This window comes from Heloderma suspectum, chromosome 12, assembly GCF_057233095.1.
Source record: "Heloderma suspectum isolate Gila_16-S chromosome 12, 16-S_ref, whole genome shotgun sequence".
Taxonomy (NCBI): Eukaryota; Metazoa; Chordata; class Lepidosauria; order Squamata; family Helodermatidae; genus Heloderma; species Heloderma suspectum.
The window spans coordinates 14,766,138-14,910,316 of record NC_139469.1 but is presented as its reverse complement, the minus strand read 5'-3'; the positions used below and the strand labels follow the sequence as shown (position 1 = coordinate 14,910,316).

The window sequence follows — 144,179 nt, the reverse complement described above, 5'->3', positions numbered from 1 at the left end:
CCAATCAGAAATGGGTATATAATGTGGTGATGCATGATGTCATGCTGACTTATGTGATTTCTAACTACAACTCCCAGGTAGCAGTTTGATATTGTGTATCAGTTATTTAGCTTGATATTATATGATATTATGAATTTCTGGGCCAAATTCAAGGTGTTGGTTTTGACCTTTAAAACTCTATATGGTTCCAGCCCAGCCTAGCCTATCTCAAGGAGCGCCTCCAGCAACACCAGACATCTGGCCGCTCAACAAGATCAGCCTTGGATGGCCTTCTCTCTGCCCCACCCGCCAGGATAGCTAAGCTGGTGAGGACGAGGGAGAGGGCCTTCTCTGTGGTGGCCCCCACTCTGTGGAACTCCCTCCCTAGGGAACTCTGCCATGCCTCCTCTTTAATGAGCTTCCGCCACTCATTGAAAACTTGGGTTGTTCAGGCAGGCATTTGGGGTGTGTTAGGGCATTTTTAAACGATGTTTTAATGTGTAATTTTACTGTTTTAAATTGTACTGTTGTACATCGCCCAGAGTGGCTGGGTGACTGACCAGATGGGCGATTAAGAAATTTAATAAATAAGGGGAGAGGTACTTGTGGGGTTTTCTGCCTCAGGTGCCAAAATAACTTGGCTGGCCTTGGGTACTATGCACCTTGACTGGGCTGTGTGTGTGTGTGTGGGGGGGGGGGGGTGCCATTTGCTGCCTGCCTCCGGCAGCGAAATATCTTGGGATGGCCCTGAAACAGCAACATAAAATGGGGAATATATGCAACAGCATCGATCAAAGCTTTTCTTCAGATTACGGAAAAGAGGCAGAAGGTAAAATCCAACATAAGTCCTTGTTAGAGTAAACCCATTGAAATAAATGTGACAATTTGGTCATGACTAACTGAGGTCCCATTCCTTTCAGTGGATCTACTTTAAGCAAGACTTATGCTATGCATATTTAGACAGAAAAAAGGCCCACAAATCCGAGCAGTCCCCAGCCAGCTTCTCCCCCCACCCACCCAGCCCACCCCCAAACCTCACTACCTATAGTGGAGGATGTGTGTGCTATTCGGGACAAGAGAAGCTGTAGGCTACTATGAGGAGGAGAAGAAGAAAATGTTCTGAAGGGTTCCGCTAAGGAGAAGAAGAGCAGAGGAAGGGAAACAGGATACGGGGACTGTCATTGCACACTCCCAACCAGACTGCTAAAGTTTCTTCTTTGAATTAGCAACCAACCTACGTGGGAGTCTCTCACTACAGCAGTCTCACAGATCCCTTGGCCGTCTCAGAGAAACAGAGGAGGAGGGAGATGGATCAGCAGAGGAGGAGTTTAGCAGAAGTAGGCTGAGGGATCCATGGGCAGGATTTATTTCTCCGAATGAGATATCATCATCATCACATTTATATCACACCTTTTTTCCTCTCGCAAGGAACCCAAGGCGGTGTACGTAGTCCTCTCTGTTTTATCCTCACAAGAACCTTGTGAAGTAGGTTAGGCTAAGAGTCAGTGACTGGCCCAAAGTGACCCAGTGAGCTTCATAGCTGAGTGAGGAATAGAGCATCTCTACACCAGCCTGAAATCCCACATTTAAAAGGGGGCTTTCTGTTTCCGTTTTCAACGCAGGATCACGATGGACTCCCTTTACACGGGCTTCCTTTCCCCCCTCTCCTTCTCCCCCTCCCCCTTATCTGAGTCTTCCATATGTTTCATTGATCTGACTCTTCTTCTTGCGGCTTTTCCTTTTTCACAGAGGGAACTCAAGCGGAACACAAGTGGGGTAATTTGATAGCTCGTTGTTGCCAATCTATTTAAAAACAGAATAAAGGTCATTTAGTACAGGAGACACCCTGGAGGTTCACAAAGTCATCTAAAGCTCCGGCAAACTTCCGAGAGTGAGCAATCCCAGTAGCGGGATAAAAGCTCCGTGTGAAGAAGCCCTTAGAACCCAGCTCCTTTCCTTCATCTTATCTGCAGCTAAGCCAGGGGTGCAGAACTTCTTTCAGCCCAAGGGCCAATTTCAATTTCTCAGGGGCTGCATTTCAGCAGTGGGTGGGGCTGAAGGTAAATGGGGTGGGGCCAAAAAACCAAAAATGCCAGCATATTATAACTTAAATAATTACTGCTATTAATGAAATCTTAGACATGTCAAACTTTTAGAATGGGAGGGAAGACTTTGAAAAAGCCAGGAAACCACCAAATGATCAGCAGTCGGGGGGAAGTGGGTAGAGTCTATGGGACTGGGACCCCAGATGTGCCAGATTTGTTTTATGGTCCTGAGGTTCCCCAGCCATGGAGTAAACCCATTGGAATGAATGGGACATAAGTTAGATTGTATCCAACGTTAGCCCTATTTAGTTTAGACCCATGACAGGCTTATTCATTTCAATGGGTTTACTCGAAGCAGGACTGACATTGGCTACAATGTCATGTGTGAAGCTGTGATGTTTTCTGAAAACTTGATACTGGAACCGAATGCATCATAAAGAATTTGGAAGACTCCACTTCCAAGGGTGACTTGAGAGAAATAGGCATCTGTGGACCTCCAGGCTGGCATCTCCTGCAGCCAGGGTCAGCACCCGGCACGAGCATTCACTCTGTCCAATGGATGGGATAACCCTCCAGATACTCTGTCATAGTATATATATTTTTAGGAGAGCCGAGTTCTCTAAGAAGAGTAGCTGCATTATATTTCCATCTGAAAGAGATGCACCGTGCTCTCGCTACATCCAATTGATTAACTGTCTTCCTTTTTATCCTGATTTGGTTCCAAGTTCTGTATTTGCTGTAATTGTTATAATCTCAGTTGCAGTTGGGTGAGGAATGTAACCTAGAAACAATGAACAGTGCTGGCCTGCTTTTTGTCTTTCTTTTGTCTTCCCTCCGCCTTGCCCTCCCCCTCCCCCCACACAACCCCAGAACTGCAGAAACAACGCATGTTGGAACGTTTATATAACTTTCGTTACTGGGCATAGCTACGCATTGCAAGCTGAACACGTAATGCCTAGGGAAGCTCAATTACAGCCAAGAATGAAGCCGACTTATTTGGCAGATGTAAGACTATGAACTCAGACAAGGAATGCTGGCGGTCCGTCGCCCCCGATATCTTGGCAGTCAAGCGTAACGCAGAAATATCACAAATACAAAAAACTCAGTCTCTCCCCAATCTCTTGGATGTGATATCTTGGCAGGAATTAGAGCCGGTGCCAAATATGTAATTTGCAAATCGTGAACCAATGACCTTGCCTGTTTTTGCTTATTCCTTTGCCCATTGCGTGAAAAAAGGCACATCTCAACTCTTGAGCAAGACATAAAGATATTACTGGTGGCTACTCTTTGCAAAAGAGATACGATGATCTCTTCCAGCAGACCGATGCCTGTCTGTTGCGATAATTGTGTGCAAGCTTTTGGGTTGCATAGAATTCTTCATCAGTCACAACGGAATGGTATCGAATTTTCAGCTATAGAGAAAGCCAGGCTACGTCACTGTGCAGTGGTGATTAGCACATCTGTGTGAGCTTCTGGAAAAAGCATTGCACAGTGTCCTTTCTGGTGAGTGTTTAGTTTAGGAATAAAGAGGACATCATCCTCCCTGGTGGCTCCTAGGTACAGTGCATTAAACGCTGATCACACACTGCTGTGGATGTTTGCCCCAGCTAAACCCTGCTGTGCCTTTTTATAGAGGCAGATGCAGTGGTCATTCTTCGTGATGAGGTCTGCCCAGTGCCATCGCTGGGGAATTTCTCATGGCATTCTCATGCACAAGCCATAAATCAATTTGTGTTTAACCCTCTTGTGCAAATCTCATGCCCGCTGCAGTGCGCATTCCATTTCTCTTGCACATTCTAGGTTGTGTTAACATTTACATATGACACACAGTGTGGAAGAGCCACATGTGCAATCGTTCTTGTCCTATGTGAAACCACATAGTTGTGCTTCTTTCTGAATGCAGTCTTTATTCTCTCCTTCCTCCAAAGAGCTGTTGGGCGGGGGGAAGCATGGCTCCCCCTTCTCTATTCCTCACAAAAAATCCCCTATCAGATAAGTTAGACTGAGACAGAGCGATTGGTCCAAGATCACTCGGTATGCTGTGACCAGGGATTCGAATCCAGCTCTCCTTCGTCTCAGACCCTTCCTGCGAGCTGATAAATCAGGGGTGGGCAACGTGTGGCCCTCCAGATGTTTTGGCCTACAACTCCCATCATCCCTCACCATTGGCTGACTAGGGCTGATGGGAGCTGTAGGCCAAACATTCTGGAGAGCGAAAGTTATCCACCCCTGTCTTAAACAAACCAGGTCGGGGAGAGCTTTGCATGACATCTGAACCTAGGGCAATGGTCAAGTGCACCCAAGCAAGCCAGGATTGTAAGCTAGCTTTAAACCAGGGTTTGATGGTGGCTTACAAATCCTGGCTTGTTTGGGCATGCTAACCCATAATCCTGGGTTCAGACTGCACATGAAGCTCTCCCCTTCCTGGCTACTTTATCTGCTCATGTGAAGGGAGCATATGGGCTGTGTGTGCCAAGATGCTGCTCATTCACATCCCAGTTCGTCAAGCCATCATTTCTGCCTCAAAGTGGTATACTCAATGTAGGTATGGTCACTGTGACTATGGGCTCCTTCACACGGAGCTTTTATTCTGCAATTGAGATTGCTCACTCCCAGAAGTTTGCAGGTCCTTTTCATGATGTCATTAACCTCCAGGGCACATCCAGAGGTATGTCTTGTTTTTTCCGTCTCAAATAGATCCAGAACAAATGAACCATTTTTTAAACTCGGAATGTAATGTGATTAAAACAGCCACTAGATGGCGCGGTTTCATTGAGGTCTATGGAACATTGGAAACTAAAAGCTTCCCCACTCAGCAGTCACATGGTCGCTGTCTGGGAGCCCATTATAAACGCAGAAAGGCTCCATAACGGGAGAACTGTGGGCGTTTCTTAAGTGTAAAGGCAGCCTTTGTTGGCTCTTGGCTGTGGCAACAGAAGACAGGGTCTAAATCAGGTGTGGAGAACCCTAGGGCTGGGGACCAAATCTAGCCCTCCAGGGTTTCCCAGATGGCCATGCCCCTTTCCCCTGGCCACACCCCTTTCCCCAACCACTGATATGTGCAGTTTATGTGCAGTTTTTTCCCCATTCTAAAAGGCTGCAATGCCTCTCCTAAGGCTGAGTTCCTAGCAGTAAGAGCTTTAAGCTACAATGCACTGGATTGGGGGGGTATTTTTGCTCCCACCCCTTTGGCGCTACTCCTTTCCCCTTTGACTCCACCCCATTTCCCTTTGGCTCCATCCCTTTCCCTTTGGTCCCACTGACCATTGGAATGTGGCCCCTGACAGCTTGAATTTGGCCCTTGGACTAAACGAGGTTCCCTACCCCTGTTCTAAGTGGCCTAAGAACTTGTTTACTCCTGGATTAATTAGTTAAAACAAGAACATTAATGGACCCAGACAATGGTTCTTTGGTGTGTAGCTGTCTGTTTTGTGCTGTGCATTTCCTACATTTCTCATAGAAAACATTCTATCATTTCTTATTAATAAAATGCAATGCCATTCATAATGACATCCTGACAACATAAGCCAGGAATTGATTTTCTGCAATGAGCTATCTTTCCATTCCTCTTAAATATCCTCTTCAAGCTGGGATTGAACCCTTTTTATTTTTAGCTCTCTTGTTAGCAACTCTATTCCTTAAGGATCACAAGAATCAAACTCCAGCAAAATGAGACAATTAGGTATAGGAGAGGTGTCATCTTTTTTCAGTGCTATCAAAAATGTGTCTTTGGCATAAAAGGAGAGAGGGAGAAACAGAGAGAAAGGTGTGAAGAGAGAAAGTGAAAGTCCCCCCTCCATGTCTATTTATGGTTCCCCCTTCTTTTACCAGCCAAAGTCTTCTCATTGCAGGTGATAAATGGGAAAATATCCGCATTTGTGCTAGCAATGTCATTAACATCAGGAAATTCTTCTGCAGGAGTCCCATTAATCCAGGATTGGGCAACTATGGCTCTCTCTCCTGAAGCCTCTCCCCTTTCCTTATCCCTTCCCCCCTGAATTCACATCCCCTGACATCAGAAGGGAGTTTCTCCATGCAGAGAAAGGCATGGGGCAATCACTCCGTGCCTCTCTCTTCATGGGGCAAAGGGCTTTCTCAGCAATAAAGAAAGGCAGCCTTTCCCTACTGCTGGGAGTGGAAAATTGGGAGTGGAAAACCTCACTCTTTTCTATGATCAGTGGGTTTCCTTTTGTTGGAAAGTCTGGTGTGACTTACAGCAGAGCTGCTTTATATAGAGAAAGCATGGCAACACAGCATCTAGTATTGGAGGCAATAAACACAGGCTAGAACCAGTTTATAAGAAGTTCAAATCAACTTTATTAGTGCTTTTATACACATCATCAGAGAATGTAGTTAACACTGTTTAACTACAAGCATCCCTAAAGCTGGGTGTGTAAGTGAGCAAAGGCATAAGATATGGTCACTTGCTTCCTTTCTGGAGAAACCACATGTTGCTTGTTGCAGAGGCGAGAATGGAAGAAGGAAGAGCAAGGGGAGGGTGTAGGAAAAAGGAACTGATCAGCCAACAATTGGGATAAACAAGACAAGCGGTTGTTGATGAGACATATTCTCTATCGCCCCCTAGTGTCTGGAAGCATGCGGAGTTGTTCCCATTATCCAACAACTCTCCCAGACTTTCTGTACTGCTGGGAAACCCAGCCTTTCTCTAGCAATGGGAGAGGGGCAGGGCTTGGGAGAGGACCGCTGCTGGCTGGATTAGGCTTGCGAACTGGAGGTTCCCCATCCCTGGTTTACAGGGAATAAGAGAAGCTTAAGAATTATGATCTGCTGATTGATCTGTCTGTTTCTTTATATAGTACAGGGGTGGGCAACATCTCTCCCTCCATGGCCTCAGGTGTGGCCCCTATGGTGTGGTGGCAAAACCCCCAGGCAGTTAATTGACAAGCTCTTTCAGTCCAAGGGTCAGTTTTCATTTCAAAGAAGCTCTCGGGAGCCACATTCCAATGGTGGGCGGGGTCAAAAATGAAAAAGAAAAGAAAAGCTTAAGAACATCAGAAGAGTCTTGTTGAATCAGGGTCCATTTAGCCCAGCATTCTGTTCACATAGTGGCCAACCAGCCCTCGACCAGGAACTCACAAGCAGGACACAAGTGCAGCAGCACCCTCCCACCCATGTGCTCCAGCAACTGGTGTACATAGGCATGCTGGAGGGAGCATATAGCCATCGGGACTAAGAGCTTTTGATAGCCTTAAGAGGGTAAAGTTCTTACTGCCAATAGCTAAACCTTAAGAGAGGCATTTCAGCCTTTTAGATGGGGAAAAGCTGCACAAAAGCAAGGAAGCCACCAAATGATTGGTGGTTGGGGGAAAGGGGGTGGGGCCAGAGGAAGGGAGCATGACAGTGGAAGGGAGCGTGGCACAGGAAGGGAGCATGACATTCTGGAGAACTCTAGATGGCCTTACTGAGACCCCTGGACTGTTGGATTTGGCCCATAGGGCTGAGGTTCTGCACCCCTGTTTTAAAGCCTTCACAGTGGTTTGTGGCCAATTTTTTGGCGACAAACTGCTGGTTATTTTTTGCCACCACTGTGCCACTGAATCTGGTGGTGGAGTGGTGTTGTGGCAGTGGTGGTATTTTTGATTGGGGCGAGTCAAAGGTGGCCCCCAGACTTGCCTGAACTTGCCCAACCCTGATACAGTGCTTACAGAGTACAAGAGAACAGCTTCCTCTCTCCTGTAAAACAAACTAATATCCTCCTTGCAAGTCAAAGATTAGCACAGCAGGGAGAAAAAATGCAGCCCAGCCTTTTCCGTCTTTGTGCTTAGTTTTCTGCTTCAGAGAGCAGGTGAAACGTGACCCACTCCCCGCAGTCTGAAATAGCGCCGTCCATTCCACCGCCTCAGAACTCTTGGGACCCCGTCCCCACCTCATTCTGCTGCTTGTGTAGATGCGGCCATTGCCTTTTGGCTTCAGGTAGCCTGGCCGAGGCTACGGAGGGCTCCATTGAAGCAGCTGCAGAGCGATGTGACCAGCTGTTGCCGTCAGCAAGGCGGAGAACTTGCTTAGGACCCACTGAGGGCACTGCCAGGAGTGTGGTGTACTAAGTGCGTGTGATCTCAGGCTGTGAGGGGTGTAGTGTCATTTTGAGAAAGGCACCAGCCTAGATAATGCTGGCTCCAGGTTTTTGCAGGACCCTTGGGTAAGACACCCTCTGTGGGCCCCCTCTCACCACCATGGCACCAGCCGCATTATTGCTTCCACTGGCTTGCTTAACAGGCAGAGAACCAGGGAGCAAGGAGGCTGTGGATCTCCTGCTCCTCCTTTGCCCCACCACCATTGTCTGGGCCAGAGTGAGAGGCAGGTGAACAAGCAGGTTGATTTGGTGAATGCCTCTCCCAGCATGAACCTACCCATACGCTATGGCCCTAAACAACTTGGGACCAAGATACCTGAGAGAGCGCCTTCTTCTTTACCTACCTGCCCAGTCTCTGAGGTGATCAGAGGGAATGTTCCTGATGGTTCCACATGGACCCATGGCCCGGCTGGAGTCCACCAGGAGAAGAGCTTTCAGTGTGGTGGCCCCCTTCCTATGAAACTCTCTGCCTCTGGAGGCCAGGCAGGCACCAATGTTGTGTCCCTTCTGGTGCTTCCTGAAGACATTGTTATTTCAGGAAGCCTTCCTTGAGTGACAAGCTGTGGTTTATTGAATTCGGTCTTATCAGAACTTGTTTCTTTTTAAAATGTTTTAATTGTTTTAACATGGTGTTTTATTCTTTTATCTTTGCTGTTCACCACTCCAAAATCTTTTGATAAGGAGCAGTATATAAATACTGTAAATAAATAAAATAAATAAACATCATCTAAGGCTCTCCTCCAGGTGCCTCCTCCGAGGGAGGCTCAAAAGGTGGCAAGAAGGGCCTTCTCGGTGGCGGCCCCCCAATTCTGGAAGATCTCCCCAGTGAGGCCCACCTGGTGCCAACATCGTTATCTTTTGGTGCCAGGTTAAGGCCTTATTCCACTCCAGACATTTGGCAGCATATGATAGGTTTTTAATCAAGTCATGGGATATTGTTTGGATATGTGTGTGTATGTGTGTCTGCTCTGTTTCTATGTTTGTAGCTATACTGTTTCTATGTTATGTATAATACTGTATTTTAAAGAGTTTTGATCTTTGTAAACCACCCAGAGAGTTTTGGCTATTGGGTGGTACAGAAACATAATTCATGAAATGAAATGAGCAGGAGGAGAAACAGCAGGGGTGTGGGTCCTCGCCAGGTGCCCGACCATACGTACCCTTGACGCCGACTCTGAGCCTAATCAGAAGCAGCGCACTTCTCTAAAAATTCTGTGGCACCTTTGGTTCATGCATCCTACAACGCCACTATCATAAGAACATAAGAAGAGCTGTGCTGGATCAGACCAAGGGTCCATCTAGTCCAGCATTCTGTTCACACAGTGGCAGACCAGCTGTCGACCAGGAACCCACAAGCAGGGCATGAGCGCAACAGCACCCTCCCACCCATGTTCCCCAGCAACTGGTGTTCATAGGCTCACTGCCTCTGGTACTAGATGGCCTTGTGATGCCTCCCTCCAGCCTGGCAGTGAAGAGCCCCCATTGTTGGAGGCAGTGGCACAAAACAAAACATCTCGCGCTGACCCTGGAAAGAGATGCCAAAACATTTAGCACCACCAAGACATCTGTTTCTGGGCCAAAGTCTCCCTTCCTCCCACAACCTCAACTTCGGCAAGGTGCAGTGTGCAGGCAGGGAGTGCGCTTTGCGAGGAAACGTTACGGGAAAAGAATCAGACAGACGGTGAAGTGCCTAACGCGATGCCCTATTTGGGGCTTTGGAGAAGAAGTTGTGATAGCTGCTGCTAAAGCACATTCCTGCAGCTGTGTCTCCCTCCTCTTCCAAGCCCTGGCTAAGATTAGCATGTGCGCCAATGAGGGATGCCACCTGTTCTACTCCGGCTGAGACAGCCCAGCATTTAGCGACATCTCCCACAGTACATGGGACAGGATGCCCTATTTTCTTCTTCCTTGTAAACTGAAAGGAGTTGTTGCCCAGGCAGCCACATAACCTACCACTTTTATCCAGGAATGAACACCCCCCCCCCTTTTAGGGTGTTTCCAGATGGAAAGATCCTAGCCCTTCAGAATAATTGCTTTTCAGCTGTAAATTGCAAGCAGAATTACAACTGATCATGCAGATTTGTGGAGGGGGGATCTAGCATTTGGGTTTTTTGGTAATGTGCTCTCCCACACTGGAGGCATTCAAGATGAGGCTGGACACCCATCTGTCAGGGATGCTCTGACTTGGATTCGTGCATTGAGCAGGGGGTTGGACTTGATGGTCTTATATGCCCCTTCCAACCCTACTATTCTATGATTCTACTATTCTATGATTCTATGGTTCTGGTGTCTGCATCTTTTTATGCAGTAAAAAGATGCAGTAAAAAGACCACAGTATGATCAGAATTTAGCAGAGTGGGCAGAATTTTCCCCTCCATTTCCCCTATTCCTCGTGGTTGCTGGACACATCTTTCTCCCATCATGTTGATGAGGGTGCTTCTCAGTGCCATTTTAACAGTGTGTGCATGCGTGCGTGTATGTGTGTGTGTGAGAGAGAGTTTTTTTGAAGCAGTGCAATTGCAACATTTTTTTAAACAGTGCTTTTAAAATTAGTGCCTCCAGTACAGTTCAACAGGACTGCAGCTAAGTTTACTTCCGAGGATTTTTTTTTTTAGCGACTGGCCTGCACAACCCACCAATTTCCCTGAGAATGCCCAATCTCTAGTCTAGTCGGTTTCAGAATCTGATCTGCTCAGATGACCAGATCTAGTCAATTTTACATTACAATCTAGTCAGTTCCACAACCCGGCTGGAAAACGTGCCTGCTTGATTTTCCCTGCTCCTTAGTTGCTCTAACAGATTGGCTATAAGTCCAATTGATTCCACCAGAGAATGCCAGAGAGTACAGTCAGTTTCACATCTTGATCTAATCAAGCGAACACATCTAGTCAGTTTCACATCACAGTCTAGTTCACAACCAGGCTAGAAGAAAATTTGCCTGCTTGAAAGACATCTTAGGGTTGTGGTGGGCAGCTCAATGAAGATGTCAACCCAGTGTGCAACCACTATAAAAAAGGCAAGCTCCATGTTAGGCATAATTAGAAAAGGGATTGAGAATAAAACTGCCAGCATCATACTGCCCTTATACAAATGTATAGTGTGACCACACTTGGAATACTGCATACAGTTCTGGTCAGCACACCTAAAAAAAGATATTGTAGAGCTGGAAAAGGTGCGGAAAAGGGCAACTAAAATGATCAAGGGGCTGGAGCATCTCCCCTATGAGAGAAGGTTACAACAGCTAGGATTGTTTAGCGTGGAAAAAAGGAGGGTAAGGGGAGACATGATAGAGGTCTACAAAATTATGCCTGGTGTGGAGAACGTGGATAGGGAGACATTTTTCTCCCTCTCAAAATACTAGAACTCGGGCTCATCCTGTGAAGCTGATGGGTGGGAGATTCAGGACTGATAAAAGGAAGGACTTCATCACACAGCGCAGAGTTAAACTATAGAATTTGCTACCACAGGTTGTAGTGATGGCCGCCAGTTTGGATGGCTTTAAAAGGGGGTTGGACAAATTCCTGGAGGAAAAGGCTATCAATGGCTACTAGTCTTGATGGCTACGTGCTACCTCCAGTACCAGAAGCAGTGAGCCTATGCACACCAGCTGCTGGGGAACATGGGCTGGAGGGTGCTGTTGCACTTATGCCCTGCTTGTGGGTTCCTGGTCAACAGCTGGTTGGCCACTGTGTGAATGGAATGCTGGACTAGATGGACCTTTGGTCTGATCCAGCATGGCTCTTCTTATGTTCTAACGATTTTCACTGCTCAAAGATGGTGCAGGACATGAAATGGCTCTGAAACCAGAAATGCACAGCAAGCAATAGAGCAAGGAGAGGCATTCCCAATATGTTTTCAGCTCCCCCAGGACTCATATATGCTGACACATGCTGATTCAGAGCATCTCTACACCAGCCTAAAATCCTGCATTTAAAATGGGGCTTTCTGCTTCTGTTTTAAATGCAAGATCACAATGGACTCCCTTTACACATGCTTCCTTTCCCCCCTCGCCTTTCTCCCTCCTTCTCCCCCTTATCTGAGTCTTCCATATGTTTCATTGATCTAGTTCCTCTTCTTGCAGCTTTTCCTCTTTTCATGAGGCAACTCAAGTGGAACTGAAGCAGGGTAATTTAGTACCTCATTATCTCCATCCTTTAAATGATGGAATAAAGGTCATTTAGTGCTGGAGATGCCCTGGAGGTTGACAACATTATCTAAAGGGCCCACAAATGTCTGTGAGTGGGCGATCTCAATCACAGGATAAAAGCTCCATGTGAAGAAGCCCTCTGACTAAATCCCACACCTTAAACAGTGGGCCATCAGGGTAGGACTTTGGGACAGCAGTCCAGAACCACACCCAAAGGTAGCCAAGTTGGTCCATGCGAAAAATGCTACAAAATCCACAGTTGGGCAGTACTGTTATTGTAGGGCTAGACTACCTGTTTGAGCCCATGGGCACATCTGAGAATATGAGACACTGTCCTGGGAACCACCACAAAATTGGCTTGGAGGAATGGCTTGTCTCATGGGAGGTACAGGCAGCTAGTCACAAAGGACAAGTCACCTGCCCAAATGACTGAGTACAAGGCAGAGGTGGGTTTTTAGCTCCAGTGCACTGAACAATGTCTTTGAACCCAGAGTTTTCAGTGACAACAGAAACTGATTTCACAGAAGGAAAACTCATTTTATCTCCCCCACCCCGGTAGCCAATTCATTTCTCCCCTATCTCTTTCTCTCTCACACACTGGCTCACCACTCAGAGGCTCATGCTCATGTTCATGCACTAATGTATCCCCAAATGGAAGAGAAGATATTCTCAGGTGCCTGAAAAAACTTTTTATTATGCCCCACACATTTCGGAAAGGAATGTCCTTCTTCAGGGGCCATTTATCTTTCTCTGAATATGCTGCCGAAAATTTTATCAATGCTTCCTGTTTCAATATGCTCCAAACTTTTTAAGCAGCCCCAGAGGAAGGTAATTCCTTTCCAAAATGCACGTTTCCGAAACCCACACACATATTTGGGCACACACATATAACACACACATAGATATGTACACATATGCACACAAACATGCATGAATTGTACATGCATATTCCAGCAACCCTGATACAGATCGCTCTTTCCTTCCTCCTAGCAGCAGCAGGGAAACAGCAACTTGTATGAGGAGATAAGTCTGTGTGTGTGTGTGTGTGTGTGTGTATTTGGCAGGGGTGTCAGGGGTGAGCAGTTAAGGACTTGGGGGCCATATGCAGCCCCTCGACTACGCATTGAGTACACTTGCGCAATGTATGATTAGCCTTGATTCATCATCATCCTTAGCATCTGAGTAGCGCTTTTGAATATTCAAAGTGCTTCACATATATCACCTTGTGACAACCCTTGCGACAACCCTGCATTATTATGTCCTCATGCTGCAGATGCGTCACTGAGGCTCAGAGGGAGTGGCTTGCCTAAGGCCATCTAGTAAGTGAGATTTGAACAATGAACTTTCCAATCCATAGTTTAATTGCTGAACCACAATGCTGCACCGGTTCTCATTGTACATTCTATGGATCAGTGTAGCATCATGGCTGGGGGTGGGGAGAAGGGGGAGACACACAAGACATTCAGAAAGTGCTTTAATCACTTCCTGTGAAAACACGCATGATTTGGCCTGGGCTATTTTTCTCCTGCAAGAAACACTGGCAAAGATAAAACAGAAAACAGTCTTATGCTCCCATTGAGAGCTATGGAAGAAGCCAATATATTCCTCTCCCTTGTGCGAGGAGGAGCATTTCCGAATTGTGATGGCGGAAGAAGGCTGTGCATGTCATCCCCATGGCTAAATAAAAAGCTGATCTGACTCATGGCATTGCCTCTTAACCCCGGCAGCTGGAGAGAGAGAGCAGCTCTAAAACCTTTTGCAGAAACAATCCCCACATTATGCCATTGCTGAGCTGCAAAATATATATTAGCAGGAGAGTTATTTAGTCATTAAAATAACTTCTCTGGCTCCCCCTCCCACCTCTCAAGGGAATGAGGCTCTGTTTGAGGTTGTTGCCGTGACAATCTCTGATATGGGATCCCTTCTTCGCCTAAATGTAAGCGGAGCACAGAGGAACAGATGTCTGCGGCAGGTGGTACCACTTGAAGATGGGGACGGAGCGACGAATTCCACAAAAGAAACATGTGCAGCTCGCGGGGCGACATGATTATTATGTCTAGGAAGCGTGCGGGGCAGGGCAGGGAAGGGAGAGAGAGGGATAGACAGCCCCTCCTGAAAAGCAGAGCCTTAGGAGGTGATTTTTCTAGTCATTAATTATTGCTCGGATAAATTAAGACCATAAGAAGAGCCCTGCTGGATCTAGTCCAGCATTCTGTTCACACAATGGCCAGCCAGCTGCCCACAAGAAACTCACAAGTGGGACCCAAGTGCAACAGCATCCTCCAGCCCATGTTCCCCAGCAACTGGTGTACATAGGCTCACTGCCTCTGGTACTGGAGGTAGCACATAGCCATCAAGACTAGTAGCCATTGATAGCCTTCTCCTCCCAGAATTTGTCTAACCCTCTTTTAAAGCCATCCAAATTGGTGGCCATCACTACATCCTGTGGTTTTCTGGGATGACCCGAGTGTCTAGTATTATCAGAGAGGGAGAAAAATGACTTCCTATCCATTTTCTCCACATCATGCATAATTTTGTACACCTCTATCATGTGTCCCCTCACTTGCCTCTTCTTTAAGCTAAACAGTCCCAGATGTTGTAACCTTCCATCGTAGGGGAGTTGCGCCAGTCCCTTGATCATTTTAATTATCCTTTTCTGCACATTGTCCCACTCTACAGTATCCTTTTTGATAGGCAGTGACCATAAATTCCATGACTTGCCTCTCATTTATTTATAGATCGACAGAACAATCCTATGTATGGTTACATTAGTTATCGGGTGGATTAGAAATGTAATAAATAAAATAAAATAAAATAAATACTTGGAATGAAGTCCCATTGAGCTCAATGGAGTTTACCCTCACTTCCCAGTTGATGTGTTTAGCTTTGCAGCCAAAGTAAAACACAGAGGGAACTTTGAAGCTAGAAGCTAATCATAGGAGGATGGGTTTCGCTACTACAAGATGTAGTGATGGCCACCAATTTGGATGGCTTTAAAAGGGGGAAAAGAATACTAGACGAGATGGACCCTTGGCCTGATCCAGCAGGGCTCTTCTTATGTTGTTATGGATTATGAATTAGAATCTTTTCACTTCAAAATTTGTGGCTGCTCCCCCCATTAGAAAATTAGCAGATACACAGTTTCAACTTGAGCGTGCATTAAGATCACTTGTTGTTGTTCAGTTGTTCAGTCGTGTCCTACTCTTCGTGACCCCATGGACCATAGCACGCCAGGCCTTCCTGTCCTACGCTCTCTCCCGGAGTGTGCTCAAGTTCATATTCATTGCATCCGTGATGCTATCTAGCCATCTCATCCTCTGTCGTCCCCTTCTCCTTTTGCCTTCAGTCTTTCCCAGCATCAGGGTCTTTTCCAGAGAGTTTTCTCTTCGCATTAGGTGGCCAAAATATTTCAGCTTCAGCTTCAGTATCTGTCCTTCCAATGAGCACTCAGGGTTGATTTCCTTTAGGCTGGACTGATTTGACCTCCTTGCAGTCCAGGGGACTCGTAAGAGTCTTCTCCAGCACCACAGTTCGAAAGCATCAATTCTTTGGCGCTCAGCCTTCCTCATAGTCCAGCTCTCACAGCCATACATTATTACTGGGAAAACCATAGCTTTGATTAGATGGACCTTTGTCGGCAAGGTGATGTCTCTGCTTCTTACTATGCTGTCTAGGTTTGCCATAGCTTTCCTCCCAAGGAGCAAGCGTCTTTTAATTTCATGGCTACAGTCACCGTCTGCGGTGATCTTGGAGCCCAAGAAAGTAAAATCTGTCACTGCTTCCATTTCTTCCCCTTCTATATGCCAGGAAGTGATGGGGCCAGATGCCATGATCTTAGTTTTTTTAATGTTGAGTTTCAAACCAGCTTTTGCACTCTCCTCTTTCACCCTCAACAAGAGGCTCTTGAGATCCTCTTCGCTTTCTGCCATTAGGGTGGTATCGTCTGCATATCGGAGGTTGTTGATAATTCTCCCGGCAATCTTAATTCTGACCTGTGATTCATCCAACCTGGCGTTTCTCATGATGTACTCTGCATATAAGTTAAATAAGCAGGGTGACAATATGCAGCCTTGTTGTACTCCTTTCCCAATTTTGAACAGGCAACTGAGAGGTCCTGAGTCCAGGTTTTCCATCTACCATACAATAACTGGGTGTGTTTGGACAGGCCACTGTGTCTCAGTGTTAGTTACCCATCTGTAAAATGGGAATAACAGTGACCTACCTCACAGGGTCATTAGGAGAGCCAAAATAATAAAGATTGTAAAGGATTTTGCTCCACCATCACCACCACCACCAGCCCGAGGAGTGGACAGTTTCATAGAATAGTCATAGAATAGCAGGCTTGGAAGGGGCCTATAAGACCACTGAGTCCAACTCCCAGACCATCGAGTCCAACCCCAGATTTCCTGTGGTTTCCATTATTGTCCCCACAGTGCCATCACCAGGAAGAGCTGGAAGCTGCAGATTATCCAGCTGCCCACAGGAGGCCGGGTAGCACATCTGGTTCTATCTTGCCCTAGTTGCTAGGCAGCACACATTGAGGGCAAGCCTGTTCTTCTCTCCTGTGGTCTCCATGGAAACTTCATAGAATCATAGAATAGTTGAGTTGGAAGGGGCCTACAAGGCCATCGAGTCCAACCCCCTGCTCAGTGCAGGAATCCAGGTCAGAACATCCCTGACCGATGGCTGTCCAGCCTCGTCTTGAATGCCTCCAGTGTGGGAGAGCCCACCACCTCCCTAGGTCATTGGTTCCATTGTCGTGTTGCTCTAACAGTCAGGAAGTTTTTCCTGATGTTCAGCCGTAATCTGGCTTCCTGTAACTTGAGCCCATTATTCCGTGTCCTGCACTCTGGGATGATCGAGAAGAGATGCTGGCCTTCTTTGAAGAGCAGCAGTTGAACAGACTAGATAGTTTGGTCTGATACAGCATAGCTCTTTTTCTGTTCTTATGAAATAACCACGCCACTACCATCATCAACAGCATCTAAAGTAGGGATGGGGAACTTCTGTGTTGTATCCAGTGTTAGTCCAATGTTAGAGTAGGCCCATTGAAAGAATGGGACTTAAGTTAGTCCTGACTCGCTTAAGCCCCATTCATTTCAATAAGGCTACTCTGCATAGGACTAACAGTGGATACCAGCACAGCAAGGGCCAAGTTCTATTTCAAAGAAGCTCTCAGGGGCTGCATTCCAGTGGTGGGCGTGGCCAAAACCAAAAAGGGTGTGGCCAAAATTACCAGCATATTTTAGTTTAAAGCTCTTCCTGCCAGTAAGTAAGCCTTAGGAGAAGCATTTTAACCTTTTAGAAGGGGGGGGGGAGGACTGTGTGAAAGCTGGAAACTACTACATTATAGGTGGTTGCAGGAAAGGGGGTGGGGGCAGGGGAAAGGGGGGGTGTTCATTTGGGGAATCCTTGGAGAGCTGGACTGGGACACCAGACAGGTTGGATATGGCCCACGGGCTTGAGGTTCAGCACCATAGAATCATAGAATCATGATTCAGCATAATCATTACATGTATAAAGGTGCTTGATATGACTGAGGACTGAAACATAACTTTAAATCTCTCTCTCTCTCTCTCTCTCTCTCATTTTTATTTCAATGTAGGTGCAGGGCCCCCAGTCCAGAACTTAAAAGGCCCCAGCCCCACCTCCCATGCTAGGGTTTTGGTCTGGATTGCGTCCCTCATACCTACTCTAGAGTAAAACAAAAAACAAAAGATGTAGCTGCTAGATATAGATTTAAAGTAATGTCTGTTTTGGTTCAGGCTCACTCACCAGGTTATCAAGATTATTAGAATACTTCCACACCACCTAGGAAACTTTCAGTTTGATAAACAGTTGTTCCAAACACCTTGCTTAATACAACACTCTGAAAATGAGACAATGTCACAATTGTATGCCTCTGCCTTGAAACAGGGAGAAAGTACCCCCAAGGGCTAAAGCAACTTCCCTCTTATCTAGAAAGCAAGAAAGTAGAAACTATAATATACACGTATGATTACGAAAAAAGAAAGAAAGTCTGCAAATGGGATATTTGTATGTCTAATGGCAATGGAGCAGCCTGGCACAGAACCAGCCAAGTCACATGAGGAGGAAATGTTGGGTTGTGGGAATATTGTTGTCCACTCACACACTCGAATCTATCTTGGACTCGGTCAAAGTGGATTTCTAATCCCAGCTAAAAGTGCATTTGTGTGTGTGCAGCATGCAAGTTGTATTTACTAGTGGTACTAAAATTAATAAGTAGGCATTATAAAAATATAACCATTTCCCCTCGCCTTAGCCAAAATATTTCCTTGGAAGTATTAGTTCCCAAGGCTGAACTCCTCTACAAACTTACAATGGAATAAGTCCCATGGGCTTGCACGGGTATGAATTTTGGATATAGTGTTTTTTGGAGGAAGCTAGATTCTATCTATCTATCTATCTATCTATCAATCATCTATCTGTCTATCATCTGTCTGTCTGTCTGTCTGTCTATCATCATCATCTGCCAAGATTATCTTTGATTCAATCTTCCTTGTCAATTTGGATTTCTTCTAAAGCGAAGCCCCCTTTTGTTCTCAAATAATCTCTTGCTCTTTTTTTAGATTTAAATAATCTCATAAAGCTCATCTACCTTTTTAACATTTTGTTTATTATAAATATGTAGCAAAATGTGATTATCCTAAATGACCGATGTGTAATATATGGTTGTATTAAATTCAGAGGGTGGGGGTGGGGTGTGGGGGTGGGAATTCTAGTGAAGCAGAGACTGAAGCTTTCTCCCATTATAATTCTGTGTCTGTTCCAAACATGTCTTTCTCCTCTGAACCCTGCAGGGGTTTATCAACTTGCTTTTGTGGTCCTCTTGGCTGGAAAAGAGAGGATTTATTCGCTATTGTGGCTAGGCTAGAGCATACATATGTATGTACATACGTACATACATACACACACACAAATATATATATATATATATATATATATATATATATATATACAGTGCACCATGTAAAGATGGTAGATTTCAGCATCACAAAGAGGGAATGGTGTTGGGTGAACTTGACAAACAAATCAATTTGTTCTGTTTTTAACTCAAGGGAATACATACGATATTTGCAAACAAAAGGAGGTGAGTGGTCAGATGAGTGAAAAGGGCCAGACATAATCGTATTCAATTACATTTGATTTAAGCAGAAAGCGTTGACTTCTCCCTGGGATCTAGGCAACAGGCAAAAGAATCTGCAAGGCTCCAGAGGTTCAAGATACAGTTGATATGCATGTTTCCATGTAATAACTTTTGTTACAGTACAAGAAATGATTGTCCAAGATAAAGACTGAGTTATGGAAAAGGAATAAGAAAAATAAGAAAAAGCTGCCTTAATGGCACTCAAGGCACCCTTTTCGTATTTTTCTTATTCTAAGTTTCCTTGATTGATTGGATTTGTAGGGTACAAATCCAATCAATCAATCAATCAATCAAATAAATATCTTTGAGCAAGCAGGCCGTGGCATCTGCTGCTCCTCATTCTCACTGCCGCCATTGTCTGGGCCAGAGTGAGAGGCAGGTGAACAAGTAGATTGTAATGATGAAGAGGAGGAAGTCCAGGGAGCCCTTGTCATTGGGCCCCTACTTGGGTATGGGCCCTGTGTGGGTGTCCAGCCATGCCTACCCTTGATGCTGCACGGCAGGCCATGTGGCGTGACCAGGTCTGTACTCCAACACCTCACCATCACTTGCTCACTGAGTGCGGATACACATGTAGCCAAAATGGCACCATCCATGCCCAAAAGGAATGCATCAGCAGAGTTGGGGGGATCTCAAGGTTTGCAGAAGTTACAAAAAAAAAACCCTTAAAAAAAACTAAGTGGAAAAAACACCAAGAACAGCCCAATGAGGACCGAAGCTGCACAGTGGCTATAGGATGCTAACTGACTGTTGGGGTGGAACTGATGGAGAGGGAAATGGAATGGAGCATTTTGGAAAAGGTCATGGCTGGCTAGCTGAAATCCTGAAGAGGAGCCTGTCAGAAATGGATCGTCCTTCCCCTTGGCAATCAAGCCACAAGGAGACAAAGCTTCAGACTAATACTACTTTATTTTGCTAGAGATTAGTCTCTTTACAAATGCAGATTCCAGGAAGCTCTCAGACTGCCTCAGGCCCCTAAATAACTAACCTGTGATTTCTAATTAGAGGAGATGAACCGGAGGGAGGTGAATTTGCTGACAGTTTGGGCATGAACCTCATGGCCAGACTTGCTTCACAGTGATGCCCCTCCCTTAGGGTGGCTCCCTCCTATGTTGGCTTCCAAGACTGGCTATCCTGGCAGAGTGTCTGAGCCCTTCCCCTATCTTTTCCTGCTTTGCGACTCACCCTAGTGTCTCTCAAGTCACTTCCCTCTTCCTCTTCCTCCTTGGAAACTTGAGTTCTCATGGTGGAGGGAGGGGGCAGGGACTCAGGCTGGGCCATCTATTTGTCAAGGCCTTTGGAGAAATCTCTCCCAGTGTCTTGGCTCACTAGGGAGGGTCCTTCCCCCGAGCTCTGATCTAGCTGTTCCAACTCTGATTCAGAATCGGAGCTGTCAGACATCTTAGGAACATAGGAAGCTGCCTTATACTGAGTCAGACCCTGGGTCCATCTAGCCCAGTATTGTCGACACTGACTGGCAGCGGCTCTCCAGGATTTCAGACAGCCCTACTTGGAGATGCCAGGGATTGAACCTGGGACCTTCTGCACACAAAGCAGGTACTCTACTCAAGGTGCTTAGTGCAGAATCACCCAACATGATTGGGTGACTCCATCCTGAGTCATGAGCACAGATAGACATGTTGAACAGTGCTGGCTCCAGGTTCTGAGGGCCCTTGGGCAAGACACCCTCAATGGGCCCCCTCCCTCGTCACCATTGTCACCAGCTGCTCTTGTTCCTCATCCTCTTTCTCATCATCATTACTACCACTTACTTGCCTGACTGGCAGAGAGCCAGTGAGCAAGGAGGCCTTGGCATCTGTTCCTCCACCTTCTCAGCACCTCCATTGTCTGGGCCAGAGTGAGAGGCAGGCGAACTAGCAGGTTGCCATGGTGAAGAGGAGGAAAAACTCCAGGAAGCTCTTGCCTGTGGGGTCCTGCTGGACTGTAGGCCCTCAACAAGTGCCCAACCATGCCTTTTTTGAGGGTGGCCATGCTACTGACCATACGTCGTTGTTGACTATACAAAACATACAAAACGAACTTTAAATTTCACTGGATTCATGATGTTTACGTGTATCTCCTGATGCTACCTGACCACATGATGATGAAAGATGGGAGGTGGTCCCCAGTAGATACTTTTCCTTCTACACTTTCAGAAATCATACTCTCCTCCTCAATTTTTCTTCATTTTTTTTGGGGGGGGAAATCCACACGAATAGCTGGTGGCTTGCATTTTACAGTCGAGATGGCACACACAACTGACTCTGAATGTGTCCTAAGAAACCAGATAGAATGAAGGCAGGAAGAAAGAAAGAAAGAAAGAAAGAAAGAAAGAAAGAAAGAAAGAAAGATAGACAAGCCATAGGAGTTGTAGAGAGACAAAATTATATTTTATGGCTTGTCATTTGATTGCTGCCACTTTATATTACATTTTGGAAATGTATATTGAAAGAAAATAAATACATAAATAAATACATAAATAAAGGGCAGTGTTTAAAAAAACTTGCAAAGGAGCAAATGAGTAAATAAATAAACAAATTCACCTTGAAATTTCAGATTAATTGTAATATTAATGGCAGCATTAGCGCTTATGTGCCTCCCGCTTCTGCAAAACCTGATCTTGAAGTATATTCCCATGCTCATTTTACCCCAGGGTAATTGCATCAGATCCTGTCCTCTTGATAACACATTTGCTCCCATGTCGTCAGCATGGTGCATTAACTCACAATGGGCAATGCACCTCTTTGGTCCAGCGGCTCAGTGGTGAAATCCTTCTGCGTGTATACTCAGACATAAGCCCCGCTGAGTTCCATGGGGCCAGCTCCCAAGTAAGTGTGGATAGGAAGACAGCCTAAGAGGAGCTATTACGGTCGGACCTGCTGCATAACACAGGCCATAGCGCATCACCCAATAATAACTTATGACCCATGGCCATGCCTTTTTAAACTCCCTTCCTTATTTTGCTGCTTATAAATAGCGCCAATTACAATCATTTGTTGTAGTGTCTGTCTCCTGTTAACATGACATGCCTGGGTTTGAGGGTGTCATTTCCCCCTCTTAAATTGCCTGCAATGTTTGTTTCTTTAAACTGCAGCCCAGCATGACGGTCCCCCTGCCGCCGCACCTTTGATCTGCTTTAAAGACAGTTGCCAAACAATGATTTGTAGCTGCAGATTGTTCTGGAATGGAGGTCAGTCTGGTGGTGTAGCGGACACAGGGTTCGCAGGGTCGAAGTGCCTGGACTTTTTAATTAGCAGGGACAGTGATGTCATGGACTCCCCCCCCGCCCCTCAGAATTCCCTGTTCCCTCTGAATTTAGTGGCAATCCTCACAGTAGCTGGTGTGTGGGGGGATTAATTTCCTCAGCAACAATATGTAGTTGTGAGTTATCTCTGTTGTAATGCAAAGTATTTTGGGGTGGCCAATGGCTTTATAAAAGATCTTAAATGGACAATTAAGAGCCAATGGCTTTATAAAAGATCTTCTCCTGGTAGAGGTAGAACTGCTAGAATTGAATGTTGATGTAGATCAACACAGCCACCTGTATTTTACATAAGGACATAAGGAGAGACACACTGGATCAGACCAAGGGTCCGTCTAGTCCAGCATTCTGTACACATTCTGTTCACAAAGTGGCCAACCAACTGTCAACCAGGAACTCACAAGCAGGACACAGGTGCAATAGCACCATTCCCCAGCAACAGGCATACTGCCTCTGATACTGGAGGTAGCACATAACCATCAGGACTAGTAGCCATTGGTTGCCTTCTCCTCCAGGAATTTATCTAACCTCCTTTTAAAGCCATCCAAATTGGTGGCTATCACTATGTCTTGTGGTAGCGAATTCCATAGTTTAACTATGCAATGTGTGAAGAAGTCCTTCCTTTTGTCTGTCCTGAATCTCCCACCCCTAATAAAGATTTGTAAGACAGAATGTACCTTTGCAGAAGCCATGTTGGCTCTTCTTCAGCAAGACTTGTCCTTCTATTTGATTGATAATGTTATGTTTAATAATACTGCCCACCAGTTTTCCCAGAACAGATGTTAAGATAACTGGCCTGTAATTTCCACATTCTATCCTCCCCCACAAAACCAAGAAGGCAAGATGGCTGTCTGCTGAGACACTGGAAGCAGCCCAAGAAAGAAGGAAAGCAAAAGGCAACAGTGATAGGGGAAGATATGCCCAATTAAATGCAAAATTCCAGAGGTTAGCCAGAAGAGATAAGGAATTATTTTTAAACAAGCAATGTGCAGAAGCGGAAGAAGATAATAGAACAGGAAGGACAAGAGACCTCTTCCAGAAAATTAGAAACATCGGAGGTAAATTCCAGGCAAAAATGGGTATGATCAAAAACAAAGATGACAAGGACCTAACAGAAGCAGAAGAGATCAAGAAAAGGTGGCAAGAATATACAGAAGATCTGTATAGGAAGGATAATAATATAGGGGATAGATTTGATGGTGTGGTCAGTGAGCTAGAGAGCCAGACATCCTGAAGAGTGAGGTTGAATGGGCCTTAAGAAGCATTGCTAATAACAAGGCAGCAGGAGATGACGGTATCCCAACTGAACTGTTTAAAATCTTGCAAGACGATGCTGTCAAGGTGATGCATGCCATATGCCAGCAAATTTGGAAAACACAAGAATGGCCAACAGATTGGAAAAAATCGACTTATATTCCCATACCAAAAAAGGGAAGCACCAAAGAATGTTCAAACTATCGAACAGTGGCACTTATTTCACATGCTGGTAAGGTAATGCTCAAGATCTTGCAAGGTAGACTCCAGCAATTCATGGAATGAGAATTGCCAGATGTACAAGCTGGGTTTAGAAAAGGCAGAGGAACTAGAGACCAAATTGCCAATATCTGCTGGATAATGGAGAAAGCCAGGGAGTTTCAGAAAAACATCTCTTTCTGTTTTATTGACTATTCTAAAGCCTTTGACTGTGTGGATCATAACAAATTGTGGCAAGTTCTTGGTGGGATGGGGATACCAAGTAATCTTGTCTGCCTCCTGAGGAATCTGTATAATGACCAAGTAGCAAAGGTAAGAACAGACCACGGATCAATGGACTGGTTTAAGTTTGGGAAAGGAGTACGGCAGGGTTGTATACTCTCACCCTACCTATTCAACCTGTAGGCAGAACACATCATGCGACGTGCTGGGCTTGATGAAGCCAAGGCTGGAATTGAAATCGCTGGAAGAAACAGTCTCAGATATGCAGATGATACCACTTTGATGGCTGAAAGCGAGGAGGAGCTGAGGAACCTTATGACGAAGGTGAAAGAAGAAAGTGCAAAAGCTGGGTTGCAGTTAAACCTCAAAAAACCCAAGATTATGGCAACCAGCTTGATTGATAACTGGCAAATAGAGGGAGAAAACGTGGAGGCAGTGACAGACTTTGTCTTTCTAGGCACAAAGATTACTGCAGACGCTGACTGCAGCCAGGAAATCAGAAGACATTTACTTCTTGGGAGGAGAGCAATGACAAATCTTGATAAAACAGTGAAGAGCAGAGACATCACACTGACAACAAAGGTCCGCATAGTTCAAGCAATGGTATTGCCCGTAGTAACCTATGGCTGCGAGAGCTGGACCATAAGGAATGCTGAGCGAAGGAAGATAGATGCTTTTGAACTGTGGTGTTGGAGGAAAATTCTGAGAGTGCCTTGGACTGCAAGAAAATCAAACCAGTCCATACTCCAGGAAATCAAGCCAGACTGCTCACTTGAGGGAAGGATATTAAAGGCAAAACTGAAGTACTTTGGCCACATCATGAGAAGACAGGACACCCTGGAGAAGATGCTGATGCTAGGGAAAGTGGAAGGCAAAAGGAAGAGGGCCCGACCAAGGGCAAGATGGATGGATGATATTCTGGAGGTGACGGACTTGAGCTTGGGGGAGCTGGGGGTGGCGACAGCCGACAGGAAGCTCTGGCGTGGGCTGGTCCATCAAGTCACAAAGAGTCGGAAGCGACTGAACGAATAAACAACAACATCCTCCCCCACATCCCTTTTTTAAAACTGGTGTTACATTGGCCACTTTTCAGTCCTGTGATATATCACAGAGGCCAATAGACTTGTTGCATATTTTTGTTAGAAGATCAGCAATTTCACATCTGAGTTCTTTAAGAACTCTCAGATGGATACCACTTTGACTTAGGTGACTTGTTTGTTTTCAATTTGTCAGTAACACCACGAACTTCATCTCTCCTCTCCTCTATTTGCCTCAGTTTCTCAGGGTAGTATCCCATGTTAGTCCCTTGTGGAGTAAACCCACTGAAATGAATGGGACTTAAGTTAGTTATAGACCTATTCATTTCAATGGGTCTACTCTATGAAGGACTAAGATTGGATATTACCTTCAGATTCCTTTCCTGAAAATGTCAGACCTGGGTATCTGCCCTATATTTTCTGCAGTGAAGGCAGACCCAAAGAATTCATTCACTTCTCTGCAATCTATTGAACCTCCATTAGTACTCTTTTAACTCCATTGTCATACAACAGTCCAACCACCTCCCTAGCTAGTTTCCTGTTTCTGATGTCTTTAAATAATGTTTATTGTTCATCTTAATGTTATTAGTAGTGTACTCCTTGAAATCCTTTTTGCATCCCTTACTGTCTGCTTGCATTTCTTTTGTGCACGTTTGTATTCTGTTTTGCTCTCCTTTTTTGAGCAAGACTTCCATTCTCTGAAGGAAGCCTTTTTCTCTCTCTAATAACTTTCATGAGACTGCTTCTTAACCATGCTGGTGACCTCTTGTGCTTGCTGGTATCTTTCCCGACCTGCAGTATATATTCTAGATAATTTTCTATCAGTGTGGTTTTGAGGAACCCTCAAGCATTCTGGAGAGACTTGACCTTGACAACTTTCCCTTGCAATGTCCTTATTACCAGCCCCATCATTTCTGAGAAGCGTCCTCTTTTGACATCAAATGTGACTGTGGTGGACTTCCTTGGCAATTTCCCATTTACATATAAATTAAATTGAATAGCACTGTGGCCACTGGTCTCGATCAGTTCAACAAGACTTACATCTCACACTAGAGTCATGACCAGTGCCATCGGGGTGGTGTTGGGTGGTGAATAGTTGAACATCATGCCCCTGTTGGAGGAATCCTCTTCTGATGAGGAGCTAGAGCTCCCAGAGACAAAACACCCACACACAAAGGAGCAGCCCATGTCAGAAGATGAGGAAAAGTCTGGGCCCTTAGGGATGATGGCTATGGGTCCATCCCAGCACTAGAAGGGGAATTCTGCCTCTGTGATGGAGTGAACCCCTAGCCCCTGAGAGCAGCAGCATCTCAAGAGGCAGACCAGAAGAACCCTATGAGAAGTACTGCCCATTTGCAAAGCAAGGCTCCTTGTGAGTAAAGGACTCATGCTGAGTAGGGCCCTCCTCACTAGGAGGACTTTTTCCAGAAGCCTCTGATGTGCTGCAGCTGAGTACTGGGTGGGGCTCTGGAAGCTCAAGCTTATAAGCTCTCAGTTGAGATTTGCTGCTTGTTGGAACACCTTTATTTTAGCTCCCAGTACATTGAAATGTTGCTTCTTCTTGCACTGGTCTCTTGTACTGTTGAATTATGGACTAAGGATAAGACCCTGCTTTTGGACTGCCATGTTTCTGGATTGGTAGTACACTGCTTTTATCTTTTGTTTGGCTACTGAGTTTGCTGAATGGATTTGCCCCAGGGATGAGCCCAGCCTAACCACAGCAGGACGTGGTAAGGCACTGGAGCAGTGTTGTTGGAGGAGGATGTTGGCAAAGGCCTAGGCAAAGATGGCAGGCCCTGTGGGCGTTTGGGCCCTGGCAGCTGCATGACTATGCTGGATACTGGCATCAGTCCTGACCACAAGTTTTCTCTTGATCACTTTGGATTGGGCAGGAGTGACAAAAGCACTAGAGCTACATCTGGAAGGCAAGAAAACAAAACACCACCCCCGGGCTGAATGAAAAAAGCAGTCAACAAAGTGTATACCTATAATGACAATGGACATAAGAGCTTTTAAACCTTTTTAGAAAGGAGAATTCATCTAGCATTTTAATGCTAAGCAGGCTGGCTTAATGCAGTCACAATGATCCCATTGTTTAAATGCTTAAAGGGTCAGGAGTGGGGGATGAAAAAAAGGCAGCTATATATTTCAGGGCTGTTATCAGGCCTATCCTGGGCTATGCTAGCGCTAGCGCCAATCTTCTCAGGGGATATTATACTTTAGAGAACAATGGAGGCATCACATCCTGTTTCCCAGTCAAGAAGAATTGAGGACTCCCTGGACAATCTATTCCCAGTTGCTAAGCAGAAATTTCTCTAGTTAAGCATATGCTCTGTCTCCCCTTATCAAGGACAGATCCAATTATCTCATCTGCGTCTCTTGTATGCAACTCTTTCCATTTTGTTTCTATTTTTACCATGACCTTTAGCATTATTGTTAGCATGGTTGCTAGATTCCTCGTCCTTTTTGGATGCCCTCCTAGTGGGCACACTTTTTTTGCAAGTGATTTTACCCTAGTACAGGAGTGTTGAACCTCAGGCCTGTGGGTTGAATCTGGCCCTCTGGGTTTCCCGAGAAGGCCATGCTGCCTTTGCCTGCTAGTTGTCTAGTGGTTTTCTGAAGTTTTGCATACCCCAAATACTAGCATATTTTAGCTAGGGGTGTACGAAATACTCATCGTTCGGGTGTCTGTGGGGCGGGGGGAGGTGATCCCTCCCTCCCCCCGGAATCCTCCCCGGCCGGCTCCGCTCCATGGTGAGTCCACAGAGCCGCTGGCCGGGCCCGTCCGCTGCCATCCATCTGCTACCATCCATCCACTGCCCCGGACTGCGGATGCAAATGGCGTCCGGCATAGCCGACGCCATTTGCATTTCTGCTCTTTGCTGTGATAGGCTATGTAAATATTTACGTAGCCTATCACCGATGCCATTTGCGTCTGCAGTCCGCGGCAGTGGATGGATGGCAGCGGACGGACCTGGACCGGCCGGCAGCAGGTAGGGTCCGTTCGGGGAGAATTTTGGGGAGTGGCGGGGGGGGGAGTAGTCCGTTCCGTCATGGATTCCGGGGGGTCAGAGTCCATGGTGGATTTCTCCGTTATCCCTAATTTTAGCTTAAAGTTCAACTAGGTCGTAGGAGAAGCATTCCAGCCATTTAGAATGGGTCGAAAACCTGCACAAAAACCAGGAAACCACCCAATGATTAGTGGCTCCGAGGGAAAGGGAGTGGGGCCAGGCAGGCTTATATGTGGGGTGGGGTGGGGTGGGGCTGGGGGGGGCTGCCTCCCAAATTTTCTCTGCCCCCCCATTTTTTTTACAAACAAATAATTATAAACAGTGGACAATTTTGCCTTTAAAAGGCCTGCAAACCAGATGAGCTGCCCCCTACTTTTTGCCCCCCCAACTTTTAGGCTGGCTATGGGCCTGGGGCCAGGGGAAGGAGACAGTGTCTTCTATGGAACCAGAATTTGGCCCCTGGGGTTGGGGTTCCCATCCCTGCTTTAATGCAATGAAAACCTTGCATAAGGAAAAGGATGACAAATGGCTAAAGTAACTTTCTAAAGCATGGCTAGCTTTGAGAGCGAAAAATGCTGGAGACAGAAGAGTCCTTGTGGGATTTTGAGTTCGCTGCCCCTTGGAAATATGTGTCTCGTCTGCCAAAGTTTTTAAAGTTTGGCAGCTTCCCTCCCATGCCAAAAAGTAGCTTTTGGGGATAGGGAGGCATTTTAATCGGAACTATGGTGCAGGGCCTATGGTAAAGTCCAAACTGGACTTGGAGGGAGTTGGATCTTACCCACGTGTCCAGAGCTTAATTGGAGGACAGCTGGGCACGGACCTCCAAGTCCAGTTTGGACTTTTACCCCAGGCCAAAGGGTTCAGCCCCCTCCTTCTATGCCACAGCCCTGATCCTGATCAGGTTCCCCCATGCCTGTTACTTCAGCGGTTTTTAAAAGAGATTTTTCAAAAGATTCATTCAAGTGCAAGGGACACCTTTAGCGAGTCTACTGCGAGGCAGCACAAGACAGGCTGCCTCAGGCGGCAGAGTCTGGGCAACATCAGCAATGTCTTGCAGGACAGGCCTCCATGCAGGACAGGGCTGCATGCAATGTCTTGCAGGATCCAGCCGAGCATGCAACACCACCCCCCTCCAAGCAGTCTCGCTGCCCCCAGGTACGGCGGACGATGCTGTCTTCCTGCCCGTGATGCTGTAAGTTTCAGTTGGCATCTGGTTGGCTTCTGTACATGGAATAGCCCTCCTTCACCTCAGGTGGCAAAACAGCCTTCCCTGAGCCAGCGCCTTCTGGGCGTGTTGGACTATGACTCCCATCTTCCCCAATCAGGCTTGCTGGGGATGATGGGGGTTATAGTCCAACATGCCTGGGAAGGCACCAGCTTGGTGAAGGCTGCAGCAAAATGGAGTGGGGCTGGCTCTGAGCTAACTCAAATTGAGACAAAGACTCTTCTACCTGCAAGACTTCTTGAGGATTCCTTTACTTATGGAGGCTTGTTTGTTGGGCACACCCAGGGCCGGCCTTACCATTAGTCAGAATTAAGCAGTTGCCTCAGGCGGCAGATGCTGGGAGAAGGCAGCAGTGTCTGGGAGAAGGCAGCAGCGTCTGGGAGAAGAAACCTGTGTGCCTCCTAAGTTAGCCTGCTGCTGTCAGGTACAGTGGAGGATGCTGTCTCCTCATCAGTGATAAAACCTCAGGTCTCGAGGTGGGAGTGGGAGGCAGATGGGGTCGCCTGCATCCCTACAACTGACCACTAATACAGACCAGGGATGGAAGGTCTTAGTAGGATTTCTAGTCCTCGTGTTTTCTGGGGATGGGATGGGATATTTATTCCCCAGCGTAAGCTGATTCAGCTATGTCAATTCGGCACCTCTAAGCAAATGTGGCAACAAGGGAGAGGGCCTTCTCCGTGCTGGCTCCCTATTTATGGAATAATCTCCCTGATGAGGCCTACGTGGCACCAACGTTGTCATCTTTCTGGCACCAGGTTAAAACTGCCCTCTTCTCTCAGGCATTTGGCAGCATGTAATGAGTCTCTTCATTATCTCTGGCTGATGGTTTTAAATTGTTTTAGAGATAGGTTGTTGTTGTTGTTGTGTGTTATTTGTTTTATGTCATTATGTGAATAGTTTTTATATTTTATATAATGTATTTCAATGGCGTTTAATTTCTGTGAACCGCCCAGAGAGCTTTGGCTATGGGGTGGTATGGAAATATAATAAATGAAAGGAACCGAATCATCTGCCGGTCCAGTTGGCTTTTGTACATGGAATGGTGCCTCCTTGTCTTGGGCCGCCCCTAGGCACACCTGAAAGAGCTTTCTCCTGTGTCTCTCCCAAACCGTGGAATGGGCTCCCTCAAGAGCTATGACAGCGCCCCCCATCTCTTAGCATTTTGAAAAAGGGTGAAGATGCATCCTCTAAATCTAGCCTTTTAAATGATGTAGCTGTTCTAAAGTTTTAATGTTTTACCGTTTGCAGTCCTTTGTTTTATTTCCTTAATGTTTTATTGTTTTACATTGTTCTATGCTGCCTTGATGGCTTTTTAGCAAATTAGGGGGTATATATCAATGTTCATTTCACATGCCAGCAAGGTGATGCTCAAAATCCTACAAGCTAGGCTTCAGCAGTATGCGAACCGAGAACTACCGGAAGTACAAGCTGGGTTTAGAAGAGGCAGAGGAACTAGAGATCAAATCGCCAACATTCGCTGCATCATGGAGGAAGCAAGAGAATTCCAGAAAAACGTCTATTTCTGCTTCATTGACTACGCTAAAGCCTTTGATTGTGTGGATCACAACAAACTGTGGCAAATTCTTAAAGTGATGGGAGTAACAGACCACCTTACCTGTCTCCTGAGAAACCTGTACCAGGGTCAAGAAGCAACAGTAAGAACCAGACATGGAACAACCGAGTGGGTCAAAATTGGGAAAGGAGTACGACAAGGCTGCATATTGTCACCCTGCTTATTTAACTTATATGCAGAGTACATCATGAGAAATGCCGGGTTGGATGAATCAGAGGTCGGAATTAAGATTGCTGGGAGAATTATCAACAACCTCCGATATGCAGATGATACCACCCTAATGGCAGAAAGCGAAGAGGATCTCAAGAGCCTCTTGTTGAGGGTGAAAGAGGAGAGTGCAAAAGCTGGTTTGAAACTCAACATTAAAAAAACTAAGATCATGTCATCTGGCCCTATCACTTCCTGGCATATAGAAGGGGAAGAAATGGAAGCAGTGACAGATTTTACTTTCCTGGGCTCCAAGATCACCGCAGACGGTGACTGTAGCCATGAAATTAAAAGACGCTTGCTCCTTGGGAGGAAAGCTATGGCAAACCTAGACAGCATAGTAAGAAGCAGAGACATCACCTTGCCGACAAAGGTCCATCTAATCAAAGCTATGGTTTTCCCAGTAGTAATGTATGGCTGTGAGAGCTGGACTATAAGGAAGGCTGAGCGCCGAAGAATTGATGCTTTCGAACTGTGGTGCTGGAGAAGACTCTTACGAGTCCCCTGGACTGCAAGGAGGTCCAATCAGTCCATCCTAAAGGAAATCAACCCTGAGTGCTCATTGGAAGGACAGATAATGAAGCTGAAGCTCCAATATTTTGGCCACCTAATGCGAAGAGAAAACTCCCTGGAAAAGACCCTGATGCTGGGAAAGACTGAAGGCAAAAGGAGAAGGGGACGGCAGAGGATGAGATGGCTAGATAGCATCACGGATGCAATGAATATGAACTTGAGCACGCTCCGGGAGAGAACGCAGGACAGGAAGGCCTGGCGTGCTATGGTCCATGGGGTCACGAAGAGTCGGACACGACTGAACAACTGAACAACAACAACAATCAATGTTCATAATAAATGAATAAATCTTAAAACCATCTCCTGCGGTTGATCCGTGGGGCAGTCCTTACCACGATGTACACATTTCTTCCTTGCAGTCCCTATTCATGTCACAGTAGGAATAATGTTGATGAGATGACACAGTCATACTTTTAGAGACCTGTCTAAAATAAAAAACAACCTGAGGCCCGAAACCTGCTCCCCTTTGGACCTGAGCATTCTGCCTCTGCTGCGAGCCATTCTCTGGTTGCCTTGCACCTTCCGACAAATGCGGAGAGGCTCTAAACCTGATCTGTGCGGCCCTGTCGGGGGGTTGTTCTGCCGGAAGGGTGTTTTTAGGTAGCTTGACCCAGCAGGGTGTCCTCGGCAGTCCCCAGCAGCTGCACCGAGCCCTAGTGTTCATTGGGCACTCACACAGCTTCACCCGGAGTAATGAGAACACGGAGGCATCGGTTTTCCTCATGCCTTCCTCATCTGCTGAAGTTCTAACATCTTTCCCACACTCATTACTTCTGCTTCCCCAAAGACTACAGCGCTTACTAGCTCACTAAGCCCCCCTGACTCCTTACCTTGCCTCATTTTCTTTTTATGACAACCCTGAATCTGAGCTGGCAAAATCTGGAATGTCTCCTTTCCCCTCAAATGAACTTACCATAGGAGCTACATGCCCAGAGTGCTCCAGGTCACACACAGACGTCTTCTTTTCTTAAGAACCAGGAACGACAGTGTAGAATAAGCAGGAATCAAATGACAAAAGATGGCATTAGGACGGTTGCAACTTTTAGGACCCCGTTACCTTTCCCTGTGGGGCTGCTCCCACTTTGGGCTTTTCTTGAGATGGCTGTATTAAGAAAAAGCCATCCTTCACCTCCTCCCATATGTGCCTGCCTGGACCTTAAGATCATCCTCAGCGCCCCTTCTCCATGAGCCCCTGCCAAAGGAAGTGAGGCAGGTGGCTACTAGGAAGAGGGCCTTTTCTGCTGTGGCCCCCCAGCTGTGGAATGAGCTCCCTAGGGAGGTTCGCTTGTCACCTACATTGTACTCTTTCCAGTGCCAGGTGAAGACCTTTTTATTCTCCCAGTATTTTCGCATTTTAGCTTCCTAATCTTTTAGCTCTGGTGTTTTAAATCTATATTTTAAATCTTTGCATTGCTGCTAGGTTTTATTCTGGTTGTACCATTATATTGTGGTTTTAAGCTTTCATATTTTATATTGTTTTGTGCTGCACTCTGTGGTTTTAATTTTTGTGAACCGCCCAGAGAGCTTTGGCTATTGGGCGGTTCAGAAATAAATAAATAAATAAATAAATCACCAGAGCTAAAAGATTAGGAAGCTAAAATAGCTAAAATACTGGGAGAATAAAAAGCTCTTCAACTGGCGCCGGAAGGAGAACAGCGGAGGTGCCAGGCAAACCTCCCTAGGGAGCTCATTCCACACCCGGGGTGCCACAGCAGAAAAGGCCCTCCTCCTGGTAGCCACCTGCCTCGCTTCCTTTGGCAGGGGCTCCTGGAGAAGGACACAGTGTTAGAGCTGATCTGCGATAAGGATTAGAAATTTTTTTTATTAAAGCCACTGTAATGTAGTGGTGGGGGCCTCTTTTCCCAACCTGGTGCCCTCCAGATGTTTTGAGCTATAACTCCCTGGCATTCTTGACCATTGGCCATGCTGGCTGGGGCTGATGGGAGATGAAGTCCAAAACACCCTAGAGGGTGCCAGGGTGGAGAAGGCTGGGTTGGGGCATTGCGCTTGGACCAAGTTTTTCTTTACAGTCATAAAGCTTACTGGGCCAGTATGGTAGCCCAATTACCATAGCCTACCTCGCAAGTGTGTGGTGAGAATAAAATTCAGGAGGATGGGAGAAAGCTGTGTATGTTGCCCTGAGTTCCTTGGAGGAAGGAGTGGGATAAAATGTAAGAAATAAAAGCCTGGTACAACGGAAGTGGTTATTTAGTTGCATTTAAAACCCACTTTTCTTCTACAGAGCTCATGGCAGGTATATCTGAGCACTAAGATGATGCAGACTTGCATGCAGTGGTGGCCGGAATCAATGTACACAGGGGAAGTGCCCCGCTCCTGAAGAACAACCCCCCATTTTGCAAGCTGACCGAGATTCTGTGTCACGCACTGCTGTTGCCCTTACTGACAATGCTGCATCTTGTTCCTGTGCCTCTGCTGACTGGCTTCAGTAAGATTGTTGTTCTTATGTCCTGGACTTAATTCCATATTTGTCATATTAAAAACTAGCAAACTCAGCCCAGAGTTTGATTCAGCGAAGCCTTCAAGGAAAGTTGTTCAGCTGTTGGACGCATTGTGCCCGCCCCATCTGAATGAAGCAAAACCTGCTGGCACTGCTAGACATGACCCCTGCCATGGTGCACCCCTATAGCCCCTTGAGGGAGGGGTCTTCCCATTCCATTCCCCTGTCGGATAGCAGGGGAGAGAGGCCGGTGTATAACTGTCCCTTGGCCAACTCTCTCTTGGCTTCAAACTGTGTCATCTGCAAGTGCAAATGCAATGTGCTGGTTAGGGAAGTCTGCCACCTAGTGACTGATGTTGGTACCGCAGGCTTCAAGCACACATTTAAATTAATTAAAATAAATTAATGCGTTTCAACAGCAAAACAACCCTGAGGTGCGGACCCCTAACACCCCCTTAGTACGCATGCCATGGTGTCTAGGTTTCATGGTCTTGGTGCTATGGTGCTATAGCACTGACAGACATCCTGTCTTCTTCTTCTTGATCATTTTCTGTTTGTCCCAAGACACCCTCCCAAAGTCCCCAATCCCTTGAATGTTGGGGTGTAAGGGCACATATATGTGTACCCCTGCTGGAGGAAGAAAATATCATAGACGTTCATTGTCAAAGTGACCAAAAGAATTTTCATGGATGCTTCTGGAAGATATGGAGAGGCTATTTGGGGGAGAACCTCTGTTTGCATAACAACTGCTGGCTGAAAATGACATGGATTTGACCTAACTGATGGCTTTCCTGATGTGATCTCCTTGTCCCTCCACCCTTAACAACTCCCCACCAAATTTCACACGGGTTTTCAGTCTGTTGCTTAATTTAAGACCATTTCAAGCTGTCTGATGAAACTGACAATTTAGCTAGAGCTCTACTGTTTCAACCAGTAAGGAAATTCCTTCTCAGATCTGATGGATCAGATATCCTGTATCTCAGCTGACCCCAATCCCTTATGCTTACTTTAGCACCATTCTTAGGGAGCTTCTCAGACCTGGAGGGAGGGAGGGTGGTTTATAGACATGTGTTCCTGCTTCACAGAGCAAGAGTTAAACAGTTGCATGTGATTTGTTCCCCCCTCACCACCTCTGTTGCATGTTTTGAATTCTCATCCTAGACCCCACTGCGACTTTCTATTGAAGGTAAATTAATGACCTTTTCTAGGTAAGGCTTTTACTGGGTAGTATCCTGGGCCGCGGTGGCTTAGAGGGGGCCGCGCGCGGTGGCTTAGTGGTTAAGATGCTGAACTGCAGACCGGAAGGTCGGCAGGACAGCAGTTCGAGACCCGAGTGCCGCATGATGGAGTGAGCTCCTGTCTTCAGTCCTAGCTCCTGCCAACTTAGCAGTTCGAAAGCAAGAAATTGCAAGTAGATAAATAGGTACCGCTTCGGCGGGAAAGGTAACAGCATTCCGTGCACCTGGGTGTTCAGTCCTGCCGGCCACATGACCATGGAAGCGTCTTTGGACAGCGCTGGCTCTTCGGCTTAGAAATGGAGATGAGCACCACACCCTAGAGTCGGACACGACTGGTTAGGGACACCTTTACCTTTACCTTTTTATCCAGTGTTAGTCCTAATTAGAGTAGATCCTTTGAAATGAATAGGACTTAGTCCCATTCATTTCAGTGGGTCTACTCTAAGTAAGACTAACATTGGATATTACCCATTGTGCGCTTGCTATTTCTTGCTCACAGTTGTTTATGGGTGCTTTAGAAAACATTGTAACCCTCCAGTTTTGTTTTTTAGGAGCGCTTTTGTGGGGGGGGGGGTGGAGTGGGGAAAACCTGATATTCTGGGGCATCATGAAACAAGTAGAACTCTCTATGTGATAAGATTGGGCTGGGCGGCTGCAATATTATAAGCAGTTTCCAGGGAGTAAAAGCTGGGTTGCAGTTAAACCTCGAAAAAAACCACCAAGATTATGGCAACCAGCTTGATTGATAACTGGCAAATAGAGGGAGAAAACGTGGAGGCAGTGACAGACTTTGTCTTTCTAGGCGCAAAAATTACTGCAGATGCTGACTGCAGCCAGGAAATCAGAAGACATTTACTTCTTGGGAGGAGAGCAATGACAAATCTTGATAAAACAGTGAAGAGCAGAGACATCACACTGACAACAAAGGTCCGCATAGTTCAAGCAATGGTATTGCCCGTAGTGACCTATGGCTGCGAGAGCTGGACCATAAGGAAGGCTGAGCGAAGGAAGATAGATGCTTTTGAACTGTGGTGCTGGAGGAAAATTCTGAGAGTGCCTTGGACTGCAAGAAGATCATACCAGTCCATACTCCAGGAAATAAAGCCAGACTGCTCACTTGAGGGAAGGATATTAAAGGCAAAACTGAAGTACTTTGGCCACATCATGAGAAGACAGGACACCCTGGAGAAGATGCTGATGCTAGGGAAAGTGGGAGGCAAAAGGAAGAGGGCCCGACCAAGGGCAAGATGGATGGATGACATTCTGGAGGTGACGGACTCAACCTTGGGGGAGCTGGGGGTGGCGATGGCTGACAGGAAGCTCTGGCGTGGGCTCATCCATGAAGTCACGAAGAGTCGGAAGCGACTGAACAAATAAACAACAACAAAAACCCCATTGAGCAGAGTGGGGTTTACTGCAATGTAAATATGCATAGGATTGGGCTCTAAATATTCTTAAAAATAATTACTGGGTATTGAATTCCCTCTGGACTGGCCTAGAAATGAAGCTGGATCAATTCGTCCAGTATAAAATTAGCCATATTAAAGCTAAATACTCCTCCTGTTCTAATTACATCGCATAGAAATGAAAAAATGGGACCGATGGTTATTCATTTTGCCAAAAGCCCAGTCCAATCCAAATAAGTCTAAATCTTATAGCGGCCTGTAGATATCTGATGGAGGTGTAGTGTTACGCGCTGGTCGATACAGTTCAAGCTGACTCATGCCTTTATGCATAGTGTTAGATTAGGGCTATATTTAACAAAAACCTCGAGATCTAAGTTTGCTGTCTACATCCAAGAGAGGAACATGTTGGGATGTGTGTGGGGAGATCCATGAGCCCCAAATCCACACTTTTTAGAACTCCGCCTAAATGGAATAGGCTGTACGACATCCTGATTGCTTTTCTGTTTTGTCCGTTGGGGACTTATAGCCCTTATAAGTAGAGATGAGCTGTGGCTCAGTGGGAGAGCACCTACCTTTCATGCTGAAGGCCCGAGGTTCAATTCCCGGCAGCATCTCCAAGTAGGGTGGCCACTGACAAATCGACAAACAAGAGGAAATGTATTGCCAAAAAAGAAGACCCAAATTGCATAAAATTTGCATATGCTAATCTATAGATGTCGATGCGAATGTAGAAATAATTACTATTATGTTTTCATTGTGTTTTCAGATCTTTACACGGCTGCTGGCTTTTACTCTGGTTGATTCTGTTTTAAACTTTTAAAGGTTTTATATTACATTTTATCATGTTGACTTCTAGAGGTTTCATTTTGTGAATTGCCCAGAGAGCTTTGGCTATTTGGAGGTATAGAAATGTAATACATTAATAATAAATGTAATAATACATAATACATAACAACAACATCAAAATTTAATAATATTTTTTTAAGCTCCATGAAATAGAAGGGTCTCACCAGAGACAGCCCAAGATATTTTGGGCGCATTTTAGATTTTCTGCCTCAGGCACCAAAATACCTTTGGCCATCCCAGTGGGAAGCCCTTGTGTTTCATGGAGTTCTGAAATTCTGAGGCAAGGTTGGGTAATAACAACAAATTTGCTTGGGAGCCTCAAAGCTGCTTGAAATGGAAGGGGCTCCCCAGAGATGGTCTAAGACATTTTGGGCGCCATTTTGGATTTTCTGCCTCAGGCACCAAAATACCTTTGCCCATCTATGTGGGAAGCCCCTTGCATTTCACGGAGCTCAGAAGTTCTGAGGCAAGGTAGGTTCCCTTCACTTGAGACGTTCCTAAAATAGACGTTGCTTTGGCAGCTCTGCCCAGAAACCCTCACTATGTCACTTTGGCCCATGCTCACACATGAGACTGCAGAGTAAGATGAGGTTTCCCCTCTGGGACAAATAGGGTACAGACTCTCCACAGTGTTCCCAACTCTGAGCCAGGGAAATTCCATCCCTGCTTGCAGGAGGCATTGGCTGCTGGAGCGAGGGAATCAAGGTTTATGGGAAGGGCATACCCCTTATAAATTATAGGCACAAGCAGATGACGTTTGCCAGCTGAAATCAAAAGCCAAGAAGACTCCAAGCATCCATTCTGGCAAGATTCTTGGCTGCTGTTTTCAGAATGAATTGCTCCTGTGAAGGTTTGGATGAAAATTAACCAAACAAACCCAGAGAGCTTGTCCCAAGAACTATCAAGTGAACTAGTGAGTGCAATAAGTAGTGCATGCACTGCAGTTTATTAAAAATAAAGACAACTAGGCTGGTGCCAGGTTTGAAGGGGCAGGCCCTAGACAAGCACCGCCCTAGTGCCCCCCCGGTAGCTCCCCCCAGTGAACTTATCAGCGGGTGGAGGGGCCGGCAGCAACGGGGACAGGCAGCAGCAGGCAGCCTGGCACTCTGAGGAGAAGCATGGGGTGAATTGGCTTCAGTAGCCACCATCTTGATTTCTCCAGAATGTCTCTGGGCACTACTTCAGGGCACAGAAGCACTCTGGGAAAATGAAGCTGCAGCCGCCTTGCCCGATGCTTCTCTTCAGAGTGCTTTACAAACAATAAAAAAGAAAGAAAAAGAAAACATTTTAAAAACCATTAAAAACAAAGGCTGGCCATGTCAATCGTGGTGGGCCCGGTCATTTTCCCTGTTATGCCGGATTGTGATGCCAGACTTGAGGACAACAGTGATTTTTAAACTCTGTCCATTGGCTGTGCATAAGACTACTCTCCTTGGGTTTATTGATCAAAACTCTATATGGCAGCAGGGCCTGAAGGCATGCCATCCAGCCATAGCTATGAATGGATCCAATCAGTTGTCGAAGTGGTGGCGGGTTAGGGGAGGGGAGTGAGATGGTTTCATCTCAAATTCAATTGTCTCCTTTTTAGCCAGTATTTCTTTTTCATGTACCTTTATATGTGCAACCAATTGTTTATGACCTGAACGTCCCCCTCTCCTGGACCAACACTCGAAGACACTTTCAGGTACACAACACACCTTTATTGAGAGAGAGAAAACAACGCCGCAACCGAAGGAGCTCGCCTTCTGCGAGGTGCAAGAACTCTTTGAAGCATGCTAGACACAGCTAGCTTTTATTAGCAAATTGATTACACAGCCACTTGATCATGCGCAGAATCCTTGTTTACTCAAAAGGAAGTCTAGTTTAACCACAGGTTTTTAGACTGTTGGGTGACATGCAGGCAGTTCCCTGTCTGACTGGCTCATATAGAAACCCTTGCTGTTAGGCAAACTGCTTTTCAGAACCTTGCAAATCTTATGTTTCTCGGAAGAACGGTGGGGATGGTCATGTACACATTCAAAAATTCCACAGTGGAGACACTTCAGGCCTGGCCTTCACTCAGCTCTAATATGGCTCCATTACAGTTGGCCATAACACCCCCAAAATTGACATTCTGCCCCCCGACTGCTGTTTCTTTTCGTTGGTGTTGTGCCTCTCCTATCTAGTGGGAAAATTCATATGATCGTATCTTGGCTTAATAAGCTGAGATATGAACGAGCATTTTGGCCATGCACACAGCCTCTTTGCCTGAGTGAGGGAACAAAACAGGAAGTCTTCAATTAACCATAGTTTCCCTCTTTGGATGAACAGCCTCAGAACAAGCCAGGATGTTAAACCAACTTCAAATAGTGGTTTAATATCCTGGCTTATTCTGAAGCTGGTAATCATAGTTTCCCAGTTCAGATGAAATGGGGAACTATGATTAATTGGGGGCTTCCTGTTTTGTTTGCTCACTCACTCATACGAAGGGAGGTTCTGATGGCTATATGCTACCTCCAGTATCAGAGGCAGTCTGCCTATGTACACCAGTTGCTGGGGAACATGGGCGGGGGGGTGCTGTTGCACTCAGGTCCTACTTGTAGGTTTCCCATGGGCAGCTGCTTGGCCACTGTATGAGCAGAATGCTGGACTGGATGGGCGCTTGCTCTGATCCAGCAGGGCTCTTCTGATGTTCTTATGTTGCAGTGTGTGGACTGCTCCTCTTTAGGGTTGCAGCCAGCCAAGCCCTTTTCTAGGATGCTCTATTGTATTCCCCATCCTCCACTTTTCCATCCCTCCCCTCCATAAATTCATCTGCCTCCTGTAGCCACTGAGTCACACACAGTCCTCTATTGGCATGTTTGGATTCCCCCCATTAGGGTTTCCCTCCCCACTGAAGATTTCTTGTACTTCTGCAAAACTTGGGATTCCCCCAAGTCTACTGCTACGTTCTCCTTGTGCATGGGTGTTGTCTCTCTGGTTATATCAGCAATGTTGCCCTCCCCCTGAAGACTGGAATTAGCATAAATGATTGGCTAATATGTCATTGTATGACTAAGGGTGCAATCCTATGGGATGCCTGTCAGCCTCCAAACTCGGAGACTGCTGAGCATGCTAGTCAGAGTGGGCGGAACGCTTAGGCAATCTTTGCCTCCACTCTCCCCACCCCCTCTGCATTTTTGCTAGTCGGGCATTTTCGCCTGTCTAGCTGGGGGTCTGTGGAGTGGGAGGGAAGGAAGCTGGGGAGGCCAGAGGATTCTTTGCCAGCTGGCCTCCCCAGTCCCCTCCCCTCCCCACCCTCAGAACTGCCCTCTTTCCCTCCAAAGCCCCCTTTTGCAACCTCGGAGAGGCAGCCGGCATGGTTCTCTCCATGCTGGCTGTGAGGGGCAGGGGGAGATGGCGGGCGGCAGACTCCTGGCTCCAAGGTTGCAGCGCTGTCTCTGACCTTGGATTCAGGAATCTGAAAAATCCTATGGCCCCCCAAAAACTGTCTAGGTGCCATAGGATTGCTCTCTAAATCAGTGTTTTAAAATTATTATTACTATTCCCTTCATAAGCGGCACTGGAAGGGAACTGGGCGTTATTTGAACTGTGATTCCTAATCTCAGGATATAGGAGGGATATAGGCCAATGGATTCCTCAGAAGGCTGAGACACACTTTTGGACTATTAAGGATGGATTTGAAGGCCCTTTAAGGACACTTTCCCACTTTGGAGGAAAGTTTTATATATAAGCAAAAGCGTCATCTTACATGTTTATCCTGACATGCAGAGAGAGAGAGAGAGAGAGAGAGAGAAAGTATTTGTGTGTGTGTGTGTATCTATCTATCTATCTATCTATCTATCTATCTATCTATCTATCTATCATCTAATATTTATATTATTCTGGACAGGTAACAAACTGTGCAAATACATTTAGGCAATTCTAATTTTATCCAACGGTATTGGGTTGCCCTTGATTAAGTTACATAATGGTAAGCAGAGTAACTGGACATGATCCAGTGCACAGTGACGCATGAACCTGGCACTTCCCCCCTGGTGAGTGTAAATTTGTATCAGCAAGAAATGGAGATTCCATCAACTCCTGGTGAGGAGTTGCTGGCGAGAGCTGTGCACTTTGATACCCGCATTCTTTTGAAATGAATCATTCTTTAAGGCAGACATAGGATCTCTGCTGTTCGGAAGCTTGTGAGACACATGCAAACATCAGTCTGGTTTGAACCAGGATCTTTGACAACTTCAGTTTCTGTACTTATATGGTCTTGGTCTCTATAGAGTCTGAATGCTCACCAGCAAACACCACACTACTCCAAGTAACACGTGTATCTTCCCAGTGTTTGTTGCTATATACACACACATCCTAGCACCATACTTCAGGAAGGAGAAATAATGTAGAGGCCACATCAATGCTCTCATGGCCTCTGCATCTCAGTGTTTGTACTGTTGTTGTTATTGAACAAAGGGCTGGATGCACCCGATCTTGTCTGATCTCGGAAGCTAAGCAGGGTCAGCCCTGGCTCGTACTTGGATGGGAGACTGCCTGGGAATTGGGCTTCCTGCACTGAGCAGGGGGTTGGACTCGATGGTCTTGAAGGCCCCTTCCAACCCTATGAGTCTATGATTTTATGTTGTTGTTTAAATATACGTGTCGTTTCTCACTGCAAATAGGTGAGGCTTGGCATCGAAAAGATGACAACGTTGGTGCCAGCTGAGCTTCCTTGGGAACAGCATTCCACAAAGGTGGGGCTATCACAGAAAAGGCCTGTTCTCAAACTGCCAATCCCTCCTGGTATTTCTTGGAGGGGGTGCACAGAGAAGGGCCTCTTAAGCTGACCTCAGGGACTGGATAAGTTCATGTGGGGATGAGTGAGAATTATTATAGGGGATTGGTGATAATTTAATTAATTTCCTTTAAAAAACAACAACAGACTCACCAAAATGTGCAAATGTCTTCATAAACAGGACAGAAAGAATTTGAGATTAAAATCTCCGAATGTGGCAGGAAGCGAAACTGACAGATTTGTCTATCCAGGCCCAGGGCTTTGAGTGCTCATTAGCTCATCAACATCTGGACATGGATCCCTGCGTAGTCAACCACGTTTGTGGTGCTGCATTAGGATTGCCACCCCTTTTTCTGTCAGGAGCCTCATCTTTAACAGCTACATGGCAGGTAGGTACAAACCAGTCCTCTCCAAGCTGGGAAGAACAGTGCCTTACTGAATGCGGCCAGCAAAGATGGGTGAGAGGTTCATTCACTTTGGGTTTTTGGATAAGAACTTAAAATACAATACAGTATTTAAAACAACAGAATTAAAAGACTAAAATACCTGGGAAAATAAGAAGGTTTTCACCTTGTTCCGGAAGAGCATAATGTAGGCGCCAGGTGAGGCTCTCTGGGAAGTTCATTCCACAACTGGGGTGCCATAGCAGAAAAGGCCCTCTTCTTGGTAGCCACCCATCTCACTTCCTTTGGCAGGGGCTCCCAGAGAAGGACCACTGAAGATGATCTTAGGGTCTGGGCAGGTACATATGGGAGGAGACGATCCTTCAGGTAACCTGGGCTTTGAATGTTCAGAACCAGCACTCTGAATTGGGCCCGGACATGGACTGGCAGCCAGTGCAGATGGAAAAGTACTGGCATAATATGATCCCATTGGCCAGTCCCTGTTAACAGTCTCACTGCCCTGTTTTGGACCAGCTGAAATTTCCAGACCATTTTCAAAGGCAGCCATACATATAACGCATTGCAGTAAGGTTATCAGAGCATGGATAATGCATTGCAGACTAGAGGTTATCAGATAAATGTAGCTAGGCTATCTGTATCCAGATAGAGGCATAGTTGGTATATCAGCCTAAGCTGAGAAAAAGTTCTTTCCATGCCAGCTGCGAGGGGTCGGGGGTTGGATCTCTGACTCCCCCTTTCCGAAGTTGTTGTCTCCGAACAATCCTATGGTCCCTAGGATGCTCATCCAGGGACCATAGGATTGCTCTCTAAATCACTTAATATAATAAAATCTCCAAGTGGCTTACATATTACAGTATTAAAACCACAACTTAAAACACACTATTAAAAATCACAACTTAAAACACACTATTAAAAATCACAACTTAAAACACACTACTAAAAACCATTTCAGCTACAATAACAATAAAAGCAATACAAAGACAGTAAAATAGAGCATCATCATGATTAATTCTGATGAATTACAAGCCAGACAAAGCCTGCTTAAACAAGTGGAGGCTTTTAAAATATACCACTTTTTCTGCCTCCTGAACCACATGGGGGGAGGGTGTTCCAAAGAGTGGGGGCCACTACTAAGAAGACCCACTTCTGAGATGCAACATTCTATTGGTCCCAGAATGACCAACGAGGCCTCCTCTGAAGATCTTAAAGTTCAGCTGGGTATATTTAGAGGTAGGGGGTCTGCTAGGTAACCTGGTCCCAAGTTGTTTAGGACTTCGTATGTCAATAACATAACCTTGAACATGGCTCAGTAGCTAATAGGCAGCCAGTGCAGTTGTTTTAGCACAGGTGTAATATGAGCATGGCTAAGTGCCCTACCAAGTGCTCTAACCTCTGCTTTCTGCAGTAGCTGCAGCTTCAGAAAGAGGTGCAAGGGCAGCCCCTCACAGAGTGCATTACGGTAGTCTAATTGTGAGGTTACCAGTGCATGAACCACAGCGGCTAGGCTGTCTGCAAATTTCTTCATAAATGAGGTGGAAAGAACTTGAGGGTTTTTTTTAATTGAATGTGGGAGAAAGTGAAACAGACAGATTTGTCCAGCCTTAACTTTAAACTCGGGATGTTGGAGGGATCTGTCTGGGGGTGAAGCTTGCCAAGCTTTAATCAGCTCAGTCCCCCCAGACTTCAGCTCACTTTCCTGGGAGCTGCTCCAACACAATCTGCATCGAGTCGGGACAGTTTATGGATTTCCTTAAAAAAGAAATCTGCGTAAAAAAGCAATTTGTGCCAATTGCAGCTGCAATTGGTGCAAATCGCACAAATTCTCATCATAATTTGTGCAAATTACACAAATTGCAGCTGTGATTTGCACAAATTGCACTCGCAGTTTGCATTATTTGTGCAAACTGTGGCTGAAATTTGTGTAATTTGTTCAAATTGCATCCGCAGTTTGAGTGATTTGTGCAAATTATGGCAATGTGCATAATTTCTGCAAACTGCAGCTGCAATTTGCACAAGTTGTTTTTTACACAAATGAACCCCCCCCCCCAAAAAAAGTTCCCAGATTTCAGGAAGAAACTCCCAGTTTGGTTTGTGATGATAGCTGAGTTGTGGGTGCCGCAGAAATCTGGCGAGCCCCAAAGGGGCCAGATTTCCTGGCAACGGACATCCCTGCTTTAAACTAACTTGCCTTTCTATCTTCTAACCAAGCTGACTTACCCAGGGCTGCCATCTAGGGGCATGGTAATCCACACTCTGCCTCTGCACTGTGTAGTCAGGGGAGCATTATGGGTTGCTGCTGTGTTTTATGGGGTCATCCCCCACCCGTCACCTCAACATCTTCAAACCACCAAATTTCAGGTATACCCCGGGGTCAGGAAATCGCATGGCCTGGTGCTTCTGCATCTACCGGTGACGCTCCTGGGACTGGAAGGTGCAGAAACAACAAGGACCGCAGCTCTCTGTGGCTCTCTGTTCCTTGGATTGGGAGCCATTGTGGCATTTGCTCCCAGGCATCTTCCTAGGTATGTTTGGCATTAGCTGGGGCTCAGTGTGGGGAAGTGGAAGTGCCATACAGCTATTTCTGAGTCATGCCTGCAAGCGTCTGCCGTGGCTCCAGTTTGGGAAGGGGCGGGGGGAGAGAAGCACTGCAAAGACCTGTTCTAATTGTTCCTTTCTGCCTGGAATGCTCAGCTGTTGATGGACAGTCTGCATTTTAATTTGGCTGTTTGTGTTTTTCCAAGGTAACCCAGAATCTCTGGGACTGGGTGGACTGAAAAGTCTATCAACAAATGACTTGGCACCAGTGAAGAATCATTCATCAAGTGTGTAGAGCAGGGGTTCACACCCCATGGCTTGCAGGCCACATGGGGCCCCGCACGAGTTTTTGTGCCCCCCTCCTGTGACCTCCCTGCCACTGCCAAATTTACCACCAATTCCTGCTGTCCTGCCTCCCCTGCTGTCAGCAACTAGCCCTGCTCCTGCTCCCAAACACAGCCTTGCTGGCTTACAATATTTGGAAGTAAGGGAAGCAATACACATTATTATCTAAAGCACAGGTCCCCAACCCCCGGGCCACGGACCGGTACCGGTCCATGGCCTGTTAGGGACCGGGCCGCAGTAGGGGTGTGGGAACCCCCCCTTACCTTGGGTTCGCTGGAGGGGGAGGCGATCCGTCCCTCCCCCCCACTCTGGAATCCTCGCCGGCCCTACCCGGCTCCACTCCATTCTGCGGCGAGTCCGCAGAGTTGCCAGCCGGCTCTGGCCCTGTTCTTTGCAGTAATAGCCTATTACTGCAAAGAACAGGGACGCAAATGGCATCCGCGTCCAGTGGCCGGAAGTCCTCCCCCAGCCGGAGCCAGCTGGTAGCTCCGCGGCGAGTCCAGGGCCGACGAGGATTCCGGAGTGGGGGGGAGGGATGGATCACCCCCCCCCCGTGGACCCAAGGTAAGGGGGGTTCCCACACCCTACTGTGGCCCGGTCCCATCCCCCCCCCCCGGTCCATGGAAAAACTGTCTTCCACAGACTGGTCCCTGGTCGTAAAAAGGTTGGGGACCACTGATCTAAAGAGAAGGGTCCCCATAAAAGCATTAAGCCCAGAGTCCAAATTGGACCAATCCAAAAGAAATGGCTTCTTTATTTATTACATTCATATTCCACTTTTCCTCTAAGGAATGCAAGATGGCATACATGGTCCCCCACCCACCCGATTTTTATCCTCACGACAACCCTGTGAAGTAGGTTAAGCTGAGTGATAAGGACTAGCCTACTGTCACCCAAGAAACTTTAGGGCAGAATAGAAGTAGGCAACTGGTTCCGCTGGGCCCTGATAATAGGATGGTGACAGCCACAACTCTCGATTCCCATATCTGCCTTGTTAGTGTATAAAGGAAGACGGGGAGCAATAATTGTTAGAAGAAAAGGTAAACCAGTGAGCCAGCGTGGTGTAGTGGGTAGAGTGCTGGACTGGGAGTCGGAAGATCTGGGTTCTAGTCCCCACTCAGCCATGGAAGCTCACTGGGTGAGTTTGGGCCAGTCACAGACTCTCCGCCCAACCTACCTCATAGGGTTGTTGTTCTTGTGAGGATAAAATGGAGGGGTGTGTGTTATATAAGCCACCTTGGGTTCCTTGCAAGAGGAAAAAAGGTGGGATATAAATGCAATTAATAATAATAATAATACTCAGTGCCCTCCAGATCTTTTGGACTACAACTCCCATAAGCCCAGCCAGCATGGCCAGTGGCAATGCATGATTGGAGTTGTAGTCCAGTAGTATCTGGAGGGCCCCCGGTTGCCTACGTCTTCTCTAACCATTACACCACACTGACTCTCAATGATTTTAAAATCTTGCTAGTGTGTGAGCGTTCTGTAGGATCATTCCAACCTGATAAAAAACGGTTTCTCCTGGCTCCGATAGCAGAACCGAACAGGTAAGGGGAGAAGAGAGCCTGAAGCAACGGAGCACGGGGTAGGGACCTCTTTCGACTTGAGGGCCAAATTCCATTTCCAAGAAGCTGTTGGGGGCCGCATTCCAGTGGTGGGTGGGGCTAAAAACACCAGCATATTTTACCTTGAAGCTCTTCCTGCCAGTACGTAAGCCTCAGGAGGGGCATTTCAGCCTTTTAGAATGGGGAAAAAGCCAGCCCCTCCGTCTGTCAATAGTTCTGGTGGTGCAGAGAGTAAGGCGCTAGGCCCTGCTGCAAGACTCGCTGGTTTAAGCCTGTTGGTGTCTTACATATATTTGGCTCTAAGGCTTGTCACTTCTACCTTTTTTTTGTAACTCACATCCCTTTTCAGGTAGGAAAGGAAATGTATCTATTACTGGAATATGATCTTAGGCATCGCATGAAAAGTGGTGTGGAATCTCCATGTGAATGCTATTCTCATTGTAATTTTAAATTTCACTATTGGAAAGAAAGCGATTAAAAAAATGTTAGACAAGAGCTCATGGCTTGACTTGATGGAGATATTATGGGGACTTCCTGTGGTCCTGAGTCCAATTTACCATGAGCGTTATAACTGACAGAAGTTGCCATAAGAGAACGTTGAGTGGACTGATGTGAAAGATGTAACCTGGGCATTTCTGCGGCCCAGTCGACTGAACATAGGCTGACCATGCATCCTAATTTACCGAAGACAACCCGCTATATTGTGAGGACAACCCACACGAGAGCCAGTGTGGTGAGAGTGTTGGACTGGGAGCCGGGAGACCCGGGTTCTGGTCCTCACTCGGCCATGGAAGCTCACTGGGTGACTTTGGGCTGGTCACAGACTCTCAGCCCATCCTACCTCACAGGGCTGCTGTTGTGAGTATAAAATGGAGAAGAGGAGGATAATGTAAACCACCGTGGGTTCCTTGCAAGAGGAAAAAGTCAGGATATAAATGCAATAAGCAAACAAACAAACAAATGAAGGGCCATCAGAGGACAATCTTCTGTTTGAAGGCATCCTCTGTTTGAAGGGTCATCCAGCCCAAGTCTGGTTTAAAGACAATAAGCCATAAGAACGGAGAACTCAGTGGTCTTCAAGTTGCCCATCAGCATTTGCCACCTGAACGGCAGACTGAGTAGCAGGTTCACAGATCACCTGGACACAGCATTCCCCGCTCTGGGGATGTATTTTGGTCGTCCATTTAAGAGAACAGTCCTACAGCACCTAGACAGTGTCTGGGGAGGCCGTAGGATAGTTCGGATTCCTGGATCCGAGGTCACAGACAGCGCTCCGACCTCGGACCCAGGAGTGTGAGCTCCCCTCCCCCTTGCAGCCTCTGTGCAGAACCACGGTGGCTGCCTCTCCAAACTGGCAAAAGAGACTTCGGAGAGGAGGTTAAAGGGGGCATTTCTGTGGGTGGGGAGAGGACTGGGGAAGAAGGAATATGAGGTATCCCCAGCCTTCCCCAGCCTCCTTCCCTCCCCCTCTGCAGAGCCCCAGCTAGACACCTGCCTAGCAAAGATGCAGAGTGGGAGAAGCACAGAGGCGAAGTTCACCTCCATGCTCCTCCCACTCTGCATAGGGTGCCTGTCAGCCTCCGCGTTCGGAGGCCAACAGTCATCCGGATAGGATTGCGTCCTAAATTGTAGTAATGATTTCTAAATGGGCATCTATCCCTGTCAATCAGTACATGCCCATTTGATGCAATTCTATCTCTTCTTTTGTCTTCTTTGTGCGTGTGTGGAAAGGTGATGCGTTCCCTCTTTTTTGGTGAGGCATATGCGCCCCCCACCCCCGCACTGAGCAAATAAGTTTGGAAATCACACACATTGTATTTTTAGCAAACGTCACTGTAAAATCATCACGCTTCCACCAACACCCTTTTTTTTTTTAATGCCTTGTCTGCATCAGCCAGTGCATATAAAACTACAGAGCATCTTTCCAAATGCTGGAAAGACAATCATGCAGTGCCCAAGGGCATTTAGAATTGAGAGCTGTGGTACCTGGCTGGCCTTAACTGAGAAACTGATGGACCAAACTGTGAAAAGACAAACCAGGCCAGACACTGTGTTTAGCAGTTTGGCAAGCCTTTATTTCATGCACAAATGACAGAGACACTGAGAAGTGGTTCATCATTTTCTCATCTTTGGACAAAACATTTCTATCATCTATCTATCTATCTATCTATCTATCTATCTATCTATCTATCTATCTATCTATCTATCAATCATCTATCTATCTATGGATAAGCCATGAAGCTTTTCTCTGTCAGAAAGTCTATAGACGAGGCATGGCACACTTTTTCAGCCTGAGGGCCAAATTCAATTTTCAAGAAGCACATTCTAGTGGTGGGCGGAGGTAAAGGAAAAAGGGGTGGGTCAAAATTACCCAGAATACCAGCATATTTTAGCTTAAAGCTCTTACGGCCAGTAACAAAGCCTTAGGAGAGGCATTCCAATCTTTTAGAATGGGGAAGACATCATGCAAAAGCTGGAAAACCACAAAACAATTGGCGGTCAAGGGAAAAGGGGTGTGACCAGGTAAAGGGAAGGTAGCTATCTGAGACAGAGGCAGAGTGACCTGCTAGCCCCCAAGAACAGCAATCTCTCAAGAGTAGGGATGTCATAGAAATCCATTTAGGGACTGGTGTTTGACAGGTTTCCCTAGGCTCGTCCCCCCAACTTCGTTTCTGTTCCTGCTGTGGCGCCCAACTCAATCTGGAGTAAGTCGGGCCACTTCATGGTTTTTCTGGGAATTTTGTGCTTTGGGGTGGTGGAGGTCCTGCAATTTGTGCAAATTTCTGAGCAATTCGCAGAAATTACAGCTGAATTTGTGCAAATTACACAAATTATGGTCAAATTTGCGTAATTTGCGCAAATTTGGCTGTAATTTGTGCAAATTTGTTTGTAATCTGCATAAATTGTTCGGAAATATGTGCAAATTGCAGAATCTTTCCAAAAGAAATATGCAAAAAGTTCCCAGACTTTAGGGAACAGCCCGCAGCTCAACAAATTCCATCAAGCTAAAGAAGAAATGGATTTCCCAGTGACGCACATCCCTACTCAAGAGGCAGGCTAGAGGAACCCCTGTGAAAGGGAGTCCCCATTTGCAATGGAAGGCTCCCCATGAGTAAAGAAGTCCTTGTGAGTAGGGCTCTGTGTGAAGCCTGTGATGTCCTATAGCTGAGTCCTGGGTAGGCTCTGGAAGCTCCAGCTTATAAGCCTCCATCCTAGTCAGGGAGGGCTGCTGGAACACCACCTATATTTTAGCTCTCTATACCTTGATCCCTGATCACTTACTGATCACTTACACTGTTGACTCCTGGACTCTCCTACTTTTGGCCTGCCCCCTTTTTTATTTTTATTTTACTGTGCTTTGATCTTTTCTTTGCCTACTGACTTTGCTAAATGGATTTGCCCCTAGCTTGCTCCAGGGCTGAGCCCGACCCAGTCAAAGCAGGACAGTTAACCTGCCGTGGGTGGCAGTGTCCTATAACATGTAAAAAAACGTTGAAAGCCCTAAAGATTGCTTGCTTGGATTTGCAGCCGGGGAACAGAAAAAGCTAGCTGGCAATTCCTCACGTGACTGGGATTTTGGAGGGGATCTGCAGGGTCACATGTTCCCTATAACTGGCCCCAGTCAACAGCCTGGCTGCAAAGTTCTGGACTAGCTGAAGTTTCCGAAGAATCTTCAAGTAGAGCATGCTGCCGTCATAGAAACAAGATGCAGCTAAGGTATGTGTCACTATGGCTAGATCTGACACCACTGCCAATAACTGGGCATTCAGACTTAGAAGTAAATCCAGGAGTACCCCGAAACCAGCCCAGGAGTACCCTGAAACCAGATAGTGAAGGAGCAAGGTCTTTCACTATCTGAAGAGTGAGAATATGCACCACCGCTGCCATGAGCACCTCCTCTCCACTGCTGTCATATCATGCCCTCCACCCCCTTCCCATACCCCTTTGCTGACAAGCTGGCTCTATGGAGAGCACACAGCTGGAAGAAACAGCCTTCTGGCTCTCATGGGAGCTTGCCTAGGTTTTGAGAGACCTGGCTCTCATGAGAGACCTGGCTCTCATGAGAGCCCCGCAGCAACTTCTTCTGGCTGCACTTTGAAGGGGAAACAGAGGGTGGGCGGCTGCTCCAGAGAGCCTCACTGGCCACTCTCTCACTGTGGCAAATGCCATGGCTGGAGAGCGGCTGGTGGGGCTCTCTAGAGCACCTGCTGGAGGCAGCGGGATCTCCTGGCTGGGGTAGGGCAGGGCAGGGGGAGTGGTGCAATTCGCCACTCCTCCAACTCTGCTGTCTGATGCGGGAGCCTCACCCTGCTTCATTGGTGGGCTGGCCCTGCCCAAACTGATTTTTCAAGGGGAATGCAATGCCCATCCAAAACAGGCATATCCTGATCTGCCTTTCTACTAATGAAGAGTATGTTTGTCTTGTCAGGATTAACTTACAATTTATTTGCTTTTATCCAGTCCATTACCGATACCAGACATGGATTCAGGACATCCCTCTGGTTTCTCAGTGGCCCCATTTTAGCTCCATTTCTGTTGGCACTCACCACCCAAATTTGCTATTAGAGGGAGTGGATGGGTACAATGTGGCCCATGCATTTCCCCTTATATCTCCACAAGGAAAGGGGGTTGAGACAATGTTTAATTAAAATGGAATTTCAGAGAAGGGGCTTTGGATATCAGCGAGGGAGCCAGTACCCCACGTAACCCTTCCTTGGGGCTACAGACCTGCTATGGATTAATATGCAAGCAGGGTGGCCATGTGTCCTCTTTTACAGAGGACAGTCCTCAATTTGAAGGGCTCCCAGAGGGCTGTCCTCTATCTGAAGAGCTGTCCTGTCCAATCCCGGTTTAAAGATAAAGAACCATAAGAACTGTTGCCCATCAACAGTTAGCCCCTGAACAACAGACTGAACAGGCGAGCACACGGGGGGGGGGGGGGTGAGGAGAGTCACTTGGTCCAGTGGAGGCTGGTGGCTCCAATTTTGGTGGGGCTAAGCACCTAGGATAATTCTTTTGGAGTTCTGGCTGGTTCTGACTGAAACCCAGAATGGATTCACCGAAATCGGAGCCATCAGCCTTCACTGACCTGGTCACAGACTTCCCCACTATGGTAATATGTATTGTATTTATATTTAAATTATAATAATTATGTCTGAGTTTGCATCTAAACATATAAGTCAGCATATGCAAATCACTATCTTTTTGCATCCTCTTTTTTGGCAATTCATAAATGGACACCCTAATTAAGATGCAAGCAGCATGAATATTTACTTGGCTGGTTTCTTAGTCGCTATGGCAGGGCTGCCTGTTGCAGTGCGCCATCTGGTGGCCACCATTGGCTGTGACGTTTCTGCTGCTGCTGCATCTTAATGGCAATGGGCCTCCTCCAGAGTCAGCAACCCAAGAGGACAAAGGTGTTGTGTGAAATCCATTCCTACATGTAAGATATTGAGTGCCGCCTTGAGTCCTACTTTTTGGTAGAAAAGCAGGGTATAAATCAAATCAAATCAATCAATTAATTAAAAAGCGGGGTATAAATCAAATCAATCAATTAATTTAAAAAGTGGGGTATAAATCAAATCAATCAATTAATTAAAAAGCAGGGTATAAATCAAATCAAATCAATCAATTAATTAAAAAGTGGGGTATAAATCAAATCAAATCAAATCAATCAATTAATGTAAAAAGTGGGTATAAATCAAATCAATCAATTAATTAAAAAGTGGGGTATAAATCAAATCAGATAAATGCATAAATTTTAAAAGCAGGGTATAAATCAAATAAACAAATTACCACAAGACGTAATGGCCCCCAATCTGGATGGCTTTAAAAAGTTGTTAGACAAATTCCTGGAGGAGAAGGCTATCAGTGGCTACTAGTCCTGATGGCTCTATGCTACCTCCAGGATCAGAGGCAGTAAGCCTATGTACACCAGTTGCTGGGGAACATAGGTGGGAGGGTGCTGTTGCACTCATGTCCTGCTTGTGGGTTTCCCGTGGGCAGCTGGTTGGCCACTGTGAGAACTGAATGATGGACTAGATGGACACTTGGCCTGGTCCAGCAGGGCTCTTCTTATGTTGCTAAATAAATAAATCTAGAAGCAGCCTGCTGAAGGCCTAAGGAAAGCCTGCTCAACCTTATTAGGTGTAGCCTTATGAAGTTAACTAGGGTCTTTTAGGCCTTCAGCAGGCACATTTGCTTGTGGGCATGTTTCCTGGGGGATGTTGGTGCTCTTTAATGATGTTGCAGGAAAAGTTCATGCTGTTAGTTTTTATTTTATTTATTTATTTCTATACCACCCAATAGCTCAAGCTATCTGGGGGGTTCCCAAAATTAAAACCACAAAGGGCAGCATAAACAATATAAAATATGAAACCTTAAAACTGCTATATAACAGTACAACCAGAATAAAGCCTTGCAGCAATGCACAGATTTAAAATACAGATTAAAACACCAAAGATAAAAGACTAGGAAGCTAAAATGTTAAAATACTGGGAAAATAAAAAGGTCTTCACCTTTTGCTGGAAGGAGTACAATGTAGGTGCCAGGCGAGCCTCTCTAGGGTGCTCATTCCACAGCCGGGGGGCCACAGCAGAAAAGGCCCTCTTCCTGGTAGCCACCTGCCTCACTTCCTTTGGCAGGAGCTCACAGAGAAGGACCGCTGAGGATGATCTTATGGTCTGGGCAGGCAAATATGGGAAGAAGCGATCCTTCAGATAACCTGGCCCCAAGCCAGTGTGATAAGCTCTGAGGGAGAAGAATGAGAACCTACCTGTAGGTTACCTACAACATAGTGGTACAACTAACTCTGGACTATTTCACTTCACATTCCACATTGGTGGAGAGCTGTATTTCTTTAATGTTCCCAATGCACCACTTTTATCTGTGATGTGCTAGTATAGCCTTTCCCCAACCTGTTGCTCTCCAGAGGGGTTGGACTGCGACTCCCATAATTCCCAGCCAACATGGCCAAAGGAATTATGGGAGTTGCAGTCCAACACAGGGTGGCAGGTCGGGGAAAGCGCTGCTCGGACGTAATATATGGTGAGTTCATGGCTTTGTTTTTACATTTGGGAGTATTCAAAATGGGGTGTCCACTTACGTGTTGCGAAAAACAAGGAAAGACATAACCAAAAACAGGACAAAGGGGGATACAGATTTGCATATGCTAATTTCAGTGTATAGAGGCAAATTGAGAAAGAACTCCTATAATTAAGATGGGAATGCTATACATACATCTCCCTATAGTGCGGAAGACTGTGACCAGGTGACCTACGTTTCTCCTCATTCTGCAGTCCAGGTGCTAGGCATGGATGCAACTTTTTGGCCCCTGCTGAGCTCCCTTCTTAGGGGTGTTCATTTATCTTTAAACCAGACTTGGGCTAAACAGCCCTTTAAATAGAGGACACCTTCAAACATAGGACTGTCCTCTGTAAAGTAGGACACATGGCTACCCTGTTTTTGTCTCCACCTTTGCTGAACTTGTATGTTTTAAGGCCACGAAGTATCACAAAATGCCCTGTGCCTACGGCGATCTTTCTGTTCCAAAGGAAGACAGACTGAGGAAGCGTTGGCCTTGGGCCACTTGGGGAAATGGGCAGCCCATAACAATCCAGGCTAAATAAGCCGCCTTGGGTTCCTTGCAGGGGTATAAATTTAATCAATAAATAAATCAGCTAGCCTGCTGCTCACAGGTATACCGTGGAGGATACGGTCCCTTTGCCAGTGTTGAGGTAAGATTCAACTGTCGGTCAAGGCGGTTTTTACACATGAAATGGGGGAGGACTCCATCTTGTCTTGGGCCAGCCCTGGTCTTCTGTCTGAGCTATTCTCTCGCCCCAGGAACGTTCTCTCTTCTTTTGCACCGTTCTTGCAAGCGGCACATCAAACTCAGTTTTCTCTGAGATGTTAAAACTATGCAAGACAGGAGGAGAAAGCAAGGAGGAGTTTCAGCCAATCTGATGTGGCTCTCAAAGTAATAATTTTGCGTCTGAGTCATTTTCAGACCCATCCACTTGGTTCAGAAATAGCTCAACGCCTCTCAGGAATCAACTTTTTTCTTTTTCTTTTTTGGCAATTTCACATCATGCTACATCTTTAGAAGCTCAATCTCTTCTCCCCACTGGCTTTATATTTCCTCACAATGGCAGAGTCTTGACCCTGGGCTGTGGGAATGACTCGGCTATTAGTGCACATGCAGACTTTGATCACCTTCTGCTGAGTCACATCCTCCGTTTACGTGTATTAAACATCATTATCCCGGTTCATCAGCATATTCTCTGACCTGTCAACTTCCTCCAGGGCCACAAGGAATTGGCTCAGACATCTTCTCAATCCTGTGCAGGTCTACTCAGAAGTAAGTGCCACTGAGTTCAACAGGATTCACTCCCAGGTGAGTGTACATAAGAATCGCATCCTAAATTTGCCCATGAGTCGGATTATATTTGGTGTTTTATTATGATCTGGGATTTTATTTGTGTCTTTATTGTACATCGCCCTTGGAGCTATTAGCTAGCTGTAAGGCAACTAATACGTTTTAGAAACAAACACATAACCATTGTTTATTTGATATATTCTCAGGGCATCGTCTGAAGGCACATGAGGCAGCCACCTTGCTGAAGCTAAGCAGGTTTGGGTCTGGTCAGGGCTTGGGGAGACCACCTCAGAACCACATGTCGCCACCTTGCGTTCCATGATGGAAGAAAGGTGGGATATAAATGTAATAAATGTAATGTAAAAAATGTAACATTACACCTGCAATAAACCTTTTCATGAAACTGAAAGAACAACCATCCTTCTTGTTTGGGGAAGTACCGTAGCTCAGTGCAGATGGTCTCTGGTTCATTCTGTCACTCATTTCCTCCCATCTCCTGTTAAATAGGACTTCCATGTTGCCAGCTTATTATGTGTCTTTCCAGACAGTTCAAACACCTTTTGAAAATATGTAGGTAGAATCCAAACCACAAGGCTGTACAGAGGGATGGGAGAAGACCTCTTCCATGAAGGCTCCTTCTCCCCCAGCGGTCGTCAGCAGCAGCCTTTGCAGCAGGCTGTACTGAGGGAGATGAGAGGGGAAGTGGAGCTGTTCCACCAGCCCTGCTAAAAGGCTACTTAGGGCACAATCCTACCTAGATAGGTGGCCGCCTCCAAATTCGGAGGCGACCGCCTATCCAAAGCAAGGCAGGAGAAGCACAGGGGCATCGTCCCCTCCGTGCCTTTCCTGCCCTACTTTTTCTGCTAGACAGCTGATTGTGTCTAGCCGGACAGAGGAGGCTTCTGTACGACACATAGGATGTGACGTATAGGCAGCTACGCTCTCCCCGCCCCGGAATGCCCCCAGCCACGCCCCTTTTCAGCTGCTCCATGCCCTCTTCCGAGCGCGGAGGACGGGGCTTCTCCGCACTGCCTCGGAGGCAGCCTGGAAGTGGGGGAAGGTTGGTTCCCGGAAAACAGCATATCCTATGGCTGTCTAGCCGCTGTCTAGCAGCCATAGGATTTCTCCCTCCATCTTTTCCCCTCTTCCCTCCCCATACCTTTTTCCTTGCATGTCATGTCTTTTGAGATTGTAAGCCTGCAGGCAGGTACTGTCTTTTCATGAAACTGATCGGATGCAAACTGCTCCGGGACCCTTTTTGGTTGAGGAGCGATTTGGGGGGGAAATAAATCGATAAATGATCAGATTTGTGTGTATATTCCTGTTACTTTGCCACAGGAGGGGGGCACAAGATGTTTACCATTAGGTGTGATTGTCCTGCATTTCTGCTCTCTTCAAAGGGAGATCCCCCCAAAAGCTAGCTGCTTGTCACGTAACACTTCCACAATCAATTGCAGGGTATTGTAAAATGCTCAGAACTGTGAATTTAAAAAAGGCCCAGAGAATCATTTCATTTTAGCAGGAAATTAATATTACAGGAAATCTGCTGTCGATGGCATATTCATCCACTGTAATCTCCTGGTGGGATAACTTGCTGCCTGCTTAGAATGACTCTTGCTTTGCCATGCAAAATTGCAGCAAAACAGCATTCTTGCTGAGAACACATCCCTTTGCCGTTGTAACATAGATCCTGTGGGCATGAACAACTCAGCTTGAACGCAGATGTTAGGCTCAATAGACGAAGGGAACTGTTTGGGTTCCATATAATCACTGAACTGTTGGTGTTCATGCGCCATTTTGCAGGATGGGACATGTATATGGGTGGAGTGGTAATATGGCTGTGCCAATGCCAAAGAAATGGAGCAGTGCCATGGGAGAAAGAATGAAGCAAGGGCATTTGGTATCGTGTAAGAATGCTAAGTGGGAATGCTGGAACCCATAGATAAGAACACAGCTCTCTAATTCTAGCGTGCCCATACAGAATTGGCCCATCCATTGGACAGATGGGGGATTTGTCCCCATCTATAAATCTGAAGATACTCAGTGGGCTCATGACTGGCAAAGGGAAAAGCTGCTGGCATGGTTCTCAAAAGAGAAGGGGGTAGAGGGAGTGGGAGTGGTTTCTGAAAGGAAGCAGTGAATGGAAGAGGTGGAGTATTTCTTTCTTTATTTGCAGTATTTTACCCCGTTCTTTGGCCAAAGAAGGCTTCCAGAGTGGCTTACAAGGATTAATAATGAGACAGTCTAAAAGACACAACACAAAAGGAAAAGGAATTGGGAGGGAGGAGGGGGGAAAAAAAAAGCAAAACTCAGGCATCAGTTCTTAGTTTCAAAGTTCTTATAGGTATTCTTTTTGGCAGAGATGAGTGAAATGAGCTCCCTGCAGCTGCTCCCTCTCTGGCTGACACACGGGGCCAAGTTAGTCTCCCACTTGCCATGATGTTCTTCCTAGGAGGTGGGAAGTAGAGCTTCCCAGTGGCCCTAGGTTCTCTGGCTGATGGATGAGGTCAGAGCCTGCACAGTAGATTCCAGAAGAGGAGGGATACCAGAGTACAGATTAGGGAGAGGGAAGAATTTTTTTCAGTTTGCTTTTTTCAAGCAAACGTACCTCATTTTGCATTTTTGAACCAATACGTGAACCCAAAATAACTATCCTTCAAAATTTGCATTCCTCCAAATTTTGTAATGCAGTTATCCAGTCAAATGTGTAAAAAAGTGCATATATGACTGGAAATAACATTACAAATGCATTACACTAGGAAAACATCTTGCAAAAAATGTGTACATTAGGCAAAATTGCATACAAAAATCCATATCTTAGGAGAAATGTGTACAATCATATGAATGCTCGAAGTTCAACATGAACAGAACTTAAGCTTGGAAAAATGAGAAATGGAGAGAAACCGAAACTGACAGATTCATCCATACCTAGTACAGATTCGGTAGGAGGCAGAACCAGAATTCAGTCACAATGCCTTGGGGTGGTTCTTGTTGTTGGGTTGTTGTCGTCGTCGTCATCATCACCGCTGCTGCTGCTGCTTTGGTTAAAGAAAGATCCCGAAGAGGCTTTACATCAGAATAAAAGCATTCTTCAAAACAAGAGTCAAAGTGCAATCCTATGCATGTGTAGACATGCTGGGTGTTGTAGGACCTTTTTCTGTCTAAACATGCATAGGACTGTGCCCTTAAAGAACCAACAGCAACAATCCACAGGAATAAATCACAACTCTTACAGGGCGGGTTCCATAACAAAGGAAAGCCCAAATGCTGCCCAGAATAGCTATATTGTAGCTGCCCATCAAAAGGCGAGCAGTGCAGGTACCAGAAGGGACACTCTTAGCAGGACATTCCGCAATGTAGGTGCCGTAACGAAGAAGCCCCTGCCTCTGGTGCTCCATTCGAGGACAGCACTGGCCCCACAGATGGTGGAGTGATTATAGTTGCCATTTAAAACTCACTGGCCCCCTTAAAAGTGCAATCCAATGCATATTTAGACAGAAAAAGTCCTATAACTTCCATGCTGAGAGCTGTAAGACTTTCTTCTGTCTAAACATGCATAAGGTTGTACCCTAAGGGTGCAATCCTATGTGCTTTTAGACAGAAAAAAGTCCTGCACCTCCCAGCATTCCCAGCATCATGACTGGCTGGGGAATGCTGGGAACTGTAGGACTTCTTTCTGTCTAAACATGCATAGGATGGCACCCTATGTGTTCTTTTTCCCTCAGGCAGCTGTCAAGCTTGCTTTCTAGTTAAGCACCGCGGTATTGATATTATCAGGGTACATTAACTCATGCTACACCCCATATAAAACCCTACTAAGTACTCTTCTATTAGTGGCACATTCATCCAAATATCACTCCCCCTCGCAAACATCCACATGATGATGATTTTCACACAGAAAAGCAAATAATTAAATCACCACTGTCATTTGCCTTTGCGGATAAGCTCTGAAACTGCTCAACTAAGCTGCACCGAGAAGGTTGCTCATTTGAGAAACGCATGGTTACAGACACTGATGATGCAGTTTCATTGAACAAATGAACATTGCTAGTGGAACCAGTTCCTCTGGCTTCTATTGGCTTAGTTGCTCTGATGTCACAAAGGTAACAAAGGTCTCATGAATCACCAAAAAAGAGGACAAAAGAGGACACCAATTGGCATGAAATGTGTGTGTGCTAATGTATATGTGTAGATGCAAATTTAGAAATAATTATTATAATTTAAACTGAAGTACAGTCTATTCCATCATCGGGGGAAGACACCTGTGTTTCTTGCTAAATCTTCCATCCAGATGCTGTTGATGGGGAACTTCAAGGTCCAGCTCTCCCTTCTGATAGGTATCTTTATACCAGATTTGGTGTGGACAGCTCTTCAAACAGACAATGCCTTCAAAACAGAGGACAGTCATATGTCAAAGAGGACACATGGCAAAAGTCATTTCCTTCTGTCAGCATCAAGCTTTGGTTTGGAATGATAGAAATCAGCCTCCAGAAAGTTAATTCCTTCTTCTGAGTGTTAGACTTTGTTCCTTGGCTTTCATTTCTTTTCTAGGCTGACAAAAGCTTGTGAACAGCACTGTGATTTTTTGGGTGTGTTTTTGCTTCGTTTTGTTTTTCTGTTCTTGTTTCCAGACGCTGTCTAGAACATAGCTCGATCAATGACTTGAGGCAGTATATGTCTGGATTATGTGCTGCCATGGAAAGAATGCAGGGAACGACTGTAAACAAGAGCCCTCAGATTAACAATGCAATCCTATACATCTAGGATGTTATCTACACCGATAAGTGGGTGTAGGATTGCAGTCTAAAAGCCCCAGGTGGTGAAAATCTTAATCCAAATTGAAATGTTCTTCATGTAAGAGCCCATCTGTAAAATTATAAGAATCATATCCTTAGACAGTCCTGTCTAGGCTAGCTTTTTATTAGCTTTGCGGTTTTGTGCCGACTCCGATGATTTAATTTATCTGCTGCACTGCCTCCTTTTGTTTTGATTTCATTATTGTTGTTCGGCTGTATTTTTTCAAAAATTGTTTTATACATTGTTAGCTGCCCTGAGCGCTATATTTTTTGTGTGGAAAGGCAGGATATAAATTATCCTACTAAAAAAATAATAATGAATATTTTCTAAGGCAGAGTTTCTCAAACTGTGGTCTGGAAGCCCGGAACAAACCAGTGGGTCTCCGTCCACTTTCAGGTGGGCTCTGTGCTTCAGGCTGCCCAGTGCCTGTTTGCTTGACTAACCTGGACAGGCAGGTGTGGCAGTGGGAGTTGGTTAGAGAAGAAGGCTAATATTTTTAATAATCATTTTTTAAAAAACTGGGAATAAAGAGGAAGGAGATAAGATAGCTCCTGGTGGTTCTACATGGACCTATGGCCCGACTGGAGTCCACCAGGAGAAGAGTCTTCAGTGTGGTGGCCCCCTTTCTTTGGAACTCCCTGCCCCTGGAGCTCAAGCAGGCACCAACACTATTGTTTCTGGCGCCTCCTGAAAACAGCACTGTTCCAGGAGGCATTCCTTGACTGACCAGCCACAGTTTTTATTGGCATTCTGTTTTTAAATAGTATAATGTTACTATGGTGTTTTAATCTTTTTATTCTTTTACTATTTTACCTTTTATGTTCACCACTCTGAAATCTGTTTTAGATATGGAGCAGTATACAAATATTGTAAATAAATAATAATAAATAAATAAGATAGGGAAGCTATTTTAGAAGGAAACGCAGCAGGAGGGAGGGATGAAAGAAACTGGCAGCTGGGGATACGGTACAAGTTACGGCTGAAAGGAGGAGGGGAGAAATGGCAGGAGAAGTGGAAGAATAGTTTGAGAGGCATGCAGTGAGGGAGGAAAATAATATAAAATAAAAAGTCTTTTGTCAATAGAGCCCCTCAGCAAAGCGTGCCTGAAATGGGGAGGCTGAGTAATAATGCCGCTGGAGCCAATGTTTGTACTTCCCTTGAGGAAAGCTGAACTATGTGATGGATGATTTAGTAATGATGCCTCCTGTGAGAAAGGCAATTAGCAGAGAAAAAACAAAAAGGCAAAACAGAATGAACATTTACTAGTCCCACACGCACACAGCCTATCTTGGCACAATAAAGGAGACTACACCCTTCTTTGGTGAAGAAAGGGCAACATGGTTTTATGCACAAATGTTCTTGCATATAAAATGCAGGTACAGAGTAGAGTTTCAAAAAAGAGTTTGTTCCGTCCATTTTCTGTGTTCCATTACACAGGCAGGAGCGAGAGAGAAAACACAAGTGCTTCCAGCAATGGAGGAGGTCAGAGAGAGAGGGAGGGGGAGGAAGGGGAGGAGCAAAAGGAAGAAACAACAGGAAACCACATTGTAGGCTATAGAGATCCTAAGGCTAGCTGTGGTCAAAATTCCCATGAACTAATTGCAATGCTGCCCCCTTCCAGTAACTTGCAGATGAGGTTACAATATTCCCAACAGGGGACTGTATAAAAGCCAGGAAACCACCCAATGATTAGTGGTTGGGATAAAGGGGTGGGGCCAGAGGAAGGGATCATGGTCATCTGGAGAATGCTGGAGGGCCAGATTTGGCCCCCAGACCTGAGGTTCCTCACCCCTGCTATACAGCAATTAATTACCCTGCTGGATAGGCTGCCACTGTGCTGGCACAGCTGCCTCTGAAACGTATGTTCTAGCCTTTCCCAACCTGGTGTTCTCTGGATGTTTTGGACTACAATTCCCAGCATTCCTGTCCATTGGGCACGTTGGCCGGAACTGAAGTCTGAACACATCTACAGGACACCAGATTTGGAAAGGCTGGCCTGGGGCCACTGGGAGCCATGAGGAATGAAGCTACTGCTACTTATGGCAGCTTCTAAGGCCTACCCAATGGTGCAGACAAGCTGGAGAGGGTTCAGAGGAGGGCAACGAAGATGATCAGGGGACTGGAAACAGAGCCCTATGAGGAGAGACTGAAACAACCAGGCATGTTTAGCCTTGAGAAGAGAAGACTGAGGGGAGAGATGATGGCGCTGTTCAAGTACTTGAAAGGTTGTCACAGAGAGGAAGGCTAAGATCTCTTCTCGATCATCCCAGAGTGCAGGACACGGAATAATGGGCTCAAGTTACAGGAAGCCAGATTCCGGCTGAACATCAGGAAAAACCTCCTGGCTGTTAGAGCAATACGACAATGGAACCAATTACCTAGGGAGGAGGTGGGCTCTCCCACACTGGAGGCATTCAAGACAAGGGTGGACAGCCATCTGTCAGGGATGCTTTGACTTGGATTCCTGCATTGAGGAGTGGGTTGGACCCGATGGTCTTATAGGCCCCTTCCAACCCTACTCTTCTATGATTCTATGAACTACTGCGGCCATTGCTGGGTAAGTTGGAGAAAGGGGAAGACTTGTGTGTGGGGCGTGTGTGTGTGTGTGTTTTAGGCTGGCTGCTTCTAGGCCCATCTTGTTCCCAGTGATCTCATCAGGAGCGTGATGGGGTATGAATGTCAAAGTATGTTCGATGGTAAATCAATCTATTTCCTTTTTTTTTTTCCTTTAGAAAATAATTTCACTTGATCTCCTTCAGAAGCAAGGTGGTGGGTGGGTGGATGAAGGCGCAGCTTCTTTTTGGCATGATTTCTAGTGATTACAGCAAGTACCAACAGGCAGGAGTGTCGAGCCAGCAGGATCTAATCCGCTTTTATGTAGTGTGCTGTAATTTTAATATTGCTTTGATGCAGTGAGCTGTCTTGGGTTTTCATTGGGAAAGGGAGGCAGTATAGAGACTGTATTAATGATATAGATTTCCCTGACCAGGCACCCTCCAGACATTTTAGACTACAGCTCCCATCAACTCCCAGCTGGCATGGCCAATAGACAGGGATTATGGGAGTTGTCATCTGAAACATCTGGAAGGCACCTTGTTAGGGGAGGCTGGTATAGATGATGGCAGATGTGGCTTCCTGGAGCATACATACGCAGCAAAATGTACACATGTGCAGTCTTTACATGTGGTGATCTTGATCTTCACATGTCTCCCTACCCAGAAGTGCTTTTCCTTTCTGAAAAGTGTTAATATGCCAAGCAGTGTTGACTCATTCGACAGCACAGTTATTTATGGTTAATAGGGATCTGGTGGCATACTTCGGAGCACCTTCTTATGGTATCTGTGTTTCAGAAACTGGTCCCCTGCAAACAGATAAAATTGCTAAAGAACTGTGGGAGAAAAAGTAAAAGCACGCTGTTTCTCTGAGCTGATCCAATTAACCTTGTCTAAAAAAAGATTCTTTTAAACACTTCCCACACGCAAAAGCAGCATAAGCAAGTTGGTGGTGATAGCAGTGCATAATTAGGAAACATGCAGCTGTTCAGTTAGATAACCCAATTTTGGCACAAAAAGATAATAATCTCGGCATTTCGCTGAATATACACATGCATTTGTTAAAGTGTGTTTTCTGCAATATGAACCATAGTCTTAGCCTTGGGTTTTTCCATTTCAAGGCTAACAGACTGATCAGTTACTACTGTTGATGGTAGATGGAAAGATAGATTTGTATGCTTGTGTGTGTGCGTGTGTGTGTGTGTTTTATTAAGATGGGAGCAGAAGACACTAAGGGCATTTCTACATGAGGCTTTATTGCATGCTTGTGATTGGTCATCTATGGAAGTTTGCGGGTCCTCTACATGACGTCATCAACCTCCAGGGCATCTTCCGTGCTTTCTGACTTTTATCCTGGTTTTTAAAAGATCAGGGATAATGCAGTAGTAAATGTTAATTTGCTTTAATGGCTGTGCGTAATTGCACAGCTCCACTATACTACACCGCCATCTAGTGGCTGTATAATGAAGCATGTCAAATTTGCAGACAAAGGAAGTCCCAGAAAAAAAGTCTGTGTAAGGAGCTGACCTTAATCGCACAAAGAAACCGGAAGCAGAAGCCCCAGTAAGTTGCAGGATAAAAAGACTGGTGTGGAGAAGCCCTAGTGAGCTGTAGAGCAAGGATTGCTTTGCATCTGGGGACAACTGTTTCACTTATTTTGTAGCGAAGGAATTTCTAATGGTTTTTAAGTTGGATTGTGAAATTCTGCATTGTGATAGACTGCTCCGATTACCCATTTTATCACTGGAAGAAACATTAACAATCTCAGATAGGCAGATGATATCACTTTGATGGCTGAAAGCAAGGAGGAGCTGAGGAACCTTATGACGAAGGTGAAAGAAGAAAGTGCAAAAGCTGGGTTGCAGTTAAACCTCAAAAAAACCAAGATTATGGCAACCAGCTTGATTGAGAACTGGCAAATAGAGGGAGAAAACGTGGAGGCAGTGACAGACTTTGTCTTTCTAGGCACAAAGATTACTGCAGATGCTGACTGCAGCCAGGAAATCAGAAGACATTTACTTCTTGGGAGGAGAGCAATGACAAATCTTGATAAAATAGTGAAGAGCAGAGACATCACACTGACAACAAAGGTCCACATAGTTCAAGCAATGGTATTCCCTGTAGTAACCTATGGCTACGAGAGCTGGACCATAAGGAAGGCTGAGCGAAGGAAGATAGATGCTTTTGAACTGTGGTGTTGGAGGAAAATTCTGAGAGTGCCTTGGACTGCAAGAAGATCAAACCAGTCCATACTCCAGGAAATCAAGCCAGACTGCTCACTTGAGGGAAGGATATTAAAGGCAAAACTGAAGTACTTTGGCCACATCATGAGAAGACAGGACACCCTGGAGAAGATGCTGATGCTAGGGAAAGTGGAGGGCAAAAGGAAGAGGGGCCGACCAAGGGCAAGATGGATGGATGACATTCTGGAGGTGACGGACTCGAGCTTGGGGGAGCTGGGGGTGGCAACGGCCGACAGGAAGCTCTGGTGTGGGCCGGTCCATGAAGTCATGAAAAGTCAGAAGCGACTGAGCGAATAAACAACAACAACATGATATTTTATTGGCTCACCACATTCAAGTCCATTGGAATGAAATTTAAAAGGGACAAGAGGCACCAGACAGAAAGGGTGCAATCCTATGCATGTTTAGACAGAAAAAAGTCCCACAATTCCCAGCATGCCCCAGCCAGCCATGCTGGGTGTTATGGGATCTTTTTCTGTCTAAACATGCGTAGGACTGTGCCTTTAAAGAACCAACAGCAACAATCCACAGCAGAATAAATCACAACTCTTACAGGACGGGTTCCATATCAAAGGAAAGCCCAAATGCTGCCCAGAATAGCTATATTGTAGCTGCCCATCAAAAGGCGAGCAGTGCAGGTACCAGAAGGGACTCTCTTGACAGGACATTCAGCAATGTAGGTGTCATAACTAAGAAGCCCCTGCCTCTGCTGCTCCATTCAAGGACAGCATTGCCCCACAGATGGTGGAGTAATTATAGTTGCCATAGGCTAACCTGTAATGAATTTGAATCTAAAATCAGGTCTCCCTTCAAACTTTAATCCACTGCAACATACCAGTTCTTCTGATCCCCAAGTTTCTCAAGTGTTTTGAAGCTGCTCTTATATTCAAGGATAAATTAAGCTTAGGAATGAGCTTCCATGCTTGGTTGACTAAAGAACACCATATAATAGGCACACAAAACTTGGGACTTCTGTGACGTAGATGTACATGGACAACCTATCTGGAGGAAGAGCCAACCAGCCTAATTGCGGCCGAACTTTTATTTAAGGCTCAGTCATTATCTGTTCCTTGTTGGAGTGACAAAAGATCTGACCCATAGCTGAACCCTGCAACCCAAGCTATAGCACAGAACATCAGCAGAACCCATGGCCTGAAATGGTACACTTTGTCAGTGAAGCTGTAAGCTAGAAACACAGAGGCTGAGAATATAACAGATATGCTGGACGTGTAATGGAAAGTAGTTCCTTCAAAATGTAAAAATGCAGCATGCCAACTGTGGTTGATGCTAATATAGTTCACTGATTTTGTAATGTTTGTTCTTGAGCTTGAGCCAAAATTTTCCCAAAGACATTTTTCTGAGATTTTTCTTTTTCTCACCTTCTGTTCTTCACACTTTGCAGAATTTTCTCCAAATATTATCTACCATTCTTTTGCAATGGTGGCCATTCCACTCCCCCCCCCCCCAATGCCCTCAAACAAAACTAGGTCAGGAGTATTGTGGAGAATGCAAACTGTTGGCTAGGCTGCCAGCGGAGATGCTGTAATCACTTGCAATGGCACCAAAAGGACAGAACATAACAAACCCTTAGGGAAAATAAGAAAGCAGCTCTGCTATTGCTACTGCTAAGCTGCATCTCAAAAAATCTGATGGAGTATTTCTCCTCCCCCTGGTGAAATTTAGTGAAATGGTCCCCCAATCGCTCTGACCACAGATAGGATGGAGAATTTCAATAGGATATTTGGCACATCTCTAATTTATTCTGCTGGGGAATTTGACTATAGGGTTCCCCTTTTCACTTAGAGCAGATAACTTTCCTTTGATGAAAAGTTGCCAGCAATGCCGACTCAATTAGCTATTTTTGTTACATTACACAGAAATCAAGAACCTAATTTGGTTAATTGCATTGCGGTTCTTTAATGCAGCCATGTTTTAGAAGGAGCATATTGTTTTTAAGGCCAAACAAATTTTGGCTTCTTTAAGGCAGTTTCTGAATCACCTGTGTTAATTTGTGTCATTTGGAGATTATGCACCATCAGCCCCACACCTTTTTCTTCTCGGGTTATTATGCTAAAAATGTCATGTTATGGAATGCAGAATTCATTTGCCAGCTTATAAAGGTTCAAACTGAACACTGGCTTTGCCTTGGGAAAAGAATATCTCATCTAAGAGCATATGATCCATAAACACTGTGAATATTCTGTTTAAAGCATTTCTACTCATCTCTTCAGCCGGAAAGGCTAGCAGATCAATAAAAACAAAATAGTTCATGCCCTCCAGTGTACAATCTAAAAAGAGATGACACAAAAGGAAAAAGGGATGGGAGCAGGGAGAGACAAACAAGAAATCTCTGGCATCAACTCTTAATCTTATAAGGATCTTCTAACAACCAGCTGTAATGACTGTAATGCAGCTGGACGTTATTGGTTTCCATATCACGAGACAGCCTGGCACTCCAAAGAGAAGTGCTAGATTTGGAGCGGCTGCAACAGTTGCTGCTCTCTTAGCTTCCACAGAATACCCCTGGGGCCCAAGGGCATTCTGGGGGAATTAATATGGCCATGGCTGCAGCTGCCATGCCTGGCACTTCTCTTCAGAATTCCAAGCCCTATAAATGGTTTGTTTGTTTGTTTGTTTTAATGAATTTTAATTAAAAAAAAAAACCCAAAGGCAGGCCAGCACCAGCAGCGGTGGGCCTTGGCATTTGCCCCATCATGCTGGCTACTGGCGCTGACCTTGCACAGCTTCCTAGCCATGGTGACACCGACCACAAAGATATTGAGAGATGGTATTCCTAATGAAAAAGGCCTGTTCTCTAACCAGTTTGGCTTGTACTCGCATGTAGTTATGACACGGATAATTAGCAAAACTGGGTGCCACTAATTAAGGACCTATGTCATTATGAAACATGCCTTCAGTTAATTCACTGTTCAGTAAACCCTCAGTTATTACGGAGAGCCAGAAAGTCTAGGCAAATCCAAATGATGTTTTGCTTTGCTGCTTTTACTAGGGTTTATTTATTTATTTTATATCTCACCTTTCCAGTGGAGGCTGGTGGCTCCGATGTCAGTGGAGCAGTGTTTCCACTCTGGGTTTTAGTCAGAACCAGTCCGAACTCTAACGGAGCTATCCCAGGTGCTGAACCTATTCTGGGGATTGGGTCCAAAACCTTGGATAGCTCCTTAGAGTTCTCCACCACCCTCTACTGTGCCTTTCTGTAAAAAAAAAAAAAGGGAGGGGGGCTCAAGGAGGCTAACAAAATACACGTAAAAAACAAAATCCAGGATGGAGACAGTTTTCAGATAACAGCTGGATTTTAAAAATTTTCAAAAAATGGAGGATGGCTCAAAAATTGACCACTATTTCCTTGATCCTGGTGGCCTCAGGGGCACTGAAACCAGAAGCCATCACATCACCTGGCAGAGAGCATAGTTTTGAATGTCTGTAAATTCCTCCTCCTCTATATCGTACGAAGACCCTGACTGTACAGAAATCCTGGCTATGACATTCAGGGCGCAATCCTATGCATATTTTGACAGAAAAGAGTCCTGTAAATTCCTCCTCCTCTATATCGTACGAAGACCCTGACTGTACAGAAATCCTGGCTATGACATTCAGGGCGCAATCCTATGCATATTTTGACAGAAAAGAGTCCTGTAAATTCCTCCTCCTCTATATCGTACGAAGACCCTGACTATACAGAAATCCTGACTATGACATTCAGGGCGCAATCCTATGCATATTTTGACAGAAAAGAGTCCTGTAAATTCCTCCTCCTCTATATCATATGAAGACCCTGACTGTACAGAAATCCTGACTATGACATTCAGGGCGCAATCCTATGCATATTTTGACAGAAAAGAGTCCTGTAAATTCCTCCTCCTCTATATCATACGAAGACCCTGACTATACAGAAATCCTGACTATGACATTCAGGGCGCAATCCTATGCATATTTTGACAGAAAAGAGTCCTGTAAATTCCTCCTCCTCTATATCATACGAAGACCCTGACTGTACAGAAATCCTGGCTATGACATTCAGGGCGCAATCCTATGCATATTTTGACAGAAAAGAGTCCTGTAAATTCCTCCTCCTCTATATCATACGAAGACCCTGACTGTACAGAAATCCTGACTATGACATTCAGGGCGCAATCCTATGCATATTTTGACAGAAAAGAGTCCTGTAAATTCCTCCTCCTCTATATCATACGAAGACCCTGACTGTACAGAAATCCTGGCTATGACATTCAGGGCGCAATCCTATGCATATTTTGACAGAAAAGAGTCCTGTAAATTCCTCCTCCTCTATATCATACGAAGACCCTGACTATACAGAAATCCTGACTATGACATTCAGGGCGCAATCCTATGCATATTTTGACAGAAAAGAGTCCTGTAAATTCCTCCTCCTCTATATCATACGAAGACCCTGACTATACAGAAATCCTGACTATGACATTCAGGGCGCAATCCTATGCATATTTTGACAGAAAAGAGTCCTGTAAATTCCTCCTCCTCTATATCATACGAAGACCCTGACTGTACAGAAATCCTGGCTATGACATTCAGGGCGCAATCCTATGCATATTTTGACAGAAAAGAGTCCTGTAAATTCCTCCTCCTCTATATCATACGAAGACCCTGACTGTACAGAAATCCTGGCTATGACATTCAGGGCGCAATCCTATGCATATTTTGACAGAAAAGAGTCCTGTAAATTCCTCCTCCTCTATATCATACGAAGACCCTGACTATACAGAAATCCTGACTATGACATTCAGGGCGCAATCCTATGCATATTTTGACAGAAAAGAGTCCTGTAAATTCCTCCTCCTCTATATCATACGAAGACCCTGACTATACAGAAATCCTGACTATGACATTCAGGGCGCAATCCTATGCATATTTTGACAGAAAAGAGTCCTGTAAATTCCTCCTCCTCTATATCATACGAAGACCCTGACTGTACAGAAATCCTGGCTATGACATTCAGGGCGCAATCCTATGCATATTTTGACAGAAAAGAGTCCTGTAAATTCCTCCTCCTCTATATCATACGAAGACCCTGACTATACAGAAATCCTGACTATGACATTCAGGGCGCAATCCTATGCATATTTTGACAGAAAAGAGTCCTGTAAATTCCTCCTCCTCTATATCATACGAAGACCCTGACTGTACAGAAATCCTGGCTATGACATTCAGGGCGCAATCCTATGCATATTTTGACAGAAAAGAGTCCTGTAAATTCCTCCTCCTCTATATCATACGAAGACCCTGACTGTACAGAAATCCTGGCTATGACATTCAGGGCGCAATCCTATGCATATTTTGACAGAAAAGAGTCCTGTAAATTCCTCCTCCTCTATATCATACGAAGACCCTGACTGTACAGAAATCCTGACTATGACATTCAGGGCGCAATCCTATGCATATTTTGACAGAAAAGAGTCCTGTAAATTCCTCCTCCTCTATATCATACGAAGACCCTGACTATACAGAAATCCTGACTATGACATTCAGGGCGCAATCCTATGCATATTTTGACAGAAAAGAGTCCTGTAAATTCCTCCTCCTCTATATCATACGAAGACCCTGACTGTACAGAAATCCTGGCTATGACATTCAGGGCGCAATCCTACCCATATTTTGACAGAAAAGAGTCCTATAATTCCCACGCCTACAGTGACGGGAACTGTAGGACTTTTTCTCTCTAAACATGCATACATAGGATTGTGTCTTGCCATGCTTTTTTTCTTCTCTCCTTTTCTCTCCCCTGCCGTGCCTCTGCTTTTTGTCATATCTTGCCTGATGAGGCGATCTGGAGTGCTCAGAAGCTTGCACTCTGGGGTGTGTGTGTGTGTGTGTGTGTGTGATCTTTTGGGGGTGATCTCCGAGTTGGCCTAATAAAGGTATTACTTTATCTGGATTATGGAATTCTGCCTTTGCTTTTTCTGGGGTCAAAAGAAAAGACTTCTGTGGGTCAGAGCCCAGGATGTTCTGGTTTTTATGTTCAGAAACTTTTGTATACGGCCTTGGCTGGTTTCAGAAAGGCCGCATATAGAAATACAATACATAACAACAACAACAACAACAGAGAACACTATTATTGGGTGGATTAGAAATGTAATAAATAACGTTAATAATAAAACAGAAGCGATACCAATAATAAACGCCGCTTTTTAGCACGCTGGACCCCTTGCAACTCTCCTAACAGTCGCCTTGCTGCTGCAGGACCCACCTCCCACCGTTCAGCTCTCTGATGGGCGGCACTGGCTGCCAATTACGGGCCAGCGCTCCGCCCGCCCGCCGTGCACCTTGCCGAAGCCTCAAACAGAAAAGGATTAAAACAACGGGGACGCCTTATTGGTAGGCTCCTCCGTCAGTCTTAAGCCGCGCCCGCCCACTCCCCCTCTCGCCTCTTGGACGGCCGGCCGAGGGCGGATCCGATTGGCCCGGCTCGGCTGTCCGTCCGTCCATCCATCCATCCATCCGGCCGGCCGGCCGGCCGGCCCGAGCCGGGGCCCGCCCGCCTGGGCGAGCCCGCCTCCTCCCCGGGAGCGGACCTCGCGCCGATTGGCGGCGCGGCCGGCCCGTCTTCGCCCGCGGCCCGCCTCGCCCTGTCAGGTAGCCCGGAAGATGGCGGCGGCGAGAGGCGCCGCCGCTGCGGGCCAGGCTGTCTGAGGGGAGCGGGCGGCGTGTCCCGCCCTCACCCGCCCCGCGCTTTCTGCCCGGCGGGGACCGATGCCGGGGACGGCCCAGCCGCGCGGGCTGAGGGGCGACGCGGCGGGCGCCGGGAGGCCTGGCCGCGGGCGGCGCTGAGGACGCGGCAGGAGCCCCCCGCCCCGTGGCGGCGGCGGGGCCCCGGCGGGATGCGGGGGAGGCGGCGGCGGCGGCGGCTCCTGCCCCCCGGGCTCGGGCTGGGGCTCGGGCTGGGGCTCGGCCTCTTCTTCCTGCTGCTGGGCGGCGGCGCGGCGGCTCCACTTCCGCGAGCAGGTGCAGGTGAGAGCCCGGGGAAGGTGGGTCGGTGGAAGGGCGCGCCGGCCTCGGGGTCCAGGCGGACGCGGCGGCTCTCGGCGGCGGCCCCGCTGCCCTGGGGCGGCCCCGCTGCCGGCGGGAGCTGCCGCTTCCCCTCTCTCTTTTTGGGGCGGGCTTGAGCCGCTTCTCCAGACGCGTGTGTGCCTGTGCGCGTGCCCGGGCTGTTAGTAACCGTCTCTCGAAAGGGAGCCGTGTCAGTCTGTCGGCGGGGGAAACAAGAGCCCTGTGGCGTCAGAAAGGCGAACGCAGTTATTCCGGCGTTGGGCTTCGTGGATGCTTCCGATGAAGGGGACGGTGTCTACAGAAGCTTTTTTCCAAGAATAAGTTTGCTGGCCGTCGGGGGTTCTTCAAGACCCCTTGTTATCGTTATTGGTATCATTATCGTTAGTAAAAACAAAAACAAAGGCAGCTTGCTGGCCATAAGAAAAATGTCAAAATCTGTATACTGGCAAAAAGCTTTTTTCCAGAATACGTTTGCTGGCCTTCGGGGGTTCTTCAAGACCCCTTGTTATCGTTATTGGTATCATTATCGTTAGTAAAAACAAAAACAAAGGCAGCTTGCTGGCCATAAGAAAAATGTCAAAATCTGTATACTGGCAAAAAGCTTTTTTCCAGAATACGTTTGCTGGCCTTCGGGGGTTCTTCAAGACCCCTTGTTATCGTTATTGGTATCATTATCGTTAGTAAAAACAAAAACAAAGGCAGCTTGCTGGCCATAAGAAAAATGTCAAAATCTGTATACTGGCAAAAAGCTTTTTTCCAGAATACGTTTGCTGGCCTTCGGGGGTTCTTCAAGACCCCTTGTTATCGTTATTGGTATCATTATCATTAGTAAAAACAAAAACAAAGGCAGCTTGCTGGCCATAAGAAAAATGTCAAAATCTGTACACTGGCAAAAAGCTTTTTTCCAGAATACGTTTGCTGGCCTTCGGGGGTTCTTCAAGACCCCTTGTTATCGTTATTGGTATCATTATCATTAGTAAAAACAAAAACAAAGGCAGCTTGCTGGCCATAAGAAAAATGTCAAAATCTGTATACTGGCGTACCTTTATTAAGCTAACTCAAAGATCACAGAAAATGTGCATGGTTTCGAGATCTCCAGATCTCTTCGTCAGGCAAGATGTTACAAGAAGCAAGGATAAGAGAGAGTGGGAGAGAAAGGCTGACTGAATGTCATAATCTGGATTTTGCATAGTCAGAGCCTTAAGATGGTATGGAGGAGGACAGTTTACAGTCGTTCAAACTGGGCTCTTGTCAGGTGATGTGATGATTTCAGTTCCTCTAGGACTACCGGGAACACAAAAGTAGCAGACAATTGTAAATCCTCAATTGTAGTTTTTTGTAATATCTTCCCCGATGAAGAGATCTAAAGATCTTGAAAGCTTGCACATTTTTTGTGGCCTTTGAGTTGGCCTAATAAAAGTATTACACTATATAGATTTTGGAATCATCATACTATTCTGTCTCTAAGGAGCTTCTGAGAGTGGACACAGTCCCTTCCCCCTAATTGAATCCTCACAACAGTCCTGTGAGGTAGGGTAGGCTGAGAGAGAGTGACTGGCCCAGGGTCACAGTGAGCTCTGTGGCTACGTGTGAACCTGCATCTCCCAAGCCCTAGTCCAACACTTAATCCACTAACTACCCTGGCTCTATATGTGTGTTACTATTTATTATTATTTTTCCCTTACTATTGGTGTACATGGTATAGTGTTATGTAGGTGATGTGGGAAAGTCCCTGTTCCTGCAGGGCTTACAATTTAAAATACATAATGGGGGAAATTGAAAGATAGGGAGTGAAGAATGCTGGCAAACAATTGTGCATGTGTGTGTCATGTATTTGCATATGTAGTTTGGTTAGGAGAGATGCACAGGTGTAAAGAAAAAACAACAGGGACAAAAGGAAGATTGTGTTCTCATCAATTGTGGCTGTTGTGAATGATCACTATGTTTATTTTCCATGCAAATGTGAATGTTGTGTAGAAATACCACAGACCTTGTGTGTCTCTTATTTCATGGCCATTTGACCTCCACTGTTTGTTTTTTCTTACATATACCCATGTGTGTTGGTGTATAAATATCAGCCAACTAGGAATAGTGCTTTAAGCCTCTAATGAAGTGGACTCTAGTTCATGAAAGCTGCTCAGTAAATCTGTTGGCTTTCTAAAGATTCCACAAGAACCTTTGTATGAGACATCAACTTATGTGACCTCCAGTGTTCATAATGTAGATAGATCATCATTCAATTTCCTTTTTTTTATGCATAAAGATTTTCCTTCTCTGGGGTGAAATTTCCCTGCCCCTATACCTGCTGTATACGTATCTTTAAGAACATAACACAGGAATAGCCACAGTGGGTGAGACAAGGATCCATCTAGTCCAACATCTTGCTTTCAGTAGTGCCCTGATATTTCTGGGAAGCCTTCAAGCAGGTCATGAAGACAACAGTCTTCTGCTGTTATTTGTCCTCAAGCAACTGGTACTCGGTGCCATACTACCTCTGAACTTGGGCAGGGGGTGGGGGGTTCTGTTCAGCTGTCATTGCAAATAGCTTTGGATAGACACATTCAGAGAGGTTAGATCTGATTCTCCTTTTAAAGCAGTATAAGCTGCTGGCCATCACTTCCCATCTTCACTGGGAATGAAGAAATCATTCCCAATGATGTGTTGCGAGTACTAGTCTTTTTCAAGGGAAAAATTGCTGTGCAAATAAGTGAGGCAGTTGGATCTGCTCCCCCATATTGCAGAGTTGTTTGTCCATGTTGTATATGTCTTCCTCAGACTTTGAACAGGTTGTAACTGGTTTGGCTATAGAATTGTCATTGACCAGGACTGAAACTGAATGATACTGACTTAGACATTGGAAAGTGAAGATAGGTTTTTTTGGTCCTGTACTGGTTGGAAACTGAAGATAGATTTTTGTCTCATTCATTGACCCATTAAAATCAATGGGATTTAAGTTAGTCATGACCAACCCTATGTCTTTTCCCACAGCTGTTGGACAAATTGTAATCAAGAAATAATGATTCAAGAAGAAAAGATTATTCAAATCAGGAGTGTACTGGATACCCATCCTTGAAACGTGTCTTGTTGAATCATTGGTTCTTGATTATAATTTATGACTTCATATTTTATTTTTGTTTTATTTTATTGCATTTATACCCCGCCTTTTTTCCTCTTGCAAGGAACCCAAGGTGGCTTACATTATCCTCCTCCTCTCTGTTTTATCCTCACAACAACAACCCTGTGAGGTGGGTTGGGCTGAGAGTGTGTGACTGGCCCAAAGTCACCCAGTGAGCTTCCATGGCTGAGTGGGGACTAGAACCCAGATCTCCCAGCTCCTAATCCAACACTCTTGCCACTACACCTGGATTATTATAAAATGATGTCTTTCATAATATAGGGGTGTGTTCATACAATTACATTGTCACTTGTATGTTTTAGATTCTAGTGTTCTATCCCCACACATCGTACTTCAGTACTACAGTGACCAGATGCAAAGGAGGACAAGGTGTCGCAGCAGGTAGTTTTTCTCACTCTCTATGACAATTCCCTCAGCTAGTCATAGAGGAGCTAGAGAAATCCCCTCCTACACCACTATTAATAGTAGAGAAGGCTTGTCCTCCTTTATATCTGGCCCACCAGAGTCAGTCATGGAAATTAATTAGAATCTCTACTTGATTCAAAATGACAGGGGAAGTCCACTCTGTGACTAGGTGGTCAAAGGGCATTTTCACATGACGAAGAAAAGCACCTTTGCACCTTTCTTGTACAGAGAGTGTGTGTGTATCTGCCTACTGTAATGTGGAATAGAAATTTGAAGAGCTGTGTCAAAACCAAATGTACATTCCAGCTGGTGTGTATGAGTTTACACCAGGGGTGGGGCAGAAGGTAGATCTTGATCTCCTGGTAGATCTCTGGATGATTTTCAGTAGATCAAGGATTTTGGACTGCTAGTTGTTTAACAATGGCAGCAACAAAAAGACTGTCCTCTCTGCCCTAAACTGTAGTGCTGAAATGAAGAAAGGTTGGAGTAACCAGGAGTGGATTACTCCTAGCTGTGGAAGAACTATGAGCTTAATTCAGTTTTGGACTTTTGGTACTCTTATCACAGTCTTCCCAAACTTTGTGCCCTCAAGACGTGTTGGACTATAGCTTCCATTATCCCCAGCCAGCATGGCCAGTGGTTGGGGAAGGCTGTTCTAGCAGAACAAATTCCTGGCCCCAGAATTCTTTAATCCTATGTGTATGTCTTTTGCACCAAACTTAGGTTCATGGATCATGGGGTTCTAGTAAAAAAAGAAAAAGGTAGATCCCACAAGCCTGAAGTGTGCCCACCCCTGGCTTATGCTACAGGCACAGGAAATATTTATTTATTTATTTATTTGTGGTATTTGTATACCACTGAATATAGTAAAATTCCTCAGCAGTTCACAATATTAAAATATAGTTAGGTACAATATTAAAAATGCAACATTAAAACACAACTTTGAAAGCACAGCTTTAAAACAACTACAGTAAAAACAATTAAGGAGCAGCAGAATGGGACGGCATGATTAGTACTTACAGCCCAGAGAAAACGTGGTTGAAAAGGTGTGTTTTTAGGAGGTACTTAAAAGATACCACATTTTCTGCCTTCCAAGCTACATAAGGGAGGGTTTTCGAAAGGGTAGGTGCCGCTACAGAGAGGTTCTACCATCGGGGTTCTTCATGGTGACATGCCGTCACTATGAAGGTAAATGGTAAGAAAGGGAGCATAGGTCCAAACAGCAGTAGATCCTTCATCATTGATATTTCTTTCCTAAGTATTACTTTTCCATCATCAAGACTGTTTGACATCATACAGGAATTTTCACTTTTTGCCCAGAATTGCTCTGCTGTGTAAGATTCATCATTATGTGTGCAGTGGGGTTTGTCTTCAGTTGAGCACTTATTCATGTTGTGCTAAAAGCAAAGCTATCCCTACTGTATTTTTAAGAGGCATTGAGGGTTTGGGTGGCTTCTCTCTAGATTTGAGAGAGAGAGAGAGAGAGAGAGAGAGAGAGAGAGAAGTTCATTGACCCACCATGCTTGAGATCCATGCAGTATTCTTCCTTTACTGTGACCTTCACCTTGGGATTTGCACTAATGTATTGCAAAGTCTGCTCCTGCTTATTGTTAATAAAATCTATTTCCTGCTGTGCCAGTTTTGTTGCATACTTTCCCTGCCACTTCCACTTGGTTGCATCCTTTAATCAAGGGTGGGGAATATGTGGCCCTCCAGATAGTGTTGGACTGCAACTCTTATTGCCCCTCACCATTGGCTAGGGCTGATGGGGGTTGCAGTCCAACAATTTCTGGAGGGTCACATGTTCCCCACCATTGCACGCTATCCTGTATGTATTTCTGCTATGTCCATCTATCTCATTTTACAGTATAGGCTTAATGGCTCAGAACTGACTCTTGGTATTTCCTTTTAAAGATTTCTGCTGATTTTAAAATTATTTCAGTTCTATTTGTCCCATTTCAACAACAGGGTTTAAAATGGAATACATGAGCTCCAGCAGAATACTCAATTAATATATTACGTTAAGAACTAATTAGAATGGCCCAAACCTGCGTAGCCCTGGCTATAAAAAGCCAGTCCAAACAGGGAAATCTGATAGTGTTTCTACATGGGCTTGGACTTTGAATCTGCAGGGAAAGGAACTTTCTTAGGCAACCGTTGACAGTGTCTCTGTCTGCCCTTGCTGTTCAGATGTGGTGCACAGACGTTGATATAATTAGGAGAGTATCTTTGATTCATCTTAAAGATGATGGGGCATAAGGTGTATGTAGGGTTCAAACAGTTTTGTGAATGTCATTAAGGAGCAAGCACTATTGGTAGCATTATGGCCCAGTTTGATGTAATGGGAAGCCATGCTTTCCTGCTACGTGAATGAGCCTGTTCAAGCCTTGGAGCCACACGCTTCTCTTATCCCCTCGTCTTTCATACACCAGAGGAGGAGATCAAAAGCATCTGCTTTTAAATTAGCCACAATTCCCTGTGATGCCAGAACCCAGGGAACTGTGGCTTATTTTACACAGGGCTAGTGAGAACAAGCCAGGATCAATCCATGGTATCAGATCCTGGTTTGTTCTCAAACCATAGTGTACACCAACCACATTTTTCTGGATTTGGACCTCACTGGGAATTGTGGTTGGTTTAGAAGCGTAAGCTTTCAATCTCCTGTTGCATATGAAAGAGGAGAAGGGAGGGGGGAATCTGTGAATGTGAAGCTGGATTGTTCTTATGACTGAACTGGGGCTATGTTATTGGTAGGGATAACTATTACAGAGCAAGGCTGTAGTTAAGGCATTAATTCCTCCCATCCCCTTCCCAACAGAACAGTTATTTAATCATATGTAATACCAGATGTATTCAGTACCAGATGTCTCTTGGTGTTCATTGGGTACCAGCCTCATTGCTGCCCCTCATTTAACTTTTTCATTTGCCAGAAACCTGCATATAGAAAGTACAATTATTTTGAAAATCACCTACATTCTGTCACCTGTACAGCACCTTTTGGTGTACAAAGGCTTAAAAAATGTCCCCACTCACCCTTGCAGCAACCCTGAGGGAGTTGGAATGAGAGAGAGTGACTTGCCTCAAGCCACACAGTGAGCGGCATAGGTGAGCCAGGCTGCTTCTCTTGCCTCCAAGCCAACAGTAATTTTCTTTTCTATTGCTCTAAGTTAAGAGTGTACCATATATTGCTGCAGAGGAGTTTCTTAATCCCTGCTTGCACTAAGAAGAGTGACTGTTGGGCCACTGTGTTCACAGCATCTCCGTTGTTCATCCCTTGGCAACCATTGCAGTGTTTGGAGGAAGATGTGCATCATTAAACCTTGCTGGCAGCATGCACTAGAGAGCCATGATTAGCTGTGAGAAACCAGCATGTTTGCATGCACACACATCTCTTAAGATGTTCTGTTTACAAAATGTAGGCACATAAAACATACCACTTCTGAAAACTGAAGAAGCCTGAAGTCCTGTTCTTTAGCTTATGAAGAACATCGGGAGGTTGTGGGAGTGTGTTGGTAGGATATGCCCTATTTTTTTTGCTGTTAAAATTGAGTGCCCCTCATTGGTTTATTTAGGGCTGCAGGAGTGCACAGGAAGGCACTTATTGGAAATATCCCAGGAGACTCCAAAGCCAGAGAGTATTCCTGAAATAAGACTACTGGCAGCTTGAGATAGGGTGTTATGAAGGTCAGGTTTTAGTAGTTGTACAGTTTTATCTTATTTATGTGGTTGGCTTTAAATCTTTAATCTGTTAGGTGCATTTGCACATAACAATTAGACAGAAATCCTCAATAAACCACCATGTGAATGAGTTGTATGCTCGTGTATGTAGGCCATTTTCTTTTCCTTTTGTGCAAGTAGGTAAACCAACCAGGAAGGGAAAATCTTCATGTGACGCCCGAACCCAAGATTATGAGTATGTGCACCCAAACAAACCAGGATTTGCAGTCAAACAGCAAACTCTGGTTTAAAGCTGGTTTATGATCCTTGTTTGGGCACACCTAACATAATACCAGGTTTCGATCTCCCAAGAAGCTCTCCACTTTCGGTTTTTTCCCTGCTTGCACAAAGGGAGGAGTGAAGGGGAAGCAAATGGGCTATGTGCGCCATTGCACGCTCATTCACATTGTGGTTTATTAGGCCAGGAATCCTGGCCTATTGGTTCCAATCCTTCAGGATAAGGCAAACTACAGTTCAGATTAACTCCTAAAGAGGTGTGCTGTCTGACTTGACAAGAATTGCTTTTCTGTCCTCTTCCAAAGGTGCTGTTGGTTGAGGAGAACAGTTGCTTTGACAGAGGCCAGCAGCTCCCCAAATCCTCCTTGTGATAATGCCCGCGGGCTCTTAAGCTGGTCTAGTGTTCATTGTAGTTGAGGCAGGACATATTCTACCATGAAAATTGGGAGTAAGTGATACAAACCATGCCATTTTGCACAAATCTGCTTAAATCGCATGATTTAATATTTGGATTTTGTCTAGAAATTAGAGCATTTCTGGGGGGGGGGAATCAGGTTAGCGAAGAATGAGAGGGAAATATGATAGCTCCTGTCTTGCTGTTCCTGTCTTATCTGAGAAGTGCATAGGCACTAAGGACAGGATAGAATTTTCTATATATCTAAATTAATCTTATAGGAACAATGGCAGTTGCAGGACATTCCTTTTGTCTGGTCTTTTATTTTATTACATTTTTATACTGCCCAATATCCAGAGCTCTCTGGAAGTTACATTTGTGCAGACTACAACACTGGAACTGTCCCTATGATGTTGTAGCTTTGACCTGCCCCTAGCAAATAGCAGATTTGTGCTTTTATGTTTTGTAACCTTTATTGCTTCAGCAAAGGAGATCGTTACCTTGTCGTGGTGCTGGAGCTTGAGCACCTCAATGACGTCATGAGCTAAACCATGAAGGGACACCCAAGACGGGAAGGTCATGGCAGAGAGGTCAGACTAAATACGATCCCTGGTGAAGGAAACGGCAACCCACCCCAGTATTCTTGCCATGAAAACTAAATGGATCAGTACAACCAGAGATATGTCGGTATACCATCGGAAGATGGGACTCCCAGGTCGGAAGATGGTCAAAATGCTACTGGGGAGGAACAGAGGATAAGTTCAACTAGCCCCAGCTGTGATGACGCAGCTAGCTCAAAGCCGAAAGGACGGCTAGCAGCCGATGGTGCTGGTGGTGAATGACAAATCCGATGTTCTAAAGATCAACACACCATAGGAACCTGGAATGTAAGATCTATGAGCCAGGGCAAATTGGATGTGGTTATTGGGGAGATGCCAAGATTAAATATAGACATTTTGGGTGTCAGTGAACTGAAATGGACTGGAATGGGCCATTTCACATCAAATGACCACCAGATCTACTACTGTGGACAAGAGGACCACAGAAGAAATGGAGTAGCCTTCATAATTAATAATAAAGTGGCTAAAGCAGTGCTTGCATACAATCCAAAAAATGACAGAATGATCTCAATTCGAATTCAGGGTAAGCCATTTAACATCACAGTGATCCAAATATACGCCCCAACCACAGATGCTGAAAAAAGCAGAAGTAGATCAGTTCTATGAGGATCTGCAGCACCTACTGGATAGTACGCCAAAAAAAGATGTTATTTTCATTACAGGAGACTGGAATGCTAAGGTGGGTAGTCAAACGACACCTGGAATTACAGGCAAGCATGGTCTGGGAGAACAAAATGAAGCAGGACATAGGCTGATAGAATTTTGCCAAGACAACTCACTGTGCATAACAAACACTGTCTTCCAACATCCTAAGAGATGACTTTATACATGGACTTCACCAGACAGTCGACACCGAAATCAGATTGACTACATCCTTTGTAGCCAAAGGTGGCGGACATCTATGCAGTTGGTAAAAACAAGACCTGGAGCTGATTGTAGTTCAGATCACGAACTTCTTATTGCACAATTTAGAATCAGACTAAAGAGAATAGGGAAGACCCACAGATCAGTTAGATATGAGCTCACTAATATTCCTCATGAATATGCAGTGGAGGTGAAGAATAGATTTAAGGGACTAGATTTGGTAGATAGGGTCCCGGAAGAACTATGGACAGAAGTTCGCAACATTGTTCAGGAGGCGGCAACAAAAAACGTCCCAAAGAAAAAGAAAACCAAGAAGGCAAGATGGCTGTCTGCTGAGACACTGGAAGCAGCCCAAGAAAGAAGGAAAGCAAAAGGCAACAGTGATAGGGGGAGATATGCCCAATTAAATGCAAAATTCCAGAGGTTAGCCAGAAGAGATAAGGAATTATTTATAAACAAGCAATGCACGGAAGTGGAAGAAGATAATAGAATAGGAAGGACAAGAGACCTCTTCCAGAAAATTAGAAACATCGGAGGTAAATTCCAGGCAAAAATGGGTATGATCAAAAACAAAGATGGCAAGGACTTAACAGAAGCAGAAGAGATCAAGAAAAGGTGGCAAGAATATACGGAAGATCTGTATAGGAAGGATAACAACATCGGGGATAGATTTGACGGTGTGGTCAGTGAGCTAGAGCCAGACATCCTGAAGAGTGAGGTTGAATGGGCCTTAAGAAGCATTGCTAATAACAAGGCAGCAGGAGATGATGGTATCCCAGCTGAACTGTTTAAAATCTTGCAAGATGATGCTGTCAAGGTGATGCATGCCATATGCCAGCAAATTTGGAAAACACAAGAATGGCCAACAGATTGGAAAAAATCCACTTATATCCCCATACCAAAAAAGGGAAGCACCAAAGAACGTTCAAACTATCGAACAGTGGCACTTATTTCACATGCCACTAAGGTAATGCTCAAGATCTTGCAAGGTAGACTCCAGCAATTCATGGAACGAGAATTGCCAGATGTACGAACTGGGTTTCGAAAAGGCAGAGGAACTAGAGACCAAATTTCCAATATCCACTGGATAATGGAGAAAGCCAGGGAGTTTCAGAAAAACATCTCTTTCTGTTTTATTGACTATTCTAAAGCCTTTGACTGTGTGGATCATAACAAATTGTGGCAAGTTCTTGGTGGGATGGGGATACCAACTCATCATGTCTGCCTCCTGAGGAATCTGTATAACGACCAAGTAGCAACGCTAAGAACAGACCACAGATCAACGGACTGGTTTAAGATTGGGAAAGGAGTACGGCAGGGTTGTATACTCTCACCCTACCTATTCAACCTGTAGACAGAACACATCATGCGACGTGCTGGGCTTGATGAAGCCAAGGCTGGAGTTAAAATTGCTGGAAGAAACATTAACAATCTCTGATATGTGGATGATACCACTAATGGCTGAAAGCGAGGAGGAGCTGAGGAACCTCATGATGAAGGTGAAAGAAGAAAGTGCAAAAGCTGGGTTGCAGTTAAACCTCAAAAAACCCAAGATTATGGCAACCAGCTTGATTGATAACTGGCAAATAGAGGGAGAAAACGTGGAGGCAGTGACAGATTTTGTCTTTCTAGGCGCAAAGATTACTGCAGACGCTGACTGCAGCCAGGAAATCAGAAGACGTTTACTTCTTGGGAGGAGAGCAATGACAAATCTTGATAAAACAGTGAAGAGCAGAGACATCACACTGACAACAAAGGTCCGCATAGTTCAAGCAATGGTATTCCCCGTAGTAACCTATGGCTGCGAGAGCTGGACCATAAGGAAGGCTGAGCGAAGGAAGATAGATGCTTTTGATCTGTGGTGCTGGAGGAAAATTCTGAGAGTGCCTTGGACTGCAAGAAGATCAAACCAGTCCATACTCCAGGAAATCAAGCCAGACTGCTCACTTGAGGGAAGGATATTAAAGGCAAAACTGAAGTACTTTGGCCACATCATGAGAAGACAGGACACCCTGGAGAAGATGCTGATGCTAGGGAAAGTGGAAGGCAAAAGGAAGAGGGCCCGACCAAGGGCAAGATGGATGGATGATATTCTGGAGGTGATGGACTCGAGCTTGGGGGAGCTGGGGGTGGCGATGGCCGACTGGAAGCTCTGGCATGGGCTGGTCCATGAAGTCACGAAGAGTCGTGACTGAACGAATAAACAACAACAAGCTGCTACAGATGGACTTCTTATCCTTCCATATCTTCTTCATTCTGTTCTTGACTGTGCTGTTGCTGAAAGCTGTTTAAAGATTCAGTGCCATGAAAAAGAATTGACCTGATTCTTCTGATGCTCAGGCCTGTTTACAGGAATCTGGAAAACAGAAGTGAAATTGAGCTTCAGCTTTTCTGTGGTTTTTGTAGCTGCTGTTGTGGTTGCTTGTGGTAAAAGATTACAGAATGCTTTTGAGAAATGCTTAGCTCTCCCTAAACGTATTACACTGTTTATATTCGCTGTGCAATATCGTAATCGTGAAATCGCTTGGCTGCCTCCAGACATGACGCTTTTTAAGTGAAAGTCCTTGCATCTGTTATCTTGAATTTGCCATGTCATAGAGTTTATGACATCTAGCCCGCAAGTGTAACCCTTTAAATTAGGGGTGGGCAACTTGTGGCCCTCCAGATGTTTTGGCCTACAACTCCCCATGACATGTTTTGTATGCATAAACATCTGGAGGGCCACATTTTGCCCAACCCTTCTTTAAATTCTTTCATAGTCAATCAGAAGCTGAAATGAGTTAGAGTTTTGTGGTTTTAAGCTTTCATATTTTATATTTTATGCTGTGCTTTGTGGCTTTAATTTTTGTGAACCACCCAGAGAGCTTCGGCTGTTGGGCGGTATAGAAATGAAATGAATAAAATAAAGAAGAGAATAAATGAAACCTGCAACAAGATGTTCCAGCATGGAGCGCTCTGCAGCCATGCCTCCTTTCAGGGTACTCTATTTGCTCCTCTAAAGTTGTCTTACCTCCTCGCTACCCACTGAGTGTGCTAGCACTGTTTTGTGTGTCACCCTGAGGTTTTTTGTAAGGGTTTTTGTACTCCTGCAAACCTTGGAATTTTCCCAAGTCTCTTGATACCTCCCTGCTGTGCATGCATAGTGCCATTTTGGCTACATAAGGACCGGCATACGGAGAATTGGGATTGCTATTAATATATATGATGATGATGATTCAGGAGCTCTTGAGCCCAGTTCGGACATTACCTCAAGGCATGGTTAAGCGTTAACTACAGTTTGCCACAGTATATGAATTGGTAAGCCAGAATTTTAAACCATGGCTCTAAGTGGAGTTACAAATCCTGGCTTGCATTGATGATTGCTTGGGGTGATGTCTGAATGGACAAGCCATAGGTATGGCCTTTGTTCTGCAGCTAGAGGCTGTTTGTACATGAAGATGGGAGTGAATTCATGAATCCCTGGTGTTGCTGAGACAATGGAAACTGAAAGCAGACAAGCAGCTTTGAATTATAACTTGCCTGTTATATGTTTAGAAGCTCAAGCCATAATTTGGATTCTGAACTATGGTTAGCATTGAGGCAAAGATTTCAGCTTTAGAATAACTTCCAGTGTAAACAGAATTAGTCTGTGCATTGAATTAACTTCACAGTGGGTGTTGAAGGTGACTGGCAAGAGTGTGTGTGAGAGAGCTGGGGGCTCATAGCTTACTAACCCAGTAAAAGGGTTTCCTCAGGCCGCAAACCTAAACACACTTACTAGGGAGTAAGCCTCACTGAACACAGTGGGATTTATCTCTGAGTAAACCTGCCCAGGATTGCTCAGTTGGGATGGTAACTTTAAACAGGCAACCTCTGTATCCTTGGACTGTGCCAAACTCTCCTACATTGCTGAATACAGAGCTCTGTTGTACATGTCACCCCCTCATTTCTGTGCTTGTAGAACAATTTCCTACTGAATTGGGCATTGGTGGGGTATAACTCTGATTATAATCCAGTTTTGCAAGTAAATCCACAAGTGTTACTAGCCCAGATGCTGTTTTTAATCCTATCTACCAACACGTATGACTACGTTAGTCAGTTTGTGTCATGTTGATAGTGAGAGAAAAAATACACACTCTTTTTCCAGTTTAACAGTGATCTTCCTGTGTCCTCCTCAGTTTTTTTCCCCCCCTGGAAAGAGGCTATTGACTAGCTTCTTGTATTAAAATACAGACTCTAGAATTTAACTAAAAATGTTATACTCTTGTTTCTCCTCATTAAGTAGAAATTACCTTGAAGTCTTTCTGTTGCTGACTTAAGAAAATGTCATACTTGTCTCATTTTGAAACTGTTTTAAATTGCCTTTAGTCCTTTTTCTATTTTTAACGGTAACTATTTAAAGTGTTTGAGTCATTACTAAGGATAGGGAAGAAAGATATCACAGGTTTTCAGCAGAAAGATATATAAATTTAACACCTGGTGAAGAATGTGATCAGTCCAGAGAGGGGATGTGAGATGCCCATGATACTGTGTTTTACTGTGTTTTCCAGCAATAGTACTTAGTATTTTACCAGTTACATATGTAATATCAAACATTGTAGGTATCCATCTTGGTCCATTAGAAAAACTCCGAAAGTCACAGTAAAGTAACACTTTTTATCAAGATCAACTAAAATGTCATGAGCATCCAGGGTTCTTCGGGCTGGATGTAAAGCAAAACAAAACAGAAAAGGTGGTCAGGGGTGAGGGGTGGGTGGAGAGGAAGAAGCTGGACATGATAGGCAAAGCCAAAGGTCTGCAGTTTGTAACAGTCTTAAGATGGAGTTTAAGAGGTGTTATGCAGATTTAGGTTAGATTTTACTGGAGGCAAAATATATTTATTTTTATTTGTTACATTTATATCCTGCCTTTCTTCCTCCTTAAGGAACCTAAGGTGGTGTACATTAACCTTCTCCTCTCCATTTTATCCTCACAACAACATCCCTGTGAGGTAAGTTGGGCTGAGAGTCAGTGACTGGCCCAAAGTCACCCAATGAGCTTCCATGGCCAAGTGGGGACTAGAACCTAGATGTCCCAGTTCCCAGTCCAACACTCTAGCCACTACACCCCAAGGGCTACTGGGAGAAAACTGTTTTCCCCCTCCCCCTTTTATGAAATACAAAAGCCAGCAGTTACTGGGGTCTCCAGCTCTATATAGAACACGCAGAGGTTTATTATTAAATAGTCTCATTTTCTAAAGTACATTTACATTGCCCACTGATTTTTAAACTGGTTTAATTTTCATGGCATTCAGTGAGACTATGGTGTTAGGATTTTGTACTATAGTTTTGAAAAATTCTGTTGTATGCTGGGCCTCCTCACAAAATCACACAGGGATTTGTGATGAATAAAACCTACTTATTTCATACTATAGACATGCATTAAAATGGATCCTGTTACTTTACGCTAGAGGTGGAAGTGTTGTGTGGAAAAGCTGGTGTGGATCTGGTGTAGTAAAGTAAGAAGACAGATCAGGGGAAAAACAGTTTATGGGACCTTACTAGAAATTATGCTAGCATAACCTATAAAGTTTCTGCGGTGTGTCTTTTATTTTATTTTTTTAATAGAGTTGCAGAAGATCTGGTAAGTTTAAAACTGGAGAGAAACATTCAACAAGTCTGAGAAACACTGTGTATGTGCTTCTCTGTTAATTACTTTCATATTGGAAGCCCTGAGTGGCTGGTTTAATATTGCAGGCAGGGTTTATCAAGGCAACCCCTGTGCAGGGCAAAGTGATAGGCACGTGCATCTAATATATAGTTTAGCCTTCCCCAACCTGGTGCCCTCCAGGTGTTTTGGACTACATCGCCTAACATTCCTGACCATTGGCCATGCTGGCAGAGGCAGATGGGATTTGAAGTCCAAAACAACTGGAGGGCATCAGGTTGGGAAGGACTAATATAGTATTTCCTGAGTGGAGAGAGCATAAGACTGGGGATTAACTGCTGTTGTGCTTTTGTTTATTAAGGGAGAGGCCAGGTGACTTGGCAGCTTTTCTCTTTGCACTGAGTGAGATTTAATTATGGCACATCCTTCTCTTCCCTGTATTTCTGGTTAATTTCTGGCTTTGCTTGTCTAGTAGTGTACGAATACTTGTTGTTGAAGTTGTTCAGTCGTTCAGTCATGTCCGACTCTTCGTGACCCCATGGACCATAGCACGCCAGGCCTTCCTGTCCTGCGCTCTCTCCCGGAGTGTGCTCAAGTTCATATTCATTGCATCGGTGATGCTATCTAGCCATCTCATCCTCTGCCGTCCCCTTCTCCTTTTGCCTTCAGTCTTTCCCAGCATCAGGGTCTTTTCCAGAGAGTTTTCTCTTCGCATTAGGTGGCCAAAATATTGGAGCTTCAGCTTCAGTATCTGTCCTTCCAATGAACACTCAGGGTTGATTTCCTTTAGGATTGACTGATTTGACCTCCTTGCAGTCCAGGGGACTCGTAAGAGTCTTCTCCAGCACCACAGTTCGAAAGTATCAATTCTTCGGCGCTCAGCCTTCCTTATAGTCCAGCTCTCACAGCCATACATTACTCCTGGGAAAACCATAGCTTTGATTAGACGGACCTTTGTCGGCAAGGTGATGTCTCTGCTTCTTACTATGCTGTCTAGGTTTGCCATAGCTTTCCTCCCAAGGAGCAAGCGTCTTTTAATTTCATGGCTACAGTCACCGTCTGTGGGGATCTTGGAGTCCAGGGAAGTAAAATCTGTCACTGCTTCCATTTCTTCCCCTTCTATATGCCAGGAAGTGATGGGGCCAGATGCCATGATCTTAGTTTTTTTAATGTTGAGTTTCAAACCAGCTTTGGCACTCTCCACTTTCACCCTCAACAAGAAGCTCTTGAGATGCTCTTCGCTTTCTGGCATTAGGGTGGTATCGTCTGCATATCTGAGGTTGTTGATAATTCTCCCAGCAATCTTAATTCCGACCTGTGATTCATCCAACCCGGCATTTCTCATGATGTACTCTGCATATAAGTTAAATAAGCAGGGTGACAATATGCAGCCTTGTCGTACTCCTTTCCCAATTTTGAACCACTCGGTTGCTCCATGTCTGGTTCTTACTGTTGCTTCTTGACCCTCGTACAGGTTTCTCAGGAGACAGGTAAGGTGGTCTGGTACTCCCATCACTTTAAGAATTTTCCACAGTTTGTTGTGATCCACACAATCAAAGGCTTTAGCGTAGTCAATGAAGCAGAAATAGACGTTTTTCTGGAATTCTCTTGCTTTCTCCATGATGCAGCGAATGTTGGCGATTTGATCTCTAGTTCCTCTGCCTCTTCGAAACCCAGCTTGTACTTCCGGTAGTTCTCGGTTCGCATACTGCTGAAGCCTAGCTTGTAGGATTTTGAGCATCACCTTGCTGGCATGTGAAATGAGCGCAATTGTGCGGTAGTTTGAACACTCTTTGGCATTGCCCTTCTTTGGAATTGGAATGTAAACTGACCTTTTCTTGTCTTGCGGCCATTGTTGAGTGTTCCAAATTTGTTTGCATATTGAATGCAGCACTTTAACAGCATCATCTTTTAGGATTTTAAATTGCTCAGCTGGAATACTGTCATCTCCGCTAGCTTTGTTGTTACTAATGCTTCCTAAGGCCCACTTGACTTCACTCTGTAGGATGTCTGGCTCGAGTTCAGTGATCGCACTATCATGGCTATCAGGGACATTAAGATCTTTCCTGTATAGTTCTGGCGTCATATCTTTTAGCCTTGTGATACGTTCCATGGTGTTTTCTTGGCAAGAATACTGGAGTGGGTTGCCATTTCCTTCTCCAGTGGACCACATTTTGTCAGAACTCTCTGCCATGACCTGTCCGTCTTGGGTGGCCCTGCACGGCATAGCTTATGGCTTCACTGAGTTACGCAAGCCCCTTTGCCACAACAAGGCAGTGATCCATGAAGGGGGTACGAATACTTATGGATCTCAAATAACAAATAATTTGCATTACCCGATGTCTGTGCATTATGGACACACATTATGCCTATATAGAGAGCTCATTCTTTCTTTGAAGGTGGTGGCTGCCTAGTTCATTCCCTTATTCCCAGAGAGGTAGCACTAGCGTAATGTGACTTGTACTTGATGTTAAAGATTCGTGTATGCTGACTTCTACAAAAAACTAGTTACTTATCACTGGTGTTCACATGAAGAAGCACAGTTATTAGAGTAGCTTTAACAACTTCTGTGCATATACGAACACTTCCGTAGCCCAGGTGAACACAACTTGGGTGCTTTGGTAAGTAGGAGTGGCCATACTCAGCATGTCTGATTATGTCTGTATTGTACCAGTGATGGTAAATAGTAATGCAACTGGTGAAATTAAAGAGGAAAATATAAAATGTATCTCCACACGTGTTTTGTCTATTTAAAAACATTTCACTCCACCTTTCAATAAAATATTTATATAGGAGCTTGCAATGTTTAAAGCAACAATAGAAATAGATAACAATTAAAAACAGTGTTTCTAGCGGCAGCATTTTCTCCTTGAGAGCCAGCTAAAAGTCAGCTAAAAGCCATTCTAAAACCGCTAAAAGCTCAGGAAAACAAGATTGTGTTAATCTGGTGCCTAAATAATGCCAGAGGAACTGATAAAGGGAGGGAATACCCAGCCAAGGCACCACCACTAGAAAGGCCCTGTCCCAAGTAGCTATCCACTTCCTCTCAGAAGGTGGGAGCAGTGAGTTGGAGTGCTGTTCTTAGCAACTGAGCATATAAACATATGAGAGTGGGCAGTCCTTCAGATGCCCTAGTCCCTGGCTACTTAGGGCTGTAAAGGTTAAATCCATCACTGTATACAAGCAATGAAGAGCAATACCATTGATCCCTTAGCAAAACAATTAACAATTCTTAAGGCATAGAAGTCCTTAAGGTGACTCGTTAGCAGATGGGTTTTATAGCCTTGCTTCAGGGCAACCCTAATGTAATCCACAATACTTGAGAGTATTCATTTATTATACTATTTACTGTATTTTTATCCAGCTTATTGTCTCACAAAGCAGCTCACATTAATAAAAAGCACTTGACTGTGGTTGAAAAAGTAACTGACATTACTGAGCAATCTGACTGTGTTCCCTAGCCTATTTTGTCAGGTTGAACAGCTTCCTTTTGGGTTTTCGAAGGGTGAAGTAATTCAAAGACTGTCGGAACTAAGAAGACAGCATGCATTCAACTATTTGCGGTAGATTATAGTATTATTATATTATATTATATTATGCAAATATTATAGTATTTGCAGTAGATTATAGTATTTTAATTCAGGTGACCATCATATCTACTACTGTGGGCAAGAATCCCTTAGAAGAAATGGAGTAGCACTCATAGTCAACAAAAGGGTGGGAAAAGCAGTACTGGGGTACAATCTTAAAAATGATAGAATGATCTCAGTACGAATCCAAGGCAAACCATTCAACATCACAGTAATTCAAGTCTATGCCCCAACCACTGAGGCCGAAGAAGCTGAGGTTGATCGGTTCTGTGAAGACCTACAACACCTTCTAGAACTAACACCAAAAAAAGATGTCCTCTTCATCATAGGGGATTGGAATGCTAAAGCAGGAAGTCAAGAAATCACCGGGATAACAGGCAAGCATGGCCTTGGTGTACAAAATGAAGCAGGACAAAGGCTAATAGAGTTTTGCCAAGAGAACACGCTGATCACAGCAAACACTCTTTTCCAACAGCACAAGAGACGACTCTACACATGTACATCACCAGATGGTCAATATCGAAATCAGATTGATTATGTCCTTTGCAGCCAAAGATGGAGAAGCTCTATACAGTCAGTAAAAACAAGACCTGGAGCTGACTGTGGCTCAGATCATGAGCTTCTTGTTGCAAAATTTCGGCTTAAATTGAAGAACGTAGGGAAAACCACTAAACCGTTCAGATATGACCTAAATCATATCCCTTATGAATATACAGTGGAGGTGAGGAATAGATTTCAGGGATTAGACCTGATAGACAGAGTGCCTGAGGAACTATGGACGGAGGTCCGTAACATTGTTCAGGAGGCAGCAAGGAAATCCATCCGAAAGAAAAAGAAATGCAAGAAAGCAAAGTGGCTGTCTGATGAGGCTTTAAAAGTAGCTGAGGAAAGAAGGGAAGCGAAAAGCAAGGGAGAAAGGGGAAGATATATCCAACTGAATGCAGAGTTCCAGAGAATAGCAAGGAGAGACAAGAAGGCCTTTTTTTAAATGAACAATGCAAAGAAATCGAGGAAAACAATAGAATGGGAAAAACTAGAGATCTCTTCAAGAAAATCGGAGATCACAAGGGAACGTTTTGTGCAAAGACGGGCATGATAAAGGACAAAGAAGGCAGGGACCTAACAGAAACAGATGAGATTAAGAAGAGGTGGAAAGAATACACAGAACTATACAGGAAAGGTCTGAATGTCCCTGATAGCCAGGAGAGTGCGGTCACTGAACTTGAGCCGGACATCCTCGGGAGTGAAGTCAGGTGGGCCTTAGGAAGCATTACTAACAACAAAGCTAGCGGAGATGACAGTATTCCAGCTGAGCTATTTAAAATCCTAAAAGATGATGCTGTTAAAGTGCTTCACTCAATATGCCAAGAAATTTGGAACACTCAACAGTGGCCACAAGACTGGAAAAGGTCAGTTTACATTCCAATTCCAAAGAAGGGCAACGCCAAAGAGTGTTCAAACTACCGCACAATTGCGCTCATTTCACATGCCAGCAAGGTGATGCTCAAAATCCTACAAGCTAGGCTTCAGCAGTATGCGAACCGAGAACTACCGGAAGTACAAGCTGGGTTTCAAAGAGGCAGAGGAACTAGAGATCAAATCGCCAACATTCGCTGGATCATGGAGAAAGCAAGAGAATTCCAGAAAAACGTCTATTTCTGCTTCATTGACTACGCTAAAGCCTTTGATCGTGCGGATCACAACAAACTGTGACAAATTCTGAAAGACATGGGGGTACCAGACCACCTTACCTGTCTCCTGAGAAACCTGTACGAGGGTCAAGAAGCAACAGTAAGAACCAGACATGGAACAACTGAGTGGTTCCAAGTTGGGAAAGGAATACGACAAGGCTGCATATTGTTGCCCTGCTTATTTAACTTATATGCAGAGTACATCATGAGAAACGCCGGGTTGGATGAATCACAGGTCAGAATTAAGATTGCTGGGAGAATTATCAACAACCTCAGATACGCAGATGATACCACATAATGGCAGAAAGCGAAGAGGATCTCAAGAGCCTCTTGCTGAGGGTGAAAGAGGAGAGTGCAAAAGCTGGTTTGAAACTCAACATTAAAAAAACTAAGATCATGGCATCTGGCCCCATCACTTCCAGGCATATGGAAGGGGAAGAAATGGAAGCAGTGACAGATTTTACTTTCTTGGACTCCAAGATCACTGCAGATGGTGACTGTAGCCATGAAATTAAAAGACGCTTGCTCCTTGGGAGGAAAGCTATGGCAAACCTAGACAGCATAGTAAGAAGCAGAGACATCACCTTGCCGACAAAGGTCCGTCTAATCAAAGCTATGGTTTTCCCAGTAGTAAGGTATGGCTGTGAGAGCTGGACTGTAAGGAAGGCTGAGCACCGAAGAATTGCTGCTTTCGAACTGTGGTGCTGGAGAAGACTCTTACGAGTCCCCTGGACGGCAAGGAGGTCAAATCAGTCCATCCTAAAGGAAATCAACCCTGAGTGCTCATTGGAAGGACAGATACTGAAGCAGAAGCTGAAATATTTTGGCCATCTAATGCGAAGAGAAAACTCTCTGGAAAAGACCCTGATGCTGGGAAAGACTGAAGACAAAAGGAGAAGGGGATGACAGAGGATGAGATGGCTAGATAGCATCACTGATGCAATGAATATGGACTTGAGCACGCTCCGGGAGAGAGCGCAGGACAGGAAGGCCTGGCGTGCTATGGTCCATGGGGTCATGAAGAGTCGGACACGACTGAACGACTGAACAACAACATAGTATTTTTGAGAATACTGGGGCATATTTGCTAGTGTGGCAACGTGACGGATCATGGATTACAACATGTAGAATAATACGCTGGCTTGGTTGACTTAGGAGATCAAGGAAATAGTACTCTTAGGCTGCAGTCTTATACCCACATATCTGGGAGTAAGCCCCATTGAACTCAAAGGGGCTGGCTTCTGAGTAGACATAGAATTTAACTGTCAGTGAGTTGTTGTCTGGTTTTAGGGGTATGTTTTCATAAGATGACGATGATGTGATAGTGGCAGGATTTGCTTCAGGGTTTTGTAGGCTTTGTGGCCTACTATATGTGGCCCAGAGAATAGGATGACGTCAAATAACATGGCACTTCATTGAATCTAAGCAGATATGACCCTGTAAAATATTTGGGTGGGAGACTGCTTCAGAACCATTCTCCAATATATAAAAATTTATTAAGATGACATGTCCCATGTCTTGAGACATGTGAAAGGATGCATGAGTTGCAGGCATAGATATGTATTCTGCCCAGTTATCACGGGCTTTTATGTAAATGTGTGTCTTCACTATCATATAGGACCTACTTTAGATTAAACTTTCTATGTTTATATACTGATGTCGTATCTAAAAATGTTGTATACATGAATGCCCAGATGGAGCCAGGCAGAGCATGACTCTCAGGTCTCAAGAATAAAACTTACTTGATAAGCTGCCATTCAAAGTGTGCGCATATGCATATCTTACAAATCAAGCAATCTGTAAATTATATGGGAAGCTGTTTTGACTCTTGCAAGCACTGAAAGTTAGATTATACATGTGTGAAAGGGTGGACTCCACCAACTACCTTCTTAAATTGCAATTTTTACAGTAATAATTTACTGTAAACTGGTGGCACATTGTCAACATCAACCAGCCGAAGTGTTTATGGGACCAAGCATGTAGAGTGGGTATTAGCAGAAAGTTACATTGCTTGTTAATTTTAACAGTAATAGCACATTGGTGAGCAAAAAAGATGTGGCAGGAGGGAATTTCAGTGACATAAGGTGCTTACAACATTTGTGGCATAGGGGCTGCAACAGTATTAATCACCATTATAGCTTAATTGTGAACATCAGGTGTTCTAAATTTTAGAACTTTATTTCTGTTAGGCAACTGGTGAAAAAAGCATTTCTATATGTTTGTGTTAAAGTGAAGGATATTCCTAAGCAGGCATGTATAAAACGTCCCCTATTTCTATCTCAGTGAAAAATGGCATATGTTCACATACCTGCAAAAGTAGGCATGTAATTTTTGCAAGATTAGCTTCTTATTTGTTATTTCATGTGTTGTCTTGGGTCTTAGCATTATTTGAAATTTGAAATTGCCTCCATTACTTCATAGAACATGCATGCTTTCCCTTGTAGAAACAACTAACTTTATCAGCCTACTGCTGTGTAGAGTGTTGGGCTATTGTATATCCTTCCCTATTATGAGAAATGGGCATATTTATGCAATATCCTGTGAAACAATTCACTGCTCTATTCAGGACACATATGCCTTGCTGTAAATATGCAGTTTGTACCAAGTGAAAGTCTCTGATCTAAGGAACACTCAACACACTTGAGCAAAGCTTGCTCTAACTATATCTTATCTTTTGCCGGATACTCCTGTAGCCCTTAATGATATCACAGGATCCCATTGGTAGGAATGAGTATAAAGGGTGGCATTTCATAATAAGCATACTGTATTAATACTAATCTAAATTAATACTACAGTTTTAATACTAATCTAAATACTACAGTTTTAATACTAAAATGGAATTAGTATTAGAACTTTGAGTAGTGGAAATGTTAATCATATTTGTGCCAATAGCCTATCTTTTTGGTAGAATACGTGCTTTGGAGAGTTTGAAGAGAAATGAGTGTATGAGTAAGTAGTACAATAAACATTTGTAAGCATATATTAGACTTTTTATCCCTCCAGTTATGGACCTTATTCCCAGAGAACAAAGTCTTTTCACATCCTTCAGCAATATGCAACAATGAATGGCCTTCTTAATACTGATAGAAATAAATCCTCTACAAAGACTTTGGTTTGTTGGTGTATTGTAAATATTGTGGGCAACCTGTCAAGTTTTTGTACAGATGTAATAATTAAATGTGGGCATATTTCTATGTGTTCTTTCAGTATTCTCGTGGCCATTGGGGACATCTGTCTGTATGTTTCTCTTCATAGCTACTTTTACCTCAAACATGATAAGGTTTAGGCATGTTCATGCACACACATTGCTTTAAATGCATGTCTGATCCATGCATCAGGGTGACTTCTAGTAAAATGTGATGCGTGCTTGTGTAAGCATGTCTGATGTAGCTCCTGCAGGCAAGCAGACCTTCAAATAAAACAAGGTGTAAAGCTAGATATACTGTTTGGTCTTTTGAGGTTGGCCTGTTTCCTTTAGAATGGTGGCTATATGCAATCTAATTTTCCAGGTTTTATTGATCAACAATACCTTGGGGTCTTTATCTCAAAGTAGTAATTTGACTCTTCTACTAGCTGGACTGCCACATCTTGTTTTGAAAGCAGCATTCTATTCTAGGTGTTTTGTTTTTTTAAAGGCTTCTTCTAAAAGCCACTTTGAACTTCCTCAAAGTAGTTGCTTTATGTGCTGGGTGCAGTATCTTTCTAAAAAAAAAAGTTGGTTTTTAAAAGAAATATTGAACTCCTTATTTTAAAACATGTATATCCTACACTTCTTTGTAAAACAAGAGTAGCTTTCAACAAATAAAAATACTTCTGGGGTGTTTGTAATCTATGATGGTTGCACAGATAAAACAAGTGAAGACTAATTTTATCCTTTGAAACAGACTTTGTGGTTGCCTTTCTATATGAAATAGCTCCTTCTACCTTTTGTATATACATTCTGAACTTAATTTGATATAATAGGGCTTCAAGTTTAAATTGCACTAGGTTCATCAGTTAATCAATGGAAGCTTTAATTGCAGATTAACGCCATCTCCCACAGCAAGGAAAGATGTGAGGGAATCAGTTTAACATGCACTTATACCCAGCAAATAAGGAAGCCAACATATCTGATGTCAACAATATATGACAAATTATATGATTATGAATTGCCTGTGCACATTAGCATCACACAAGGGCTATTTTAATACACAGCTGGCTTGTTTTCCCAACACAGCTTGTACGCCTCTCTAATTCTTACTTGAATTGTTGGCAACAACTGGGTAACCCGCTGCTATACTTGAAGGTGACCTGTGATAGAATTGCCAGTATAGAAGAACCAGCCTATTCCAACAGCAGTTGGGTCATTACTGACAAAGTGCCATGGGGAAGCATTGACCATTTCTGTTTTTTCTTCAGTTGTTCAATTTCAAGCTTTTTTAACAATAGTTGCTTTGGTGCTTACATTCTTGAAAATGCAAGTTAGTTATGAAAAGGTAAAGCAGAAAGAGAGCAAAATAAAATATTTGTTAAAAATCAGTTTGGGGGGAAAAGACCGGTTAACAAAATGTGCCTAGAGAGTAGCTAGCCTGTCTTCCCCCATGGCTTATCCCTCTTCTGGCCTAAGTCATGAGAGAGGAGATGGTTACATTGCCCTGACTTATCGCCTTGCCTATACTCTCTCCCATTCTCTCTGGACTTCTGAACAGCTCTGAGGCATATTTCACCCCCAGCCAGAGCCTGGCTGGCTTATGAAAAGCCAGCTAGAGGAGCCTCACTTCCACCAAACCCCCTGACATATCTAGGCTTCCTGTTAGCAGAGGACGTGTCTATTACCATAACAACAGAGCCATGCATCCCAGTCATCTCACACCCACGCTGTCTGTCTGTTTTACCTTGACTGTGATTCTGCTGCTGGGGCAGATGCTTGGCCATAGGTGTGGCCTCCCATAACGTGCCAAAAGGCTATAGAAAGCTGAGAATTTTCAGGCTGCCCATGTCTGGTATTTGGCATCCAATTTTCCATTTAGTGTGATCTTGGACTATGCATATCTCTGCATGCAGTGACTGCTTTAATCCCTCCGTTTTATTTAGAGTCTAACCGCTCTTCCCCACTGCCCACATCGTTCTTCCTCCATAACCCCTATCAAATATCAGCCTTACATTTAAGACCTAGCCTGGTAGCCAGAGGTGATCAGAAATTGCATGCACACAAATCTATGGATTTCCATGCAGGTGTGAGTGGACTAGCATAGGACGGATAGCAAACTCTGTTTCTCCTCTTCGACTAGCATAGAAACCATACAAGCTGCTATAGGAAGGACCCCCCACCCCTGCGCCCAGCATAGAAATGTAGCTCATGGTCCATCCCTCTACCACCCCACCCAGCAAGCTGGTAATGTATTTATTTTTTGCAAGCTAGTAACTGCTTGGGGTAGGAGTGCACGAAAGCCACTTACCTGGTCTTGCAGCTTTTCGCGGTGGGGGGGAGGCACTTCGCTGCTCTCCCCCTGAAGTTCAGGCCGGGGGGGGGAGGCTTCCTGCCTCGCCCGGCTGAAATTCAGGCCAGGGGGGAGGCTTCCCGCCTCGCCCGGCCGAAATTCAGGCCGGGGAGGAGGCGCCTCGCCTCGCCCGGCCACGAAATAAAAAGTTTAAAAAAAACAAAACGCCCCCGTGATAGGCTACGTGACGATTCACGTAGCCTATCACGGCTAGATCTGCAAAGTCAGCCGTGATAGGCTACGTAAATCGTCACGTAGCCTATCACGGGTGACTTTAAAAAAAAAAAAAAAGCGCGTACGCAAATGGCGGCCCCCATAGGGAGCCGCCATTCGCGTTCCTTATTTGGTTGCTGTAGTCTACGTGTTGCCCTTATTTTCGCCGTAGTCTATGTAATCTTTATGTAGACTACAGCGACCAAATAAGGAACGTGAATGGCGGCTCCCTATGGGGGCCGCCATTAGCCGTACGCGCTTTTTTTTAAAAAAGTCACCCGTGATAGGCTACGTGACGATTTACGTAGCCTATCACGGCTGACTTTGCAGATCTAGCCATGATAGGCTACGTTAATCGTCACGTAGCCTATCACGGGGGCTTTTTTTTTTTTAGTTTTATTGGAATGGTGGCGGTGGCAGCTGGTCGAAAGATCGGCTGCCGCCCCTGACAAAGACCCGATAAACCGCCGCCGGGAGGGACATTCGGGAAAGGTAAGTCCCGTCCCGGGGGGGTGCGGGGGGGTGCGGAGAATTTCTCCCCGAAACTTCTTCGGGGGGCCGAACACGTTGGCGCTCGGCCCCCCGAAGTTTCGGGGAGAAATTCTCCGCCAACCCTAGTTTGGGGGTTATTTACAAGACTGTCGTACATTGAGCATTGGCCTACTTGAACTGTCAAGACATCTTTTGCTGAAAAGTAATTTCTTACTCTTTTTATTCGAAATATTGTTTAGTCATGCTGTGTCTTTGACACGGCACCTATTATTTTTGACCATGGGTTGGTATGGCACTTGCTCTAATCTTAAACAAGTTCCTAATGCATTTGTTTGGCAAATGTGCCCTAGGTGGTAATGTATAATAATTGTTGTTGGAACTCTGAAGGTGTAGTAACTGGGACATAAAACTGATTTAAGAGAGAAGCATTCGAGCTGTGTCAGTAAGCCCCCCCCCCCCCCCGCATGTGTCGTTTTTTGCAGATTTGCTTAAATACACTGGTTGCTTAAATTAGTTTTGCTTAAATACACTAGTGAGGCAGTTTTGCTTAAATACACTAGTGAGAATTTATTGTGGTGCCAATACATTGCCTAAGACAGGGGTGGGCAGAAAGTAGATCTCCAGATGTTTTGGAGTTCAACTCCCAGCATTCCTGACCGCTGGCCGTGGTAGCAGGGGTGTTGTGGAGTTGAAATTCGAAGAGAGAGAGATACCTTTTGCCTACCCCTGGCTTAAGTTTTACCTTTCTGGATCAGATCAAAGCTCCATCTAAAACAACATTTGGTCTTCAACTGTGGCCAGCCTTGTCTCTTCCCAGTATCTGGTAACTGGCAGTATTCTTTGCCTATTAGTCCACTGATCTAATTTATCTAAGTTAGGTTTTCAAGAGTTATTAAAGAACTTTTGTTGCCTGTCCAAAAGCCTATACTAAGAAAGTTTAAGCCTTCATATTTGATCATTTGTTTCTGGGCTAAAATATATTATGGTAGATGATTGATAATGTTTATCAGCTAAACTTTTGAGGCACTGCACAAAAAAACCCATACCAGGTTTTACAGTCCACTAGATTTTAAATCCTGCCTGCTGGTTTACAATCTAATAGATATACAACAAAAGGGAAAAAGTATGAGGGACAAGGGAAACAAATTCAGGTACCAATTTTTACGTAAGTTAGATGAGCAGGTCTTGTCAGAAATCGAAAACCACAAGTTTAGACCCATAAAAGTGGCAGAACCCTGTTAGCTTTTTATTTGCACTTTCACAAAAGGCACACAACCAGATATGCTAACAAGCTGGATTTCACTGCAGGAGTAAATAATCAGAAATATATTTTATCTCCTGAAGTTAGCAGGTATTTCCTGTATGTATTCTAATATATGGAGCCATGTTTATTTCAACCCTCTATTTGGTTTCCAGGGGAAGCAGCAGCTGTGGAAGTACCCTTCTTGTTGGTGATTCTTTCTGTCTGTAGCCTTGTAGTCCTGGTACTACTGCTTGTGAATTGTGTATCCTGTTGTAAAGATCAAGAGATAAACTTCAAGGTGAGTACAGGAGATAAATATCCGTATCACTTTGGTATGGTACCTGAAATGATAATACTGTATAATACTAAACTTCACTCTGGTCAAATGATAATCAGTGAAGCTTGGACTGTTCTCTTGAGGTGGTTCCCTAAGTCTGCTCAAATAGCTATGTGATTGGAACTGCTTCCTGAGCAGCTAAAATTGTTTTGTTAAGTGGTACTTTGTTCAGATTTTCAAACAATTAAGCAGGAACAAGCTGGGGAGGGGCTTATATACATTAAAGCAACTTCTCTGCTACTTCTGCTTGCTCTGAAGTAATCTAGTAAATGGGGAAACGTTTACAAGTTGGCAAGTGGAGGTCTTGCCAACAGGTTCTGGGAGACAAACTATAGTAGCAAGCAGACATAGAAGCCATTCATAGATCTTACCGCTCTGTAAATCTGTAAGTAACTTGCCCTGTCTTTCTAAACAGGGCAATCTGGCCCTGTAAATATTAAGAGGCAAAGATACTGAAATGCCTCCTTTTTCTTTGAAGAAGTTATCTTACAAGTTTTGTTTTCTTTAAAAAAAAAAAAAGTGTGATGAGGATTCAGTGAAGAAAATAGTCTTCAATATGTAGGAGATTACTTGAGGCCTCTTTATACAATAGCTATTAAAAAAAATGATAGAGTCAAATATACAACCAGAGGATGGAAGTCTCAAGGTATGGATTGATTTCAGTTTATGGAATGTAAAGAATGAGACAAACAGGATATTGTTCTAGGGAGTTCTGTAGCTAAACATGAGTTAGTAGTAGCTTGAAAGGATCCCTTTATTAGTGGTTTTATTCCTTGGATGTTAATCTATCCCTATGGTATTCTCCTTCCCTTCCAGCTACATTAATGTAGCTAAACTACAACAAAAGCTGACGTGTCTTGTGTGGGAGAGAATCTGTCATATACACATCGAACAACGGAGGGATCATTCTGATCTGTAACATTTTTCTCTTTTAAGAGGAATGCAAATGGAACTTTCAAATGGAAAATTTGCTTGGGTTTTACAGGAAAGACCTGAACAAGACCCAGCAAAAATCTATTTATCACACATGAAAGCTGTTGAGCCTGCCTGAAGTATTTCTTGGGATCCCAGCCCTGTTTGCGTTCTTATTCATAAAATCCAGGTGGTTGTAGTTTTTGACCTGTGTGCTTCTATAGAGAAATTGTGCTGACTTCTGGCTCAGGATAAAGTATTCAGCAAAGCTTTCAGTGTAATTTTTAAAAGCTTTTTTTGTTAATAACAATTATTGTTTTGAATAGTTTGCATGATATCGACACTAAAACAGCATTGAACAGCAATTAAATAAAACCAGGTGACTTATCAAGCCCCTCATGTGCTGCCATATGCGAGTGATATGCTGCGTTTAGTGCTGTAGGCAAAGACGGGTTTCCTCATCATCCTAAAACTTGTCCCTATGTGTGAGTGTCAGTTTGAAGGCTTCTATTTCCTTGTGGTATGGGCCAGCAAGTACTCTACCTAAAGCAAGATCAGTTTCTGTTACTAGGGAAGAAGGAGAGACCATGTTCAGAGCACTAGGGAAATAATATTACGTAGGTTGCTGATGTCAGGAATGAATCTGAGCATGTGGAGATGTCTGGCAGCTCAGATTCAGATTCAGAATGGGAACAGCCAGAACAGGGGGAAGGCACCTTTCCTAGTGAGCTCAGATACAGCAAGGCTGTCTTCCCAAGACCTTGACACACAGATGGCTCTGCCTGAACGGCCCCCCCTTTCCACCACCATGAGAGCCCAGGGTTCGGAAGAGGAGGAGGAGGAGAGTGAGGGGCGTGACTTGAGAGATACTAGGGTCCATCACAGAGCGAAGCAGGAAAAGTTAGAGATGGGGCCCAGATGCTCCACCAGGTTGGCCAATTGTGAAAACCTATGTAGGAGGGAGCCACACTAAGGGAGGTGCATCCCTGCAAAGCTAGTCTGGCTGAGAAGTTCTTGCCCAGACTGCTGGCAACTTCTCCAACTTCCATTTCCAGTTCTTCTCTTGATCTTTGTAGATGTGTAGATTAGCTGTTTCATTGCAGTCTGAGAGTTTCCTAAAATCTGCATTTGTAAAGAAGCCTGTCATTAACTAATAAAGTAGTAAGCCTGAAGCCTTGTTTCTTCGAGTGTGTTGATTGTGAAGGGGGATGATGAAGGAATGTGACAGCTACCTGCTTCCAGGTTGTATGTGGATGCATGTGCACACGAAGGCCACAGGTTGTGTGAGACTATTCTGCAGTGTCAGTGTTAAGTTCATGCAGCTAAAACATCTGAACTGAAGATTCTTTCAAAGATTTTTTCAGCAGCTTGCCCATCTGTAGCAGTTCATGTGTGAATAATTCTTTGGTGCTGAGAAAAGTTGGTGTAAAGATATTTTTATGCTATGTTGAGCTGTACTTTTCCATCTTTATGACCTGATTGGAGCTTGCTTTTTCAACACTTCCCCCCCCCCCAACTTTGGTTACATTTTAAATTAAAATATGTAAAAGTAGTAACCTGTGAAACTTCCATGGGAATTGAGTTATCCTTTTAGCAGCAGAGCAGTCTGTCTCTTCACTGCTGAAAGGATTGATGGGCCAAAGGAGAAACTGGGCTTTAAGGGTGTGTCTTCAGCACCCGATGCCCCCTTCTCTTTAGCTCCTTTTGGCAGTGAATGGAAAGCTCTTGTATGTTGCCCAAAGGAGTCCTGATTCCCAGAAGTTCCAGGGACCTGGCCGGTGAGAGAACCCTGGGGAGGAAAGCAGTGTGTCCTGGGACTGGGACCAACATCCTCAGAGTCATCCCTCCTAGTGGGGCTGCTGAGACAACATGCTAACCCACACACTGGGGCTGTTCACACAATATGCTAAGCCAGACTTGGTGGTTGAGTGTGGTTTGTTGTTGAACCATGGGTTGTTTGTTGAACTGTGTGTTAGTGTGTTGTCTGAACCCAGGACATTTTCTGCAGGGTGGCTTGTTAACCATGCAGTGTAGCTCCTTTTCTCGAACAAGCCACCTTGAGAACCCATGGGTTGTTGTTGGGTTGCTCATGGTAGTTAACAAGCTATATTGCATGGTTACCAAACTACCCTGCAGACGTTCAGACAACATGCTAACCCATGGTTCAACCATAACACACACTGAACCACCAAGTGTGGGTTAGCATGTTACCTGAACAGCCCCTGTGGCTCCTTGTGTTGGCTGAGGGATTGACAATTCCCTCACCTGGCAGGCCCAGAACTACTGCCTGCATTCTGCCCCCTGCTACCAGAGATCCTTGGGGCACAAGGGTGCACAAACAATCCTTAGGGCTCAGTTTCATTTTGACCCCCATTATTTTTATACCAGAATGGGAGTACCTACCATGTGTCAACATCCTCACCAAGTCTGCAGATTCCCTAGTTTTCTGCCCTCAATATCTATATGTGGGCACTCACTAATATGTATAATGATAATGACTTTAATGTAGTGCCTTGTATCAGAACAAAATTGAGCATCACCTACAGTATACTTAAAAATGTTTATGGAAGGGATAATATATGTCCTAAACCACATAGTTGTAGCATTTGTAAGTGACTGATATCTCTGATCTTAAGTACTGATGCAACCAAGACTTGTGGGTCAGATCTAGCACATGGTATAAGTGATGTGCTAGTCTGAGTTTTTGAGTTTCTGAACAAGGCAAGTTCATTTTCTTCTGCTGACCTTGTTGCCTTTATAGGAATTTGAGGACAATTTTGATGATGAAATAGACTTTACACCACCCGCAGAAGACACTCCGTCTGTTCAATCTCCAGCAGAAGTGTTTACACTTACAGTTCCCAGTGTTTCTTTACCAGCTCCATCACAGTTCCAGCTTCCTACAGGTAAGATGTTTCCCTACCTGAGTTGCCTGCATCTCTCTCTGCGTCCCCCTCCTCATGACCATCGATGGCACCAGACTCTTCTCTGATGCTTGGTGGTTTTGTGACTGAAGCTCCTTTTCAGTATTAGTGGTGCCAAAGCAAAATATACGTATTTTCCATGGGGGTAGTTAATGCAAATTTGCATGAATCTCCCTGAAGGTATGTGTGTGTGTGTGTGTGTGTGTGTGTGTGGGGTTAAATACGTGCAAATCTCCCCAAAGGTGTAAAAAAAACAAAAACCCATGAAAATTGTGCAGATCTCCCCGAAGACAAAAAAATAACATTAAATACATGCAATCTCCCAAAGGCAAAAAAAGTTAAATTTGCGCAAATCTCCCTGAAGGTGGTGGTGGGGGGGACTGTCGCTGTCGAGGGAGGGGACAAAGTGGAGGAATAAATTGACTAGTGTCATTTCAAGACGTAATAGTGAAGGGATATCATTAGCAAGACCTTAAGGAGAGATGGGTTTTTTTGCCATTTTTGCCAGGCAGCTCTGTAGCCCTTTCCCATGAGCCATGTGCAAACCATCATGCTGGGTTTGCATGTCACTACAAGCCACCTTGAACAATCCAATAAGCCATGGTTTCTCAGGGTGGCTTGTGCATGGTTAACAAAGCATGCTGAGGAAACCACACTGGGTTCAGACATCACAACAGCCTGAAATAAACAAGGGTGTTAACCCTCCATGGGTTGACGTATCACGTGAACCAGGTCAGTAGATCTTGTATATTTTTGATGGCAACTAGCTACACAAGGGGTCAGATACCTGTGTTGCAATCATAAATTTTATTTCATGAATACTTAAGGGAAACAGCTCACTTTGTGTATTGTAATTTAGGTACTTCTGGTATTTCCACACTGGAAAGGAAATGTGTATACAATGAGAAAATCACCTGTGCTTTGTGACACTGCATGTGTGTATGAAGTGTAGCAAACTATAATTCTGTTTCTCCTGACTGATTTTTTTTTCTTAATGGTATCGCCTATATCAGATGTCCTTCTCCCCTCTTCAGTCTTCAGTCTGAAACAATCTTCAATGTTTTCATTTTTCCTTTATCAGTCACCCACAAAATGCTACTCAAGTATAGGATGATCTTTCTTAATCTCACTTCTGAAAAGATATTAAACATAAGCTGTGAAGGCTTGATAAAAAATAGCTTTCATCCTGCACCCATTTGGGAAGTCTGACCATAGAAAATGGAGACTTTCTAAGTATGCGTGTGTTACTTGCATGAGATTTGGGTGGCTTTCTGTCACATTTGAGAGCATGAAACAAATCCTAGATTTTTATTTTTTATTTTTTTCAGGGACTTGGGATGGGATTTGCATGCAACGTGCATCTGTCTGTATTTTTTGTTGCTTCAAAAAAAGGGTTGTACAGATTCATGGATGCCTTATATGGAATATAAGGCATCAATCAGCGGCTATTACTCAAGAGAGCTGGATGCAACTGCCATGTTTTGAGGCACTGCATTTCTTGAATACTAGATGCTGGGGCAAACAAGTGATCGATGGATGACCTTTACCATCATGCCCCGCTTGTGAAATTTCTGAGGCAGCTGGCTGACCAGTGTGAAGGCATATAATGCTTGACTACGTGGACCCTGGTCTGAGCCAATAATTAGATGCGTTATCCCCCAACACATATGCAGGAAAGTCTGTATGTGTGTAGGGGGATAGTTGTCAGTAGGGTGCTGAAAAACAATGGAGGGAGCAATGGTGTGGCTCCTAGACAAAGTCTGGGGGGCCGTAGGATATTTCGGATTCCTGGATCCGAGGTCGGAGGCAGTGCTTGGACCCAGGAGTCTGAGCTCCCCGCTCCCTCTCCCTTGCAGCCAGCGCAGAAAGAACTGCACTGGCTGCCTCTCCGAGGTCGCAAAGGCAATCTCGGAGGGAAGGGGAAGGGTGTGTGCTGCTGGACAGGGAGACAGGCTTATGCTGTATCCGGAGGCTTTCTCAGCCTCCTTCCTTATGCCGAAAACATCCATCTAGCTAAATTGCAGAACAGGGCGCCTCCGCTGCTCCTCCATCTCTGCAGTGGATACTCATAAGCCTCCAAGTTTGAAGGCTTATGAGTATCAAGGGTGAATATGATAGGATTGCGCCCTAAATGGTGTGTCTGCTATTGCTGGAAATGACTTCTTCATATATGTGCAGGGGAGGATCAAATACTTCATACTGCAGACTTCAGTGTGGTACATGAATATAACTCAAACTAAGCCCTGGGTAGCACTGTGGAAAATGACTACCTGGTGGAGGACACTAAATAGAAATATATACAGCTGGCTGGAGGATGCTGGGAGTTGAAGTCCAACACATCTGGAGGGCATGAGGTTGGGGAAGGCTGACGTAAAGGCGGGTTTGGAAGGGGAGGGTATCTAACAAGGTGTCTTACTTGGAAGTATCAACTCTTGAGTATTTGGCAAGTGTAATATTGATGGGGCTATAGCTGAGTTGTAAAGCATGTGCTTTGCTGGCAGATTGTCCTAAGTTCAATCTCTGGTGTATGTGGTTAAAAGGATATTGGGTAGCAGGCTTGGGAAGCACCTCTGCCTGAGACCTTGGAGAACTGCTGCCAGTCAGAATAGAGCTTACTGGCGTAGATGAACCAATGGGCTAATTCCATATAGGAAAGGAAAGGTTCCTTCTGTGCAAGCACCGGGTCATTACTGACCTCTAGAGGGACGCTGCTTTCGCTGGCGTTTTCATGGCAGACTGTAGCGGGGTGGTTTGCCATTGTCTTCCCCAGTCGTGACTACCTTTCCCCCAGCAAGCTGGGTACTCATTTTACTGACCTCGGAAGGATGGAAGGCTGAGTTGACCTGAGCCCACTACTTGAGACCCGGCTTCCGCTGGGATCGAACTCAGGTCGTGGGGAGAGTTTCGGTTGCAATACTGCTGCCTACCACTCTGCGCCACACACCAGCACTAATTCCATATAAGGCAGCCTCAAATATTCAGATATGTATGTATTCCTTTTGGGGAAAGTGGTGCTTCCTTTTTGAATTCCATTGTTGTTGTTTTCCACTGTGATGGCATGAATTGGAATGTGTATTGTGGGTTCTCTGGAGGTGTGGGACATGAGGCACTGTGTTGTGAATGCTCCATCATGGGTTGACAGCTGGCTTTGTTGGGAGGGGATCTGTGCCCTTGGCCTTCTGTCATTGATGTCATCTTGTGTGTGACTAGGGATGGCTGGAAAAATAGTATTAGAAAAACAGTTCCATCAAATACAAGATTGTGGCCACTTCTTTTGATTGTACTCTCTCTTTTTGTATAACAGAAGGATTGAAATCTCAAGTCGCTCGTCAGAATCTCAACTATATCCAAGAAATTGGAAATGGCTGGTTTGGAAAGGTAAGAAGTCTGTCTTCAATGTTGTAATTTCCTCTCCATTAAAATATTTTCCAATGCAGTGATGAGCAAAAATAGCTCTTGAATACATTTTGAAGTGTGAGCTTGCCATCTTATTGCTAAGAAGCTTTAGGGGAGAACTTTTGCTGTTGGTATTTGCATTTTTTAAAATGGAGTTTTCTATGGAAACTGGTACAATGTTCTTTCACAAACTTGAACATTGAAACAATATTTGTTTACAGAAATGTTTAACATATTACTATTGTTTCCCCTCAGCTTTTAAAAATATTTGAGTACTTACAATGCAGAAACTTTCACTTAGAACTGTAGCATATTTATAGTCCCTGTCTACTCTTGCCTAGAATGCATATGCCACCACTACCTGTCAGTTAGTAGAAGTCAATGTCGTGTAAACGAAAAGTGTGAGAGTGGCCACCTTTTTCACGCTTGCTCATTTTTCTCTGGTTTAGGTAGAGTTCATGGAAGCCCTGAGATGTACTATAATCTTAAATCTGCCTTTCTGCTGTCCCAAAGTCCAGTGTTTCTGCATTCTGGCAGCTTGACACTTTTGCTGCTTACTGGAGAAGTGTAGAGTCTACTAGCTTCTGAGGGAGGCAGAATAGAGAACAAGTTAAAGATGCTGGAGTATGATTGTGGTCACAACATCCATGCATGATGGGAAGCTTACGGGCCATAAAAGCCCTGTTTCTCCCCTCTCTCCCCCTCCTCCCACACCCCTCCAGGGTGGACAGGCACTCAGTGTGCCAGGCTGTTACAGGGAATGAAATGTCTCTGTGCAGTCCAACCCCCTCTGTTTGATCAAGGAAAGGGTGGCGATATGGGAGTTAAAAGGAGATATGCCATTCGCCATAATGTGGTGTGGTGCCTGTATATGTGCATGGGGTGTGTGTGTCTTTGTATGGACAGAGAGAACAGTGTTCTTATACCTCCCCCCACCTCGGGCATTGATAGTGTGCTTGTGCAAGGAAGGATCATGCCCCTGGTTTGTTGTGAAATGTCGTATACAACTCTCTTTTGTGTCTTCATAGTTGTGCTCTAACTGTCCTCTAAAAACTCACCCCCTACACCCTCACAGTAAAATGTGGGTCCGAGGGGTCTAGAACATTATTTACATCACTGACTTCCTGTTTCCGCATCAAGTTATTTTTTTCATCTTATGTAATAGATATGAAAATATAGTGCGATAACTGTATTTTTGGCATACCACTCTAGCTCTGGCATGTGTCAGTTTGTTAAAATATAGGTGTTTTGTAAAATGGTAACTCGGGGAAATTGTGTCTTTAAGTGTATGCAAATCTTCTTGAAACTGTCATTCTGCTTAAAGTTTTAAAATTATTTTACATAAGCATCCTCGCTTAGATGTTTGACAGGCTATTTAAAATTACAGTTCGATCTAACTAGGAATTTCAAGTAGTGTGAAAACGTAACTTAGGGCACAAACCTATGCATATTTAGACAGACAAAAGTCCTACAACTCCCAGCATTCCCCAGCCAGCCATGCTGGGAGTTGTAGGACTTTTTCTGTCTAAACATGTATAGGATTATGCCCTTAACTTGTGATCTAAGCCTAACTTAAGGAAATTCGTGGAAGGAAAACTTCTGGTCTCTGTACCCTCAGAAAGCTTCTCTGGGTGTAGATGTTCCTGAGTTGAGGGCCCCCCCTGAAAAATGTGGGAGGTGGTGGCGGTGGGGTATCAGCCATAATCTTGGATCCTAAATTAACTTACGATCCAAGCCATTTTTTTAAAGCCTTATCTTTCGAGGAGCCTGTATATGTTTACAGATACACTACTAATTTTAATTCTAAGATTCTTATGTTAAAGAGCAAATCCCTTTCTTGAAGTTGAAGTTCCATGCCAGAATTTTACACTTCTTAAGCTTCTAATCCTTAATAAGAGCTTCAGAGTAGTTGGCCAAAAAAAGAAAAGAAAAAAGGCAGAACCTTCCCTGGGAGGGCCATAGCTCACTGGCAGAGCGCATGCTTTGTATGGATAAAGCCCCAGGTTCAGTCCCTGCCATATTCAGGGAAAGGATCTTGGCTAGAAGGGTTGAGGCTTGGGAGACAGCTTCTGCAAGTCAGGGTGGGTTATACCAGGCTAGATGAACCGTTGGATTGGGGCTGGTTTGCACAGTCACCACAGCCCACCGTGGGCTGTTTTGGGGTTGTGGGTGGTTTGTTAACCATGCCAACAAACCGCCCTGTGCAGGTTTAGGACATCACGACAAGCAACTGCCCACTGTGGCTTGAATATTCACAATGGCCACAGGCACGTGCCACAACCCACCATGGCTTAAATAAGACACAGCGTGCTGCAGTGATTGTGCAAGCCAGCCTTTGGTATAAGGCAACGCTTGGCATTCACGTTCTTGATGTGCATTGTAGCAACCTTTATTTTTCTTGCCCTCAAAATGGTTTCCTCCTTGTTTTAAAACATAACTGAGGCTTAACTGTTTCTGTTTCAGGTTCTGCTTGGGGAGGTTTACACAGGCACTAGTGTGGCAAGAGTAGTTGTGAAGGAATTAAAAGCGAGTGCCAGTCCGAAGGAACAAGAACAGTTTTTGAGGCATGGAGAACCTTATTTGTAAGTAGCGTCTCAATACCTTGTAGCAATACAAACTTACAGTGCATACTACAGGTACATCTTGAAAAAACAGTGATGCGCTTCTTAGCCTATTGTGAAATAATGCTTTTTTCGTATCTCTCTCATGGTGGCAAAGTAAAAACTGAAAACGGCCCCAAAACCTTATTAGACAGCGCAACTGGGGATTGCTAACAAGCTTAACAGTAGGAAGATTGCTTGCTAATAGATAAATAGTAAGGCGTGTTTGGACTCTGGTTGGGGGTGGGGAATGGTTGCAAGGATGTGTGGATGCTTGCTAAAGGGAGCTACAAGTTCTACATAGGCCTTTCCCTTTCCCAGTTTTTACTTCATTTTCTCTAAGGAGCTCAGTAGTGCATGGGGGTGGCCTTACCCTACCATTAGACAGAGTGAGATGGCAGATGCTGAGGGGCAGGAAGCGACAGCAAGATATTAGCGGACAAAGCTGTATGTGCCATGTGGCCTGCTTTATCCTCCCTACACTAGCCTGCTGCCCTCAGGTGCAGTGGAGGAAGCTGCCCCATTGCCAGTGCTGAAGTAAGATTCAACTGTGTGGTGTGGAGGAAGTGGATAGGGAGACATTTTTCTCCCTCTCCCATAATACTAGAACCTGAAGTCATCCCATGAAGCTGATTGGTGGGAGATCCAGGACAGATAAAAGGAAGGACTTCTTCACACAGCGCAGAGTTAAATGATGGAATTTGCTACTACAAGACGTAGTAATCGCCACCAATTTGGATGGCTTTAAAAGGGGATTAGACAAATTCCTGGAGGAGAAGGCTATCGATGGCTAGTATTCACGATTTGTTTGTTTTGTTTGTTATATTTATATCTCACCTTTGCCTCCAAGGAGCCCATGGATAATCCTCCTCCTCTCCATGTTATCCTCATAACAACCCTGTGAGGTAGGTGAGGCTGCAAAGCTGTGACTGGCCCAAAGTCACCCAGTGAGCTTCCTAGCCAAGTGGGAACTAGGACCTGGGTCTCTCAAGCAACTGTCCAACATCTAACCACTACACCACACTGGCTCTCACATGCTACCTCCAGCATCAGAGGCAGTATGCCTCTGAATGCCAGTTGCTGGGGAACATGAGTGAAACGATGCTGTTGCACTCCTGTCCTACTTGTAGGTTTCCCACAGGCCATTGTGGGAAGAGAATCCTGGACTAAATGGACCCTTTGTTTGATCCAGCATGGTTCTTCTTATGTTATAACTGTCAGTCTAGTCTGCTTCTGTACATGGAATGGGAAGGGATGCCACCTTGACCTTTGCCTTGGGCAGCAAAATATCTTGGGCTGGCCCCGGTGGTGCACATGGCAGTATTCACTTTTACCCTCCCAGACAAGCTTTTGTGAGTAAGGTTAGGCTGAATCATAGAATAGTAGGGTTGGAAGGGGCCTATAGGACCGTCGAATCCAGCTCCCTGCTCAATGCAGGAATCCAAGTCAAAGCATCCCTGACAGATGGCTGTCCAGCCTCGTCTTGAACGCCTCCAGTGTGGGAGAGCCCACCACCTCCCTAGGTAATTGGTTCCATTGTCGTATTGCTCTAACAGTCAGGAAGTTTTTCCTGATGTTCAGCCGGAATCTGGCTTCCTGTAACTTGAACCCATGATTCCGTGTCCTGCGCTCTGGGATGATAGAGAGGAAGGGCAGGATCTCTTCTCGGTGACAACCTTTCAGGTACTTGAAGAGTGCTATCATATCTCCCCTCAGTCTTCTCACGGCTAAACATGCCCAGTTCTTTCAGTCTCTCCTCGTAGGGCTTTGTTTCCAGTCCCCTGGTCATCTTCACTGCCCTCCTCTGAACCCTCTCCAGTTTGTCTGCATCGTTCTTAAAGTGTGGCGCCCAGAACTGGGCACAGTACTCCAGATGAGGCCTAACCAGTGCTGCGTAGAGGGGAACTAGTAGTTCATGTGATTTGGAAGCTATACTTCTCTTAATGCAGCCCACAATAGCATTTGCCTTTTTTGCAGCCACATCATCTTGTTGGCTCATATTCATCTTGTAATCTACAACAATTCCAAGATCCTTCTCACTTGTAGTATTGTTGAGCCAAGTATTCCCCATCTTGTAACTGTGCATTTAGTTTCTTTTTCCTAGGTGCAGAACTTGGCATTTATCCCTATTAAATGTCATTCTGTTGTTTCCTGCCCAGCACTCCATCCTATAAAGATCACTTTGAATTCTGTTTCTGTCTTCCAGGGTATTAGCTATCTCACCCAATTTTGTGCCTGAGAAGCTGTCCAGGGAGCTTTTATGGCTTGAGCTGAGATTTGAATTCTGGTCTTTCCAGTCCATGCACAGCATTTTTTGTACTTTCTCATAGTGGCTCTCGGCCTCTTTGTATGTGTAGCTTTGGCATGGAATGCTCATGGTTGCATCCCTCCATTTATTGATTCCCCTGTGGGAGTGATTTGCAGAAAACCTTTTTTCATGGGTGTCCACTGTTGAACACACACCACCAAGTTGTTTTTTTTATTCATGTAGACTAGCTCATGAGCCTGGAATGAAATGAAGTGTTCCTGACCTAAAGGCATTGTTTTGTCTTGTTTTTCTTTTCCTTGCAGAATTCTTCAGCATCCAAATGTCCTCCAATGTACTGGGCAGTGTGTGGAAGCCATTCCCTATCTTTTGGTATTTGAATTTTGTGACTTGGTGAGTAAATGCTATTTCACTATAATAGCAGCTTGATTCTGATTTGATAAGGATATCTCTGATTCTTTCCTGAGAAGGCTTGTAGGTTTGAGGGAGGTGCTCTTCTGTTTTGCTTCCACCATGGCTGACGAACTCCTTTGGGGAGAGAAGGAAGAAAACAGTGCAGCCATAGACTTAGGTGACAAGAATGCCAGATGACCAGTGCTTAATTTGAACCAGGGTCGCCTGCGTGGAGTTCATAAAAATAGAACTACAGAAACAAACTGGACTTTTGGCTGAGAATACTGGCTCAAGTTAAGTCAGATACTACTGGGGAGAAAGGAAGAGTTGCTGGTCTAATATGCATTTCATGATCAGCTGTGGGTGTTTACATATTTTTGTAATATGTAATATTACAAATATTACTTTGGCTATTGGGCGGTATAGAAATGAAATAAATGAATTAAAAAATAAAAAACTAAAAATTTGCCTGCAACAGAAGAGAGAGCCTCTATTACAATCAATGTTCACAAACATACTGGCCTGTTTGCATTTCTGGCTAGGCTGCCTCCAGCATTCCAGGCTGGTCTTAGATTTGTTTTTAAACCTAGGCTTCTCAAAGAGCACCTCTGGTTCTCTATTTCGTCTGGAAGAAACTTTTTCCCCCAGAATTCTAGGTGACTCTGGCCTAGTTATACTGATTCAGTAATGGATCTCTCGTGTCTCTAGAGATGTTCAGTACTAATAAATGTGTCATTTAATTTCCTGGCCTATTGTGGGATGAACAGTGGGACAAACAGACATGACCTTTTTCTTGAGAAATTCTAAAGTCTTCGTTGCTTTTGGATAATTTATTTCTGCCTACGTTCTGCCATGCTTCTGACATATTTAACCTGATTCCAAGGGCGTTTTGCATATAAAAGTTCTCATTATTCATAGAATGTAAGTTTTTAATACTCGGAAGCTTAGCACATGATAACTGAAATTGCCATGATCTTGTGGTATAATCCATACAAGGATTTCACTTGTCAGGATAGAATATGGTGCAGTAAACTTTGCAGCAAGGGAACTAGTGTTTATAAACTTCACTGCTGTCAAATTATGACCATAGAAATTAAAACCCTGTTGCTACAGTCTGTTTCAATCAAACCAATGCTTGTCTTAGAAATACAATAATGTACAGTACAGCAGCTGCAAAAACACTTTGCTACTTGCAAGTATGTGAGATGTGAGTAACTTTCGTAAGTGAGAAGAGGAGTGGGATGTGAAGCTGGCGTTAATTGCATGCTGTGCTGCGTAGCCCTGTTAACATATGCAGTTATAGCCACACCTACACTGTGCAACATAAAAGGTATCAGACAATAAATGCTTTCTTGGACCAATACAGGTGAGTGCCACACAGTTACATTTCCACATGGTGATCTGTGCTAGCACCCCATGGAAGATAAGGCTGTCATCATGGAGAAGGCTATTGATGAGTTCTAGTCCAGATGGCTATAAGCTACCTCGAGTACCAGAGGCAGTATGCCTATGTACACCAGTTGCAGGGGAGCATGGGTGGGAGGGTGCTCATGTCCTGCTTGTGGGTTTCCCATAGGCAGCTGGTTGGCCACTGTGTGAACAGAATGCTGGACTAGATGGACTTTGGTCTGATTTAGCATGGTGCTTATGTCCTTATGTTCTTACAGGCAGTGGAAACTGTCTAGTAGTGATTGTACACCTGCACTGTGTTGGCTTTTCCCCAGTGATAAAAATAATTTACCTAGACATCCAGTACTGAGTGGTGTTCTGTAGATGATCTTCCTTGGGCCTGATCTTCATATGCTTTCTTCATAACTCCCTGTACCTTCACTTTTACCTTTATGCCTGAATTAAAACAAAGATGATCACTTCAGGATGAGGTAGGCCTATACTTAAAAGCCTCTACGCCTTGTTAGATACTGGCCTGGTTCTCATGCAACAATAACCCAGAATCTTTTTTGTAATTGTGGGTTATTGGGATCACCATGAATGGCTAAACAAAACACTGACCTTCCGGTTGTGGTTTGGTTAGTGTTGCATGCGAACCAGGAATTCCGGCTTGTCCCCTGGTAACCCATGGATTATTTCTCTGGCTTGTCAGGGGAGAGAAGAGCCAGAGTTCCTGGTTTGTGCATAATGGTACCCAAACCACAGCCGGAAGCTCCGTGGTTTGTTTAGTAATTGGGCAGTACATACCAGCACACTGCCTCATTCCTGGTAACCCAGAATTTGTTTAAATTCTGGGTTATCACTGTGTACGAACCGGGACAGCGTTGCCAAGGATGTGAAACAAAGTAGCACCAAATGGACTAGACCCACCATACCTTACTAGAGCTGGGAGGTCACCTGACAGAATAGGGTATAAATTTCATGAGCCCCTTGATGCGTTCTATGTGGAAGTGTGTGCTTGTTTGTTTGTTTGTTTGTTTATTTATTAAATTTATTAATCGCCCATCTCGCTGGTCACCGAGCCATTCTGGGCGATGTACAACAATAAAAACTTTTCAGAACAATAAAATTCAACATTAAAAACATCCCATTTCTAAAATTACCCTAACCTACCCTAAATGCCTGCCTGAATGACCACGTTTTTAATACGTGGCGGAAGCTCATTAAAGAGGGGGCATGGCGGAGTTCCCTAGGGAGGGAGTTCCACAGAGTGGGGGCCACCACAGAGAAGGCCCTCTCCCTCATCCTTACCAGCCTGGCTGTCCTGGCTGATGGGGCAGAGAGAAAGCCATCCGAGGCTGATCTTGCTGAGGGGCCTATCTGGTGTTGCTGGAGGCGCTCCTTGAGATAGGCTGGGCCGGAACTGTATAGGGTTTTAAAGGTCAAAAACAACACCTTGAATTTGGCCCGGAAAACAACTGGTAACCAGTGCAGCTCCTTCAGCACTGGAGTGAAGTGATCTCGCCAGCGGCTGCCTTTGATCAGGCGAGCCGCCGCATTCTGTACCAGCTGCAGCTTCCGAACCGTCTTCAAGGGTAACCCCACGTAGAGCGCATTACAGTAGTCTAAACGAGAGGAGACCAGGGCATGTGCTACCAATGGGAGCAGATGGTTGGGAAGGAAGGGGCGCAGCTGCCGTAGTTACCGCTTTCCTGTTGGTAATAGGCAACGTTCATGTGTGTGAGCCCTTGCTTAGGGAAATGTTTTCTCACACACAGGTAGCTAGCAAGCAGCAGTATAGCAGAGCTGTTGAGGTGATAGTAAGCTGGAAAGTACCTGAGTAAAACCACTTGTCAGTCACAAACTCTAGAGTAGCCTCAAGCAGCCTCAGTTGTCACTCCCCCCTCGTAATATGGGGATGATGATGACAACGGGCTACTTTGCAGGATGGTTGTAAGCACCACTGTGAATGTTTACAGTGCTTCATATGCAATGTAAATACTAATTATTATGACTAGTGAAATGTCTCGCCATTACGTGTGTGCAGACAGAAAATATGTGTACTGCAGAGGCCTCTAGTGTGACCCTCCATGGGCTCCCTGTCAGCAAGGGCCAGACCTTCTCACAGCCAGTTTTCCCCTCAGCATAGTTCACTGTTCCATCGTGCAAAGCTTAATTTTTCCCATTGGAGTGAATGGCAGCGATTTGTTCATATGGGAGAAAATAAAGTGATGTGTTTAAAAATGCTGTTGAGTTAGGGGACAAACCTGCTTGATATCCCTTTGTTTCCATTGGCATCCCCAATTATGGACAATTGAGGTTGCTGTTATTGGCAGAGTCTCGTTCTGGGTTCTGTTGCTTGGCCACCCTAGACTGAGACAGAGACTGCATTCAAACATCATGCCAAACAGTGATTTGCACTAACGGTTGTTAAGAACCCACACTGTGATTTGTGCTTCCAGATGTACAACAGGCAAACCATGGTTCAAAGTTGCTTGTCTGCGTTCATTTTCCACCCTCTCAGCACTGGACTTCATACATTCACTCCCATCTTCATGACTGCAGTAGTCTCCGAAGGTATTGCTATGGCCATAACCATGGTTTGTTGATTCAGACATCAGACCAAGCTCTGAACTAAGCTTCAGTGTAGTGTCTGGATTGAGCCAGGTTGTTGGGAACTGGGCTTCTTGCATGTGTATGTGTAGATTACCACCAATAACTGCTGGGCTCTGTTCTGTCTGGCAGTTGATTATGTTTACTGTGGGAGGCTGTCTGTGCTACAACTACTGTCAAACCTGTGTAGCTGATTTTAGAGCCATGCCCTTGGAAATAAACAGCATCACATTTGGGGAATAATGAAAACTTTTAAACCTGAGTGCTTGAAAGAGGACCAATTTCTCTCCAATCCGTCATAAGGTGCAGCAGCTGCTGTTTGTTAAATGAGCGATTGCTCCTTCGTGTTCTCTTGTCCGAAATGATTGTGTAGTAGTTGACATGCTTGTGGAAAGCCTCTTAATCTATAATTAACTAATGGTGTATCATTTCCTATCATCATGGGGTTGTATAGTTTAAAAATAGGGTAGTAACCAGCTTATTAACTGTAATATATTACCCAGCTATGTGTGGCCAACCTTTTGTCAGCACACAGAATTCCTTGTTGATAGAATGACGAATGGGGAACAAATAATTGTATTATAAAGTGGATGTAACGTTTATATTGCAAGGCCGACTTGCCTGTCAGCCAGGCTCGCTTGTTGCTTGTCGGGAGCTTTTTGCAACTCATTGAGAAGATGAAGTTAGCAAGTCTGCAGGCAGTTGATACACGCTGCCCCCCCTTCAGAACATCCTGTTGCTTATCTTGGATCCTGCCTCTGCCAGAAGATGTTCTTGAGCTGTGACTGCTTGGTTCTAAATTTCCAGAAATAGGAAGGAAGTTCCTAGATGAAGAAGGGGGAGCGTGTTGTATTGTCCTTAAAAAAAAAAACTTTGGGGAGGGAGGCTTAAACTGATAGCCATGTTGGTTTGCATCAATTGCCCAGTGCTGGTGGCTTCACAGAAAGGGTCAGCCAAGGGCAAGGGTCAGTCCATTATCTCCACACAACCTCAGAACAAGCTCTTTCCCCTTGAGTGCTGCAGAAGACCCTTATAGCTCCTCTCTGATCCTCTGTGGTTCTGCCGCTCTCTAGACTTCGTCCCTTACTTGCTTCTCTCCCAGCTCTCCATTTGTGGGTTAGACCCTGTGTCTAACCCACAAATATGTCTCTCCTTCCAGTCAATACACAATGGCACCTTAGATGCCACAGTCGTCCACCCACTCCAGAGACACACACATAGGAACATAGGAAGCTGCCTTATACTGAGTCAGACCATTTGGTCTATTTAGCCCAGTATTGTCAACACTGACTGGCAGCAATGGCTCTCTAGAGTTTTGGGCAGGATTCTTTCCTAGCCCTACCTGGAGATGCTGGGGATAGAACCTGAGACCTTCTGAATGCTAAGCAGGTACTCTACCCCTGAGCCATGGCCCCTCACATGCACACACAGCCTTCCAAATGTCTCCTAAGCATAGGTATATATTGTTCTCCATTAACAATACTTGGGGGGAACTAGCATGTTCCCAGGATTTTCATGTTTTTAGGATTTCTTCTAAGATGGCTCTTACCCTCTGCAATTTTATAACTATTTGTATTAAATATTTTTAGACCTAATCTACTAATATATTTTTAGTCTATCAAAATGTATTTTAACCTTTTAATCCATTTGATTTCAATATTTAAACCGGGACTGTAAACTATTACTTCATATACATGAATTAAAGGGAGCTGATTGTAACTGTGCATGAGAGAAGACCCCAGGCAAGGTCAGGCCAGTTAGTCATGCTAAACTAGTGCCTTTTTGAAACTATGTCCAGTCCAAGTATTGGAAAACGTAATGTATTTACTCCACAGAGAGTACCCTTCCACATTCGAAGCATGTCTCCTTAAGCACTGTGACCGTAATAAATGTGGGCAGTGGATAAGTCTAGCTTGGCACTGTTCCTGAGGGAAGCCTGGCATCTTCTGGGATGCCAATGCAGAAACTATATATCCTTCCCCCACCTCCCCATCTGCTAATGAGAAAGAGGTACCATAGCAGTTGGGCATGTATACAGAAGCCCATTACTTTCTGTTAAGCTGGTGCATAAAGACTCAAGTTACATCTTAGCCTTTCTTTCTAAAATTCATATAAGATTATCACCAATTTGAGTGCAAATGTAAACACTGCATAAAGTGAGTGCAAGGCCCAATGAGCGATGTGGGAGCATCTGATGTTGCAGAACTGCTGAGTCGAATCAGGCCTCATCAGTAACATGAATGGGAGTCCACTGGGGGCTCCAAGGAAGAGCAGGACAACAATATAAATTGCCATATTTATGAAGCATCGATGCAGTGCAATTTACATTTACAAACCTGTGTTTGTAAGAGATGTGGTTGGCTGCACCTCCTTTTTGAGTAAGGGGCAAGCTTGGGTTTGCATTTAATGTGTATTTTAGTATTACTACTACTATTACTACTACTATTATTATTAATTATATTTCTATACCACCCAAGAGCCAAAGCTCTAGTTGCTTGCTCATCTTGACTTGTTAGCTGCTAGCCATCACATGCTTTAAAATAAAACCTATACCGCATTATTCAAGCATGAGTTCTTACAATAACTATCTTTCAAATGCGTGCTCGGTTCTGCCAGTTAAAAGATACATCTCCAGGCTTTGCTTAACCCATGATGCTCAGGATTATTTTGACTACTTGGCAGCCTTCCCTTGTGGATTGGTTTGGAGGAGGCATTTATGTGGTTTCCTAATCAAGCTTTGTTCATGCCCAGCTTCAGCTATGCTTTATAGGGCCAAATGAAATGTTACACTGATTGTGTAGCAAGCAGCTACATCTGTACTGCTTCCTTATATAAGTACAAGTGTGTGAGTCTGTCTGATAGCTATCAGGACTGCAGTGCACATGAAGGAGGGGTTTAAGCCTTCACTTCCCAGCTGTTATCTAGAGGAAAATGCCGCCCTGCAGCTATGGGGCTTAGAAAAAAGCTATTGGTATCAGTTTTCCTCTGGGTCATGTCTGGTGGGGAGACTTAAGTCCCCCCCCTGTGCACTGCAATCTTGATCACGTTTGAACACCCCGCATGCCCCCCCTTAAATAAAGAAAAAACCCAGGCATAGCTGCATACTATGCACTCAGCATAATGTGTAGTTTGCTCTCACACTTACATTCTGAAAGACAAGTTGACTAAAGCAGTTCTTTGCATTAGCTATTCGGATACTAGGGAATTTTGAGTAAAAGGCATCCAAGGAAAATAGCTTCCTTTTAAAAAACACACACAACTTAATCATGTGTAATCATTTAACAACCTGTAATAGTTTTTCGTTTACAAACTGTAGGAGGTTAATCCAGGAAGCTTGAGTTCTCTGTCTTCCTGAACGAATGTCCTAAGTCGCCGTCGCTTAGTATTTTGCTGCCATCTACAGCCAGCGAAACAGTTCTGTTCAGCATTTCACACACATGCGCCTGTAGTGTCTGAGTGTGTGTAGGATCCATTGCTGGTCAAAACCACAGATGGAGCTTTCATGCTGCCCCTAACACATCACTTTTCTGTCCAGTCCAGGCTTTCAGCTGCCAGCTAACAAATGTAGAGTAATTGAGTCACGTGCATCCATGTATGAACCAGTCGTTAAATGTGCGAATTGAAATTAACTGTCAGACTTGTGTTCTCTTTGCTGGACTGCTGCTTACTGTACAGTGTTTTCAGATTCAGGCCTCTCTATAAGGGTCATGCATTCTTACTGCAAATGTTTAAACTGAGGTCTGTGGTACAACCAGCCTGTCAGATCAGTTTGTGTGATGATCCCAGTTTAGTGGATGTGGAAGGCTATAAGTATGTGTTGTGTCTGTGCTTGTAACCATCCCTTATTTGGGGGCCAATGCAGTGCAATACAATGGATAATGTTACATCTGCATGCAAAAGGCCAAAGTTCAAAACTCTTCTCATGGTGAAGCTCACAGCCACTTCACACTGTTGGCCCCCAATCTGTTTTCTGGGCCCAATTCAGGGTGCCACTTTTGACCCATGAAGACTTGCACAGCTTAGGACAGCCTTTCCCAACCTTGGGTGCCCAGATGGTGTTGACCTACAATTCCCAACATCCTCAGCCAGTATGGTCAGTTGTCAGGGATGATGGTAACTGTAGTCCAATAACATCTGAGGACCTACGGTTGGCTTAGGGCCTTGGTATCTAAAGGATCACCATTTTCTTTGTACCTACCTGAACCTTCAGGCCTTCTGTGAGTGCTTCCTCAGTCTGTAGTTCAGATGATGAAATGAGGGAGAGGGCCTTTTTAATGGTGGCCCCAGTTATGGAACACTCTTCCTAGAGAAGCTCACTTGAGGCCTTTGCCAATGTTTTTCAATGCAAGATAAATATTTTTCTGCTGTCAGAACATTTTAATTATTTTAATATAATTTTAACATTGGTATTAACACTTAAGGCAGTTGGCATGTGTTTTAGGTTATTTTAGGTTTCTGTGATCAGGTTACTTTCTTTGTTATGGTTTTGGCTACTGTATTTGATCATTTTAAGTTCACACTGTAACTGGATTATATGGATACTATATTTAATTGTTTTAAATGGTTCAGTTGTACATTACCAAGAGAACCTGGGTTCTCTTGGTAATTAACAAATAGAGCAAATATAGGTTTGTTTGTTTTTACACAGATCACTGCTGCCATGCATCCTTCCATATATTATTGTTCTCATCTCTGATTCTTCTCTCTCTTAACTCCTGTCTCTCACCTCCTAGCCTCTTTCTTTTTATGCCCTTGGGAAGAGTTGTGAGTTAGCCTTCCATTTTTTCATCTTCCCATAACCTTAATCTTAATCTGATCATACCTACCTACATAAGTTAATCAGTGTGGCCTTAAAAGGGCCACAGCATGTACCTCAGGTACCTTCTCCAAGAAACCTTACGGAGATGTGAAATTTGATGACCGGATTCTCTAAGCGCAAGCTTATTTATAACTACTGCTAATAACCTTGTTGACTGATGAGAGCTAAACTATGTGTTTTAGTTGCTGCTTCATTAAATACCTGTTAGGTGCAACCAGCATGAGAAGCCATTGATGAGTGTTCTTAAACTTGCTTTACAGGGTGACCTAAAAACGTATCTTTGCAATGAACAGGAAAACATTAAAGGAGATTCTCAAATAATGCTGCTGCAGAGGATTGCATGTGAGATTGCTGCTGGACTCACCATAATGCATAAGCATAATTTTGTACATGGGTAAGACTTCCAAATATCTAATGCTGCTGTCTCTTTTTCATATGTGCTTGATGAAGTTTAAAAGCAAAACTTGAATTCTAAAATACTAAGTTGTATCGGGTTCTGAGGCGCGTTGAATATTGGATCTCAGCCTTTTTCTTTCCGCTCTCCCCCCCCACACACACACACACCTTGGAGAATATAAAGATACCTGTTTGCTCTGGCTGTTTCTTCTTTTGCTTCCATCTGTGAGTTGGGAGCTCACCAAGTGGAGGCTGGAGCCATTGCGCAGCCACCTTATACATGCACCTTAATAGCAGAGACCCCTGTGATTCTTCAGCTTTGAATCCATGTTGACTTGCGTGGGAGCTGGTAACTGAATTATTTACCTGCTGAAACTTCGGCCAGGTGAAATTGCTTGCACCACTGGACTCCAGGGGTGAGCAACATTGGAAGGGGCTGTACCTCAGTGGTAGAGCCCCTGCTTGCAACCAGAAGGTCCCAGGTTCAATCCCCAGCATCTCCAGGTAGGGCTAGGAAGGAATCCTGCCTGAAAGCCTCTAGAGCCACTGCCAGTCAGTGTTGACAGTACTGGGCTAAATGGACCAATGGTCTGATGGTATAAGGCAGCTTCCTAACACACAGCACACTTGCAGCCTGTCATGGACATCTGTGCAGCCCCCATTCAGTCCGGTTGCCACCGTGACCCCCAAAATCCCAGTGATTCTGCTGGGAAACAAGGCTTGTGCTCCCGACACATACTATTTCTCAGCAAAATTCTTCTTTCTACAGAGAAACAGCACACTGCGATCACACCCCCTGTTTCTTTGCAGATCGGGGCTTCTGCCAGATAGCTGTGGGGACTCTCATTCTGCCGGGAAACAAGCAGAATTGTTTCTAAGCAGAATTGCTGGAATTCCAGTGGTGGCAGTGGAGAGGAATGTGGCCCCCACAGGGTTCTGGAGTGGCCAGTGCACTTCCTTCCCCCCAGCCCTCGGAGGTTGCCCACTCCTTTTTTACTTGGTCTACCCAGTGGTATTCTGAGGTTGATCTGTTAGTGTCTTGCACAATAGAGTTTTAAGGGCCAAATTGCATGTTACATTATTCATGCTTTTAAAATATGTATGCTTAAACCAGCCATGTTTTGAAGAAGAAACATTTGCTGGATTGGAGCCTTGCCCCAGTTTTCTGCCCCAAATCTCCCCGTCCCCTACCCGTGGCTACTGTTTGCAGTAGACTAGCCTAAGATCCTAAGGGCCGCGGTGGCTTAGTGGTTAAGACGCTGAACTGCAGACTGGAAGGGCGGCAGGTCAGCAGTTCGAGACCCGAGTACTGCATGACGGAGTGAGCTCCCGTCTTCTGTCCCAGCTTCTGCCAACCTAGCAGTTCAAAAGCAAGAAATTGCAAGTAGATAAATAGGTACCGCCTCGGCGGGAAAGGTAACAGCGTTCCGTGCACCTCGGTGTTCAGTCATGCCGGCCACATGACCACGGAAGCGTCTTCGGACAGCACTGGCTCTTCGGCTTAGAAACGGGGATGAGCACCGCACCCTAGAGTCGGACACGACTGGTTGAGGACACCTTTACCTTTTTAGCCTAAGATCACCAGGTGAATTTCCCTGTTTAGTGGGGACTTGAACCCAGGCTTTCTGTCCTGAGATAATTTTGTGCTGATTTTGTATGGCTACTGCTGGTGCCCTTTAGAACCAAGCTACGTAAGGCTGTAATTAGAATGATGCTGAGTAAGCTGAACTTAGTTACATTAGCTACATCATTGATTTTTATCGTCTGAGCTTACATTGAGCTTTCTTTTGTTCTCATTGCAATGTTTTTTTTCAGTGACTTGGCCTTAAGGAATTGCTTCCTTACATCTGATTTAAATGTAAAAGTTGGGGACTATGGAATAGGGTTCAGTAGGTACAAGGTAAGTTAAATATTAATTTCAGAGCCTCAATTAGGTGGCACTAACTATGGTTTATTTATTGATGAATGGAACTACTAAAGTTACAACCTGGTGTTTTTATATGAGCTTGCTTGATTTTGAATGCAGTAGCTTGACAGCTTATATGGTAATCTCAGTTTGTTTGTACTACTCGTCTGTGGTTCTGTTTATGTGCCGAATTTGCCAGTGTTCTCTTCATCCCCTCTGTTGTAGTGGACAAATTTGCATACATCAGTGGGGTTGTGCCATGTAGGAAGTGCTATATATTGCTTAAGGAAAGGATTATATAACCTTTTGAATTAAGCAGTAAGATTTGGGTGCTTTCTTACTATGAAAAGCAGCCTCTGGAGGATGTGAACATGATCTGAGGAGTGTGTGCTTAACTCTTCTTCTCTCTGTTTTTCTGCACCCTCCTGTGGCTGTTTTTCATTAAAACAAAAACCTTGTTGGGACTGCATTGCACATACTTGTGTGTAACTTCAAGGGTAAACTGCATGTCGACCCAGTTCTCACAGAACCACTACCCACTGTTTAAACCATCTATGGGTAGTTAGGGCTGCGTGGGAGTGAGTGCGCTGCCTCCTGACCACTTGCCATTTCCACTTTTGTAAACAACCCAGGAACACCCTGTTCCCAGGTTGTTTGTTGCAACATCCGAACCCGGCATTCTGGGTTATTGAAGGAGAAAAAACTCAAAAGTTTTAACACATAGTTTGTTGTTGGGTTAAAACTCTGGGTTGTTTCTCCCTCAACAATCCAGAGTGCCGGGTTCAGACATCGCAACAAACAACCCAGGAAATAGGTTGTTTACAAAAGCGGAAACAAAGTGGAAGTGGTGAGTGATTGGGAGGCAGCATGCTTGCTCGCTCCTGTGAGGCCCTGACTGCCCATGGGTTGTCATTATGTGCGAACGAGGTCTTAGTGAGGAACAAAAGTACCTGAATAAATTCCCAGATTATAATAGCTGACTGGTTATTCAGACTTGTTTGGACAGACTATATGATATTTGACTCAAGAAATGTTAGCATTGCATTTCATATAGTTAGATTTCTCATTCTTGGTAAACAATTAAAATTGTTTTCACATTATGAGACTTGGGTGACTTTTATACAGTAGATAAGAATGCCAGTTTCTATTTAAATCTTTTAGTTTGGTGGTCTAGCTGCCAAACTGCGTTTTGAATATTGCCACATATTTCCATATTCCTTTTATGTGGACCTGCAGAGAACCACTAGGGGAGATTCCCCACTCATGCTGTGCTTCACTATCCCAGTCCTGTGCTTCTCTTCTCCATGCTACTGGTTTTGCTGTCACCAGGTGTCTCTCTCAGGCCACATTTGGCAGTGAGGATGGTCCATGCACCTCACTTTCAGAGTACTGCCCTGTTCATACAGGGCAACATTATGGAGGCTGTGCATATGGCTCTCATTTCCCCCTTCTAATCTTAAACAATGAATTCCAAATACTGACCATAGTGCTACTCTGCTAAGAGACAGTACTCAGGAGGCTGGGCATCTAGCTCTGTTCCTGCTGCTGTCACAACAATTATAGCAGCAGCGATGAGGTATCCAGGTGAGTTGCAAGCCTACCTTAATAGATGGGCCAAAAAGAGGAGGTAAAGCCATAAAATGATGTGAAAAGTGGAAAGCTTCTTATTGGATAATACAGTGGTTTTGATCCCAACTAAATTAGTCACAACTAACTTAAGTCTTATTGATTTTTAATGAGCCTAAATCATTGGGAAACTTGGATGCAGCCCAGTGCTTTTCAGTCTATCACTGCCTTCAGGGGCAAAGGGATTTCTATACAATTAATTGTGGTGTTTTATTCAAGGCATTTACCCTGTAGACTATACACCAAAACATGTTGAGCATATTGTATTCTCCAGTAATATTTTCCCCACTTTTAGCATCATTTTGAGACTTTGTCTCCTTTTTTTCAGCTTCTGTTTTTGTGTGTGTGTATGCTGGCTCTTCATTTATGCCTCCCTAATTCCTAGGAAACATTTTAATAGCGGGAAGCAGCTTCATTTTAGAGACCACCTTAAGGAAGGCCTACACGATTCTCTGCATGGATTAATCTTAGTGAGGGTGTAGCTGAACACCTGAGGCATGCTGAAAGGTCTGTTGACTCGATTTCCAGCATGCAGTTTTGGTTCCTCTTTAATGTTGGCTTTTTCCTTGATATGACAGGAAGATTATATTGAAACAGATGAAAAGAAGCTTGTGCCTCTTCGATGGACTGCACCAGAGTTGGTGACTAGCTTTCAGGATAGGCTGTTAACAGCTGAGCAAACGAAGTACAGTAACATCTGGTACGAAAACCATGGTCACTCTAACGAGTTTTCATTGAAAGTGTCTGGCCTGCTTTGGAATAACATCTAAACTGTAATAATCTAAACTATGAATAAGCCTGCACAAGCCTTGGCCTTGAGTACTCCCCTTTCCTCAATGTGTGTGAGGAGAAGAGAGCTTCTTGCTTCCACTTTAGAACAAGCTGCAGTTTGCCGTTTTGTTTTAATTAACTCTGTTAAGAACAAACCACAGTTCCTCAAGTTCGTACAGAACTGCAAACTTCTGTTTGTTCCAAAATGAAAGCAGAATTGGTGTTTTGCCGAAGCTCCCTTGATTCTACTGAAAACAAGGTTGGGTTTTACTAGTAGAACTGCAAGATGTTTTGCAGGGTTGTTTTTTTCCCCATAAAACATATCACAACCATCTAAAAGTCCATTTCACTGCTGGGTGTCTTGTAACCTTAACTTTTGGGATTAGAGCAAATTGGCTTCCATTTAAAACACGCCCCCCCCAAAAGTCAGGTAGCCTTGTCTACTCTATATTGCAGCGTGGTTCCTACCATGCCAATTACATGGTTCCTACCATGCCAGTTACATGGCCCATGCATGTGTGTCCTTTGCTCACTGTGATGTACTTAGGCACTATACAGGACAGCTTGTGATAAAGTTCCAATCTATCCTTTGGCAATGAACAAACTGAAAACTGAACATTAAAAAAATTAGGAGTTTGGCCTTCCTGTGCTCATACCTTACAGCCCACATACCATTTTGGGGTAATCATATTGTGATCTGACACCTTACTGAAGACTTTCTTTTTGCAGGTCACTAGGTGTAACACTGTGGGAGCTTTTCAGCAGTGCTACAAGGCCTTACCCTGATTTATCTGATGATGAGGTCCTGACGCAGGTCATAAAAGAAAAACGGACCAAGCTCTTGGAGCCCTATCTTGAACAGCCCTATTCTGATAGATGGTAAAGTCTGAATCTTTGAAGTTTATATCTAGATGTATAAAATAACGTGTAGGAAAAGCACTGTATAAATATGCTGCACTCAGAGTACTTCCTGCATTTCTCAGTCTTTAAAATAGCCCTTGTGAGATAGGTCAGTATAGTCATAGATCAGCAGAAAATTGCTAAGACTGATAGATAGTGGCTTGCTTATGACCATTCAGTAAGTTTGTGGTTGCGCATAGATTGAACTAGGGTGTGAGGTGGTCCAGCTCATTTGCTTAACCATAGCACTATCTCTTCTGTAATGTAAAAAGGTACTCACAGGAATAAAAAGTCTGCAGGAATTTTATCAGTGGAGGTAAACTCCTTAGCATATTTTTCAAGCTAAAGAAGACTAGTTGGCTGTTGAAAGGAATTGTTGATCTGAAACAGGATTCCCTTTTATTAACTGAATGGTATTGAAAATTTGTTGTTCTTCTCATAGGTATGAAGTTCTACAGTTCTGTTGGTTGCCTCCAGATAAGAGAGCAACAGCAGAAGAAGTACATAAGCTTCTAACATATCTCCATATGCAAAGTCAAAGGGATTCCGTGATTGATCCTGAACAGTGGAATGATCTCAAGCCCAATACTTCAAACAGGGAATTCTTGGGTGACTCTGCCTTTCCAATTCTAGATCATTTCACAGGCAATAGGTTTGGCCGCGAGATGGAAGAAGTCCTCACGGTAACTGAAACAAGTAGAGGGCTCAACTTTGAATACATCTGGGAGGCAGCCAAACATGACCACTTTGAATGCAGCCAGGCAAATCCTGATGAAGGGATGACTTACACAAATATCTTCTTCCCAGTAGAGGTTTTTGAGAATACACTTACAGAGCAAGGCCCTGGAGCTCAGGATGAAAGTGGGCAGGAAGTTTCTCTGTGTGTGCCCGGGCAACTTCCTGTGTTCAATGCCCATAAACCTTCTGTTGGAAATGATTATTACATCCAGTTAGAAGAGAAGAACGGAGGCAGTAATGTAAACTTTGATAGCCAGGCTGCTGTATTGACAACTGAGGTGGATAGCTATGAAGTTCTAAAGGACAAAAACTCTCACTTCCAGGTTCTTGGGGACTTCACTGCTGAATCTTCTACAGATGGGGACTTTTTCTGTTCCAATGTAGAACCCAAGGAAGAGGGCTTGCATGTCAGTGGCCTTGACAGCCCTTTTGAAAATACATTTAGCGATATCGCTGGAACAGAACAATGGTCAAATGCAAGAAATAGATTTGAATTAGCTGATATAAACGATATTCACGTGGAGCTTGAAGCAGTTTCATATTCGGATCTAGAGGAATCTGTAGTTGATCAGCCCAAGAAGGGAAGTCCCAGACACATCCCTGAAAATGAAGCTGTTCACTTGGACGAGGATACAACGCGGCAGTCTGATCCTAGCCTCCTGACTTCAGAACAGCTGTGCGATAACTTTCTTTTTCTTCAAGAGAAGAATTTATTAAAGGGCACACTGAGTAACAAAGCTGGGGGCGGTGATCTCAGTGGAACATCTGACAGCAAAAATATGCTAGAATCACCAAATATGGACCTTCTGGGGGTTGAACATAAAATGGCTGGAAATACTCCAGTTCATAAAGATGAGCATTTTGTTCAAATAGGTACAAATAATATGAGTATTCAGGCTCTGGACCTTGTGCAAAGTCAAATTCCTTCTAGCTCAGCTGTGATGGATAAGCAGCACGTATCCCCCTCATCAAGAGCTGAAAGAAACCTTTCCAAAGGAGTTGATGATAATGCTACCTGCAGTATTGCTTACTCTTATCTTGGAATGGATCAAGTCCCTGAAGCCAGCTTGACCCAAACACTTTCCACAAATGCCAAAACCCAAGCTGATGGGACTAGCCCCTGTCATAGCATAGCACTCCATGCCCAAGAGGGAGAAAAACAGCAAAAAAGCCAGGAAGTTAAATACAATAGTAGTTGTTGGGGCGAGTTGATCCACAACTTGGAGAATAAGCAGTCTGAATTAGAACAAAATGATGCATACCTTCTGGAGCAAAATGATGAAACTTCAGTTCAGGTTCAAAAATGTAACACAGAGGCTCTTGTTAAAGACATTTCATCTGTCCTTCCTTCAGACTGTACAAGTCATGACAGTCTACTAGAAGACAGTTTGTCAATGCCCATACAGAGCACGGGGCAATCTGTAGATACACCAGACTCATTAGATTCATTAGATGTTAATGAGGTCTTAGAGTCTTTAGTGGGTCAGAGTCCCCAGAAACCCTTGCCACCCGATAAACCTGCTGATAGTGGCTACGAAACGGAAAATCTTGAGTCTCCTGAATGGACATCCCACCTTATTGGCAGCAACTCCAGTGAAGACCCTGCTTTGTCTAGTGGTGGTGGTGATAATGTTTTGCATGATAATCCCATGATCATTGTGTCATCAGATGTAAATACTGACTCGGATAAAGCAAATATCATGGATGGATTTGAAGCTGTCTCTAAGACTACTTTTGGTGGCAACCAGAATTCGTACAGGGATTCCGCCTATTTTTCTGATAACGATTATGAACTAGACAAGAAATCTGAGGTTATAGACATATCAGCTGAACCAAAAGAAGTAACAGAGGATGGCAATTGCACTGACTATTTTGAAATGGAAAAGAATGGAAATACAGAAAATCGGCCAAATGGCAATCAAATAGCAGATGACCAGTTCACCAATAACTTGTGCTCATGGCTAGAATTGGATGAGAGGCTACAGGGACACAAGACAGATGAAACAAAGCAGGACTGTCTTCATAAAGGTGATAATGCAACTGTATTGCTACCGGTGGTGGATCTAGAGACTCCCGATGAGGATGAAGTTGAAATATATGAGGATTCCCCCAGAAGTGTGTCTTGCACAGGCACCAATACAGCAGACTTTCTTCCTGAGAGAGATTTAAAGCTCACACCTAACGTGTATGGTCCTGCTGAAGTCTTTGAAAAGTCCTTATTGTGCCACCTGGAAGGTCATAAGTTGAAAGAGCCAGACGTTGAAGGTAAATACCTTGGTAAACTTGATGTTACTGGCGTGCTCGATCTGTCGCTAGATGGAGATGATGCTGATGAAGAAGATGAAAACAGTGACGATTCTGAGGATGATATGAGAACTTTCCATCTTCATGGGCTTAGCTCTGACAGTGATGAGGAAATTGTGCATCAAATACCAATCATTCTTACTGATAGGGATGATGGCAAACATCTAAGGAGCTTGCTGAAACATCCAAAGCAACTGGGGCAGAACAACCCTCCTGAAAGCTTTCTGAAGAATGAGAGAAAAGCAGTAACGTTCTTTGATGATGTCACTGTCTATCTTTTTGATCAGGTATCTTTTATGTTCTATTTCTTTTTATGTTGCGTTTGGTTCTCAAACTCTAGGTTTGGAAAAAAGATTGTGATAAAGTCTGTGCAAAGTGTGTGTTCACTGTGGCAAATGAAGCAAGGAGGAGAATAGGAGAAGGAGGCCAAGTAGCCCCATACCCTTTGAGGAGTGTTTGCATTTTCATTGTTTGTCTATACAGACGTTTTGTTGCAGAAAGACACTTTAAAAGCTGCAAAAGCAGTGAGCTGAAAATCATAGGAAAAGTCTAAAGCCTGTATTTGTGTTGCCCTGTGTAATTTTTAAGGATCTGAACAAAGGCTATAACATTTGGAGTTTAAAATAATTCTAAATAAGACCGTCTTGGAATAAGTTTATCATGTCCCCAAACTGTGCTTTAGGCCCATACCATGTTCATGACAGAGGTAGGGATATGCAGTTATCTTAATATAATGAAACTATTCAGAGTAGCTGTTGTCTCCTGTTTAGTGGGGGTCCAGCATGTCCTCTGTGAACAAATGTGTGTCTTACACCGTGCTGCATGGTGCTTGTTTTAAAATAGGTACAAAACTCTTTGCCCCTAATTGCACCAACTGGGGACAAGTTAAGTACAGAAGCACATGGGGCTTAAAACACAATTGGTGGTCACTGTAACCTACTGTTGTAATTATGAAGCACATTGGGTTTGCATGTAGTTCTTTCAGTTAGAACAGTATGTGTGTTCTCTCTCTCTGCAAATAGTTGACCTACTTTACAAAACACCAAGGTTGTGTATCTAGTTCTCACTTCTGTAATGAGATAGCTGCAAGGTGCCTTTTACACCTTGTAGGAAGGCAAACTAGCACAGCAAATTTAGGCCTTTTATGAAAAGGCCTAGAAATGAACCATAGCTGGGTTGTAGAATGGTGCAGAGCTCCTCAGATGAAGTGCTTTGTGTATTTCCAAAACATTGGGTTCTGCTTTTCCAAGATCTCCTTTGACCTTTTGATCATATTAAATAGGTTTGAAAAGAGATGCAGAAATTACATTCACTCCCCCCAACCCCACACACCCTTTTGTGTGATCAGCAATCATGGGTTGCAGGAAGAAAAAAGTTATTTAGTCAAGATGGATCATTCCATACAAGTTGGCATGGTGTCACGTTCGTTCTTTCGTCCTCTCCCTTCGTAATCAACACACTCCAAGATTCTAGGCTTCAGGCTCACTACTTTATTAGTTAACGACCAGGTTCCTTACAAATGCAAATTCTAGAAAACTCTCAGGCTACAAAGGAAACAGCTACTCCACACAATCACAAATACCAATAGAGGAGCCCGAAGTGGAAGTTAGAGAAGTTGCCCACAGTTTGAACAAGAGCTTCCCGGCCAGACTAGCTTAGGGGGGATGTCCCTCCCTTACAGTGGCTCCCGCCTACTTAGGCTATCACACATAGCCGACCTGGAGGATTGTCTGAGCTCTGCCTCCAACTTTTCCCACTTTGCTCTGCGACAGACCCTAGCATCCCTCAAGTCACACCCCTCACTCTCCTCCTCCCTGAGACCTGGGTTCTCATGGGGCGGGGGGGGGGCTTCACCTCAAGCCATCGTGTGCCAAGGTCTTGAGAAGAACGCCTTGCCATGTCTGAGCTCACTAGGGTGGGAGCCTCCCCCGGTTGTGGCTGTTCCCATTCTGAGTCTGAGCTGCTAACTATCTCCACACACTCCGATTCATTCCTGACACATGGTCTTATAAACAAGTTTTCTCACTTTGTCCAGTTCTATATGATAAAATTACAAGAACTGAGTTTGCATTCTTGGATGACTGTTGGCCCTCTGTATTGCATGTGTTCAAGTTTGGCATTTAGGTTTGTGGGAGTTTTTGTCTGTTGCTTGTGTTGTTATTTTTGTAAAAGTTTGTTATATAGCAAATAAAGAAGGATTGAATTCAGTGGGACTTGCTTCTGCGTAAGCATACATAGGATTGCGCTGTTAAGTGGTTTGAAGGGAGAAGTCTCTTATTGATTTATGTAAACTGCTCCAGGAGGCTTTATTTGGGTTGAAGGAGTGACATAAACATGCTTTAAATAAGTGAGGATGATGGCAAACTTGCTATATAACTGGGAGCAACAAAATAAATTAAAAAATGCAAAAGAATTCATACCATATTGGTCCAGGAAAAGCGGTGGCAGAATGTGGCTGTAACACTAGCAACTGTCTTATGCTTCTATTGTTAGTTAATGGATATGTAACTTCAGATGCTGAAAAAACTTAAATCTAAAAAAATATGAAATAGTATGTTTTGAGGAACGATTTGAAGGAGAGCGAGAAGCCTTGATGGAAAAGGTGTTTGGGCCTGAAGGAGTAGCATAGTGGAAAGCATGAAAGGGTGATGAGGTGGGTGGTAAAACAAGCTTCTCCCAACTAGGACAAAAGGATTGGACTAAGGAGGGGGAGATGAATTGTGAGTAAAGTCAAACCCATTGGATCTTAACTATCATCCAGTTTTTGATAATGCCCTTCTCAGGCAAGACTTTGGAACATGTGACCTCTCAACTCCAGGTAGTACTGGATGGCACCAGTTATCTAGATCCATTGTAGTTTGGTTTTGGAATGGAAACTGACAGGGGGAGAGTGTCCCTTTTGATTCTCCAGGAGACCTCAGTAGTGTGTGACACCATCTACTGTGGTATCTTTCTGAGACTGCTTGCTGGCTCTTTAATTTATTATTACATTTATATCCCACCTTTTTTCCTGTTGCAAGGAACCCAAGATGGCTTACATAGTCCTCCTTCTCTCCATTTTATCCTCACAGCAACCCTGTGAGGTCAGTTAGGCTGAGAGTCAGTGACTGTCCCCAAGTTGAGCTTCATGGCCGAGTGGGGACTAGAACCCAGATTTTGAGTCCCAGTCCAGTCCTCTAACCACTACACCACACTGGCTCTCTTGGGACTTGGGGGCACCGTACTGTAGTGGCTCTGGTCCTTTGGGGAGGGTTGGTCCCAGAAGCTGGTGTTGGTGCTGCTCTGCCCTATAGCCTTTGGCCTATCATATGGTTCCATCTTGTCCCCCATGCGTTTTAACATTTACATGAAGCTGCTGGGTGAGGGCATCTGGTCACCTATATGCCAATAACATTCACCGCACTTTTTTACCAAATAATCCAAGGGAGGCAGTGGACACCCTGAACCAGTGTTTGGAAGTAGTACTGGAATCACTGAGGGTAAAGAAGTTGAAGCTTAATCCAGAATAGACAGAAGTGTTGTCAGTAGGGGAATTCTGATGATATGGATGGGAATATATGACCTGTTTTGGGTGGGATTACACTCCTCCTGAAGGATCAAGTGCATAGCTTGGGGGTTCTCCTTGTCCTGGTACTAGCCCTAGATGCTCAAATAGTGTCAGTGGCCAGGAATGCCTTATCAGCTTCAGCTTCAGATTGCCTTATCAATCCACCAATTGTGACCCTGTCTGAAGAAAGCAAACCTGGCTTCAGTTCTGTATACACTGGTGATATCCAGACTGGATTACTATAGTGCTCTCTATGTGAGGCTGCCATTAAAGACATCTTGGAAACTTCAGTTGGTTGAAAATGCACCTGCCAGGATGTTGGTAGAGGGAAGGCAATCAGACCATATGCTATGCCAGTATCATTAGTTATGGATGTGTTTCCATGCTCAATTCAAGGTGGTGGTATTTTACTTTTAAAGCCCTGAACGGTCTGGAACCTAGTTATGTAAAGCATAGGTGTACAGCTCCCCTCTGGTCAAGGGTCACATAGGGTGTTGGTGGGGGGGAGAGCTCACACCTGCATATGCACATGTTGCACACACTCCCCCCTGCCCCAAACCTTGCTGCAAATTGCCGAAGTGGGAGTGAGGCTCCCCCCACCCTCCCATTCCAGCCATTTTGAGTAGTAAGTCCAACAGATCCATCGGAACCAGGTTGGGGGAAGGCAGCTGTAGACTTTCAGTAAGGTTTTGTCTGGTGAAACATCCCAGGTAGGAGATGATGGAAGATAACTGCATTTCTTTGGGTTTATTAGGAAACACCAACCAAAGAGCTCGGAAATCGTACTGCAGAATCGAACCACTCGGACTCTAACAACACTCCTGCTCCTGCTTCAGGCCTTGGTTACTTGAATAAATTTACGAATTTGGAAAGCTCTACTGATGAAGAAGGTAGTTAGTCTTTCAGGAGCATGTTTAAGTATTCTGAGAGAATATTCCTTACAAAATTAAGGTGCATAGTTCCAAAGCAAAAAGGTTCCATTCAGCGTTGCCTTGAGAGCATGATCTTACTGAACCCCTTCCTGTAAGTGATGCGTATGGCTTGGAAAACGTTATTGCCATTCTTGCTTGTGGTACAAGAATCTAAATCCAAGCTTAAGGGAGGGTTGTAGCTCAGTGGCAGGGTACATGCTTTGCATGCAGAAGGTCCCAGGTTCAATTGCTGCCTCCTCCAAGTAGAACAGGGAAAGTCCCCTGTAGAGTCGCTGCTGGTTAGTGTAGGTAGTACAGACATAGATGGACCAATGGACTGACTCTGTATAAGGCAGCTTCCAGTGTAGAAGGTAATAGAGCTTATTTTTGCTTTGATGGTGTTTTCCTTTTAGTAATGAACCTGCTGTTGAAGCCATTAGAATTTGCTGCTTTATTGGAACAAGTAAATTTGGGTCCTAGGTACTCCTTCACTCACTTCATTTGACTGTCGGGCCTTCTGAGATGAGGCACCAGTTCTGATGGGCCCGCAGCACTGGTTTTCTTAACCACAAAGAAAACTAAGGAAAACACTTGGTTTCTTTTGACCATATGCAAAATAAGCAACCCACTTTTCAGCGTAAATGTTCACATTTAAGCTGAAAGGTAGGCTACCACTTTAGAGCTAGCAGCAATGAAAACGTCAAATGAACAATCCCCAAACCAACCTGGACATGTTAATGTTCAGCCTCCTGTGTATGCATACAGCTTAGTTGAAGTATGGCAGGACAGACACAGAAGTTAATTTGGAAATCTTTCAGTCAGGAATGGAGAACCTGTTGCAATCCAGGTATTGGTGGACTCCAGCTCTCATTAGCCCTAGCCAGAATGGCCTTTGATCAGGGATGATAGGAACTGTAGTTAACATCTGGAGGGCCACAGGTTCCCCACCCCAGCTAAGCAATATTCTTTGTTTTTGCTATAAATAAAAAAATGTGGTTCATAAGCATCCTTAACACTGGAAAAAGAGTTTACCCCATTGTATTTGGTGAAATAAAGGACATTCTCTGTACTTTACCTTGCAAGGCTACCAAATCCTGTCTTGATTGATCCATTTTTTTTTTACAAGTTCCAATTTTCTCCAAGAAAATTGCACTTTTGTGCTTTGAAAAGATCTACTTTTGTCCTCTGTCTAGGATGTTGATGCGAATAAAATATTTGCTCAGTTAGCAAATGTTTTCCAACTTTGCACGCACAACACTAAATTACTCTTGTAGTGCCTGTTGGTTTGCATGGAATGTACCTGGTTTGGTACCGACCTTAAGCATAATATGTAGAGAAAAGGAAATGTCGTCTAAACTAATTGAGAGTCTATTGCCTGTGGATTGTGGCCTTTTCTCCATTTTTTTTTTTAATTGTGTGCTTTGTTCTAGGTGGAGGTTTTGAATGGGATGATGACTTCTCTTCCCCGGAGCCCTCTTTTATATCAAAGGCAGCAAATAGTTTCATTAGTTCCAAGACTTCTCTTCAGACTGCAAAGTACTTCTCTCCACCACCGCTGCCTCGAAGCCCTGAACAAAACTGGTCCCATCCATTACCTTACTCCAGATTCTCTATTTCACCAGCGAACATTGCAAGCTTCTCACTCACGCACCTTACAGATTCTGATATCGAACAAGGAGGCAAGTATTTTCCTTCAGAGAGCAGTTTGTTACGTCAGTATGACGTGTTATGAGCAGTGCTTATTCAATAGCTTATTGAAAAATGTTATAGCTATGCACAAGAAAAGAAAGTTAAACTGTATTTAAACCAAACTGGGCTGTTTAACCCACCTATTTTAGACCAGGGGTGGGGAATCTCTTGTCAGGATTGGTCCCAAGTCCCCTAGTTTGGTTTCTGACTTGGTTTCGGATTCAGAGACAGAGCTAGAAGAAGCCCAGCTGAGACAGGGAGTGGGGGAGGAAATTCTCCAAGACTCCTTAGGAGCCAGTGAAGAAACTTCGCAGGGGCGTAGCGACCAGGAGGGCCACCATCTTTCCCCATCCCCATGGGAACCCAGCCTGTGTTGGAGGAGGAAGAGGCAACAGTGGAATTGACATGCCAGAGCCCACCACCAAACTAAGTGGGCGGAGCAGAGAGGAGGTGGGAGGCATTCCGCCAGATAGGTTGCCCATCAGAAGTTGGGTTGGGAGGATCCTCCCTGAAGGGAAGAGCCCAGAAAAAAGCCTGTCTAGCATGGCCAGAAACTCATCCATTAGCTGAAAGGTAACTGCCCTGCTTTCAATAGTTTTCTTACAAAAGCACTATTTAGCCAATTAGGCCTAGAAGACAGCTCCCAGCCTTTGTAGTCATTTCAGGTGTCAAGAGGTGCAATTAACTGAATAAAAGTTTGTGGACTGCACAGCGAATCTCTGCTGCCTCACTATTCAGCCGAGGAGCTTGGAATCCATGACAGCTCGTTCAGCTCGAGGGCCGAATTCCATTTCAGAGAAGCTTTTGGAGGCCGCATTCCAGTGGTGGGCAGGGCTGAAGGCAAAAGAGGACTGGCACTAGGGTTGGCGGAGAATTTCTCCCCGAAACTTCGGGGGGCCGAGCGCCAACGTGTTCGGCCCCCCGAACAAGTTTCGGGGAGAAATCCTCCGAACCCCCCCCCGCACCCCCCCCGGGACGGGACTTACCTTCGCCGAATGTCCCTCCCGGCGGCGGGTCTGGCCGGCGGTTCGGTGGGTGTTCGAGCGGGGCAGGAGCAGCAGCCGGTCTTTCGACCGGCTGCCACCACCGCCATTGCAATAAAAGAAAAAAAAAAACCGCCCCCTGATAGGCTACGTGATGATTCACGTAGCCTATCACGGCTAGATTTGCAAAGTCAGCCGTGATAGGCTACGTCAATCGTCACGTAGCCTATCATGGGTGACTTTAAAAAAAAAAAAAGTGTGTACGGATAATGGCGGCCCCCATAGGGAGCCGCCATTCCCGTTCCTTATTTGGTCGCTGTAGTCTACGTAAACATTTACGTAGACTACAGCGACTAAATAAGGAACGCGAATGGCGGCTCCCTATGGGGGCCGCCATTAGCGTACGCGCTTTTTTTTTTTAAAGTCACGTGATGATTGACATAGCCTATCACGGCTGACTTTGCAGATCTAGCCGTGATAGGCTACGTGAATCGTCACGTAGCCTATCAGGGGGCGTTTTTTTGGTTTTTTTTAACTTTCGCGTTCGCGGCCGGGCGAGGCGGGAAGCCTCCTCCCCGGCCTGAATTTCGGCCGGGCCGAGGCGGGAAGCCTCCCCCCCCGGCCTGAACTTCGCGGGGGGAGCAGCGAAGCGCCTCCCCCCCACCACAAACGTCCTTCAAGGACAGGTAAGGGACTTTTGTCCACCCCTAACTGGCACCAAAATACTAGCATACTGTAGCTGAAAGCTCTCATTGACAGTAGCTAAGCCTTAGGAGAGGCATTTCAACCTTTTAGAATGGGCGGGGGCGGGGGACTGCACAAAAGCTGGGAAACCACCGAACAATTGGTGACTGGGGGGAAAGGCAATGTGGCCAGGGGAAGGGGGCATGGTCATCTTGGAACCCCAGGTGGGCAGGATTCGGACCTCAGGCCTGAGGTTCTGAGCCACTGCTTTCAACTCTGTTGTTGGTGTGGCCAGACTGGTCTGCGTAGGTTATTGAGGAAATTTAGCACCTATTGTAGAATAATGATTTAGTAATAAATAGCAAGAAATCAGAAGTGCTAATATTTGGCAAGAAAAAGAAATGATACAAGTGGTTTTTGGACCCTAATGAAAATGAACAGGTGGAATCCTATATTTACCTAGGCTTAGTGTTTATCTCTATAGGAGCTTGGGTTCTGCACCAAACGAGAAACGAGCTGAAAGCAAGTGCATGTGCCCAGTCTTTGAATAGGCTCCTGAACTATAGACAGCCCAGTTCTCTCTTACCAGTCCTTAATGTGTACAAGGCAAAAGTCCTGCCAGTGCTAACATACGGTGCAGAAATTTGGGGATTGTCCATTGGCAAGAGAATAGAAAGGGTCCAAAATCACTTCCTTCACTTGATCTTAGGGGTGCCATCAGCCTGCCCAGCATATGCGCTCAGAACTGAACTCGGAATCATGGCAGTTTTAGATCAAATACATCTCAGGCTATTTAATTACTGGTTCCAACTGGGCCTGATGAATGTAGCCAGTCTTCCAAGGAAATGTCTTCAAGAGCAGATGGCTAAAACCTTGGAAACATCATGGCTTCATAACTTCACAAAGATGTTACCAAGCTGTGGTTTCAGTTTGAATGTTTTAAGGACCCCTTGCACCAATTAAGAAATATAGTCAAATTAAGGATTTTAGATATTGGAGCCCAGGGATAGCTGCCCTGTTGAACTCAAGGGCAATGAAATGGTTAGCCAAAGCCAAATCTCAGTTCAATTAAGATAAATACCTGTTTTAGGTCTCAAAAGGGACCAGCATGTAGCCTTTACATGTTTACGAATGTTGATGATGGATACAGTGATGCTACAGGGAAGATTCAGAGGCATCCCATTGAGCGACAGACTATGCATATGTAGTAGTTCTGTAACTGAAGATCTGGCACGCTGTTTACTTGAATGTCGTCTATACTCAAGCTGTAGGGAACGCTATTTAGCCTTATTCCTGACCCACATGAGAAATTGGTCAGTGAAGGATAAATTGTTATTTCTTTTACGTGGCTCTAATTTCTTTGTGTCTCAAAGGGTTGCCCTTTTTGCGATCAAGGAGGCCAGTATAAGGAAGGAGGAATTGGGAAAAATGGTCTGGCTGTTAGACTCAAATGAATGTGTGGGTTTTATTTACTACTATTTTTATCCCTCTCTAGTTTTTTTTTTTTTTGTGGGACCGCGGTGGCTTAGTGGTTAAGATGCTGAACTGCAGACTGGAAGGGCGGCAGGTCAGCAGTTCGAGACCCGAGTGCTGCGTGACGGAGTGAGCTCCCGTCTTCAGTCCCAGCTTCTGCCAACCTAGCAGTTCAAAAGCAAGAAATTGCAAGTAGATAAATAGGCACCGCCTCAGCAGGAAAGGTGACAGCGTTCTGTGCACCTCCGTGTTCAGTCATGCCGGCCACATGACCACGGAAGTGTCTTCGGACAGCGCTGGCTCTTCGGCTTAGAAACGGGGATGAGCACCGCACCCTAGAGTCAGACACGACTGGTTGGGGACACCTTTTTAGTTTTTTTTAATGGTTTTTATTATAAAGTTTTAATGTTGATGTATTGTTTTAATTTTTAATGTAATGTTTAATTTTAATGTAATGTTTAATTCTAATGTAATGTAAAGTCTTTTCCTTCAGCGTATTTTATTATTATTATGCTTGAAATGGTTAGAAGACTTGTTCAGTAAAGTTATTCATTAATTCAGAAGCATGGTGGTGTGGCTGATGTGCAAAGGTTAGAGAATTTGTAGTCCAAAATTATTGTTGCTTGGTCACGGACCCCCTTTTGTGTTCCCTAAACCATTTAGCCATTGTGGTTCAAACCTTTCTAGTACCTTTTCCCATCCCCACCCCCACCAGACACACTACTGCTTACCATCAGGAGTGGCCTTACTATGGGGCAACTGAAGTCATGGATTTTAGGTGCCATTAGGGATAGTAGAGCCAGAGGCGGACCAGTCTGGGTAGCTCTCCTGCTAAGTCCTTGCTGAAATAAATGGGAGCTGTGCAAGCACAGTGCCCTGATCTGGCTCTTTTCGCCAGGAAGAATTCCCAACACCGCCCCCCCCCCTCCGAATGTAAAGAATGCCAAATAAACAAGCTCATCACTGGCTCATTCTATATCTATCTATATTTTTTATCATAGAACTAGGATATTTTTTGAGCATACAAATGCCCTGGTACTTGCGGGTCCTTGATACCTGGCATGCAAGCTCATATTAGGTTCAGTAGAGAAATGTTTGTACTTGTATCAGAAGTGCTGATTAGATAAGATTCTTTGCTTGTTCTATCAATAAGGCCAGTGTTTCAGATAGTGTCGCTTTCTTAGTGTCGCTTTCTTCTGTGTCCTAAACGGTGACATTGAAGTGTGCGATTTAGACAGTTGTGCCTGAGAGATTTCCAGGTGTGTCCCTGGGGTGGATTTCATAACAGGAGATGGATAATAATTACTGTGCTTTTAAGCAACAGGATCTCGCTTTTGAGGTGGGGGTGTGTGTCATGCGCCCCCAACCTGCTGGGAAACTGTTACAGCGCAGTCCACATTGAAATAAGTGAGGGTTGAACAAAAACATAGCTGTGTTCTTTTAAAGACTTTCTCTCCCCTGCCACTTCCCCTTTCATTTCAACAGAGCTTGTCCAGGAAAAATTCTCCGGGAAGTAGGCCTGAAGGACAATCTACAGCCTTGAAGGGCTGCTTCCGGAGGTAGAATGTCTCAAATATTTTTCCTTACCCTAATGGCTTTGTACTTTTCAACAGGGAGCAGTGAAGATGGAGAGAAAGACTAAGCAACCGAAGCGTCTCTCAGTACACAACCACGCGTGTGGAGACACCTCTGCTTCTTGCCCGAAAGCCAATTTTTTAAAATAACAACAACAGCTGCATCTGAAAATTAGGCAGATGTGCTGAAGTCCAGTCATCAAGAGGTTGACGAACACAGAAGGCAACGTTAGATCAGGACGTGAACGTGAAGGTGGATGTTACGACTTTATATGTGTACTGTTTTTTTGAAAACTGATGCATTTTGCATTTCCTTAAAAAAAAAAAAATCTGTGCTAGCTTCCCCCTTCTCCCTCTTTTGCTCCCCCCCGGCCCCGTACTTGAAGTATCCTCCAGGCAATTTGTAACAATATGTAAAATGGTTACGTTCTGGTTTCTATATAGGATTGTATCATACCCTTTTGTATTCATGTATTATCTATATATGAATATGTAAAGTTGTACATAGCTGAGCAACAGGTGGCTGTCACTTGAAGTGGTCTGGCTGAGAGCTGTTGTGTAGTAAGCCATAATTCGAAAACTTCACACATTGCTTGGCTGCAGATGCACTATTGGCTGCCCTTTCCAGGTCCCCCTGCCTTGTACAAAGCCATCCTTCTTTGCTCTTGATTGATAGAAGTTGTTGCTTCGGCTTGTTGAACCGGTTCGCTTTGTACTCCTACATCCCTTTCCACGCAAAGCACTTGTCTGAATGTACAGAGCTTGTCTTCCTTTTTTAAAGAAATAATTTCTGGAACTTCATGTGCTATTCATGTTTCTAAAGGGGTGATTCAATTTATATATACCCATTTGCAGTAAAGTGGTTGATGAATCGACCTTTTAGTTATAGTTGGCTAAAAAATGGTGGTAGTGGTGTTAGTGTTGTAGGATTTATTTCAGGAGAAGTCTGAAAGACTCTGGGATTGATTGATTGTGTGTGTGTGTGTGTGTGTGTGTGTGTGAATGATGATATTAGTTACTGGGTAACTTCTAGTACTGCTCATCTCATCTTCAGGGATCTGTCAGCATTTCTGCTGAGGCAATCTAACAGAGGATGCGTTGACGTAATTTTTGCTCTTAATCTTTCTTTTGAAGTCAGGTATCTATAAAGAAGCAGCTTTAATAAAAGTAGGATCCCTGGGCTCTAACCTGGGGTTCTGTGGTTCTCAAGCAGTCCCTTGCAACACAGCAAATCTTCAATATGGATTTGGATTTTCTGTGCTTTCTGGAGTTGGAGCATCCTGTAGAGCAGCCTTCCCTAACCTGGTCCCTCCAGATGTGTTGGACTTCAACTCCCATAATCTCCATGGGGAGGGACCCAGGTTAAGGAAGGCTGCTATAGAGGCCCCCCCCCCCCCATGTGTTTGATGCTGGAAAGAATGGTCCTAAAACTAGCGGTTCAGTTACCTTAAGGATGCTGTTAGAAACTTAAAGGCTAATAGGCAGTACTTGGTTAGGCCCAGATCTTCCATAGCAAGTTTAAAAGGCCTTTCCAGAGCTTCATGTTACTTCTGGAAACTTACCCGGACTAATGCATAAAACAGGAAAGTAGAACTCTCCAAACCTGGCAAACACAGCTATGACTACGCATAGAATATGTGCACACACATATACATCCCTCAGTAAAATGTGTGTATCTTCATTTACCTCACTCTAAAAATGAGCATTTGCGCTGTAATACACATTTTTCAGCCATAGCCTTGGCAGAGAGAAAGGAATTTTAAAATAATTCTGTTTTTTTAAGCTATTTGGCTAACCTATACATGCTCCTGCTTTGGGCCTGACAGAGAACATCCATGAAGGACGTGAACATCGGTAGGTTTAAAACCCTCTTATTAAACAATGTATGAAAGCGTTGGGCTCCCCCCCCCCTTTTCTTCACACTTCTCCAGTCAGCCTGGATCTTGTCAGCCACATGGAGGGCAGAAACTGGCATGCATTAAATATTTCCAGTGACAGAGCTCCATTTCACAAGGAACTCATAAGGCCTAAAAAATGTAGAACAGCTTGAGAAGCGTGTCAGTTTGTATGCTCGCCTGCAATGTACCCTCACGTGCAAACTTGCCTTGTAAAGTGATGCTACTCGTTTGCCGTATCCTGCAGTGTTCATTGTGTTTTTGCAAGAGCAAATGTTCGTGTGCACGGAATTGGCTTTTAAAATACAAAGGACCACCTTGGGCCTGTTTTAAATTGCTGCTTGGTCCTTTGACAGATTTGAGTCTGAAGGTGAGAGATATTCCGGGGCAGGTCGGGTTCCTCCTCCTGTCCCCAGCTCTTTCCTCACTGGGTGAATATAAAAGCAGAAGGGAGCTCAAACGTGAGGCTTGAACTTGGTATACTGAGGTTGCAACCAGATGAGAAGTTATATGGCAGGAAACATAGACCCCGAACCTTGTAGTTCATGAGTTTGGACTCAGTATAGGTCAGCCTTCCTGAATCTGGTGCCCTTCAGATGTGTTGGATTACAGCTCCCAGCATCCCCCAGCCAGCTATGCTAGCTAGGGGATGTTGGGAGTTGTAGCCCAACACATCTGGAGCTGGCAACCCAAATGCAGGTGGGTTAAGTGAAGCGAGTGCGTTGCTATTCCCCTTCACTTTTGTTCAACCTTTTAAGTGCGGAAACTTTGACTAGCGGTATCCCAATGACGTGTGCGCATTCGACATGCCAGGATTTTCTCCGGGGAGTTCAGGCTT

At 44.6% G+C, this 144,179-nt stretch overlaps 1 protein-coding gene and 1 long non-coding RNA gene across 2 annotated transcripts; one reads left to right on the top strand and one right to left on the bottom strand.

Annotated features, from left to right (window-relative positions):
* Nucleotides 1-58,098: 58,098 nt before the first annotated feature.
* LOC146336565 (uncharacterized) lies at nt 58,099-71,796 on the bottom strand. Its single transcript, XR_014785650.1, has 3 exons — nt 71,711-71,796; nt 58,881-58,990; nt 58,099-58,466 (listed from the first exon to the last, which is right to left on the bottom strand). It is a non-coding gene; the product is annotated as an uncharacterized LOC146336565 (long non-coding RNA).
* Nucleotides 71,797-71,974: 178 nt separating this feature from the next.
* LMTK2 (lemur tyrosine kinase 2) lies at nt 71,975-142,340 on the top strand. Its single transcript, XM_084818436.1, has 14 exons — nt 71,975-72,549; nt 100,469-100,593; nt 104,306-104,450; nt 107,773-107,846; nt 110,328-110,446; nt 113,036-113,123; nt 122,205-122,338; nt 124,156-124,240; nt 126,451-126,572; nt 127,373-127,522; nt 127,986-130,872; nt 134,887-135,022; nt 136,474-136,722; nt 141,486-142,340. Exons 1-14 carry the CDS (start codon nt 72,420-72,422, stop codon nt 141,512-141,514), a joined length of 4,473 nt encoding a protein of 1,490 aa, XP_084674562.1. The 5' UTR covers nt 71,975-72,419; the 3' UTR covers nt 141,515-142,340.
* Nucleotides 142,341-144,179: the final 1,839 nt, after the last annotated feature.

What these genes read in the sequence shown, in the direction of transcription:
- LMTK2 (XM_084818436.1), top strand. Translation starts at nt 72,420, where the DNA reads ATGCGGGGGAGGCGGCGGCGGCGGCGGCTCCTGCCCCCCGGGCTCGGG. An exon ending in GAAATGGCTGGTTTGGAAAG is followed by an intron (nt 107,847 to 110,327) that starts GTAAGAAGTCTG and finishes TTTCTGTTTCAG; the next exon opens with GTTCTGCTTGGGGAGGTTTA. An exon ending in AAGCATAATTTTGTACATGG is followed by an intron (nt 122,339 to 124,155) that starts GTAAGACTTCCA and finishes GTTTTTTTTCAG; the next exon opens with TGACTTGGCCTTAAGGAATT.